We start from the raw sequence: 144,179 nt of genomic DNA, 5'->3' as shown, positions 1-144,179 counted from the left end.
TGTGAATGGCATTGTTTTCTTAATTTCTCTTTCTGACAGTTTGTTGTTAATGTATGGAAATGCAATAGATTTCTGTATATCAGTTTTGTATCCTGCATATCAATTTTGTATCCTGCAACCTTACCAAATTCATTGATGGGTTCTAGTAGTTTTTGATGGTGTCTAGGATTTTTTATGTATAGTATCATGTCTTCTGCAAACAGTGACAGGTTTACTTCTTTTTGTCCAATTTGGATTCCTTTTATTTCATTTTCTTGTCTGCTGTGGCTAGAACTTCCAACACTATGTTGAAGAAAAGTGACAAGAGTAGGCATCCTGATCTTGTTCCTCATCTTAGAGAAAATGCTTTCAGGTTTTCACCATTGAGTATGATGATAGCTGTTGGCTTGTCACATACAGCCTTTATTATTTTGAGATATGTTCCGCTATATCCACTTAGTGAAGAGTTAGAGTTTTTATCATAAATGGATGTTGAATTTTGCCAAAACCTTTTTCTGCATCTATTGAAATGGATCTTTTATTCTTCAATTTGCTGATGTGGTGTATCACACTGATTGACTTGTGGATATGGAGCCATCCTTGCATCCCTGCATAAATCCCACTTGATTATGGTGTATGATCCTTTTAATGTATTATTGAACTCAGCTTGCTAATATTTTATTGAGAATTTTTGCATCTATGTTTATCAGTGATATTGGCCTATAATTTCTTTTTGTGTGTGTGTGTGTTTGACTCCTTATCTGGTTTTTGTTGCAGGGTGATGTTGGCCTCATAGAATGAGTTTGGGAGTGTTTCTTCCTCTTTGGACTGTATATCATCATTAGTACTACTAATGAATATAAAAATGATTCAAAACATGTATTTTGACTTTATTGTTTAGCTCTTCATTTGAAGCTTATTTACATGTTGGTACCAAATTTTGTAAAAATGGCCTATGTATTAAACTAAACTTCAGTCAAACAGAGCAGAAGCATTTTAAGAGTCCTGAAAGCCTAAGATCTACTATTAGACACTTAACAACTTATATATTCCAACATTATTTCCAAATTTATGGCACTTATTTTTTGAACTGACACTAAAAAGTACAATATGAGGAGAATGCAGCCACACTTCCAACAGAGTCCCAAAGGTATATCATAATCAATGTATGTGTTCCTCAATTCTCAGGCAGATGACAGATTAATTTTTTTGGAATATATTTGAGATAGAAAGTGAATAGGTCTTCACAGACCTTGTTCAAAATGGTACAGTGTTTGCAAATATATAATTCACACATCTTTGCTTGTATTTATTTGTTTGTTTTTCAGTTGCTTTTGTATGTCTCCGTATAGGTCATCAGTCATACTTCAAAGGTAATACATAACAAAAAAAGTATTTATATATTTTTAAATATCTGTGTCCTTAATTTATAGCTCTATAAGCCTCCAAGATTTAAGTAAATTTTTGCTTGTTTGTTTATGTCCATTACAGGGTTATGTGTCAATGAGACCAAAGTCATAATTCTCATAAGGTAGGTGTTCCAAGTTTTAACTCCTGAGCCCAGTCACCAGGCTTATACAATCACTACTTCTAAAAATGTCTTAGTTAGTTCAGGTTGGTATAACAGTACATCATAGACTGTGTGGCTTATAAACAACAAACATTTATTTCTCATGGTTCTGGAGACTAGAAGTCTAAGATCAGGGTACCAGCATGGTTTTGGAGAGAGCCCTCTTCTGGGTTGTAGGCGGCTGCCTTCTCACTGTGCCCTTACATGGGAGAGCCAAGAGAGAAAGCAAGCTCTCTTGTGACTCTTATAAGGACACTAATCACATTCATGAGGGCTGCACAGTCTTGACCTCATCTAATTCTAATTACCTCCCAAAGGACCATCACATCAGGGGGTAGGGTTTCAACATATGAATTTGGGGGCAGGGGGACACAAACATTCAGTCCGTAACAAATAAAAACAACTGAAAACCTACAGATAGGAGCTCAAGAAACAATTAACTTGTTTCTGTGTAAAAGATTAGCAGCACCATAACACTGTCCAAAACACAGCTATGACCTACACAAATAACAGGGCCCAATATCCACTCTAGCCCAGTGCATAAGGAAATTTCCAATTGGTTCTTCCCATCCTACCTTGGGAGGGAGATACACCACCTCTACAACTATCACAAGGTGTCCAGAGGAGGAGGCTCACTAGTGTTTAAGAATGCTACAGGGTAGGCTGACCACTGGGTAGGAGGTTGCAGCATTGGCTGGTGGGGGCATGGGCGGGTTGTTGGTGGCAAGCTGCTCTGTATCCAGTCTGTTTTCACAGGCTGAAAGTGTCCTTTCCTCATCTTTCCAAACCTAGTTTCTACACTCTTTCCCCTGCCTTCCCCAACCAGAGTCTCATGTAAGCCCTAGAAGATAAAGCTTCCACAGCTTCCTTCTTTGACCTTTTGTTTCGCCTCACTAAGTGGGTAACTCATGGCTATCATAGTGCTCTGGGGAAGAAAAATAAAGTGTCCTCCAATACCAATGAGAGTATGGAAAGGAAGGGGGGAAAACCAGAAAGCAACAGATTAATTCCTGGAGTTATAACCTTGCCATGTTCAAATACGATCCTCAGGACTATATTTTTTCGACATGTGCTATGATGTATTTATATAACCTCCTGCCTGGATTTTCATTTTCTCTCCCTGTTGTCTCCTCTACCTGCCTCTTTAACGTATTTAAGAATGTTGGTTAAAAAAACAAACAAATAAAATAAACTCTCTTGACTTTACAACCTTCTCGAGTTACTATTTTATTTTTTCCCTTTAGAGCCAGTGTCTTGAAATAATCTCTACATCAGGGACTTCAAACTGGGGGACAGGTACCCCTGGAAGTGTGCCAAGACTTAGAAGGGACTGTGGTTTAATGGTAGGTGTGCAGGTCACACATAATAAATCCACTCCAACCTTCCTATCTCCCTAAACCTTTGGGTTCCCTTCTGCACATCATGCAGGGAAGCTCTGGCATCTCAATCTCATTGTCACCAATCAGTCCAAGTTTCAGTAAATCCATCAGGTAAGTTACTAGAGGCAACTACAGCTGCATGAATTAACATATTAAATCTGAAATCTCCAGTAAGTGCCTCCATATTAATTTAATTAGTCTGTTCCCTCTTTAGTCTAACACATTTAGAATCCATTTCCACACACATTCCCCAATTTCTGCTGAAACATATTCATAAAATCTTGCAATTGGTTTGGTGTGCAATCTGTTATCTCCCATAAATGTTTTGGCCCTTAGAAATATGATGAAATTTGACCATAGTTACAGGTATAATGAAAACAGAAAGTGATTGTGGTGGGTATTGAGAAGAAAGAATATCTCCTTGTAAAGCATATGTCTGAAGTGAGATTATCACAGGAAGACTAGTAATCTCAGACATAAGATAGAAAGCTATGACTGGGGTTAAGGGAGGCTTAGATTCTCAGTTTCATATGAGTCTAACTAGATGTTCTCATATCAAGCTTCAGGGTGCCATAATGTCCCAATCAATGCCCTAATTTTCACATAAGTTACTTAGTGAGGCTGTAAATTTAACCAATGTTATAATTCTGCAACCCACATTATTAAGTTTTATGTTTGATTTTCAACATCAGCTCTGTAGCGACAAGAACTGAGCTTCTTTTAAAGATGTCAGAGTTCTGTTGTTCTAAGACCATGATTTTAACTAAGTGTTATAGAACCTGAGATTTTCATCTTCTTTCTGTAAGCACTGCAATGCACTCAGAAGAGTCTATAATAGTCAAATACAGCTGCGTGAACTCCCACGACACTTATTTAACTGGCACTTAATTAACCATAGGTGATAAGTTAATTGTAATGTTGCTGCATTCCATGGGTTACTAGCATCTTGTTTCCCATTGGCAAGAAGCCCAACACATTACCCAATCCCGAAACTCATCTTTTTGGGTCTGTCTCCTGGGACCACCCCAGATATGAATTCTATATCAGTCAGAGTTCAGTTAGGAGACAGAAACTGTGCCAGTAATTACAGCAAGGGAAATTTAAAATAAAGAATTGTTAACTAATAAAAGGTAGTTAACTATTAAAAAGGGTAAAGATGACTCAAATATCCATAAGTAGCAAGTACAAAAAAGAAGCTGTAGTCTAAGAAAGAGTGAACAATGTAGAAACAAGGGATTGAGCAGAGACATGAGACCTCTTCAAAGAGAGCTACCACAGAAAGACACAGCCTGTCCATGGTGTGTAAGCTTGCCAGAGAGTCTGGACCAGAGCTGGTCTGCCGAAGTGGTTCACCATTTCCAGAATACATAGGTGAATAGCTGGTCTATAGATGGAGGACTAATTATTATTAAGACTTTAATTTGACACCTCCAAAACCTGCCCTTTTCAATACGTTGGTGGCTCACCCCCACTTTCATCTATGCCTCATTTTCCAGAGTTCAAAGTCTCTGGTTCAGTTTCTCCAGAGAATGAATTTTGCTCCAGTTTTCTGCACAAGCGGGGGAGGGGTCATAGAATAGAGGAGGTGATCTGGGTGTACTAACTGCTCCCTTCAACCAATCCCTCTGCTTTCAGGCCAACCCTGTACCCTTGTCTTCAAAGGTTGCTGAAGACTACATGCTTGAATCTTTCTGGAACTCAAAGGCTCAAAGGCTGAGACTATTTCACTTGTTACCTTCTCACCTAAGTAGGCACTTGGGTGATTTTAGTGAGTTTTGAAGAGAAAAGACAGAAGTCCTTTCTTTTGTTCAGTCTATCATATTTAACCAAAATCCCTCTTATCTTTTTTTATACTTCACTTAAAATATGTCTATCAGATATTTATTTTGGTGTGTGAAAGGAGATGAGGATATAAGTTGAATCTTACTCTGTACCAGAGCAAGCCAAAAGCCCATCATTTATTGAACATTCTTTCCTTCCCTCTTGTTTGTAACACACAGAGAAGAGTATACTTGGCTTTCAGAAATCAGAAATGGTATCAAAAATTTATAATATTTTCCCTGGGTCTTAAATGATGAGACAAATAGAGACATGTGAAGTAATTGAGGCATATGAAATGATGTGTGGGACTGCATGCAGAAGTGAAAATGATGGGACATGAAAAATGAGGCTGATAAGAAGACATTGGGCCAGATCTTGAAGGACATTTTATACCACATAAAAAATTAAACTCTGTGTATAGGACCCACTAGGTCATAATATGATAAGCTAAGCCTAACACTTTAAGAGATACACACAAACCATCTCCTTACCAGTTTATTAAGTGACTTTACAGTGGTCCCTTTTCAGTTATATTAACTAGTAATTTTTTCATCTTTTACTCTCCCAAGCATGCTTCTTTATGAGTCCATCAATGCCTTATGCCTTTATGATTTTTACTTCTTTCTGCATCTGCATGTGACACCACTGAAGAATTACTCATCTCATATCTGCTAAATAAATTCTTCACACATCTCTGGATGACTGGGAAACTCTACATACACACAAAGGAGACACAAGAGAGCTCAGTAGAAAGCAAAAGTCAAGGGACACTTGATAATTGGCTAAGCTTTGAATGCCCTACCCAATCACCACACAAATGGATCAGCAGAGTTTGGAAGCCTTATAGGCTTGGGGTATCTGGAAACAACTTTGTCCAAATCACTGGCTGACTACTAAGTCATGAAAATACAAAAGTAAACCCTAGGAGGTTAGGCTGAAAGAAATAAAAATTGCAATGAAAATGTCAGCAGACATATCAACAGCCGCATACTGCGGGGAAGACAAAATCTGCAGTTCAAGTCCAGGAGAGATACCCCCACCCCGACAAATCTCAAAATCCATAGTTGCTACAACATATTAGCTAAAATGTCTAGTTTTATTAAAAAAAAATAGGAAATGAGATATGCAAAGAAGCAGGAAAGTAAAAAAGTAATCAGTGGAAACTGACTTTTAGTGAGCTCAGATGTTGGATGTATCACAAAAAGATTTCAAAGATATTATTATAAATAAGTTCAAATAATTTTTTAAAATATTGTGACAATATTATATATATATATAAAACATATATCCTTAACAAATTGAGGATACCAATGGAGAAATATAGACTATTTTTTAAAATGAGATTCTAGAGTTGAAAAATGCCACACTAAAAACTTTTTTAAAATTGCTATATTGGCTCAACAGCAGATCTGAGATGTCAGAAGGAGGCATCAGTGAACTCAAAATAGAGCAATAGAAATTGTTCAGTCTGGGGACTTCCCTGGTGGCCCAGTGGTTAAGAATCTGCCTGCCAATGCAGGGGACACAGGTTCGAGCCCTGGTCCGGGAAGACCCCACATGCTGCAGAGCAACTAAGCCCGCGTGCCACAACTACTGAGCCTGCGCTCTAGAGCCCTCAAGCCACAACTACTGAAGCCTACGTTCCTAGAGCCCGTGCTCCACAACAAGAGAAGCCACCATAATGGGAAACCTGCGCACCACAACAAAGAGTAGTCCCTGCTCACCGCAACAAGAGAAAGCCCACACACAGCAACGAAGACCCAATGCAGCCAAAAATAAATAAATAAATTTTAAAAAAAAGAAATTGTTCAATCTGAACAACAGAGTAAAAAAAAAAGATGGGAAAAATGAACACAGTCTCAAAGACCTGTGGGATAACATCAAACATATAATAGGAATCCCCCCCCCAAAAAAGAAAGACCAAATGGTACAGAAACACATATTTGAAAAAATAATGGCCAAAACCTCCAATTTGATGAAAAATGAATATTTATAGATCCAAGAAACACAAATAATCCTAAGTAAGACAAACACAAAGATATCTATATCCGAACAAAGAGAAAAAATGTATAAGATTTTCCCTTTCTTTGTCTAGGTGTGACACACTTTAGATTCAAAGACTCAATGGTAAAATAAAATGTAAAGTATGGAAAAGGGTGATAATGCAAACAGAAACTATATGGTAGCTGGACTGGGTATGTCAGTCAAAATATACTTTAGAAAAGTATTTCTCGAGACCAAGAGGGACATTTCATAATGGTAACAGGGTCAATACACCAGGAGTAGTTAACAATTGTAAATAGATAACACCTATAAACAGCCACAAAATACATAAAGCAAAAACTGACAGAATGGAAATGAGAAATAGACAATTCAACAATTGTAGTTTGAGATTTCAATATTCCTCTCAAAGTAATTGATAGAGCAAGTAGACAGAAAATTAGTAAAGATATAGAAGACATGAACAGAACCACCAACCAACTTGGTCTTATTGATATATAGAGGACTCTCTACTCAAACAGCAGAATACATGTTTTTTTCAAAGACATGGAACATTCTCTAGTAGAGATCATATGCTAGGATATAAGACAAGTTTCAATAGATTAAAAATTATTGAAATCATACAAACTATGTTCTCTGACTTCAGTGGAATCAAATTACAAATCAACAACAGAAAGAAATTTGGAGACTCTCCAATATTTGGAAATTAAGCAACACACTTTTAAGTAATCATGAGTCAAAGAAGAAATCACAAAGAAAATTAGAAAACATATTGAACTGAATAAACATGAAAACACAACATGTCAAAATTTATGGAGTACAGCTAAGGCAATACTTAGAAGGAAATTTATGGCTTTATATGCTTCTATTAAAAAGGAAGAAAGATCTAAAATGTATAATGTAAGTTTTCACCTTAAGAAGCTGGAAAAAGAGCAAATCAAATCTATAGTAAATAGATGGAATTAAAACAATAAAGAGTCAGAGAAGAAATAAATGACATAGGGACTTCCCTGGTGGCTCAGTGGTTAAGAATCCTCCTGCCAGTGCAGGGGACACAGGTTCAATCCCTGGTCCGGGAAGATCCCACATGCCACGGAGCAACTAAGCCCATGTACTACAACTACTGAGCCTGCGCTCTAGAGCCCACAAGCCACAACTACTGAGCCCATGCGCCACAACTACTGAAGCCTGCGCACCTAGAGCCCATGCTCTGCAACAAGAGAAGCCACCACAGTGAGAATCCCGCACACTGCACTGAAGAGTATGCCCCACTCACCACAACTAGAGAAAGCCCGCGTGCACTAACGAAGACCCAACACAGTAAAAAAAAAAAAAAAAGAAAGAAATGAAATAGAAAATAAGGATACAATAGAAAAAAAAATCAGTAAAACCAAAAGTAGACTTTTTAACACAATCAATGAAATTGATAAACTTTCAGTTAGACTGACAAAGTAAAAAAAGAGAAGACACAAATTACCTAAATCAAAAATGAGGAAGACCCAACAGAAATTAAAAAGAATACTACAAACTATTTCATGCCAACTGAACTGTCTCAAGAAGAAATAGAAAATTTGAAGATCTATATCATGTAAATAAATGGAATTTTAATTAAGAACCTTTCCACAAAGAAAATAGGAGACCCAGAAGGCTTCCTTGTTGGATTCTATCAAACATTACAGTAGAAATAATATCAGTCTCATAGGAACTCTCTCATAAAGTAGAGGAAGAGGGAACATTTCCCCAAACCATATTATGAAGCAGCATTTTCCTGATACTAAAGATACATCACAAGAAAAGAAAACTACAGACTAATATCTCTCATGAACATGAGACATAAAAATTCTTAATAGAATATTAGTAAACAGAACTCAGCAATGTATAGAAAAGATTATGCATCACAACCAAGTAGAGTTTACCTTAAGCAAGTAAAATTGCTTTAACATTCAAAAGTCAATTAATGAAATACATTATATTAGTAGAATAAAGGACAAAATCTATGTAATCATTTCACTAGACACTGAAAAAGCAATTGACAAAATCCAACACCTTTTCATGATAGAAATGCCAACAAACTATGACTAAAAGGGAACTTCCTTAATTTGATGAACAACATTTATAAAATACCTATGGCTAACATGATGCTTAATGGTGAAAGTCTGAATGTTTTCGCCCTAAAATCCATAGGTTTATTAAAAGGAAGGAAAAAAGAAAAATAGAAAAAGAAACATAGAAAGGTAAAAAAAGAAGTCCTTTTAGACTAATCTAATGACCTTCCTTCAAATAGTGGTGGATAAGGGGGTTTGGGAGGGAAAAAAACTATAATCTTTGTAACCAAAATTTCTGTGCTGATGCTCCAGGAAAGAGCATGGTAGATCTGGAGGGGAAAAGTGAGGGAGGAAGCGATGGGTAAATGATTCAAAGAAATTCTCACATGTATACTCGTTCTTTTCCATGTGGAAGTGTGACTCCATATTTGTTTGCATATGTACGGTCGCTGTTTTTTTGTTTTATATATTTTTATATATACATATATTTATTTTTGGTTACATTGGGTCTTTGTTGCTGGACGCGGGCTTTCTCTAGTTGCAGCGAGAGGGGGCTACTCTTCGTTGCGGTGCACGGGCTCCTAATTGGGGTGGCTTCTCTTGTTGCGGAGCATGGGCTCTAGGCATGTGGGCCTCAGTAGTTGTGGCAGGTGGTCTCTAGAGCTCAAGTTCAGTAGCTGTGGCGCGCGGGCTTAGTTGCTCCGCGGCATGTGGGATCTTCCCGGACCAGGACTCGAACCAGTGTCCCCTGCATTGGCAGGTGGATTCTTAATCACTGCACCACCAGGGAAGTCCCCAGTCGATGTTGTAATGAGAAATTATACCGATTCTGTGCTGATAAGTGTCTGTTTTTCACATTTTGGTTGGTATATTTGTATTGGAAAATGCTCAGCATTGTTATTGATGTTATTGCCTTAGAATCTATTGATACTAAGGAAGTGAACTTTCTCATCTGAGTTTTGGCTTTGATGAAAGATGTATTTGGATTTGTTTTGGAAGAGGGTAAGACCACTTGATCTATCCCGTAAGAAGGATTGTTAGGTCTTCTGTAACAGGTTTTCTTGGAATCCCTTGGATATGCATGCCTGTTGACACGAAGCTGGGGACTAGGCCAGCCCCATGTTAGATGGAATCTGAGTTCGTAGTGAGCTAGTTGAACTGCAGAACCAGTCATAAACAGAAATAACTTTGGTGGGTACTTTCCTGGACAGGAGAATACTAGCACAAATACAAAATGTGGCAGAAATGTTGGGTGGTTCCTGTACCTACAACTGAAACACAGTTATTCAACATTTCAAGTAAGGATCCTCTCTCAGTCAATTTTTGTTCATTGGAGTTACCCTTAACTAATCTCTGAATTTTAGTTGCTGTCCTACTGCTAAAACCACTATACCAACCATTACTTTTTAAAATTTTATCTACTCAAGAGACCTGTACAGTGGTAATAATGGGGGCTAACATTTACCAAGTACTTACGATGTACCAGGCCCTGTTCTATATGCTTTACAGGTATTAAGTAACGGTCGCAATAACCATAGTAGTAGTTGCTATTATTTCTCTCCATATTCCAGATGGAAAACTAAGGCACAAAGTGGATAAGTAATTTGCCAATAGTTAACTAGCTAGTAAGTAGCAAAGCTAACATTCAAATCCAATGGCCTGCTTCCAGAGCCTTTGTGCTTGACCCCCATGTAAGCCTCTAGAAGCTCAGTTTGGTGTAAAAACTATAGCCAGGGCTCCCAAACTGTTTGTTCAGGGATTTTAAACCTTTGCAGAAAAAAATCTTGGAGGTGGGAAAACTCCTCTTTCCTCACTGGTGAGCAGGACTGTGTGTGTATGTGTGTGTGTGTGTGTGTGTGTGTGTGCGCGTGTGTGTGTATAAATGGTACAACTAAAGGGTCACATCCAGTAAGCATGCTCCCACAAAGTGGTGAGGTCCATGAGAGATGAGTTATCTCAGAGAATCTGGTAATAATTGGTGGAAATGGTAACTGAATTGTAGTGTTTGGGCTCAAAATATGTCATTCTCTCTGCCTGGCAGCTGAGCTGAAAAGAGGAGGTCATCCTCAAACAGGAAATGGGATTGTCCGAAAGAGGGTGTATATTTTCAAACAGAAATAGAGAAGAGGTCTGCGTCTCATCATTTGAGGAAGACAAAGCTCTAGGGGACTGTGGCCACCCAAGCTACATGAGAGAAGCCCAGATATTGACTTAGTGTAAAATGAAGAAATTGTACTATATCACACCCAAAGGTAAACCCAGCCCTAACTACTCACTTGAGACAAGCCAAGCAGAAAGGAAGGGATTAGAGCAAAAGTAGAATTTCCAAGGACCAGAGCCGTAAACATGAACTGGAATGCTGGAGCTGATTCCAAATGGCCTGAAGATTAGGGGCAGGATCCTTGCAAGTCAGGGAGGAAGATGTTTTTTCTACTTAGAAAGACAGAGAAACAAAGCTGAGCCAAAAATTCTGGGATTTGTGTGAAGGAAAATCAGTTGAGCCCCAAGCTGGAACTGGCAGTCAGAGAGCTGATCCTAGAGAACAGACACAGAGGCAAGCTCCGGAGGAACCAAAAATCCTTCCTGAGATTCCACCAGAGATCGTTTGTTCCAAAGTGACGTTGGGCCAGAAATCCAAGGAGCTCAATCTAGCCTCCACCCTATCTGGCCAGACAGCGTGGAGGCCAGGAAAAAGAATTGAAGCTGGGTAAACTCCTCAAACAGTGCCAATCTAACCAGGCTATAGCTGAATCTTGGTGAGATTAGGATAAAAAATCTGGGATTTGTAAACCTATCCACTTCTCTGCTCTCATATTTGCTTTCTTTTCCTTCAGTTCTTCCCGCCACCACCCCCCCTCCACCACCACCACCAATTCCAACTAAGTCCCAGCTGAACCCAGAGAAAAACTGATCTCCTATACTTAAATCAGGATAAATAATGGAAATGCTCCAGAGGCAGATACAGTGGCGGCAGAGCCAGGGAATCTGAGGCAGAGCAAAAAGTAAAGAAGAAGGATGTGGAAGAGTTCTGAACAGTAGGTTATACTACTACCTCCTTCCTAGGGATTTTTACCTTATCTTTATCCTTTTCCTTGAGTTTGTGCTTGCATGAAGACCTTGGGTAAGAGGTGAAAGAGGCTTTGTGACTTCCCATTGTCAGGGCAGGAGGAACAAATAAAGGATTGCCTCTATGGAATTGTGGAATGTTTATTATCCTAAAGAAAAGCATTTATCTTCTCTCACAGGGAAATCCTGTCATCTTATCTCAGAACTTCCTCTGAAATAAGTAGTCTTCAGTGCCCTTACTTATCTTTTTCCAGCTTTATTGAGATATAATTGACGTTGTGTCAGCTGAAGGTGTACAACAGGATGATTTGATATAAGTGTGTGTTGTGACCACAATAAAGTTAGTGCCTTTAATACAAGAGAAAACCAAAACAGGAAGGTTTGGTGACCTATCTGACCTATCTGTGGGCCCCCATCTATGGACGGTGGCTAAGTTCAAAAGCAACCCCCCGGGCTTCCCTGGTGGCGCAGTGGTTGAGAATCTGCCTGCCAATGCAGGGGACACGGGTTCAAGTCCTGGTCCAGGAAGATCCCACGTGCCGCGGGGCAACTGGGCCCGTGAGCCACAACTACTGAGCCTGTGCGTCTGGAGCCTGTGCTCCGCAACAAGAGAGGCCGCGATAGTGAGAGGCCCGCGCACCGCGATGAAGAGTGGCCCCCACTCGCCGCAACTAGAGAAAGCCCTCGCACAGAAACGAAGACCCAACACACCCAAAAAAAAAAAAAAATCAATCAATAAATAAATTTAAAAAAAAAAAAAAAAGCAACCCCCCACAGCTGCTCAGGTCAAAAATGACCATGAAACTAAACCCTCTCACCTGATCCCAGCACGTTTCTGCCCTGTCCTTTCTTCCTTCTCCCTTCCCAGGGAGCAGGATCTGCGAGGCTATGGTCTTGAGCAGAGCATCAAGGCTCAACCCTAGAAATGAGAAATGTAACTCATTGACAAAAATTGCTGTGAACTCTTAGTATATTTAAGAACTTGAAGGAAGCCGGGAAAAGTGCAGGCAACCTCAGCTTGCCTTTCAGCTCACCCTGTCTTGCTGACAGAGAGTGCCTGATACCCTGTAAGGGACACACAGCTGCTTTCACGATTCCGAAATTGCCCAGAGAGTGAGAGACTTTTTAAAAATCTATTCCTAGTTTAAAAACAAAAACAAAAACCTTTTCCTCCTTTGTGTTAGAATTTTATACATTTTTTTTCTTAATCTCTTCTGTAGGATCTAAGCAAATAAAATGTGACATTAACAAAAACCCTTTATCATTTTCTGTAACTAATACATAAATATCTTACAATCCTACTTCCTTTTTTACTTTTTTTTTTTTTTTTTGGCCATGCCATGCGGCATGCAGGATCTTAGTTCCCTGACCAGGGATCAAACCCATGCCCCCTGCAGTGGAAGTGCAGTGTCCTAACCACTGGACTGCCAGGGAATTCCCTATGTTTTCTTTTTCACTTTCTATTTCTGATGCTCAGTTTTCAAAAATAGCTTTCCAAAGTGAATTTAGGAACTGAATGCAAGACATGTCTTTGTCTTCCTATTTTCATTGTCCTCCTTTGCAGTCTAGTCTATAATATACTCACACACCCAAACCAAAAGAAAACACACTTTTGTTTACATAGGATAATTACTGAGCTGATGTTATCACTGATTTATAAACGCACATTTAGAGATTTGTAAAATGCAGTTTAGCAGGTTCAGAGTCTAATTGACTAAATAGTTCTTATTTCTAAAAAGGGCAGAACTGGAGGATTTTGTGCTTAAAATAGAAAAAAAAAATTCAGCAAAAGAACTTTATGATCCTGGTAGTATAGAAGTTAAATGGCAGAAAGAAAACCAAAGGACACAGTGAAATCTTCCTCTCTAGAAGAACAAGCTAACATGGAAATTCATTCCTAAATGAAATCAGGTCCCTTTTTGCTTTAAGGTTATATAATTTTGTAACACTGTCACTCACTCTGTGTGCTGGAGTTTGTTATCTTATGTTTTACCAAATAAGACTGCCTTTAAACAATAGAAAATTCTTACTTTAGTGAAATCTAAAATGATTCATTGTCAAATCAAAGAAAGGAGAAAATGTCTCTACCAAAGATAAATGTAGCCAATTCTATAATTTTTCCTAAAGCAATATGGTTTTACACATTTTCTCTGTTTACAGTTTACCAGTCACATGTGACCCTTGCAAATTTTATCAAATGTATGTTTGTTAAACAAATGAATTGTTGTTTCAGACAAGTAGAGAAAGACTTCTAAGCCTCAGACTTTTGATAAATGGCAGAAGCCCATGTAACTGCTGAGGACCAGTCTGACAGGAACAGGCAACGATAACACACAGAACAATGAAGGTCCATTATCTCAGTGTTCACAGAAGAATGGCTTGGCACCTAGCCAGGTGTATAATAAGTCTATTTTAGTGTTTATCATACAAACCAATGGATTTTTCCAAAGAATAGTAAATTAGGTGTGGCTTTTTTCTTTCTTTTTTTAAAAAGAGGATTTCCTGACAATCTGTCTAGAAGTTATGATAATATCTTTGCATATTTTCATAAAATGGTACATCATGCACCTATGATAAACAATGGGACTTTGGTATCAGCTTTTTGAGTCTGGGTGTTTGGGGAATTTTAGTTTCAATGGTTCTCTCTTGACTGTGTTAGTCTACATCAAGGCTGACTTTACCTGAGTCTAAATCCCTTAAAATATGTGACTTGTGATGCCCCATTGCAATAAATAAGGAGAGTCAATTTGCCTATACTGCAGCCTGGTCTCCACACAATCAAGAGGAGGGTGAAGCAAAGACAGCACTGCTACCCAGGCATCACCTGCAATGTATAATTCTAGGGTCACACATGCGTTTTTGAAACCAAATATCTGTATTTATTAGCACATTGGAGTAACTGCTGAGTAATTAACTTTCCTCATTGTCACAACATATGGAACTAAAATTTAAGTTGTTGACTGTGAAAAGAAAACCTCAACCTCAAATCACTTAACGTTCTATTTATTTATTTATTTATTTTTTAAAATTTATTTTATTTATTTATTTTTGGCTGTGTTGGGTTTTCGTTGCTGCACACGGGCTTTCTCTAGTTGCGGTGAGCAGGGGTTACTCTTCGTTGCAGTGCACGGGCTTCTCATTGAGGTGGCTTCTCTCGTTGCGGAGCACGGGCTCTAGGCACGTGGGCTTCAATAGTTGCGGCACGTGGACTCAGTAGTTGTGGTTCACGGGCTCTAGAGCACAGGCTCAGCAGTTGTGGCGCACGGGCTCAGCTGCTCCACGGCATGTGGGATCTTCCCGGACCAGGGATTGAACCGCTGTCCCCTGCATTGGCAGGCGGATTCCTAACAACTGCGCCACCAGGGAAGCCCTCTATTTATTATTAAAGCTGCCATAAGGAAGTCAAAAAATTGATTTTTAATATTAATGAGAAAATTCTTCATTTTTTAAATTGGAGATACTATAAATCCATTGCAAATTTTATAAATAATATTAAACATGACTCACTCTTGTGTGTATTTGGTGCAGATTTTAAAATTAATATTAAAGTAATCACTCAAACTTCAAATAATGCTCAAAATGTTTAAAAATCCAACATCATTAACAAAACTCTCACCAAAATATGAATAGGAAGGAACTCCCTCAATCTTATAAAGGGCAACTATGAAAAACCTACAGCTAACATCATATTTAATAGTAAATACTGAATGCTTTTCCCCTAACATTGGGAGTGAGGCAAGGATATCTGTTCTTACTACTTCTGCTCAAGATTGTACTGAAGGTCTTTGGCTGTGCAATAAAGCCAAAACAAGAAATAAAAGGCACATTGATTGGAAAGGAAGAAGTAAAGCTGTTTTTATTTGCAGGAAACACGATCACGTATAGGAAATCCTACAGAATTACAAAAAAGCCACTAGAACTAATTATTGAATGTAGTAATATTGTAGGATACAAGACCAATATAAAAATCAATTATATTTCTACATTCTAGTGAAGAACAATCTCATCTTGAAATTTATAAAAGTGGGCTTCCCTGGTGGCGCAGTGGTTAAGAATCTGCCTGCCAATGCAGGGGACACAGGTTCGAGCCCTGGTCCGGGAAGATCCCACATGCCTCGGAGCAACTAAGCCTATGCACCACAACTACTGAGCCTGTGCTCTAGAGCCTGCAAGCCACAACTACTGAGACGGCGTGCCACAACTACTGAAGCCTGTGCACCTAGAGCCCGTGCTCCGCAACAAGAGAAGCCACCGCAATGAGAAGCCCACACACTGCAACGAAGAGTAGCCCCAGCTCACCGCAACTAGAGAAAGCCTGAGTGCAGCAACAAAGACCCAATGCAGCAAAAAATAAATAAATAAAATAAATAAATTTATTTTGAAAAAAAGAAATTTATAATATCAATACCATTTATAATAGCACCAAAAAATATTTAGAAATAAATTTGACCAAACATGTTAAGACCTATACATTGAAAAGTATAAAACATTTCTGAGACTTAAATTAATGGAGACATGCAGTGCGTTCCTAAATTGGAAGACTCAGTATTGTTAAAATATCAATTCTTCCCAAACTGATCTGTAGATTCAGTGAAATTCCAGTCAAAATACTAGCATTATTTTTTCTATAGTAATTCATAAACTGATTCTAAAATTTGTATGAAAATGCAACATACCTGGAATAGTCAAAACAATTTTAAAAACAAAGAATAAAGTTGATAGATATACACTACCTGGTTTCAAAATTACTATAAATCTACAGCAATCAAAATTGTGAGGAATTGTCATAAAACAGACATTTAGATCAATGTAATGAAAGAGAGAGTCCAGAAATAGATTCAACTGGTTTTCCACAAAGGTACCAAGGCAATTTAATGAGGAAGGGAAAATCTTTTCAATAAATAGTACTAAAAAAATAACCCCTAAAATGAACCTCAAAACCTACTTCACATCATGTGCAAAAATTAACTTGAAATGTGTTACAGACCTAAATATAAATGTTAAAACTATAATAGTTCTAGAAGAAAACATAGGAGAAAAATCTTAATGACATTTAGTTTGTTAAAGAGCTCTTAAATATGACACAAAAAGCATGAACCAGAAAAGAAAAAATTTAGTAAATGGACTTCTTCAAAATAAAAAGCTTTTGTTCTTTAGACACTGCTATGAAAATGAAACAGCAGGCCACAGACTCGGAGAAAATTGTTGCAAAACTTTTATCATGCATGGGACTTTAGAATTTTAAAATATCTCATAAACCAATCAAATGGAAACCTTCGTTAAAAATGGGCAAAATAATTGAACAGACACTTTAGCATAGAAAATATGAGTGACGAGCACATGAAAAGCTCATCATGAGTCATTAGAGAAACACAAATTAAAATCACAATGCAGTATCACTACACAGCCACTAAAATGGCTAAAATTAAAAAGACTGACAATATCAAAAGATAAAGCAACTGGAATTCTCATACACTGCTGGTGGAAATGTGAAGTGGTGCCGCCACTTTGAAACCAGTTCAGCAGTTTCTTAAAAAGTTATACATATACCTGCAGTTTGACCCAATCATTCCACTCCTGGGTATTTACTCAAGAGAAATGAAAATATATTCCATATAAAACTTATACACAAATGTTTATGGCAGCTTTATCTGTAACAGCTCCAAACTGGAAACAACTCAAATGTTCTTCAACAATTGAATGGAAAAACAAATTACAATACATCCATACAATGAAATACTATTCAATAATGAGAAGCAACAAACCATTGATACATGCAATGGCATGAATAAATCTCAAAATAATTATTCTAAGGTGAAAGAAACACGACCAAAAAAAAAAAAAATACACACTGAATGATTCCATTTATATAAACTTCTAGGAAATGCAAACTAATCTATAGCAACAAAGATCTGTTTCAGTGGTTGCCTGGGTCTGGGTTGGGAAAAGAGAGGAATGGATGGAAAAAAGGGCACATGAAACTTTTTGGGATGGTATGTATTCATTATCTGGACTGTGGTGACGGTGATGGATTGTGAGGCTCAATATGTCAAAACTCATCAAATTTTATACATTAAATGTGTGCAATTTATTGTACGGAAAGTATAGCTCAATAAAGCTGGGGGGAAATGCTTTGTAAACATTGCTCTTTTTAGCCCTTTGTTTGTGAATTATGTAATGTTAGCAATCCAAGCGCATGTGCTTGACCCAACATTTCAAAATTCATACTTAAAGTCTTTGTTATGTTTACGTAGTTAAGCTAAAGTTATATTTAAGTGTCTAAACATGGTTTAATAACATTTTATTACTAAAAGTTACTTTAGAAAATGTGGAAAATAGAAAAAAAATATTAAATATATTTCTGACCACTCAGGAATAACAGCTGTTATTTTGTTTTCAGACTTTTTCATGCATATATGAAAATAATAATTTTTTTAAAAATTGGGATTATGGGGCTTCCCTGGCGCCACAGTGGTTAAGAACCTGCCTGCCAATGCAGGGGACACGGGTTCGAGCCCTGGTCCGGGAGGATCCCATATGCCGCGGAGCGGCTGAGCCCATGCGCCACAACTACTGAGCTTGCACTCTAGAAACCACAAGCCACTACTGAGCCCGCGCGCCTAGAGCGTGTGCTCTGCAGCAGGAGAAGCCACTGCAATGAGAGGCCCGTGCACTGCAACGAAGAGTGGCCCCCGCTCGCTGCAACTGGAGAAAGCCTGCGTGCAGCAACGAAGACCCAATGCAGCCAAAAATAAATAAATGAATAAATTTATTAAAAAAAAATTGGGATTATGTTATACGTAATGTTTTGTATCTTGAATTTAATTTAACATTACATTAAAAGCATTTTACATGTAATTATATAATTTCCAAAAATGCAATTTTTCTATTGTATAATGAATGTTACGTTGTATGGCTATACCATGATTTATTTAACTTTTCTTGTATAGGGACATTTAGGTTGTTCTCAAATTTGCACTAATTTATATAATGCTGTGTTGAACATTTTTGTATGTGTATGTGTTAAACCGTGTCCTTATTTTTAAGTATAGATTCTTAGAAATGGATTAAAGATCAAAGTGCATGAATATTTTTAGGACTCCTGACCCATGGTGCCAAACTGTTTTTCAGGAATATTATACCAACTCACATCCCACTGGAAGCATATAAAAGTATATGAAAGAGCTGATCTTACAATATTCTCCAAAGTATTGAATCTTACAGAGCTTTTAAATTTTAACACTATCCGCCCCCTACCCATTGTCTAAGCAAACAAGGAAATTCCTTCAAGGAAATTATTATTTTGATATGACATCCTACTTAAAAGACATGAGTCAGTTTTGCAGAAAAGTAAAAACTAAAGCATTACATTTATGAGACAAGTAGTGTCAAATTCATCAACACTGCATTACATTGTAACTCATGTATCTATAGTTTCTGATTCTGATACACAAACAAGTAAAAATTTAAGGCATAATTTGTGAAATGATAAGTTGATTTTTCTTTTTCTTAATGTTTTATTATTTTCCAGCAGAGAATTGTCACTTGGCGAGAAGTAACAATTACTTAGCTATAGATATCAAGTATAAATTTTATAGACTATGAATATGAATATAGACTATGAATAGGTAAAGCCATGAAGAGTCATTCTAGGATCTACAATCTAGATATATTTCCTGTTTTTTTCTTAAACTGTGTTATATCAGGAAGAAAACTAAGACAAAGATCAAGTGCTAGGACGTTTTCATTTTTGTGCATTCTATAGAATGCTGAGTCTTTTGGGTCTTTGACAGCTCTGACGTTCACCCAAGTGACTGTCCTTGCTGGTCCAGCACTCAGCAAATGGTGTAGGCTCAGTCTGTGGTGCTGGTGGTCAAGCACTACAGAGAGAATCCAGGCTGGGCCAAGGTTCATGGGTCCAGTGTCAGTTTTTGGTGGGGTATTCGGAAAGTAAAATGGTAAAGAAGCAGACAAAAAGTTACACGATTTGAGGCCAAAGAATGAATAAATATACTATGAATGAGGTCTACAGAAACCTGCTTAGAGAAATTATCTAAAACGTGATTTAAAAGTAAATAATGTGTATATTCATTAGAAATTGCAGTATGTTATAAAAATGTGTTGAAATGATGAAGGGTAGTATTGAAATGATAGGTGCAAGTAACTTACCCCTACTGCCTTTCATGGCGCTTGGTGCTTTGCAGGTTCTTTACAAAAGTTTGCTGGATGAACAAATGATCATTATCTTGGAGTCAAGAAAAAGATGGAGAATAAAACAACAATAAAGGAGATTGACACCTTGGGTTTGGATGTTATGCTCAGAATAGCCCTAGATGATTTTCTGTGTGAAGAAAGAAGAGATGAATGTGAAGATGAGCAGTCTGAATTTTCTTTGAAGTTTAAATAAATCACACTTGAGCCTTTGTCAACCTCATCCCCCCCTCAGTATTTCTGTTCTTTTCCATACAGATTTATAGAGGAGATTTGGTTGAGTGGAAAGAATGATGTCTTCCTTAGCCAAGGAAGGAGGCCTCAGAGGCTCCAGTGCTGAGGGTAGATAAGAGATCAAGGAACTGGATTGTTTAGATCCAATTTTTACCAAAATGTTGGGCCAGAAAAAAGAAGAAATCTTAGACAGTCTGACCTAGTTAGGTTTACATTCTAAGGAAAAATGAGTGAGTAGTATAACTATCAAGTTTTAAGGCTGCTTATAAGTTTGAAATTTCTCTGTGATGCTATTTTAACCACCTCCCCCCCAAATGCTTTTCTTCTTTTGAAAGCTGTAAAACTCCTTAGAAACACTTTTCTGAGTCATTTGCTGGCATATAGACAAGGAAGGGAGGAAATAAACAATGATATTGTTTTCAGAGTCAAAGAGGGAAGAAAATTCAGGCTGGGGAATGAGGGGTGATGCCAGAAGAAAGCTAGGGTCAGACTTGGATCATCTGGGAGAAAAGGATGAATAAAGGGCCAGGCCTGGCAAGGAGACATGTCCTCAGGAATTATCACTAGCAGGGAACTTTGCTACCAAAGGCACTGCTAGTTTCTGGGTAGGAATAGATGGATGTACTCTACAGCACAGAAGAAAAAATCATTAGTTTCTTTTTTCTATCAGATACTGACATGTGTTTTAAGATCATGAAGTTTCCTTTCCTGCAAATATCTTCTTTTAATCCCACACTGATTTTGCAACTTTCTCATTATTAATGCCCTGCCTCAGAGAAGCCCTGTCTCAGGAGATCACCCAAATAAGCCTTGGGTGATTTCCTGAGTATAAATCCTGGCCCCACCAATTACTAGCTATGTTAATATGTCCATTCATTTCCTCATATAGAAAATTAAGAGCAAAAAAAAAATTGTAAAAGAAAAAGAATAATACTTTCCATCTGGGTTTGTTGTGAGGATTCAATGAAATAGTACATACAAACCTCTTAGCAGACTACCTGGTCTAGAGCAGGTGGTTGCTAAATGTTATTGTTGTTACAAATTCAGTTGTGTAAGTATCTCATTTTGGGGCATATGTACCAGGGGCTTACTGGCTTTGTCAGTGAAAAGTTAACCCCAATTTAAAGTAGTGCGGCAGAGAGACTGTTGGATGTTTGTTGCATCAGGTGCCCCTTGAGATCTGTCAGCCTCACTTGTCTCCAGGGTTTCGACTTCTTGTTTGGCCCCAGCTGCGGCTGCAGTACCAGCTCTGCATGTACTCTGACTTCATGCAGATGCCGTGTGATGGTGACTCCCCTCCTGCCCAGGCACACGCCTACTGACTCTCTTGCTGAAGCTCCACTATTGATGCTGAAGCATGAGGTGCCATGGGACCCATACAGCACCCAGGCAAACAGCTGGAATTGCAAGGAGGTTAATACCTGATGGGGTGAATCTCAGATGACAGGAGATAGGAACCGGAGGTTGAATTTCTCCTTCTTTCTCACCTGGACAGACTGTTCTGAGATGTGGTCATTCACACTCCTCTCTGTGAGCTACCATATAAGATCAAGTGGTTAGTTGTGCTTGATACAAAGTGATGGCCAGTTCAACAAAGACTCTGACATTGGCTCTCCCTCCTTCCCTGCCTCACTCACCCTCTTTTCACTCCTTCTCTTCTGGCTTTGTCCTCCGTGGTAAATGGGGGCCCATTCACTTTGTCTCAGCCTCTGCTTTCTGGGGAACCCATGTTAAGACACTTATCATATCCATTGTTACTTCCTTTATAGAAGATAGTATTTTTAATTTGTAGCTAAATACATGGTTGCCCAGAGTAAACCCTGTAGTATGCAACTTCTCTTGCAGCTATACTTGGTCATATGACTAAGTTCTGACCGATGAATATTATTATTTATATATAAATATAATAATAATGACATATATTACATTATAATAATATGTAATGTATATAATAAGATCTAATAAGATGCACACACGCATACACTTTGGAAAATGCCTTTAAAAGAATGGGAGTGGCTTTCTCCTTTCCTCCTGGCTTTAGTGTAAATACGATGGCTGGAGCTGCGCAGCCATCTTTTGCCATGAGTTGGAAGCCACATGTTGAAGATGGTGGAGCATGAAGATAACAAGGCTGGGGTTGGGGCTCCTGGTGATTGGGCAGACACCACATCAGATTTAGAATGCCTACCTGGATATCATTTTAAGAGAGAAGTTTCTGTCTTTTCAAAACCACTGTTATTTGGGACTTTTGGTCAGTTTCTGCTGAGCTTAATCTTAACTGGTCCAGTAGAAAACTGACTTTCTTTGGAATAAAAAAAAGAAAAAGGAAGAAAAAATAGCATCAAGTGTCATTTTATATTCCTTACATGGCAGCACTGGATTCAAAGGCCGAAATTTTTACTGTTACATTATACTACCTCACACAAATTTAGATTATATAAGCCAGATATCCAGTGACCCGATCACCTTTGAGTTACCAGAATGTTGACATTCCAGACTAACATAAAACAAATAAAATGCTACCCATTCAGAAACCTGGCCTGTCAATGCTTCTCATCTGCATGAATACATGGCATTAATTACGATAGTACTTACTGTGGGTCAGGCCCTGTGCTAAGCTCTCTAGTTAGAAAATCTAAGAAATAGCACTCTATGAAGGATATGTTTGAGAAAGAACCCTAGTCTGGGATTTTAGTTGGGAAGCTTGCCAGTATCCTGGATTAAGACAGTGGTAGGTAGCAGAGTTAGAGAGGAGAGTGGGCTAGAAGACTCTTTAAGAGATAATGTTAGTAAGACTTGATGACTGATGGAATGTGGGGTTGAATGAATTCAGGATTACTCTCAGGCTTCTATGATGGATGTCTCATCAGAAGATGGTTTCACAAATTGAGATGAACATATACAGAAGGAGGAAGAGGAAAAGAGGGAGGAGGAGGGGGAAGGGAAAGGGGAAAAGGAAGTTTAATGAAGAAGATGATGGGTTCAGCTCTGGGCATGTTGGGCTTGAGAGATTCCTGAGTACCAAGTAGAGATGTTAAGCAGGAAATGAATATATAAGCCTGGGAAGAGGGCTTAGCTAGAGTACTTTTCAAATTATTTTGTAATTTTCTGCTTTGACATTACTCCTTCCAGTAGACTGACTTTCTTGGGGGCAAAGTAGTCTTGTTAATCTTGGGTTCCCAGCACCTAGAACAGAGCCTGCAGCATAGCCAATGCTCAATAAATGTTTGTTCAGTGATTGAGAGACAGATTAAATAAATGAATGGATGAATTTCAATCTGTCAAAAAAGGGACATATTTTTTTCATCTCAAGTTGAAACTCCAATATACATTCCAATGGAAACATGATTACAAACCTCAGTTGGTTGCACATTACTGTGGTCCAGCTACATTATGTTTTAATAAGCTTCTGCAGACTAGCCTCAGAATTGAACCACCCTTCAAAATTATTCCCACGGGGGTGGGGTGGGGGACATTTTTCAAATTCCAAATTAGTTACACCATACTTTTGAACCAAAGGTCCTTCACTAGTTGGGAATGTCATTCTGTTATGTTTCCCATGAAGAACTTACATAATGCCCTGTACCTGCACCCTGGAAGCCATCATGTTTACCCTACAACTGAGAGTCAGTCCGACTGTCGAGTGGTCACTACCTCAATGCTTCAGTGCCACCCTAGGCACTCTTTTTTGGAATCAGGTCACTACAATGCCTATAGAAGGAGTCTTGAGGAAGGGAACAGAGACACAACCCAGTGACTTGAAAAGAACTCCAGAGACTAATAATTGGACTAGATCAAGGACTTAAGTGGATTTGCAGAGGGCCTAGAGTTTGTCCCTTTTCTTCACACATAGTTATCAGTAACAGCTAGATATTTATCATCAATGGTCCACTCTGATTCAGACAGTCCCTCCAACTTTTCTGTAATCATTACATATATTGTATGTTAGCTTCTTGTGTAAAAAAAGTATTCATACATTCAATTACTAATTTAATAAATCCCATATTGGGTAAAGCAATTTATAGTACACGTTGTGTTTTAGTTATTTTAAGTAATGGTTGTTGTATCACTCACTCAACGTTCTCAGAGAAACAGAACCAACAGGATATATAGAGATATGTATAAGAGGAGTTTTGTTGTCTTTTTTTTTAATAGGAGTTGGCTCACATGTGATTATGGAGATGAAGAAGTCCCACGATCTGCCACCTGCAAGCTGGAGAGCCAGGAAACCCAGTGCTGTAATACGGTCTGAGTCTGAAGGCCTGGGGACCAGGGGACTGCTGGCAAAAGTCCCAGAATCTAAAGGCCTGAGAACCAGGAGCTCCAACATCCAAGAGCAGGAGAAGATGCATCTCCAGCTAAAAAAAAAAAAAAAAAAGAAGAGAGAGAGTTCACCCTTCTCTCACCTTTTTGTTCTATTTGGATCCCCAATGGATTGGATGATTCACCCACATTGGTGAGGGCAGATCTCTTCACTCAGTCTCTCCACTCAAATGTTAACCTCTTCCAGAAACACACTCAGAGACACACCTAGAAACAATTTTTTACCAGCTATCTAGACTTCAAGTTAACACATAAAATTAACCATCACAGTTGTATTTCAGGAAATAAGTGGCAAAGTCACAAAGTAAACAAGTCTACATGACAGCTTTGTCATTATAATACAGTAACTATGCCTAGATATTGTATACCACTAGTGTTGCCAAAAACAATATTTGAAGAATGTCAATGATTTTCTTTGCACTTAATAAATGTATTGTATTGGTACTTAGAGTTGAATACATCAAATTGAGAGCAGCAGGTGTTGTAAATAACATTAAAATTGGAGCCAGGAAACCTGGATTTTAGTCCCACACTAACTTCTTGGGTGATTTCATTCATTCATTCAACAAATATTTCTTGGCCACCTTATAATGTTGCGGACATCGTGCTAAGTGCTAGGACACAAGAGTAAAAAGAAATTGACATCGTATCTACATTTTTAGACTGGTAGTTTAACAGCACAGACGTCAATTTTGAAAAAAATCTATGTGTTAACAACGTACCTGCTATTAAATACTGTGAAGAAAAGTTATGTGGAGATTGGACCAGGGTAGTAGGGTGGTCAGTACAGGCTTGATTGTGATTGACACCTAAAAGATGGTTAGGTGTCAACTAGGTGAATAGGGCAGAAGGAACTGCGTATGCAAAGTCCCAGTACCCTGGGTGGGACATCAGGCGTATTCTAGGAATTAGAGGCCAGAGTGGCTTGAGCTCAGAGAACAAGTGCAAATCAATGACCGGCAATAGGAATCAACAAATGAGTGTGGGGCAGGGAGGGGCAGGGAGACAAACCCAAAACAATTAAGAAAATGGTCATAGGAACATACATATCGGTAATTACCTTAAACGTGAATGGATTAAATGCCCCAACCAAAAGACATAGACTGGCTGAATGGATACAAAAACAAGACCCATATATATGCTGTCTACAAGAGACCCACTTTAGACCTAGGGACACATACAGACTGAAAGTGAGGGGATGGAAAAAGATATTCCATGCAAATGGAAATCAAAAGAAAGCTGGAGTAGCTATACTCATATCAGATAAAATAGACTTTAAAATAAAGAATGTTACAAGAGACAAGGAAGGACACTACATAATGATCCAGGGATCAATCCAAGAAGAAGATATAACAATTATAAATATATATGCACCCAACATAGGAGCACCTCAATACATAAGGCAACTGCTAACAGCTATAAAAGAGGAAATCGACAGTAACACAATAATAGTGGGGGACTTTAACACCTCACTTACACCAATGGACAGATCATCCAAAATGAAAATAAATAAGGAAACAGAAGCTTTAAATGACACAATAGACCAGATAGATTTAATTGATATATATAGGACATTCCATCCAAAAACAGCAGATTACACGTTCTTCTCAAGTGCGCACGGAACATTCTCCAGGATAGATCACATCTTGGGTCACAAATCAAGCCTCAGTAAATTTAAGAAAATTGAAATCATATCAAGCATCTTTTCTGACCACAACGCTATGAGATTAGAAATGAATTACAGGGAAAAAAACGTAAAAAGGACAAACACATGGAGGCTAAACAATACGTTACTAAATAACCAAGAGATCACTGAAGAAATCAAAGAGGAAATCAAAAAATACCTAGAGACAAATGACAATGAAAACACGACGACCCAAAACCTATGGGATGCAGCAAAAGCGGTTCTAAGAGGGAAGTTTATAGCTATACAAGCCTACCTAAAGAAACAAGAAAAATCTCAAGTAAACAATCTAACCTTACACCTAAAGAAACTAGAGAAAGAAGAACAAACAAAACCCAAAGTTAGCAGAAGGAAAGAAATCATAAAGATCAGAGCAGAAATAAATGAAATAGAAACAAAGAAAACAATAGCAAAGATCAATAAAACTAAAAGTTGGTTCTTTGAGAAGATAAACAAAATTGATAAGCCATTAGCCAGACTCATCAAGAAAAAGAGGGAGAGGACTCAAATCAATAAAATCAGAAATGAAAAAGGAGAAGTTACAACAGACACCGCAGAAATACAAAGCATCCTAACAGACTACTACAAGCAACTTTATGCCAATAAAATGGACAACCTGGAAGAAATGGACAAATTCTTAGAAAGGTATAACCTTCCCAGACTGAATCAGGAAGAAACAGAAAATATGAACAGACCAATCACAAGTAATGAAATTGAAACTGTGATTAAAAATCTTCCAACAAACAAAAGTCCAGGACCAGATGGCTTCACAGGTGAATTCTATCAAACATTTAGAGAAGAGCTAACACCCATCCTTCTCAAACTCTTCCAAAAAATTGCAGAGGAAGGAACACTCCCAAACTCATTCTATGAGGCCACCATCACCCTGATACCAAAACCAGACAAAGACACTACAAAAAAAGAAAATTACAGACCAATATCACTGATGAATATAGATGCAAAAATCCTCAACAAAATACTAGCAAACAGAATCCAGCAACACATTAAAAGGATCATACACCACGATCAAGTGGGATTTATCCCAGGGATGCAAGGATTCTTCAATATACGCAAATCAATCAATGTGATACACCATATTAACAAATTGAAGAATAAAAACCATATGATCATCTCAATAGATGCAGAAAAAGCTTTTGACAAAATTCAACACCCATTTCTGATAAAAAACTCTCCAGAAAGTGGGCATAGAGGGAACCTACCTCAACATAATAAAGGCCATATATGACAAACCCACAGCAAACATCATTCTCAATGGTGAAAAACTGAAAGCATTTCCTCTAAGATCAGGAACGAGACAAGGATGTCCACTCTCACCACTATTATTCAACATAGTTCTGGAAGTCCTAGCCACGGCAATCAGAGAAGAAAAAGAAATAAAAGGAATACAAATTGGAAAAGAAGAAGTAAAACTGTCACTGTTTGCGGATGACATGATACTATACATAGAGAATCCTAAAACTTCCACCAGAAAACTGCTAGAGCTGATTAATGAATATGGTAAAGTTGCAGGATACAAAATTAATGCACAGAAATCTCTTGCATTCCTATACACTAATGATGAAAAATCTGAAAGAGAAATTATGGAAACACTCCCATTTACCATTGCAACAAAAAGAATAAAATACCTAGGAATAAACCTACCTAGGGAGACGAAAGACCTGTATGCAGAAAACTATAAGACACTGATGAAAGAAATTAAAGATGATACCAACAGATGGAGAGATATACCATGTTCTTGGATTGGAAGAATCAACATTGTGAAAATGAGTATACTACCCAAAGCAATCTACAGATTCAATGCAATCCCTATCAAATTACCAATGGCATTTTTTACGGAGCTAGAACAAATCATCTTAAAATTTGTATGGAGACACAAAAGACCCCGAATAGCCAAAGCAGTCTTGAGGGAAAAAAATGGAGCTGGAGGAATCAGACTCCCAGACTTCAGACTATACTACAAAGCTACAGTAATCAAGACAGTATGGTACTGGCACAAAAACAGAAACATAGATCAATGGAACAAGATAGAAAGCCCAGAGATTAACCCACGCACCTATGGTCAACTAATCTATGACAAAGGAGGCAAAGATATACAATGGAGAAAAGACAGTCTCTTCAATAAGTGGTGCTGGGAAAACTGGACAGCTACATGTAAAAGAATGAAATTAGAATACTCCCTAACACCATACACAAAAATAAACTCAAAATGGATTAGAGACCTAAATATAAGACTGGACACTATAAAACTCTTAGAGGAAAACATAGGAAGAACACTCTTTGACATAAATCACAGCAAGATCTTTTTTGATCCACCTCCTAGAGTAATGGAAATAAAAACAAAAATAAACAAATGGGACCTAATGAAACTTCAAAGCTTTTGCACAGCAAAGGAAACCATAAACAAGACGAAAAGACAACCCTCAGAATGGGAGAAAATATTTGCAAATGAATCAACGGACAAAGGATTAATCTCCAAAATATATAAACAGCTCATTCAGCTCAATATCAAAGAAACAAACACCCCAATCCAAAAATGGGCAGAAGACCTAAATAGACATTTCTCCAAAGAAGACATACAGATGGCCACGAAGCACATGAAAGATGCTCAACATCACTAATTATTAGAGAAATGCAAATCAAAACTACAATGAGGTATCACCTCACTCCTGTTAGAATGGGCATCATCAGAAAATCTACAAACAACAAATGCTGGAGAGGGTGTGGAGAAAAGGGAACCCTCTTGCACTGTTGGTGGGAATGTAAATTGATACAGCCACTATGGAGAACAGTATGGAGGTTCCTTAAAAAACTAAAAATAGAATTACCATATGACCCAGCAATCCCACTACTGGGCATATACCCAGAGAAAACCGTAATTCAAAAAGACACATGCACCCGAATGTTCATTGCAGCACTATTTACAATAGCCAGATCATGGAAGCAACCTAAATGCCCATCAACAGACGAATGGATAAAGAAGTTGTGGTACATATATACAATGGAATATTACTCAGCCATAAAAAGGAACGAAATTGAGTCATTTGTTGAGACATGGATGGATCTAGAGACTGTCATACAGAGTGAAGTAAGTCAGAAAGAGAAAAACAAATATCGTATATTAATGCATGTATGCGGAACCTAGAAAAATGGTACAGATGAGCCACTTTGCAGGGCAGAAGTTGAGACACAAATGTAGAGAATGGTCATATGGACACCAAGGGGGGAAAACTGCGGTGAGGTGGGGATGGTGGTGTGCTGGATTGGGCAATTGGGATTGACATGTATACACTGATGTGTATGAAACTGATGCCTAATAAGAACCTGCAGTATAAAAAAAACAAACAAAACAACTAATACTAAACTTTCATTGGGTTATTTGTATGGAAATATGTTAATATAAATGTTTCAGACATTACATGAAATTTCTAAAAATCTTATATTTGTATTTGTATGGAAATATGTATGGAAATATGTTAATATAAATGTTTCAGACATTACATGAAATTTCTAAAAATCTTATATTTGTATTTGTATGGAAATATGTATGGAAATATGTTAATATAAATGTTTCAGACATTACATGAAATTTCTAAAAATCTTATATGTTCTGGTATAATGTTATAAGTAATAATCCTAGTTATTACTTTAAAATGTATATCTCAGAAATAACTAATTTTCTTGTCAACTGCATTATTTTGAACTGTCATCAAATCTTTAACCGTGGTCATTTTTAAGTCTTTTGTCATTTACAGACAGTCCTGGGTGTACTCTGATGATTTTGCAAATATGTTCCTATAAAAGGGTTTCATCTTCAAGAAATTCATGGAAAAGACTCTGACAAGTACAGGTTTCTGGTAACTGACTGTACTGCTGAACTGAATGAATAAGCATTTTCAGAACTCTAATGAAAAACTGATGAACTCATAAAAGTGCTAACAAAAGATCAAGATGAAAAAAAAATTAATTACATGGGACTGAGTGAACTGATGAGGATGAGTATAATTTTTGTGACTTTCTGTCTGAATTTAAAAAAAAAAAAAATCCCACAAGGACTCAGAGGCAAAGAATATACAAATCAATTTTCACTGCAAAGTAAAGGAGCTGTTACAGTGGAGGATTACTGGACTGAATGTCAATATTATGACATAGTATGAGTGTGTTTCATGTTTGGTAATTGCAATCATTGTTGCTTTTGTTGTGGTCATCCATGTACAATGCTTGGTGTCAGTCTATTTATGTCTTGTAAAAATAAAATACAGTGTGTGTGTGTGTGAATAAAAAAAAAAAAAAACAAATGAGTGTGGGGCAGGGAGGGGCAGGGAGATGGGAAGAAGTGAGATAGTCATAATTTTTTCAACAAATTAACTCTGGATTCAGTACTGAGAACTAATTGTAGGAGGCACAAGTAGACATGAGAAGACCAGCTAGGGGGCTACTGCTGGAGTCCAGAAGAGATAACTGTTGTGTGACCCGGTTAGGAGTGGGATAGATATAAAAAGGTGGACAGACGCAAGAAGAGGTAAAAGCAACAGGATTAAATAGTAACAGGCTGGGTATGAAGGAGGTAAAGGAAAGTGTTAGGATGGTTCCTGCATTTCTAGCTGAGATAGGGAATAATGGAAGTACACCAGACTTGAGCAAGACAAACTCTGCAGATCTTAATTTCTGTTTCTGCAAAATAAGAGGCAAACTTTAAAGTCCTGTCCAGTTCTATTGTAAAATTGTGTGACTGTGTTATGTAATTCAATCAGTTTTTGAAAATAAGGAGTGGCCTAATTAGAGTAGAAATTCCTTATAGGTAAATGCATTAGTTATCTGTTGTTACATTAAAAAAATTATCCCAAACTTCAGTGACTTAAAACAACAGACATTATCTCACAATTTCTGTGGGTCAGAGATTCAGGAGCAGCTTTGCTGGTGGTTCTTGCTCAGGGTCTCTCAGGTGGTGGCATTCAGAATGTTGGTAGTAGCTACAGTCATCTGAAGGCTTGACTGGGGCTCGAAGATTCATCTGCTCCCACAGTGGCTCACTCACAGGGCTGTAAGCAGAAGCCCTTACTTCCTCATGGGATCCTGGCAGGAGGCTCCATTTCTCACCACATGGGCCTCTCCATAAGGCTGCTTGAGTGTCCTCATGACATGCTGTCTGGTTTGCCCCAAAGCAAGTGATCCCACAGAGAACCAGCCAGAAGGAAGCTGCAGTGCCTTTTATAATGTAGTCTTGGAAGTCACATGCCATCAATTCCACTTTATCCTTTTGTCAGAAGCAAGTCACTAAGTCCAGCCCACATTCCTGGGAAGGGAAATTAGGCCCCATCTCTTGATGGGTATCAAATAATTTGTGGTTATATTTGAAAACTACCACAGAAAAGTTTAAATCTTGACACTTCGCAAAGTGCTGGGTACCTTTCCTTGACAGTAAATAACACTGTTGTATAGGTTTAAATTAAAATAAAACTACTGTGTTATAAACTAGAAAAGAGCTGCCTAGAATACTCAATGCTAAGTTCAGGGCGAATATTTATCATGTATTTATTTATAGCTCTGTAATGAGGCAAGGAAAGTCTAACAATGTACAAAGCTTAATGGGTCATAAACTAATGGATATTTGAGTCAAAAATTGTGAAATATCATGGTAAGTGATCCTCTATCTAAATGCTTTATGTTGTAAAATACATAATGAATTCTAGAAATTACAGATTGTTATGTATGAGAATCAAATATTTTATATGTGAATCACAGTCAGAACTGAAGGATTTTAGAGCTTGAAGAAAGCTTGCTGATGGTCTGTCTAATCTAGCTCCCTTATTTAGTAGATGAGAAAACTGAGTCCATTAGAAAAAAAAAAAAAGAAAAAAAGAAAAAGATGTTCCTAGAGTCTCACATAGTCAGTGGCAGGAAGCCACTGCTGATGGGATGGATGGCCATTTCACAGTAATACCGGGGAGGGGATTTAGTGCTTTTTGAGCTCCTTGTCTAGTTCTGAAAATCTACAATGCCTTAAAACAATCTCTGGGACAGGCCCAAAAGGTGTACGTAACATTCTCCCTCTTTTAACATTGTTTGCAAGTAAATTACAGACTAGTCCATTGGCTCTTTCAAGGTCACTTAGCAACTTGTTGGTAGGAATTGGGAATAAAGCCAAGGTTATAGATTTCCTCACTTGGACCCTTTCCACTCCATTTATTACTTACCTCTGAAATGTTATTGCTGTTTATCATGAACTAAATTGGCTTTATTACCTAAGCAGAGAGGATTAAGCAATAACTTTTACCTTGTCTTTGTTGAAGACTATATGCTCATATCTGTGATCACATTATGAATTATGTACCTATGTAATTTAATCTTAGATAGGGAGAGAATAAAGGTAGGAATACACCTGTGGTTTCTTGACTCTTAGTTTAGGTACATTGGACATCAAACCTCTATTGACTGTACTGAAATTTTATAGCTTATATCAGCAGTTAAATTTGTATGGCTTACTAGGCATACAAAGCAGATGATAAGATAGTTTTATTTACTTTGCCTGTTTTTACTGAGGTCTGTTATATTGGTGAACACATTGTGAATATGTACTTAAATATGCAAGATAGTGTGAATAGTATGAAATATCACAGTTTACAACAGAAGATTCTCATTTGTATTTTTTCTATGTATAGGTTTTAAAAATAGTGATCTTACATTGCTGTAGCTTTTTAAAAATAATGAATAAAATTTTTAATTAATTAATTAATTAATTAATTCGGCTGTGTTGGGTCTTTGTTGCTGCACGTGGGCTTTCTCCAGTTGCGGTGAGCGGGTGCTACTCTTCCTTGCGGTGTGCGGGCTTCTCATTGAGGTGGCTTCTCTTGTTGTGGAGCATGGGCTCTAGGCACGCAGGCTTCAGTAGTTGTGGCACGTGGGTTCAGTAGTTGTGGCTCGTAGGCTCTACAGAGCAGGCTCAGTAGTTGTGGCACACGGGCTTAGTTGCTCTGCGGCATGTGGGATCTTCCTGGACCAGGGAAACCCATGTCCCCTGCCTTGGCAGGAGGATTCTTAACCACTGCGCCACCAGGGAAGTCCTGTGAATAAAATTTTTTGATGGAAAAATATTTTAGTATGTTATGGTGCTCCAGGTTAATTTAATTCTAAACTGTAGTAAAATCCTTGGCTTGAACGAAACTATATTTTCCAAAGAAATAGCTGGAAATGGAAGGCCTATTTTAGCATGTTATCTATGTTCATTTCTTTAACAAGTATTTATTGGATGTCGCATTTGCTGTACTTATAGTTCATATATTTCCAGTTACTGAGTTCTAGAGTGCCTGTAGACTCTTAAAAGTCAGCATCTTCCTAACCTGCCTAATTATCTTCATCTCTCAGTTCTACTTTTTTTACAATTCGCATTTATCTTAATGGTACCCATCAGAAACCCTGAAAACATTTTCACTTCTTCTTTTCTCTTACTTCTAAAATTTTTTGAAAGATTCTATTTCCTCTTTTTCATCCTCACAAACCTCCCAAGTTCAGACCCCTCATCCTTTTGTGCTAGAGGCAAAACCGTCTGCATAAGGCATCCCTCAGATCTCAACATCCACTTTCACTGTCATTGAACCTCTCTCCCAAGCAATCCACACAGCTGCCAGTTACTTTGCTAACATAAATCGGATCACATTATTCCTCTTCTTAATACCTATTATGGGAATTCCCTGGTGGTCCAGTGGTTAGGACTCTGTGTTTTCACTGCCGAGGGCCCAGGTTCGATCCCTAGTCCGGGAACCAAGGTCCCACAAGCTGCATGGTGTGGCCAACAAACAAACAAACAAGCAAACAAACAAAAAAAGAATACCTCTTATGGACTCCTATTTCCTCAAGGATGAAGGACAAATTCTGAATTTCCCAAATGGACCTCAACTTACCTTTCTGAAGTCTCTGGTTATAAATATTCTTATGTCTAAACATCAATGCCATCTTTCCACTGTGTCTCCCAAGCTAATTGCCTTTCCCCTCACTTCTCTTAGGGAACTTCTACTCATTCCTTTACTCTCCCCTTCTCTGCTTATCTTTCTCTTCTCTAGGCAGTTAATTACCCTCTCTTCTGTTTCCTTGACAATAATGTGTTTATCTTTATTATGGTGCATATTACACAGCATTGTTTGTTTGCCTTTCCCATTACTGAATCTAGAGGGCAATGACCGAGTGTTACTCAAACTAGTAAAGGCCTGGAACTCAACGTTAGTTCTAGATAAAAAAAAAACAACCTTCCATTTATAAACCGTACTTGCAAAAATGAATTTTCTTCATTTTTAAGAAAGACTTATACGTGCTAGTGAGACAAATGCTTTTTAACTAATCATTGGAATCTCAGAATTCAGAATTAGCCAATATATTGTGGTGGAGTAGAGCAGGATTCTAGCATGGAAGACTTAGTAATAGATTGGTTTTGTCTTTCTTTTTTATGCATACTATGTGCTATATATAAAAAATTTTTGTAACTAGTGATAATATCATCAGATTTTTTCTAAAAAAAGTAGTTTTAGCAAATGTGATTTTACCACTTAAAATCTGAAGTGTTGGAATTAAACTGAGAAAGAAAATTTTCAATTAAGCCTTATTTTTTTTTTTTTTCCCCACTGCAAAAGTAATACAGAAAATACTGAAGAATAGAATAAGGGGCAGGGGGGAGGGGTGCCCATAGAAACATCATCCTGAGACAACTCTGAGTTTCAATCTTTCCTTTTTTCTAACACTTCATAGTTTTGTTTTGTTTTTTTAAACACAGATGTGATCATACTACATGGTTAGTTTCATAACTTGTGGGGTTTTTTTTCACTTAATACTATACTTTTTAAATTGTTACCTAAAATGCTGCAAAGTATTTATGGTTACTTTTAAGACATTTAGTTTCCATAATTTTAATTTTTGCATCTTATAAATAATATTGTGACATACAGCTTATGAACAAAGCTTTTGCTCTATTTCATATTATTTCATTCAGAAAAAATCTCAGATACAGAGTATGAACATTTTTTTAGGTTGAATCACAGCACCAAATTGTTTCTAAATAGGTTGTTTCAGTTTACACTCCCACTCACAATGTCTGGTAGCACCCTTCTAATCTCACCAGCATTGAATATTATCCTTTACTTAAATATTTACTAATATGATAGCTGACTGAAGTATTACAATTTCTGGTCTGCTTGCTGTTGAAGAGTATAGGATAAAATCAAGGCTTTGGAGTCAAATAATATTGGGTTTGGTCATAGCTCTGCAACTTCCTAGCTGTGTTATAATACATCAAGCAAATTACTTAACTCCTTTTTTAAAATAAATTTATTTATTTATTTATTTAGGCTGTGTTGGGTCTTTGTTGCTGCCCATGGGCTTTCTCTAGTTGCGGCAAGCAGGGGCTACTCTTCGTTGCGGTTCCCGGGGTTCTCATTGCGGTGGCTTCTCTTGTTGCAGAGCACGGGCTCTAGGCGCACGGGCTTCAGTAGTTGTGGCTCGCGGGCTCTAGAGCTCAGGCTCAGTAGTCGTGGCACACTTCCCAGACCAGGGCTCAAACCTGTGTCCCCTGCACTGGCAGGCAGATTCTTAACCAGTGTGCCAACAGGGAAGTCCCTACTTAACTCCTTTGAGGCTCTCTTTATTCATCGGTTTTTTTAAAAAGGTCAATAATAATATTTACCCCAAACTCAGGGTTGTTGTAATTATTAAAAGAAATAGTCATGTAAAGCATTTCACACCAGTGCCTGGCATGTGACAAACGATAATGAATGTTTCATTTTCTGTTGCAAAAGTATGTTTGATTAGTGTAATATCTACGAATTTACACAATACTTTGACTATCTTTATCCACGCAGCTTGTTGTGGAAGGCTGGACAATCACCTGGATAATTCTTGCACCCCAGGGAGAAGGTCAGGGAGTAATCTTATAGTTAAAAAAAAAAGCACACACCTGGTTCCCATTCTTGAGGAATCTAAAGGCCTTTGAGTTAACTCTTGGGGCTTTTAATTGCTCAGAGAGGTCTCAAAGGGCAATGGTGGAAACTCACTAAAGAGTAAATTTAGTGAAAGTAATCAGGGGAGAGAGTTCCTGGAAAAGCTATTGTCTCAGGGAAGGCAAATGCTAAGGCAGGAAGAATATGAATTATTTGTTCTGTAGAAGTTAAGTACACTCGTGAGGTTTTATTTGAATCTAAAGTTTATTAATAAAAAGTATATAAAGCACTGCCAAACAGAGCAAGCTCGGCGAATCTGATTTTGTGCACTTGCTCTTTCTATACTCAGAGCAAGTTTTGCTCTTTGAATCTCAGCAGAAAATACCAGGGGCTTGGGAGTAGATGACACAGCATCGACCAGAAGTCTATCTCGTCCCGACCACTGAAGTGAGTGGGCTAGAGTCACACCATGATCAAATGCCTAACTTTCACAAAGTCTAGGATAATTTAGGTTTGGCTGCTCTTCGGGGTCCCACTTCCAACATTTTCCTTTTAACCGACTTCTTCCAACTGCCGAAGCATGCCAGAGATAATAAAAATTTATCAAATATCCTTGCCTGGATAAAAATCTGCACTCTCGATTGGGGCCATATCCATCGAGGTTTCGGTGGGGGTTTAAAAACTGCCCCAGAAAAAGCAAGTTTTTCTAGTTGGGTAAATTCTGCCAAAATAATGTAAAGTTCTTTATTGCATGCATAAATTCCTCTAAGGCAGGTCTTTTTCTCTCTCCAGGTCCAGGATTTTCAAGCTGAACAGTCAAGTAACACGCTCGACTCGGTTCTGGATTCCCTCGGGGAAGAATTCCTCCTTGGGGGCGATAGAAACGCCCTCGGTGAGTTTTCCGGCACCAGCGGGAGTTTCAAGTTTCCACCCGTCGAGGGGAGGCGGTGGGTCCACTCCCAGCTCCGGGTTGGGCGGCTCCTCTTCCCTGAGCATCGGGTTTAGCTCAAGCCCAGTCCTCCCCGGAAGGAGTCCCCCAGCCCCGCGCTCTCCCCCTTTCCCTCCGGGCTCCGGAGCCGCAGCCCGGCCCTCGCGCGTCCCCGCCCGGGACGGGGACCCCAGGCGACGCCCCGCGCGGCGGGCGGCCGCGAGCCCGCGGGCCTGGGAGGGGCAGGGGCGGGGCGCGGGAGGTCTGGCGGCGGCGACTGCGGCGTTGCTTCTCGGGACGCGGCGCAAGGCCGGCCGGCCGGCAGGGGGAGGCGGGGGGCGTGGGGCAGCCCCGCCTTTCCCGCGAGGAGCGGCCGGGCAGCCATATTGCGGAGCTGTCTGCGGTGGCGGCGGCGGCGCCTCTCGTCTCTCGCGGCCCATCGCTCCCTCCACCGCCTCTCCCTCCCTGCCGCAGCCGCGACATCCGGCGCCGCCGCGCAGCGCCCCGGCCACACTCAGGGCGGGAAGGAGCCGCCCGCTCTCGGGGTAAGCCGCCGGCGCCCTACCTTCCCCCACTCCCGTTCCCGGGCTTCGCCGGAGACGCTGAGGTGGCGGCGAGAAGTTTCGGGGCCCAGTGCTGCCCGGCGGCCGCGCCGCGAGGGCCGCAGTGTCGCTGCCCTAGCAGCCCGGCTGGCCAGGCCGCATCCGGGGCCGCGGGAGCCGCGAGGCTCTGCCCGAGTCGTGGCTGCGGCCTGAACTCGCCGGTGCGCGCTTCTCCCTTCGGGCGTGGGTCCGCCTTCAGCGTCCGCCCCGGACCCCCTCCGCCTCGAGCTCGGTCGGGTTCCCGCCGCTCGGTTGCGGCCCCGGGCTCGGCCTGGCTCGTCCCTTCTAGGCAGTTTGAGAATACAGATTTAAGCCTAGGAAAAATTACGTTTTGCCATGTAGGGAAGGAATTTATTACAACTTCTTCTCCCGGCCTCCAGTTTGAAAGTAAGGGTGTTGAATTACTAGAGAACGGGTGTTCCGCCCTGGTGGCAAAGGGATGTTGCCTTATGGGGTTTGGGGCGCGAACCTCCCTCAGCCACCCGCACCCGCGCGGCGAGGGCCGCCGTTCTGGCCCCGGCTCTACCTGCTGCTTCTACTGCTGAAGGCGGCCTCCGAGCCCCATAACTTTCTTCGGTCTTTGAGGCAGCCCAGTTTAGTATCTTAGACCCCAGTAGACAAGTTGAGTACATTACAGTCCCCCCTTCCTTTAAAGGATTGTAAACTTAATTCCCGGGCTAACTTTGAAAGCGGGGGGGGGGGCACTGCATTATTGCAGTTTAAATAGAGCACTTCACTTTTTATACAGATGTGGCATGGTTCTTTAACCATTCACAACATGTATTTAGCGTTCTTTACCATTAAGGAGTGGTTATTAATGAGGCTGGAAATAGGTTAAAAGTCAACTTCATCAAAGATACATTTTAAAATATAGTTGAGATTTGTGTAGAAGACATTTTAATGAGTTCTGTGGCACTAAGACGGGCCATGATGTAAATGTAAAAACCCAAGATAATAAGGGTTTATTTGATAAACGAGCACTTGGACTTAGACATTGCAATCTATTGTTTATGGAGCATACATTTTTTAGAACACTAAATACTCTTTTATATTTCGGACGGAGTTCTGAATGAACAATTGCCCCGTTCATTTTGCTGGATAAATAATGGCTTAATCCATTTGCCGTAACAGCATTATTGTCGATGGATTTAAGAAGAGAGACTAATATTCAGGATTGCATTTTTTAAAAAAAATTTCAGTATTACATTACTTTAACCAGTGGGCTTTATCTTCCAGAGACTAATTACCTCAAATGTGGTGAAATGTATTGAATAAAACATTTCTTTTGAAGTTAATGGTATCCTGTAAAGTTGATTGCACTGACTTTGTTTCTTTTGCTAAACCACTTTTTTTAATATATGATGGGATTTAATAAACAATACATTATTAGTGAGGAATGAATAGACATGCATTGGAATTCTTTACAGTTTTATTTAAATGAGACAAAATTTGTGGCATTTAGGAATGTTAAATTCTTGCCCTAGTGGATTATACATTGTTTTGTTCACTCCTGTATTCATTCCCAAGCATGGCAGAGCATGTAGGAGAGGCTCAGAAGTTAAATGTAATTAATTTCAGCGTGGGGAAAGTATGTTTAGTCTGTCCTTTGTTTGGGACATTTGTATTAACTGGAAATTAAACTGATATCCTTTTTTCTGTGGCGGTGAGAAATGACAGACTCTGCTGTTCTTTCTCTCTTTTGTTAACTCTCAGTCTCAGGGAGAGAACAAGGCTTATTTCTTCTTTTTTTGCTTCACTATTCCCAAGAGCAGAATTGGATTTTATTATTCATTTTTATCTTTGGCAGGCAGTTGAAATGAAAGTCTTTATGTACTTTTATCTTAATTTCAGTTCTCAATCTTCTAATGTAATCTGTGTATAGTCTAATACAATGGAGCCTGAAATCTTGAATGATGATGGGAGTCTTGTTTTTTCTTCCATTTTTAACTTGATTCAGTTCAACTTGTACAATTTAAAGATGGCAAATTTTAACCAGTATTTCCCAAAGACCAAAGCCTAGAAAAATGTGTTCTATTAAGATTGTGGAGTTAATATCATATCGTGCTATTGCTGTGAATCTGGGAAGTTGAGGAAGTCACCCTTTCTTGGATGGCTTGGACCTCCTGCAGACCAGGAGCTAGTGGGCACTTCTCACGACCCTGATATTATCCTTGGGGTACTGGATTCAGTGGAACTGGATTGGGTTGCTGTAGACTCCAGCTTTACAAGGTTATTTTAAACCTCATGGTGTTCAAAGCCCTTCAGGGAACTCCCCTAACTTATGCATCAAGTATATCCTCACCTGTTGCGTGATAGAAATGGCCAGTCTGACCCCAGAGAGTTCCTGAATATCTAGCCTCTTTCAGAAGAATCCTGCCTTTACTGTTCATATTAGTTCCTGGTATATTTTTCAATATTAATTTATAATGAACATATTTTAAACCATTTTTAAAGACTATAAAATTAATAAATTTTATGACAAAGTTAAGAAAACCCAGAAAGATGTTAAGGAAAAAGTGAAAGTTCTCCCCAGCTTCCCAGAACCACTCCCCCCGCCCCCCACCTCTCCCAGTCCCAGTCTCTGTTTTTCAGAGGTAATTGCTGTTAGCTATTCCTTGTAGTATATAGAAAATGCCAATATTTATGCAAGGGTAAACATATACTTTATATATATCCCTTATTTGCAATTTTAAAGTCTTTAAAAATAGGTTATTTTGTAACAAACATTGAAAGGGTGTTTATTACTGTGTTGAGCATTAAGTAATTAGTATTTCTCGGATTTTCATCATTTGAATGAAATAAAAATGGAATTTCTGGTAATCTCAAAAGTGTTCATGTACATGTGCAGATTTTCTTGATTAATGATTGAAGGTGAATTCACTTTTTTTTTTTTTCTTCTAGGGTATGGTATATAACTGACACTGAAAAGTGGTGTCCTTTAAAAAAGGGTTTATGATTTTGGGTAGTGAAATGTCCCTATTATATATGTAGCTTTTTACCTGGGAACTGTTTGGAAAGGAAATATGGTCCATATGATTCAGTTCTTTATTTCTTTGTTCCATTTAATGGTGAATCCTAGCTTTAACTTCCTGGAAGAGAGGGGTTCTTTCAGGTTAGTAGTTGTATAGGTTTTTTTTTTTTTTTTTCTTTGAATAACCAGTATGTATAGAAACTCTTGCAAATTCACAAAGTTATTTTTTTCCTATTGCAGTGTCAGTTACCTTTTAGAAGAATTCTAAAGTACATTTTATAGAGGCTAGTTACATATGTAAATACGGTATGCATATGAATAGGATGCTGTAGTGACACTGGTTCCTTTTCTGCTTTTCTACATAATTTACATACATTTGAAATAAGAAACTTTTGGGTTCCAGTAAAGTTGATTTATTTGAAAATGATATTCTCTTTACTGTTAACCATTTGGAGAAGAGGTCAGCAAACTGGTTTGAAGGCCACATTCAGCCTACTACCTTTTTTGTAAACAAAGTTTTATGTGAACACATGATGGCTCATTGGTTTACATATTATCTATGGTTGCTGTTGTGCTACAACAACAGAGTAGTTGCAACAGAGGCTGTATGGGCCACAAAACCTAAAAAGTTTACTTAACCTGGCCCTTTACAGAAAAAGTTTGCTGACTCCTGCTTTAAGGTATTATTCATACATTCAGACATTTATAATCATATGCCAGATATTCTTTGCATTTGTTCAGTAAGATAATGAGAACGCCACACTCTAATGGGAATATACTTGTGCCATTTTGTATACCATGAAGTGTTTTTGCTTAAGTGCTCTTTGTGTGTATAAACTGGAGTTCACATTCAGTGTAACAGTGTTGTAAGCATAGTCTTCTGTGATGTGAATTCTGGGTGTTTCTTGTTTTGTACTTTAAAAAAACCCCAAAACTTCTTGTTGTTTCTGTAAATTAACTAATAACCTTTTGATAAATTAACCAGAGTAGTTGTTTGTAACTGAAAATCCTGTTAGTACTCAGAATGATGTGGGTACGAGTATAATAGAGGGACCATTAATAAAAGGGAGAATGGGGACATAGGAAATCTCAGCCATGGTAATTGAATCTAATCACCCTTTGGCTTTTATTGAGTGTGTGGGATGGACTAAACTTTGTTAGACATCATGAGCACTCTTGATATTTAAGCTGTCTCTAGATTCTAGACTTAAGGAAACTATAAAAACCTAGTTTGGTTATTAAGCAAAGTTGGTATATACAGTTGACACTCCACATCTGTGGGTTCTGCCAACCTTGGATTGAAAATATTTGGAAAAAAAATTCCAGAAAGTTACAAAAAGTAAAACTTGAATTTGCCACATGCTGGCAAGTATTTACATAGCATTTACATTGTATTTACAATTGTTTACATAGCATTTATATTGTATTAGGTATTGTAAGTAATCTAGAGATAATTTAAAGTATATGAGAGGATGTGTGTAGGTTATATGCAAATATAATATTTTATATTTATATATATGTATGTATGTATATAAATGTACATATATTTTGTGTAAGGGATTTGAGCATCCCTAGATTTTGGTATCTGCAGAGGGGTCCTGGAACCAATCCCCTGTGGATACCAAGGGATGACTGTATACCCAAAGTGCTTACTATTTACATGTAATCATCAAGCAGCATGATACTTATAGATATTATTAAATGTGTCAAATTAGGTGGCCTTTAAATTTAATTTGATTGTCAAATGAGATTATTGAAAGAGACTTAGAGATGATAAAGGCCTGAATTTGGGAGACCTCGTTGGGAGAAGTTTTTTTTTTCCTCCCACGTTCATGGTTGCTGTCTTTTATAGCCTATTGCTTTCTAGTTCGCTCACTTTACAATGTAAAAGATGAGAGGAAAGTATTACCCTTGATAATAATCAAGTGAGTATTATATATGAACTTAATTTACCAACAAAATCAACAAACATCTGAGGCCTTACTGTGAGCCAGACACCATTCCAATTTTTCAAAAGGGGGATTGAATATCTCAAAAGTTAGAAACTTAATGATAGAACTGCCATATAGCCTTATTGACTGCATGAGCGAATACTATCTAATTTTAAAGATATTTAAGAAACATATTAACTTTATTCTGTTTTGAAAGTAAGCTACTGTAATATCTAGTGTTTCAAAACATATATAGAATTGTGAGAATTCCTCAGGTCAGTTTGAGACTTTTCTTCTTTTTTTCTACCTAGGTGACTTACATGAACCTATCTTTGTTTTTCCATTTTTAAGTGTTTATTATATGAATTTTTGATGTTTCCTTAACTGTAAGATGAAGAAATTGGACTGGATTTAGCTTTCTTACCTTTTAGCATTTAAACTTCATTTTTGCAAATGGTAATGTATTGTTTTTCCACCCTCCTAGGAAGCAATACATGTATGGTGTTTCTTTTAAATTTACAAAATTCATTTAGAAAAGAATTTAAATTCAGTGTAAAACTTTGCTTTGTGCCTTATATTTGTTTTAAGTGCTGGAAATTTGCTTTGCATTTCCAGTAACGTGTGTTTTGCTTTAAAATGTTGAATATTTTATTTCCTTGAACAAAAGTCAGTTCCTACAAAAGCAAGCACTTAATACCTTATTTAGAACTGCATACCACCCTTACAGGATATTAATTTACAGAGGTGACTATACCAGTATTAATGTGCACTTACAACAAATCTTTAGAGGTAGTCTTTTTGACCTGAAAACAACAGAGGATAGAGCTTTAACTTCTTGAAAAGCTCTGGTAATTGGGATGAGCTTGGCTAAAATGATGTCAGAGGAAGGCAGAATAGGGTAGCCAAAAGAGCACAGGACTTGAATTTAGAAGGACTTATGACTTTGTTGACTAGCCTTATTACTTTGGGCAAGTGACTTATCTGAATCTTAATTTCCTTAATTAGAAGAACAAGGAATTGTGATACTTATCTTGGGCAGAGGGAGGAAGGGCAGTTATTAGGAAGATCAGATAATGTAGGTAACGTGGCTGAAGAGTGAGCATTCTACAAATAATTCCATTTACTACCCTTGTCCTTGCTTTTGGCCTTATTTCTTTTTTGCAAAATGGAACTAAAAATTCTTGTCCTCTGCTTCACTTGTGGAGTCACATGGCATTATATAGGTAAAAGTACATTATTATTGCTATTAAATTCAGTACTTAACAGAGCTAAAAAATTTAATAAGCATAGTTCTTTGTATATTCGAGGTTTTAAACCTGTGGGTCTGTGAACTTGAATAGTGAAAAAAGTTGCATCTTTTTTTACACGTTTTCCATTACGAATGTGGGCAGCAGTAGCAGAGACTGTTTCTAATAGAAACTGCAGATATTTTCATGATGCATAACTGTTATTACAGATCTCAAAATGACATTTAATACCCATTACTTAAAGTTTAATTATTGGATACACTGGTAGATATTGTGATTTAAAGGTTAACAAAGAAGCATATATATTACTGTATCATAAATTTGTGCTTTTTATATTTTTGATATTATAATTCAGTATGATTGATTTTTTAAATGTAATATTGTGTATTTTATTTTGTGCATTTAAAAATACTTTTCTAGGAAGGGGTTCATAGGCTTTACCAGAGGGGCCCCGGTTGGGGAAAATAATGATTAAGAACTTTTTTTTGTGGATGCCATTATTGTGTTAATTTGACTGCCAGAATTACCTTATTAATTCAGTTTATACTTCTCTTTGTTACCCTGCTTCCCAAACCCCCAGTAAGTTGGCAGAGGACTGCGGAGAGACCACAGTTATGTTCAGGGAAGGTGTCTCAAAAGACAGAAAAAAAAGTACAGTTAGGCTTGGGGAAAAGAAATTCTTAAGAGTAAAATTAGGCAGCCTGGTATAAATTATTGAAGCATCACTGTAGGCCCAGTATAGACAGACTTAACACCTGTTTTACCACCTGACAGGTGGGGAGAGTCTCTTGTTGTGTCAGTGACTAACAGAACTCAAGGTGTTAAGCGTGAGGCTGTTTTTTCCCTTGTACTGCAGAAAAGAGGCTGTTTTAGGGTCACCCTCAGAGTTAAAGGACAAAGAGAAGGTTTTATGTGAATGTTTCGTCTGAGAAATGTGGCACTGTGTTTGAGTACGTATTCATACGTTTTCTGGAAATGGGAGATATATATGCTGGTGGCATCTCTTAATACTGCTTGCCATGACCGTGCTTCATTGGTTCTGTGGGAGTCAGTGTGGAAAAGAGGTAGGGTAAGACTACTTTAAAAAATTTAGGAAGAGTGGGGAGGAAGGAGTAAATGTTGTTTCAATAATTATTTATTATGAGGGTAGAGGGGAGAAGAGTTGATTTTTATTATACATCTTTGATATACAGTGGTTTAGGTGATTATATGGTGTCATTTTTTTTAGAGAAGAAAAGAAGGCACCGAAACACAGTTTTCAAGATGAACCAGTTAGAGGTACAAACTCAGGACATATATCTAGGTACCTTGGCTTTTCATGTGCCATTTTATTAAATTGTCCATTGTACTACTAACAGCTGCCATTTTCAAGGAAAAAAATATGCTAATACAATCAAAGGAGGACTAGAAATGTACTATTGAGGTTAAATAATATTATCGTGATATAAATATTTTTAAATTATCACTAAATTGGCTAAAAACTTAGGTTTTAACTACATTTATACACAGCTTCATCCTAAAAAGTTTAAGGTAGAATTCTTATGTATGTCATGATATCTTATGAATAAACTGGTATATAGACAATTTAGTGAAATATATTTTTAAAATTCATACCTGATTTTTAAAATTAGTAACTTAACAAAAATAAGACCCTGATTAGTATTAAGTGCTCAGTTCTGTATATCCAAATATCCTTTGTAAGGGTACCTGTTTTTTTACTCAGTTATAATAGGTGGCTACGTATTCTGCCTTTTCACTTATCCTTATGTAAATGTTGACACAGTCTGTCCCCCTTGTTTTCACATAATTTCAACATTAATTGTGATTTTGATTTTAATCATTGTACTGCTGAGAACATCTTGTACAGATTATCTTTGTACTGCTGAGAACATCTTGGTACAGATTACTTTGTTTTATATTTATTTATTTATTTGTGGTATATTTAGGAGAGAACACTGGTCTGAAAATACACATTTTTAGAAGCTTCTTTTAGAAGTAAACCGTATCCTTATTTGCAAAGGCTTTTTGTTAGGCCCCGCACTTCCCAACAGTTCATATAGATCATTTAGGCTTGTTGGAGATTTTAAAAGCTTAATGTGTATAAACTTGGTTTTGTATATGTTGGCCTGTGATATATTTGTACTTTTACGTCACCAGAGCACTCATATTAAACCTAAAGCTTTAATATGGATTATTTTGCTTGAAAGGTCATTTTCTTTAGAGTATAACTTGAAGTAACTCTAATATAGAAAACTGGGATAAATTATTTCTTAAAGGAAAAGGAAAAAACTCTACCTTTATTTAGTTCCAGTATTTGAGTAATACAAAACTTAAGAAATTCTGCAAAACCTGACATATGTGATGTTTATTTACCTGCCTAGCTGGTCCTATGTTTGATGAGTACTCTTTCTGTAATTTGAGTGCTGTAACTTAGTTTATAGTCTGGCATCCAGTTAGTGTTCACATTTTCCCTTTGTTCTTCCTTACCAGTGAGAGATGGCACAGGAAGGGCAGAGCAGCCAAATGGCTTAGCAAACAAGAATGATCAGTACATGAGCAAGCTCTCTTGAGTATCTGCTAACTTCTCTAGGGTGTGGCCATGGGGCCTGATATGGTAATGGAATGCTAAATCAAGAAGGTAATGTAAAAATTGATCTCGGACAATTAAAATTCCTGGTACTGTACGCTGGTAGGAGCAAACCTGAAATACCTCTATAGGGAGACACAGACAGCTCAGGGCTTGCAGGAATCCCACACTGGGTGGGGAGTGGGTTAGGGACATGAGCTTTCTGTCCAAAATTACAAACTCCATAAAGAAACAAGTCATAATGAACTGGAAATAGAAAATTTTATAGTGACATAAAATAAACATTATAGGGGTAAAACGAGGATTCAATACAAATTATAAAATATTGTAGGAGTAAAAGGAGGATTCAATACAAATTATAAAGTAGTATAGCATTAAAAATTTTTTTAAAAGACCAAAAGTGAATTTCTAGAAATTAAAATATATAATCACTGAAAATTTAAACTAGTGGACAGGTAAAACATTAAGAACACCATTCAGCAATAAGAATTGCTGAATGGGAGAGACAATGGCTAATAATTTTCCAGAATTTAAGAAAAGCATGAGTCTTCAGGATAAGGAAGCTTACCAAATCTTGAACAAGATAAATAAAAGGAAATCTGAAGAACACACACACACACACACACACACACACACACACAAAATCTTAAAGGAAAGCAGAGAGAAAAGGCATATTACCTCAGAGAAATGAGTTAAATTGCCAGCAGACTTCTCATCAGTAACAGATGGCAGAAGAAAACTAATATCTTCCAAGTGCTGAAGGAATAACAATTTAGAATTCTATATGCAATTAAATTATTACTTAATGAAAAAAGGAAATATTCATTAGAAAGATATAATAATTCTAAACCTTTACTCACTTAATAACATAGCCTAAAAGCATATAAATTAAAAACTGGTAATTTATAAGAAGAAATTAACATCCACAATCTGAGTTGGGAAAATTCAATACATTTTTTCTCAATTTGATTAACTAGACTAAACTGAGAGTAGAGAGACTATAAACAAAACATTAAATACTTACTCTGGCTTGGTCTAACTTATCAGATGCAAAACATACATTATTTTCATTTATAGCTGGAACAATCAAAAAAGAAATGAAACTGACCAAGCACTAAACATAAAGGAAATCTTAATGAATTCTTTGACTAGAGTATATAGTAAACTTAGAAATAAATAATAAAAAGACAGTACTCTGCCCCCAGGCCTCTGACCATTCTATTTGAAAATTTAAAACTTATTAGTAGTGAGTAGAAATCATAATTGGAAACTGAAACACCTAGAGCTAAACAATAATGAAAAAACTATATATAAAAACCTATGTGGGAAGCCACTAAAGTGATACTTAGAAAAATAGTGGAGTTTTAAATATAAGGTATTTTTCCCCAAAATTATTCCCTCCAAAAGGAGATTTATATTTGTTTCAAAGGAACTGTCTCATTGCAAGATGTTCTCTTTCTCTTGAGCATGGAAGTACTGTTTAAGAAAGGCACATTGACCTGAAATGCCTTTACTACATGTCAGTTTGGAAAGCTCATGGAGCTCATCTGATAAGTGATTTAAATGTAAAAAAGAGGCTAAGGGGACTTCCCTGGTGGCGCAGTGGTTAGGAATCCACCTGCCAGTGCAGGGGACGCGGGTTCGAGCCCTGGTCGGGGAAGGTCCCACATGCCGTGGAGTAACTAGGCCTGTGTGCCACAACTGCTGAGCCTGCGCTCTGGCGCCCGCGAGCCACAACTGCTGAGTCTGCGAGCCGCAACTGCTGAGCCTGCGAGCCGCAACTGCTGAGGCCCACATGCCTGGAGCCCATGCTCTGCAGTGGGAGGGGCCACCGCAGTGAGAAGCCCGCGCACTGCGGCGAGGGGTAGCCCTCGCTTGCCGCAACTAGAGAGGGCCCACATGCAGCAATGAAGACCCAACACAGCCAAAAAATAAAATTTAAAAATAAATAAACAAATAAAATTGAAGTTGCTTTAAAAAAAAAAAAAAGAGGCTACAAAGTCTAGAGGAGATCTGGTTTTAAAAGTCACTTAAAAATAACACATCTAGTTATACTGTGGATATTAAAATATATTCCAACAATACAAATAGGAAAAAATAACGTCCTACTAATGTTCTCTATAAATGGGTAATTGTGGCTTGGGATAAAAATTTTAATTTTAGTGATAGATTCACAAAGTACTTTATGTAATCTGGAAAACTTACTGTGATTCAGAAGTTTGATATAGATGCTCATGTCTCATGTGTGAGGAATTTAGATTATTTTACATAATCAGATGATAATTACTTTAAAATAGTCTCACTGGCAAAATAGGGAGATCATTTTACGTTTGGAATTGCCTTATGGTGGGACATATTTAGTTTGTGACCTTAATGCATGTTATTAGAAAAAAAAGATTGGAAATTACTTAGGTAAACTTTCAATTTCAGTGATTAGAATATGAGCCTCAGAGTAAAAGCCAATTAATGAGAAGAAAAATGATGAGAACAAAAAGGACAGAAATTAACAAAACAGAAAAATAAAAGAAACAAGAAGATCAACAAAACTGAAAGCTGGTTTTTAGACCAATAAATGAAGCAAACTTCTGGCAAGATTAATCAAGCAAAAGCGAAGACAAAAATTAACAGTATTAGGAATGGAAAGGGGATCATAACTGTAGATGTAGTAGAGATATAAAAAAAATCATGAATATACCATGAATAACTTTATAGAAATATGTCACCAAGACTTGTGGAAAAAGCAGATTTGACTGTGGGGTGTAGCGATTTAAGCCATGTTTTAGCCATGTTGTATTTGAGGTATCATTTAGATATTGAGCAAGCCAAGTTAGCCAAGCAAGTCTGGAGATACAGATTTGGGAGTTACTAGTTTATAAATGATGTAAAAGGTTGGTTTTTGAGGCTGTTTTAAGACCTGAGATGAATTTGATAGTAGGGATGAAAGGAGGATTTAGAAGTGGAAGATAGGACTGAAGTACAGTTAGGTTCATGAAGGTAGGTGATTGTAGGTAGGGAATATTTATCTATCATTTCCTAGCTGAGAGTTAGGAAATGAGGAATTTAATACTTCTAACTGAATTTCGTAGCCCATTGTATTAGATAAGAAATTTCTCTTGATGAAGTTCCCTGTATGGGGAGAGGTTCATTGACATGTGACTGGCTAAAATTTAGAGAAATGACCTTACTTCGATCCTTTGTTTTTATTTCAATTTGGAGAATTTTCAGTTTTATTAATAATAGTATCTTAAAAAGCAATTGATAATATATTTTTAAAATACAAAATTAACTCTATATTAATTTAGTTGATAGTGTAATGAATAAAATTTCTCGGCAGAGATATTACTTATATAAGCTGATTTTCAGGTAATTAATATATTTCTTACTATAGGTTTTCAAATTGGAATGATAATCATTTTTTTCTGGACAACTAAATGGTTAAAAATGTTACATCTTTTGGTAGGTTTGTAGGGGGAAAATCCAATTTTGTTAGATATTTGTGAGAACATTTACCCTAAAATAGCCCATTGTTCTTCCTGGATTAAGATTTACTTCTTTTGCCTGAGCGGGAGAAGGTATAATTTAACATTGGTCTTCAGGACAATTCTGTATTTCCGTGAAGGCCATTAGCTTGCTGATGAGTAGCATGCAGATTACTAGTGTGCAGACTATGGCTGTTTTATCCACCTTAGGTGAAAAAGTTACTCTTATGTTATTTGTCTCTACTTGGACTTTTAAACTTTCAGGGAGGAAAAATAATTTTCTTTAAAAAGTTATCTTTTTGTAGTTTACATTAATCAGTATTTCTTTTTTTGTCTTTGGCAGTACAGAAGAAAGGTTGAGAAGTGTTCCTGAATTCATTTCTTTAGAATCTGAATCTATCTGTTCTCTTCTTTGCCGTCCCTCTTTTCTACCAGTCTGGGTATAGGGGCAAACTTGACTCAGAAAGAGAAAGCATTTGGCCCTTAGTAATCTCTCCTTTGCTATGTGTTGTCTGTAATTAAATTAAAACTTTTAGTTGATGATTGAGATGCTTTAGGCTATGTTATTTGAGATGTGTGCTGTTTTAAATCACAGATATAAGTATTTTTAAAGAATGTGAAATAATAGAAGACATTGAAAATTAGAATAAAATGAGAGCTCCATGTTAATTGTAACATTTTAAAATGTTAAAGTTTTATTTAATCTATACAAATTATATTGTTAAGCAAAAACATTATTATATAAAAAGATAATAGATCAATTATGCTTTCTTTTCTTTAACAGAAGAACAACAGAATTCATAAAAGTGAAGAATTTTTAAAGAGGGTGACAAAAAGAGAAGGAAAATGCCGAAACCAGTAAGTGTATTTTATTACTTTTGACACTGCTTACTTAATAAAATATCAGTGGCATTAAGTTCCTTTCGGAACAAGGCAAAGTATTATGGTAGAGTTTTGGGGGGGAAAAAAGCACTGATATTACTGTTGTTTGTTTTAGATTAATGTGGCTAGAGTACAGTGTTATGTGGGCCAGTGATGAAGAGGTTTAGGTAACACTGTAATTAAGATTACTACAGGTTGTGGGGTCAAACTTAGTTCTTATCCTCACCCTGCCACTTAACCCGACTGACCTTTGTTAGATTAGTTCAGTCTCTCCAATTCTTAATTTCTTCACATATAAAATGGAGATATAATTAGTTACTTACTGGAGAGTCTGGTGAGGATTAGAAGATCCTGGTGCATATACATTCAGTGCTCAGTAAAAAGTAACTTAGTGTTAAACAGGAGAAAATAATGAGAGGTCAGAAGGATCCATGCAGTATTAATTTTCTCATAATTCTAGCTTTGATGCTAGTGATACCAGTGCTGATATTATATATAGCCCTAGATGTTTAATTTAATGGTATATATGTGATCATTTTATTAAGTTTTATAATTATATAATTTGAGACTTAAGGTTTGTCCTTTTATCTTAGGATAAATGTACTTTTCTTCATCTAACAAAATCGGGGGTTTTTTTTCAAGAATTTTTTGGCCAGTTATCTTTTTAAGAAAATCATTGGTTGTGGTTATTTGAATTTTCTGGCATGAATGTCACTTTCGAATTACTTTTAAAGATTTAGCAGGTAAAAAAGTGCATTGTCGGAGGGAGAGAAGAATAAAAAGAAGTAAAAGGCATAATCAGTACAAAGCAAGAATTAAATTTCTCTATTTGCAGATGACATAATTATGTAAATAACCTGGAATTTACAAAACAACTATTAGAACTAATAACAGAATTTAGCAAGATTGTTGGACATAAGGTTATATTTTTTAAAAAATCAGTCTTCTGTTTTATATAAGCAAAATTCAAAAAATGAAGTAAAAATTTCATTTGTAATAGCATCAAAAATATAAAATATTTAGGAATAACTTTACAGAAGCTGTACAAGATCTCTACGCTGAAAACTTATAAGTACTTAAAAAGACCAAAATATATACAAAAATAAACATTGGTCATAGATATGTCTAGAAAATATTATTACAATGTCTGTTCTCCCCAATATATTGGTAGATTGAATGTAATTCTAATCAGTTGAATCCCTTTGGTTAAAATTGACTAGCTGATTATAAAATGTTTATGGAAGAGCCAAAACTTATGTGGAATAGCTAAAGCAATAGCTAGTGGGAAGCAGCCACATAGCACAGGGAGATCAGCTTGGTGCTTTGTGACCACCTAGAGGAGTGGGATAGGGAGGGTGGGAGGGAGATGCAAGAGGGAGGGGATATGGGGATATATTTATACGTATAGCTGATTCACTTTGTTGTACAGCAGAAACTAAGAAAGCATTGTAAAGCAATTATACTCCAATAAAGATGTTAAAAAAAAAAAAAAAAAAAAGAACAAGGGTGGGGCTTCCCTGGTGGCGCAGTGGTTAGGAATCCGCCTGCCAGTGCAGGGGACACAGGTTCGAGCCCTAGCCTGGGAAGATCCCCCATGCCGCGGAGGAACCAAGCGGGTGCGCCGTAACTACTGAGCCTGAGCTCTAGAGCCCGTGAGCCACAACTACTGAAGCCCGCATGCCTAGAGCCTGTGCTCCACAACAAGAGAGACCACCACAGTGAGAGGCCCACACACCGCAATGAAGAGTGGCCCCCGCTCGCTGCAACCAGAGAAAAGCCCTCACGCAGCAACGAAGACCCAACACAGCCAAAAATAAATAAATAAATTTATTAAAAAAATAAAATAAAAAAGAACAAGGGTGGAGCACTTACACTCCTGGATTTCAACACTTATTTTCAGGCAACAAAAATAAGACAGTGTAGTATTAAAATATTAGATAATAGGATCAGTGGAACAAATATACATCTCCACACACAAGGTTGTCACACAGTTCAATGGGGAAATTAAATTCTTTGCAAGAAATGATGTTGGAACAAAGAGTTATGCATACAGAAAAATACGAATCTTGACCCTTATATCACAGTTTACACAAAAAACTAACTGAATGGATCACAGGCCTAAATTAAAAGGCTCAAACTATAGAACTTCTAGAAGAAAATAGAAAACATTTTTGCAGTCATAGGGTAGGCAAAGAATTTCTTTGGTAGTACACAGAAAGTTCGAAGCAAAAAAAAAAAAAATTGAACATCAAAATTAAAAAATTTGCTATTTGAAAGACAACAGTAAGAAAGTAAAAAGGCGGGGCTTCCCTGGTGGCGCAGTGGTTGAGAATCTGCCTGCCAATGCAGGGGACACGGGTTCGAGCCCTGGTCTGGGACGATCCCACATGCCGTGGAGCAACTGTGCCCGTGAGCCACAATTACTGAGCCTGCGCGTCTGGAGCCTGTGCTCTGCAACAAGAGAGGCCGCGATAGTGAGAGGCCCGTGCACCGTGATGAAGAGTGGCCCCCGCTTGCCACAACTAGAGGAAGCCCTCGCACAGAAACGAAGACCCAACACAGCCACAAATAAATAAATAAATTTTAAAAAGAATCCTCAATGTCTGATCATTGTTTAAAAAAAAAAAAAAAAGTAAAAAGGCAAGGCAGAATTGGAGAAAATAATTGCAGTATCGCATTCTTTTAGAACTCAATAAGACAACCCAGTTTTTAAAAAGTGGGCAAAAACTTTGAATAGATACTTCACAAAAGAAAATATATCAGTAGCCAATAAGCACTTGAAAATATCCTCAATATCTTTGGTTATCAGGGAAACATAAATTAAAACTACAGTGAGATACCACTTTATATTTACTGGAGGGGCTATAATTAGACTGATAATATTTTGCCTGTAAGGATGTGGATCAACTAGAACTCTTATTTCTGGTAGGAATGTGAAAGTTAAAAGTAGTTTGGAAAACTGTCTGAATAATTGAGTGGAGAACATTTATTATTCCTAAGAGTAAGGATTAAAAATTGTATATAAGGCTTCCCTGGTGGTGCAGTGGTTAGGAATCCGCCTGCCAATGCAGGGGACACAGGTTCAAGCCCTGGTCCGGGAAGATCCTACATGCCGCGGAGCAGCTAAGCCTGTGCGCCACAACTGCTGAGCCTCTGCTCTAGAACCCGTGAGCCACAACTACTGAAGCATGCTCACTGTTTATGCCTAGGCTGAAAAGTGGCCTTATATCTGTCTCTTCTGCTCATGTTCTGTTGGTGAGACCTTAGTCACATAGCCATACCTAATTGCAAGAGACATTGAGAAATGTTCTTGTAGCTCAGTAGCCATGTCAAACGGTAATTTTGTTAGATTTTGGTGGTCAAACAACAAGTAGTCTCTGCCACAATCATATGGTTAGTTTTAAGGAGAAAAATCATATAATAAATTCAGAAAGAGCAGTTGCTAAAATTGAACAACTATTCATGATTTAAAAGTAAAAACCAATACCTCTTAAGCTAAGTATAGAAGAAAACCTATAACAAAAGTAATTCTTAATGTGTTAACAGTGGAAGCTTTTCTTTTAAGATCGGGAACAAGACAAAATGTACACACTATCACTGCCGCTGTTCAACATTGAACAGAAAGCCTGTGCAGAAAAATTAAAAACTCTAGGACTGGAAAGGAAGAAACACTTTGAAGATGTTGAGGTATTTATTTATATCAGGGGTTGGCAAATTATGGCCCATAGGCCAAAGCCAGCCCACCACTTGTTTTTGTACAACCTTCAAGCTAAGAATGATTCTTACATTTTCAAGGTTGAAAAAAAATCAAAAGAATAGTAATATTTCATGACTTGAAAATTATATGAAATTAAAATTTCAATGTCTATAAAGTTTTGTTGGAACACAGTATGCTCATTGTTTATTATCTATAACTGCTTTTCTGCTATAGCAGGAGAATTGAGTAGATGCAGCAGACAGTATGGTCTGCAAAGCCTAAAATAGTTACTATTTGTACCTTTACAGAAAAAGTTTTCTGACGCCTGGTTTATATAAATACAAGAATTTACACAGACTCATTTTAACAGTTGGCAAGGGAGCTGATAAAAGGATCAATATAAAAATCAATTGCATTTCTACAGAAGTAAAACCAGAAAAAATTTTGGAAGGATACTTCATCATATTTTGATGATATTTATGATGATATGATGATATTTATTTATTTACCCTGTGTTTGAAACGCTTTAAGCTAGATGAGTTTCAGTATTTGGAATTCTTTGGATTTTAGAAAGGTGAATATACAATGTATTATATGCATATGTAGTATTATGAAATTTCCATCAAGGTCTGTTGCATCACATCAGTATTTCTATAGATCGGTGTGTGAATATTCATTTGAAGTGGGATAAATTAATTCACCAGGTGGACTTATTTCAATTGTTTTTGCTAGAAATTAGCTAATAAACTAGAGTTTTCAATGCATTTAGGATGTCATGGGATTATGAACCTATAATTATAATAGCTATAAAACCATAGGAGAAAGATATCTTAAATGATTAATATGATTTTTCTGGAGGAAATTATAAACATTTTTTAAAAAGATCTTAAAGAAGACCTAAATCAATGCATAGAGAGAACCATACACTTGGATACTAAGAGTCAATATTGAAAAGATGTCATTTTTTACCCCAAGAGGCTGATGAATTTAGTGTAGTTCCAATTAAAATCATAATGCGGTGTTTTGAAAAATTTATAATTATATGTGGAGTCAAGAGCAAGAACAAAGAGACAAGAATAGCCAAAACAGTTCTGAAAATAATAAGGGAAGACTTGCCATACCAGACATCAAGACTTATTTAAAGATACAGTAATTCAGACTATATGGTATTGGCAGAATAGTTCAATTGAACAGTGCAACAGAATAGCACAAAATTAGACCCATACCTATGGACATAAGATTTGTGACAGTGCAGTCTTTGGAGAGTGAATGAGGTAATCAATATACATCATATTTGGATGTTTAAAATCACTGTATTATTATCCCTCTGGGGATTAGGAAATGAAATTGGATTTCTACCTTAAATCATAAGCAAAAATCATTGAAGACAAACTATGAAAAACAAAACTTTGATAGGAAATATAAGAATATCTTTATGACTCCAGGCTAGGGAAGGATTTCTTTGCTTTTATAAAAAAAATTTTTATTTTTTATTGGGGTATAGTTGATTTACAATGTTGTGTTAAAGGTTTTCTTAAATATGGCAAAAAATTGATATCTGCATGTAAAACATTGATAAATTCAACATTAAAATTTTAAAAATGTTTATCATAGAGAGGGAGTCTTCATAAAATAGAAGGACAAGCTACAAACTAGTAGATTTCTTTGTAATGCAAGTAACTGACAAAGGATTAATATCTAGAATATATAAAGATCTCCCACATATGAGTAAGAAAAAGACAACCCAATAGAAAAATAAGCAATACATGTGAATAGACATTGTGAAAGATGAGGAGACTGAGTGGTCAATAAGCATATTATATTACTTTTCTATTGCTCTATAACAAATTATCACAAATTTGGTAGCTTGAAACAACACACATCTATTATCTCACAGTTTTATACGCTAGAAATATGGGATGATATGAATGGGTTCTCTGCTCAGGGTCTCACTACCCTGAAATCAAGGTGTAGCTCAACTGCATTCTCATCTGGAGTTTGGGGTTCTCTTTCAAGCTCATTCCTGTCATTGGCAGAATCCATTTCCTTGAAGAATGAGCTATCCTTTACTGGTGAATGAAGTCCCCATTTTCTTGCTAGCTGTTGGCCAGGGGTCTCTCTTAGTCCTAGAGTGTGGTGTGTGTGACAAGTCCTTTGCTCATGCCCCCTCCAATTCAGCAGTGGAGAACCTCTTTAATGTCAAAGTCCTCTCACACTTTAAATCTCTCTGACTTCTGCAACCAGTCGGAGAAAACTCTTTGCTTTTAAAGTAATCATGTGATTAGCTCAGGCCCACCCACAATGATTTTCCTATCTTAAGGTCAACTGATTAGTAACCTTAAGTACACCTGCAAAATCCCTTTTGTCTTGTAATGTTAACATAATCATGGGAGTAAGGTGGGGGTGGGGGGGAGGAGATCATGGGGGCTGTCTTATAATTCTGCATATCACACATAAGAAAATGTTCCCAACTTCATTAGGGATCAAGAACCTGCATATTAACACCATATTGAGATATCATTTTATACCCACTAGATTGTTAAACATTAAAAAATCTGATTATATCCACTATTAGTGAAAATATAAAGCAGCAGGAATTATTATTATTTATGGGAGTGTAGATTGATACAATCATGTTGGAAGACAATTCAGCATTACATTGTAAAGTTGAAGCTATGCATACTTTATCACCCAGGAATTCTGAGTTATACTTCTAGAGAAACTCAGAACATGCACTAGGAGACATGTACAAGAATGTTTATAGCAGTATTGTTCTTAATAAGCAAAAAATTTGAAACAATTTAATGTCAATAGATAGGAAAATGGTAAATGAATTACTGCCTAGTCACATAAAGATGAATTGCAACTACTCACAAAAACATCAATGAATCTTAGAAATATAATTGTGAAAAGGCAAACTATAGTGTAGCAAAATTTTTGTTTAAACCTTTTACTGAAATAGAATATACATATGCAAAAGAATATATCATAAGTGTGTAGTTGATGAATTTTCATAAAATATACATATGTAATCATTGCCTACATCAAGAAAGACTTTATTAGCAAGTATTATACAATTTTAGTACAGCTATACCGCTAAAAGTCAAAAACTAAACAATATTTTACATATAGATACCTACATTTGTGACAGAACTATTGTTTTTTAAAAAGCTAAGGGGATAACAAACACAAAATTTAGGTTAGTACTTACCTGTGGGCATTGGGGTCAGGGAAATTCACAAAGAAGAAATACACTGGTGACATTTTTTGTCATTTCTAGTTTTTAAGTTGAATGGTAGATTTATGGGTAAAGGAGAACCTTTTCTTTGTTCAAAATGTTCTGACACCAAAAAGGAAACCATTTTCTTTATTCAGAATGTTCTGATACGAAATGTGTGGGTTTTCCATACCAAGCAGTTCTCCAATTCTATGTGGATACCAGTTGTGTGTCCTGCAATTTAATTTGTTCTGACACAACTACCCAGAATTAGCGCAGACCCACCGGACTGCTCTGGACTTCTGAAGCTAATCACAGGTAGTGCAAGTGACTCACACTTCTAACTTGGCTAAAGTTTGGGGATTCCCACGATCCCCTCTTCAGATTCTATAATTTTCTATAACAGCTCACAGAACTCAGGGAGACACTTTACTTACTATTACTAGTTAATATAAAGGATACTATAAAGGATACAAATGAAACAGATGAAGAAGGTGAGGTCCAGAAGGGTCCCGAGTGAAGGAGTTTCTTTCTGTCTTTGTAGAGTTTGCAGTGCACCACCCTCTCAGCAGGTGGGTGCGTTCACCAATCGGGAAGCTCTCTGAACCCTTTTGTTTAGGGTTTTATGGAGATTCCATTTCATAGGTGTGATTGATTAAATCATTGGACATTGATGATCAGCTCATTCCCCAGCCTTTCCCCTCCTGGGCAGTCGGGGTGGGTGTCTAAAAGGTTCAGTCCTCTAATCATGTGATTGGTTTCTCTGGCTACCAGCCTCCATTCTGAAGCTATTAGAGCCCATCTGGAGTCACCTCATTAGCATAAACTCCGTTATGGTTGAAAGGAGCTTACTATGAATAACAAAACATCCTCCTCTCACATCTATCACTCAGGAAATTCCAGCGATTTTAGGAGCTCTGCCAGGAACCAGGATGAAGATGAAATATATATTTATTGTTATGTTACAGTAGGTTTTATTTTGTTATGCTTCATTGTCTATATATGTTACAAGTATTTTATGTGTATTAATATTTCCTAAAAGATGATTTTAAAGAAGGAGCTCTATAAGATTTTTTTGATTAGAGAAGGTATTTCAGATAAAAGTACATGTGTGGAGGTACATGTGGTTGTTAGCATGAGTAAAACATAAGGGGAAATAAGTCTGATTTAGCTTTCTAATAGTGTGAGTTAAAAGTTAAAAAGATAGGTTTTTACCATATCATGGTGAATTCTAGGTGAAGATGCTATTCTGGAGTAAAAATTATTTTGGTTAAGGCATGTTACGTTTTTGGTGAGATATCCAGCTAGAAAGGTATTTACACCCAAATATTGGAATTTAAAAAAGTCTAGCAAATAAAAGGCAATAGATGAGTGGTTTTTATAAAGTGAAGAATAATACATTTGCAGTATAAATAAAACTAAATATTTGGGGCTTCCCTGGTGGTGCAGTGGTTGAGAATCCGCCTGCCAATGCAGGGGACACGGGTTCGAGCCCTGGTCTGGGAGGATCCCACATGCCGCGGAGCAACTAAGCCCGTGAGCCACAACTACTGAGCCTGTGCATCTGGAGCCTGTGCTCCGCAATGAGAGGCCGCGATAGTGAGAGGCCCGCGCACTGCGATGAAGAGTGGCCCCACTTGCCGCAATTAGAGAAAGCCCTCGCACAGAAACGAAGACCCAACACAGCCAAAAATAAATAAACAAATAAATAAATAAAAAAAAAAGTTAAAAAAAAACCCAAAAAAACCCTAAATATTTGATTTTTGTATTGAAAGAAATATGGAATAGTGAATGACATTCAAAGAATTTGGAGTTATACCTCTGCCCTGCCATTTGATATCCATGTGTCCTTGGGCAAGTGATGGAAACTTTTCTATAGAAATGAACTTTTCTATAGAAATGCACATATCTCCTAGTATTGTTGCAGAGGCTAAATAAGAAAATGAAAAGTGCAGGGCCTCGTGCCTACTGTATGTTAAGTATTCAATAAATCAAAAACATATATAATAAATCAAACTATCACTTTAATAAAGAAAATATTAGGTATATTATAGAGTTGCTTTTTACTGCCTACATATGATACCACTTTATTTTATAAATCAGATAAAAGTATTTTTTCTTTTCTACTGATTTTCCCTTTGTTTTTATTGCAGATCAATGTAAGAGTAACAACGATGGATGCGGAGCTGGAATTTGCCATTCAGCCCAACACAACTGGCAAACAGCTTTTTGACCAGGTATCATTTACCAAATGAAGTATGTAATTTTGACACCATAGTGTGGATGCTACTGCATACTTCTTTCTGTGTTTTTCTATACCTTTACTTATAATGCAGCAATGTAGCACTTGGAATATTTCACAGTACCTGTTCAGATGTCTTGAACAACTGTAGGGGATAGTCTTTCTCATTCCTAGATTTGAGAGATAGGACTTTTTAAAAATAATTATTAGCAGGTATTTAACATCTGTTATGCAAATCATTGTAATGAGGACTAAAAGGAATTCAAAGATATTCTCCATAGTCCATGAGTGGAATAGGTGGAGATCCTAGACAGAGGGTGTAACCAAGCAATGGGCTTGTGTTCCCGCAGCACAGAAAGCCAAACTCTTGACAGTGAGAGTTCGCAGCAACGTAAGGGTTTATTGCAGGGCACCAAGCAAGGGAGTGGGAGACAAGTCTCAGATCCACTCCAACCTGGTCTTTGAGTTAGAGGTTGTTTTTAAAAGGGAAAGAACAAAGAAGCTGGGGTTATTTCATCTTGTGACATTTTCTGTGACATTTCTTAATCGTAGAAGAAAGGATGTCTCTGGTTTATGATTCGCTAGCCAGGTGGTCCATGACTTGGTGGTCTGTTAGCTTATCTTGCCCTGGAGAAGTAAACTGTCCATTAATGATGATATCTGATGATACAACAGCAATTTTAGTACATTAATGATATTATCAACAACAGCAGTTTTGGTCATCTGACTCTGGTTGATTAGTGTTCATTTAGCACAGGATTAAGGTCAGAGGGGACAAAAGGGAATAAAGTTGGATAGAGAGGTTAATCCTAAACTTGGCAGGGGAACTCGGTTTTAGGGGGACTTGGTTTCAAGGGGATGGCAGGAGCAAAGGCACAGGCTATAAACAGGCACCTGACAGCAGTTTGATATCGTCGGCTCATAATATGCTAGCCTGGAGTTAGAACATGTTAAAGAACTTGGACTACTGATACTGTCTTTTTTTTTTTCTCACTCTTGAGAGCACATTTGAGCCACCCTGGGGAGCTTTCAAGAGGAAAAAAAAAAAAGCAATGCTTGGAAACCACCTCTAGAGATTCTGTTAGTCTGGGACCTGCTCTAAACTATTAGTATTTTTATTTAGGCTCCCTAGGTAATGCTGTATATAATGTTGTAAGTAATCAAGTTTTATTGAGAAAAGGAGGAAAGAGATTGGTGACCAGAGGTCAAGTGGTTAAGAAGTGAATTGATTGCAAAAAGGAGGAAGTTAACTTTTACATAAACTTTTATTGATACGTATGAGCAGGAGAGCAATAGTCTGCGATCAAGCTTACTATTGACCTTAGAAAATGGGAGAGAGAGTTTCTGGCATTACAGTAATAAATAACATATTAGAGGGCTTCCCTGGTGGTGCAGTGGTTGAGAATCTGCCTGCCAATGCAGGGGACATGGGTTCGTGCCCTGGTCTGGGAAGATCCCACATGCCGCGGAGCAACTGGGCCCGTGAGCCGCAATTACTGAGCCTGCGCGTCTGGAGCCTGTGCTCCGCAACAAGAGAGGCCGCGATAGTGAGAGGCCTGCGCACCGCGATGAAGAGTGGCCCCGCTTGCCACAACTAGAGAAAGCCCTCGCACAGAAACGAAGACCCAACACAGCCATAAATTTAAAAAAAAAAAACAAAAAAAACATATTAGATATCTACTGATCCAAAATATGATGAAATAGAATTTAAAAACTCCTGGGAAGTTGTTTCTTCTCTTGACAAAGTAGTAAACTTCATCTCTTGATTAGATAATTAATGAACTTGAACACCCTGGTAAAGTCTTTTTGGAAGATGAAAGGCTTTTTTTGGTGTGAGTGAGCAAATTTTTAAGACAACAGCATAAGCAGCTGCATGCACCATACGTTATAGATATTTTACTTTTGTGAACTAATATTTACTTCTGTTGATTCTTCTAGGTCTCCTGTTTTGTAAATACATAGTCTGTCTTATTTGAATAAAAATGTAGATGCAGTTAGCATTTACTACTTCATAGCATATTGAAATGTTATTTATAGTGAGCAAAATGTTTTGTGTTAGTCAAAAACTAATCAGCAAGTGGACCTTTTTGGTATTGGATAGTGAGAAATAAAATATTTGTTTTTTACTAAGCAGAATTGCTTTAGTTTGGACATGAGGGAAAATGAAACCACATATATTATAATGCAGTAATATGTAGTAGTTGAAAAGTGTGGGCTCTGGAACCACACTGCCTGTAGTAGAATCCCAGCTGTAGCTGTTTGACTTCACACAAATACTTTCTTTGCCTCATTTTTCTCATTTGTACAATTAGGATGATGATAACATTACTCCTTCAGAAGGTTTTTGTGAGAACTAATTGAAACTCCGTGTAAAGTACATTAGAACAGTATTTGCTATACACATTTCATATTGTAAATGAAGAGGTCTAAATTAAAGAGTATTATTATCTGTTATGGGCTGTCTCAGCAATTAATTCTTGTAGCCCCTGTTCTATTTCCTGATAACGAGAGCCAGAATGCTAGGATCTAAAAGCAGGTGTTACCTTGGGTGTAGTGAGTATATGGGTGGGCTGTCAGGGCAGTAGGTTCAGGGTCAGGCCAGGAGCAGACCTAGGGGTAGGAGTTCTCTCAAATGAATCCACCTGTAACAGAACCTTACTTCTGATTAGGATGTCAGCTTGAGGCCATCTGCCCTGTTGAGGACTCTAGTTGAGTGCTTGAGGTCCTTTGGTTTGCTCCCTGCTGACTCTTTCTTCACTGGCCTCCTCTTCTAGCTTCTGCTTGTGGGATTAGAATAGTAATACCCACAAGGAGTACTCAACATGATCTGTTAGGATGCAAGAAAAAATATTAAAATGTTTGTCTATATTTTTGTCTTTCCTCTTTCAAATTATTTTTTAAAAATATGCTAATATATTAGTGTGGTAGCATTGTATAACTTATAAATAAATATACATATAATGTAGTTATGTGTCCAAGTATGTTTTTACTTGGAAGTTCATGATTTAAAGTTTCCTAGAACATTTTTAGAAGTAGGGAAAGATGGGGCCTCTTAAGGAATTTCACAACTGTGCTCTCTTATTTTTCCTGGTGTGTGTGTGATAGTCTGAAGTTAGTTAAGAGACTGGTCTTGTGCCCCACTGTGGCAAATCCCCCTTTTACTTAGCAGCCTTGTGAATCACAAAAAGCCTGGAAGCAGAAGCTGAGGCCTGCGCTTTGGTACACTTCTCTCTGCTGCTCTTGACATTTCCTACTCCTGCCACTCTGAGCTGGAATGTTTTCTGTGGAGCTGTTGGGACAACTTGTCTTTTGCCAAAGTTGAATTATCTGGGGTCTCTTTTGTCCACATTAAAGTTTTGGTTGTGACTTTCCTGGTGGTGCTCTGGTTAAGAATCCACCTGCCAATGCAGGGGACACAGGTTCGATCCCTGGTCTGGGAAGATCCCACATGCCACAGAGCAACTAAGCCTGTGCACCACAGCTGCTGAGCCTGTGGGCCACAACTACTGAAGCCCACACTCTCTAGGGTCCACGTGCTGCAACTACTGAGCTCGCATGCTGCAAATACTGAAGCCCACGCGCCTAGAGCCTGTGCTCCGCAACAAGAGAAGCCACGGCAATGAGAAGCCTGCGTACCGCAACGAAAAGTAACCCCCACTCACAGAACATAGAGAAAGCCCACACGAAGCAACAGAAACCCGATGCAGCCAAAAAATAAATAAAAATTAAAAAAAAAAAAGTTTTGGTTGTTTGGCATTGCTCAGCATTTGCCATCAGTATGGGTCTTTATATCCCATGCCATTCAGAAATTTCTCAGTTTTTTTTTTTTAATGTGGTAACCTTTCCTAGCACAGCTAAATGTTTTTTCTTATTTTTAGTTTTTTGCGTATGTCTTGTCAGTGAAATTTTAAACAGGGAAAGTAAACTGAAGGGTTCAGTTTGCTCTCTTGAAACCAAAAGCCTGGCATGTTTTTAGATTTCTGACATGTATACACTAATATGCATAAAATAGATAACTAATAAGAACCTGCTACATAAAAAATGAAATTCAAAAAAAAAATATTTTGAGCCTAGACCCTGCCCCATGCTCAAACGCCACCCTCCCCCACCCCAACTAGGCCCTGCTCCACCCTAAACCCCACCCCTGCCTAAGTTTCACCCCCCCACCTAAACTCCACCACCCATAACCAAGGCTTTTTTTTCTTCTTTTTTTTTTCTTTTAGTTTGGGGTTCTGTTTTACCTTGTTGTTGATTCATTTATATTTTTATTTTTCTAATAAATCTTTTATTTTTCTAATTTTATCTTATTCTTTATACTTTGTTATTGTTCTGCTCCTTTTGGCTTGTTCCCCCCACCCCCCATTTATTTTTTCTGTTGTGGTTTTGTTTTACCTTGTTGGAGTTGTTTCAATTATATTTTTATTTTTCTCTCCCTTTTTTTTTTTTTTTTTTGGCCACGCCACCCAGCTTGTGGTATCTTGGTTCCCAGGCCGGAGGTTGGGCCCGAGTTCTTGTGGTGGGAGCACTGAGTCCAAACCACTGGACTAACAGAGAACCTCAGACCCCAGGGAATATTAATTGGAGTGAGGCCTCCCAGAGGTCCTCATCTTGGCACCAAGATCCAGCTCTACCGAACTGCCTGCAAACGCCAGTGCTGGATACCTCAGGCCAAACAACCAGTAAGACAGGAATACAGCCCTACCCATCAAAAAAAAAAAAAAAAAGAAATGACAAAAAATATGTTACAGATGAAGGAGCAGGGTAAAAACCTACAAGACCAAATAAATGAAGACAAAATAGGCAACCTACCTGAAAAAGAATTCAGAGTAATGATAGTAAAGATGATCCAAAATCTTGGAAACAGAATGGAGAAAATACAAGAAATGTTTAACAAGGATCTAGAAGAACTAAAGAGCAAACAGACAGTGATGAACAACACAATAACTGAAATTAAAAATACTCTAGAAGGAATCAATAGAATAACTGAGGCAGAAGAACGGATAAGTGAGCTGGAAGATAAAATGGTGGAAATAACTGCCGGGGAGCAGAATAAAGAAAAAAGAATGAAAAGAATTGAGGACAGTCTCAGAGACCTCTGGGACAACATTAAATGCACCCACCAACATTCGAATTATAGGGTTCCCAAAAGAAGAAGAGAAAAAGAAAGGGTCTGAGAAAATATTTGAACAGATTATAGTCAAAAACTTCCCTAACATGGGAAAGGAAATAGTCAAGTCCAGGAAGTGCAGAGAGTCCCATACAGGATAAACCCAAAGAGAAATACGCCGAGACACATACTACTCAAACTATCAAAAATTAAATACAAAGAAAAAATATTAAAAGCAGCAAAAGCAACAAATAACATACAATGGAGTCCCCATAAGGTTAACAGCTGATCTTTCAGCAGAAACTCTGCAAGCCAGAAGGGAGTGGCAGGACATATTTAAAGTGATGAAAGGGAAAAACCTACAACCCAGATTACTCTACCTGGCAAGGATCTCATTCAGATTTGATGGAGAAATCAAAAGCTTTACAGACAAGCAAAAGCTATGAGAATTCAGCACCACCAAAGCAGCTTTACAACAAATGCTAAAGGAACTTCTCTAAGCGGAAAACACAAGAGAAGAAAAAGACCCCCAAAAACAAACCCAAATCAATTAAGAAAATGGTAATAGGAACTTACATATCGATAATCACCTTGAATGTAAATGGATCAAATGCTCCAAACAAAAGACACAGACTGGCTGAATGGATACAAAAACAAGATCCTAATATATGTTGTCTACAAGAAACCCACTTCAGACCTAGGGACACATACAGACTGAAAGTGAGGGGATGGAAAAAGATATTCCATGCAAATGGAAATCACAAGAAAGCTGGAGTAGCAATACTCACATCAGATAAAAAGGCTATAAAGACTGTTACAAGAGATAAGGAAGGACACTACATAATGATCAATGGATCAATCCAAGAAAAAAACATAACAATCATAAATATTTCTGCACACGACATAGGAGCACCTCAACACATAAGGCAAATGCTAACAGCCATAAAAGGAGAAATCGACAGTAACACAAAAATAGTGGGGACTTTAACACCCCACTTATACCAATAGACAGATCATCCAGACAGAAGATAAATAAAGAAATACAAGCTTTAAATGACACAATAGACCAGATAGACTTAATTGATATTTTTAGGATATTCTACCGGAAAACAGAAGAATACACTTTCTTCTCAAGTGCACACAGAATGTGCTCCAGAATAGATCACATCTTGGGTCACAAATCAAGCCTTGGAAAATTTAAGAAAGTTGAAATTGCATCAAGCATCTTTTCCAACCACAATGCTATGAGATTAGAAATCAATTACAGGAAAAAAACAGTAAAAAACACAAATACATGGAGGCTAAACAGTGTGCTGCTAAATAACGAGATCACTGAAGAAATCAAAGAAGAAATAAAAAAATACCTAGAAACAAATGACAATGAAAACACGACGATCCAAAACCTATGGGACGCAGCAAAAGCAGTTCTAAGAGGGAAGTTCATAGCAATTCAAGCTCACCTCAAGTAACAAGAAAAATCTCAAACAATCTAACCTTACACCTAAAGCAGCTAAGAAAAGAAGAAAAAATAAAACCCAAAGTTACGAGGAGGAAAGAAATCATAAAGATCAGAGCAGAGATAAATGAAATAGGAACGAAGAAAACAATAGCAAAGATTAATAAAAGTAAAAGTTGTTTCTTTGAGAAGATAGCTAAAATTGATAAACCATTAGCCAGACTCATCAAGAAAAAAAGGGAGAGGACTCAAATCAATAAAATTAGAAATGACGAGAGATTACACCTGACACTGCAGAAATACAAAAGATCATAAGAGAGTACTGCAGGCAACTATATGCCAATAAAATGGACAACCTGGAAGAAAGGAACAAATTCTTGGAAAAGTACAACCTTCCAAGATTGAACCAGGAAGAATTAGAAAATATAAACAGACTAATCTCAGGTAATGAAGTTGAAGCTGTAATTAAAAATCTTCCAACAAACAAAAGTCCAGGACCAGATGGCTTCACAGGCGAATTCTATCAAACATTTAGGGAAGAGTTAACACCTATCCTTCTCAAACGCTTCCAAAAAATTGCAGAAGGAGGAACACTCCCAAACTTGTTCTATGAGGCCACCATCGCCCTGATACCAAAACCAGACAAAGATATCACAAAAAGAGAAGATTATAGACCAATATCACTAATGAACATAGACACAAGAATCCTCAACGAAATACTAGCAAACAGAATCCAACAACACATTAAAAGGATCATACATCGTGATCAAGTGGGATTTATCCCAGGGATGCAAGGATTCTTCAGTATAGGCCAAAAAATCAATGTGATACACCATATTAACAAATTAAAGAATAAAAACCATATAATCATATCACTAGATGCAGAAAAGGCTTTTGACAAAATTCAACACCCATTTAATGATAAAAACTCTCCAGAAAGTGGGCATAGAGGGAACCTACCTCAGGATAATAAAAGCCATATATGACAAACCCACAGCAAACATCATTCTCAATGGTGAAAACCTGAAAGCATTTCCTCTAAGATCAGGAACACGACAAGGATGTTCACTCTCAACACTGTTATTCAACATAGTATTGGAAGTCCTAGCCATGGCGATCAGAGAAGAAAAAGAAATAAGAAGAATCCAAATTGGAAAAGAAGAAGTAAAACTGTCACTGTTTGCCGATGACATGATACTATACATAGAAAACCCTAAAGATGCCACCAGAAAACTACTAGAACTAATCAGTGAATTTGGTAAGGTTGCAGGATACAAAATTAATGCACAGAAATCTCTTGCATTCCTATGCACCAACAACGAAAGATCAGAAAGAGAAATTAAGGAAACAATCCCATTTACCATCACAACAAAAAGAGTAAAATACCTAGGAATAAACCTACCTAAGGAGGCAAAAGACCTGTACTCAGAAAACTATTAAAACACTGATGAAAGAAATCAAAGATAACATAAACAGATGGAGAGATATACCATGCTTCTGGATTGGAAGAATCAGTATTTTGAAAATGACTATAGTGCCCAAAGCAGTCTACAGATTCAGTGCAATCCCTATCAAATTACCAATGGCATTTTTCACAGAATTAGAACAAAAAATTTTACATTTCGTGTGGAAACGCAAACAACCCCGAATAACCAAAGCGATGTTGAGAAAGGAAAAATGAGCTGGAGGAATCAGGCTCCCTGACCTCAGGCTATACTACAAAGCTACAGTAATCAAGACAGTATGGTACCAGCACAAAAACAGAAATATAGATTAATGGAACAGGATGGATAGCCCAGAGATAAACCCACACACATATGGTCACCTTATCTTTGACAAAGGAGGCAAGAATATACAATGGAGAAAAGACAGCCTCTTCAATAAGTGGTGCTGGGAAAAATGGACAACTGCATGTAAAAGAGTGAAGTTAGAACACACTTAAATAAACTCAAAATGGATTAAAGACCTAAATGTAAGGCCAGACACTGTAAAACTCTTAGAGGAAAATATAGGCAGAACACTGTATGACATAAATCACAGCAAGATCCTTTTTGACCCACCTCCTAGAGTAAGGGAAATAAAAACAAAAATAAACAAATGGGAACTAATGAAACTTAAAAGCTTCTGCACAGCAAAGGAAACCATAAACAAGACTCAAAGGCAACCCTCAGAATGGGAAAAAATATTTGCAAATGAAGCAACTGACAAAGGATTAATCTCTAAAATATAGAAGCTGCTCATGCAGCTCAATATCACAAAAACAAACAACACAATCAAAAAATGGGCAAAAGACCTAAATAGATATTTCTCCATAGAAGACATACAAATGGCCAACAAATACATGAAAAGATGCTCAACATCACTTACCACTAGAGAAATGCAAATCAAAACCACAATGAGGTATCACCTCACACCAGTCAGAGTGGCCATCATCAAAAAATGTAGAAACAGTAAATGCTGGAGAGGGTGTGGAGAAAAGGGAACCCTCCTGCCCTGTTGGTGGGAAAGTAAATTGATACAGCCACTATGGAGAACAGTATGGAGGTTCCTTAAAATACTAAAAATAGAGCTACTCTGTGACTCAGCAATCCCACTACGGGGCATATACCCTGAGAAAACCATAATTCAAAAAGAGTCGTGTACCACAATGTTCATTGCAGCTCTATTTACAATAGCCAGGACATGGAAGCAACCTAAGTGTCCATCGACAGATGGATGGATAAAGAAGATGTGGCACATACAAAAAATGGATTATTACTCAGACATAAAAAGAACGAAATTGAGTTGTCGTGAGGTGAATGGACCTGGAGTCTGTCTTACAAAGTGAAGTAAGTCAGAAAGAGAAAAACAAATACCGTATGCTAACGCATATATATGGAATTTTAAAAAGCGGTACTGATGAACCTTGTAGCAGGTCAGGAATAAAGACCCAGACGTAGAGAATGGACTTCAGGGCACTGCGGGGGTTGGTGGGGGGAAGCTGGGATGAGATGAGAGAGTAGCACTGACATATATATGCTACCTGATGTAAAATGGGTGGCTAGTGGGAAGCTGCCGCATAGCACAAGGAGATCAACTTGATGCCTTGTGACGACCTAGAGGGGTGGGATAGGGAGGGTGGGAGGGAGACGCAAGAGGGAGGGGATATGGGGATATATGTATATGTATAGCTGATTCACTTTGTTGTACAACAGAAACTAACACAACATTGTAAAGCATTTATACTCCAACAAAGATGTGAAAAAAATAAATACACAAATAAGATAGAAAGGGAAAAAACTAAAGAGAAAACTGTAAGAGAGTTAACATTAAGAGAGATATACCAATCAAATAAAATGTGGAGTTTGGATTGTGGCTCAAGAAGCCAACTATTACGAAAAATTCATAAGACCGTAAGAAAAACTTGTGCTCTAGGTATTTGATAGCAAGAGATAACTGCTAAATTTTTTAGGTGTGAATAATGGTATTTTAACTATGGTTTAAAAAATGAAAGATTCTACAACTCCGTGAGGGTATGAATGAGCAAAACATGTCTTTAAATTGTCAAAATTCAAATTTACCATAACATAAAACAATTTAAAAAAATGACTTAAAATGATAAATGAAATTTGTAAATCTCATTCGGATCCTAACTGGAACAAATTAACTGTAAAAAAATATATATTTTAAAAATAGCCACAGAAATTTCAGCATATTAGGGAACTACTGTTAAGTCTTTCCGGTGTGATAATGGTATTGTAATGTTTTAGTTTTGTTTTTATAAGACTCCGTATGTTTAAGAATTTTAAAATAAAGTATTTACAAATAAAATGGTGTATCTGGGATATGCTTCAAAACAATCTGAGAGGGGAGAGGTGCTGTAGATGAAGCAAAACTGGCCATGAGTTTCTATCTATTAAAGCTGACTGATTAGTACATTTACACTGTTGTACTATTCTAACTAACTGCTTATTTGTATATATTTGAAGTTTTCAATAATAAAAAGTTTTTAAAAGCCAAAAAAAGTAAAAAGAAATATTTACTGTTTATTTTTTTATTTTATTTTATTTTATTTTTTAAAATTTATTTATTTATTTGTTTATGGCTGTGTTGGGTCTTCGTTTCTGTGCGAGGGCTTTCTCTAGTTGTGGCAAGCGGGGGGGGGGGGCACTCTTCATCGCGTTGCGCGGGCCTCTCACTATCGCGGCCTCTCTTGTTGCGGAGCACAGGCTCCAGACGCGCAGGCTCAGCAATTGTGGCTCACGGGCCCAGTTGCTCTGTGGCATGTGGGATCTTCCCAGACCAGGGCTCGAACCGGTGTCCCCTGCATTGGCAGGCAGATTCTCAACCACTGCGCCACCAGGGAAGCCCTACTGTTTATTTTAAACCAAGAATGTTTATTACTTAAGAACTAATGTTGAATCTTTTTGTAAAGCTTTTAAAATCTTAATAAACTCTCACCTTCCTCATTTTATTTTAAATATAGAATTAAAAATATGCTTTTGTTGGCCTCATCCTAGGTGTGGATTAATAATCCTAGTTTACCACTTTATTTACCCTAATACTCCTGAGTACCTACCACAGGCTAATCATTCTTGGAGATGACATGGATATTAAGATGAATAAGGCAATAATCTCTCTCCTTAGCTTTAAACAGTCAAGGAGGGTAAATAGACACTCTACTAAGAATAGTTAATTATGATAAATGTTCAAATAGCAGTATAGGTAAAGTACTATGGGATTATCAATGATCAAGTGATTAATTTTATCTAGATGATAGGAAAGCTTCATTCACGTTAGTTGAGCTGGACCTTGAGGAATACATTATTTAACAGGTGGTAAAAGTACAGAAGAAACATTCTAGACAGGGGAAGAAGCACGGCCAAAGGTGTAGAAGTGTAAAATTTATGGCATGTTCCAAGGATGATTTTTTGCTCAGTGACGGTAGAATATAGAATATATGATGGTGAATGAAGGGAAGTAAGAATGGGGGTGAAATCAGCAGCTGGATACCCTGAGGCATGGCATTTACATGTCCTCAGAGACTCTTATCGCCAAAATGATATGATTGTCTGGGCTACCTAATAGTATAGTTTTGGGGGTGGGGTGCTAAACTGAAATAGGAAAAGTGGGATTATGACAGCTCTGTATCTGTTCCCCAGATTCTTCTTTTTATCTGTTTGGGTCATGATGGGAGATAAGAAGGAAAAGGACATACAAAAAAGTGGATCAAATAAGATTGAAATGACACTACAAAATTTAATAAACAAAACCTGAATTTAAATTTTCAGAAACGTTCCTTTAATTACTATGTTAAATTTAGGAAAGATCTTTTCTGTAGCAAAAGAATAAACCTATAATTTCTATGTAGTTTTGTTCTTTTTTTGAAGTACAGTGCCATCCAGTTATAATGTGAGTGTTGAACTGAAATTGGCTTTTTTTTTTTTTTTAAGGTGGTGAAAACGGTTGGTTTGCGTGAAGTCTGGTTTTTTGGGCTGCAGTATGTGGACAGCAAGGGCTATTCTACGTGGCTTAAACTAAATAAAAAGGTAAAGCATGTATGATAACATGCAGCTAATAATTAAGGTTCTTTGAAATTATCATGGTCATCAATTTGTGCCAGAAAAGCTCAGAGTCTGACTGATTTCAAGCTTCCTTTTACAGTTATCTCTGTGAATCATTAGAGGTATCATGTCTTTTAATTTAGTAAGGTACCATCAACTTATCATCTTCGAAAAAAGAAATGTTCATTTTTCCTATTTGAAAACTCAGAAGTAAAAAATATTATGAGGTGTTACTTAGTACTTTGACCTTAATATAAACATCTTCAGGATAAGCTTCTCAAGAGAAATTTCAATTTGGGTATTAGTTAGGATCTGTGAACTACCGGTCACATTCATGAGCATAGAATCTTTTTCACACATACATTTTTTACAGGTTTAGAATCTTAATAGATTTAGAATCTTACGTATGTTTTACATCCTACTTTGTTCCAAAGAGAAGTTTATGTGACTGTGGTCAGTTATTGTGAACTTAATATTTTTGACAGTACTTGAAATTACTGTTTCAGGTGACACAACAAGATGTTAAAAAAGAGAATCCTTTGCAGTTCAAATTTAGAGCTAAATTCTTTCCTGAAGATGTTTCTGAGGAATTAATTCAAGAAATAACCCAGAGACTTTTCTTCTTGCAAGTTAAAGAAGCTATCTTAAATGATGAGATATATTGTCCACCAGAAACTGCAGTTCTTTTGGCTTCCTATGCTGTCCAAGCCAAGTATGGAGATTTTAATAAAGAGATTCATAAGCCAGGCTACCTGGCTAATGATAGACTCCTACCCCAGCGGTAAGTGAAATGTGCTTTTATGTTATAGTCTCTGAAAAATCATATTTAAGAAGTTTGTAAATGGTTGTGTTTTTTGTTGTTGTTGTTTGTTTGTTTTAGATTTTTAAGTTGCCAGCTGGATCAGAGAGTATAATTTTGAAAGTTATGACCCAGAAGCTACTTAGATTTATATACTCTGTAATTACTTAAAGTTTCTGCCTCTTCTCATTCCCACAAGATAAGCAATAAATGGAGGCAGTGATAATTTGGGCTTGAGGAAGACATGACTATTGTTGCTCATTAGTAAAAATTCTCACATGTAGATAGTTGCTTAATAAATGCTTTTGAAAATAATAAGTGCCAGGCTATATTTCCTCCATAGAATTAAAATTAAGTTTCTAACTTTTCAAAAGGCTTTTTAAACTCGGTTTTCAGACTCCTAGTCTAGGGCTCTGTTCTCATCTGCAGCATACTGCTGTCTCTACTGAACTCGGGTCTGCTCACCAGACCAGGCAGGAAAGCCAGTCTACTGACACCTGGTTGTGGTGAAGGAAAGTGTAGCATTTATTGCAGGGTACCAAGCAAGGGAGTGGGAGACAAGCCTCAGATCCACTGCCACTTGGTCTTTGAGTTAGGGGCTTTTTAAAGGGGAAGAACAAAGAGGCTTGAATTAATCATTGTCTTGTGACAGTTTGGGAGTCAGAAGTCTGTAGTTTAAGATTCTCTGGCCAGTGGTCCGTGGCTTGAGGGTCTGTTAGCTCATCTTGCCCTGGAGAAACAACCTGAGTTTGTACATTAATGATGATATCTATAATAGCAACTTTAGTACATTAACAATATTAGCGACAGTAGGACAGTAGCAACTTTAGTCATCTGACTTGGTTGATTCAGTTAGCACAGGATTGAGGTCAGAGGGGACAAGGAAAGGGAGTAAAGTTTTGGATAGAGAGATTAATCAAAAACTCAGTAAGAGAACTTGGTTTAGGGGGACTCAGTTTCAATGTAACAGTTATTTTAAAGTAGCATGGCACAGGAAAACATCATTAGCAGAAGACCTAGATTTTGAATGCTGATTCTACCCTTTGCTAATTATGTGGCCTTAGTACATCACTTAAACTCTCTAAGCCTCAGTGTCTGAATCTGCAAACTGGGGATAACAGTTGTGCTCTGTCAACCTTACTGTTTATGATTACAGTTCATGAACTGTATACTTTACAGTTTTAATTGTGAATACAAGTGTTAGTTGGTAGTGTTATATATAAAATCTAGAAAGTACATCAAATGTTACTTTTAAATATCTCAGTTCTTAATTATAGTAGCGTACATGACCCTGATACTAGAATGTACATGGGGATTTTTCTTTAGAATCCAGAGAAGTTATTACAATTCTTAGCTCAGATTCCTGAATTTTAAAATTTCTATTTAAAGGCAAAACTGTATATTAACCTAAAATTTCAGTTCTCTATCACTTCCTCATAGTATTTAAGCCCTTAGGTGTAATTTCTTTTTCATAGGTACTAAATATGAAGAAAGACAAAACTACTTTGTCTACTTTTTATTAATTTCCTTTGGTTGTAAGCATTAATGATTATTTTTGGCTAATAAATTATATTCTGTTGTATGCTTTATAGGTACCCTTAAGTACAGTAGCTTTAATAATTGGTTATTAAATGTTATACTGTTCTGCTCTTTAATATTACAACAATAATAGTTATCTTAGAAGGTAAAATAATGCATGTTGTTCACTGAAAGAATCAGGAATATGAGATACTTATTAGTCTTTGTTTGTTTTTGATGATTATTCCAGCCCCAAATTCCTTGTCTCACATTTTTTAAGCACTAAATTGAGTAACTGATTACTGGTACAGTAGAATTTCATTTCAGTTAAAAGTTTTTATTTTAATTGAGGTATAATTTATATATAGTAAAATGCCAGCAGATTAGCTTTTAAATCAGAACATAAGGTAACTGTTATATATAATCAAAATTACCCTTAAAATTCTTAATTGTTCATAAAATAGTCATGTTTTATCTCAACAAGTATGACATAGGTGTTCTTTCAGTGTTAGATCAGATTGCTGTTTGGGTGAGTACCAGATGAAGTAATTGGCTTACATTTAATAGTCATGTGATTAAAAAAAATTTTTTTTGATACTGTAATCACTTAAACACAATTAATTTAACTTATTTTACATGCATATGTGCTGTAACCCATTCTGTTTAGAAGAAGGAAGATAGCACATGCTGTTCAAGATTTGGTCTTTAACTTTGAAGGTCCAGTCAGGTGTCCTTCAAGTTGTTAGTCTAAGGAGGACTAATTCAAGCTATCTAAGTTTAAAAGAGACTCATAAAGTCAGAATACTAAGTTGTTGGTTTAGAATGGAGAAGATACCTTCAGTTGTTGATTTATTCCATGTATAGTATATAACAAACTTTTATCACTAAGTATCTGGGGGAAAATTAGTAATCAGCTTATTTGGTGAACCTAAATCAAACACAATAATTTGATGATTTTGTTGGATGTTTATAATTCTTGTATTGAAAAACCCAGACAAGCAATCTGTTCTCCCACAGTAGAGTTTAGCAGTCTGCTGATAGGAATAATCAGCTCCACCAGATAGTATCCCTCTCTTTTAAAAAGAGCTAGATATACATAAGTTTTTGTGTACCAGGTTTCTGACTTGGGCATTTGGGTGGTTTGTAATACCTTTTCAAGGTAAGAGGAGAAGGAACACATTTCAGAGGAGGAAGATTTCAGTTTTGAACCTATTGAGTGTGAAGTATCTGTAGTATAAGAGCAGTTTCAGTAGATTGTTGGGGGTTGAAGCCAGATTGTGGTGGACTGGGGGTGGTGATGTGAGGTATGGAAATGAAGGATGGTGAATATGAACAGTTCACGAAAGAAATTTGGCTGTGACACAGAAAAATACTAAGAGGAGGGAAGCATGAGTTTATAGACATGTTCTTTAAAAGATGGAAAAGAATTAATTCCTTTATTCACTCTACAGATTTTTGCCTCTTTTTTTCTGGCACTGGGCATAAGTGGTGAGCAACATGGATGTGATCTTTGCCCTCTTAACACAAATAAGCGTATAGGCATACCTCCTTTTTTCGCACTTTGCTTTATTGTGTGCTTTAGGTATTGTGTTTTTTACAAATTGAAGGTTCATGGCAACCCTGCATCAAGCAAGTCTTTTAGCACTATTTTTTCCAGCAGCTTTAGCTCACTTCATGTCTCTGTGTCACATTTGGTAGCTCTCGCAATATTTCAAACCCTCCACTAGCAAAACGATTATGACTCCCTGAAGCCTCAGATGGCGGTTAGCATTTTTTAGCAATAAAGTATTTTTAAATTAAGGTATGTACATTGTCTCTATGGATGTAATGCTATTGCACACTTAATAGACTACAGTATAGTATAACCATAACCTCTATATGCACTGGGAAACCAAAAAATTTGTGTGACTTGCTTTCTTGTGGTGGTCTGGAAATGAACCGAAAATATCTCTGTGGTATGCCTGTATCTGGTAATATATGTAGGCAGGGGACAATAAATGATGGAGTGAAGATCCTGAGAAAATAGAGGCATAAGTCTTTTAAAGTCCCAAATAGACAGATTTAAAGCCAGGTGGGACAGATTAGCCTTAACGTGAAGAAGATCTTCTTTTTCCTGGACAGAAGGAAAAAAAAGTGGGAATTTTTTCTTTTTTTTTTTTTAGTTTTTATCTCTTTTTTTTAAATTTAATTTTTATTTTATATTGGGGTATAGTTGATTTACCATGTTGTGTTAGTTTCAGGTGTACTGCAAAGTGGTTCAGTTACACATATATATATATCCATATATATCCATTCTTTTTCAGATTCTTTTCCAAAGTGGGAATTTTTGGATACCTGCAAACCAGTCATGCAGATTAATAATACAAGCACATTATACAAAATGCAAACGAATGAGATTTGAAATGCAGAATATAAAAAGCTAGAACATAAATCTTAGTGACATTTAATTTAATTAATCCATACCTTCAGATTTAGTTAACATTGTAATATCTGCAATTGGCTGCACTGATTATGCCTTCAAGGCTTGCCTCTTGGTGAGCACAGAGGCCAGATGGCAAGAGAGAGTATAAAGACAAGAAAAATGTGGAAACTTAAATGCTGTAAAGAGGAAGACAAAAATCTCCTCAAAAGCAAGAGCTTAAAAGAGGATACATAGAGAAAGTGGTGTGTAGTAAAAACATCATGGTCTGTCTGAGGCCCCATTAAGGAATTCACTCTAAATAGTGAGTAACTTGTCCAAGGGAAGATTATATCCCAAGATTCCTTTATGCTGCTAAGAAATCCGTGGGTTTACCTTAGAATTTTTACATAGTAAAAAAATAATATTTTAATACCACAGCTTTTGCTATCAGTAAAATAGGATCTGAGTATTCATCAATAAAGGTGGATAATTATCATCATAATTCCCAAGGAGAATAGAAATACATAGCAGGATAGTGAACACAGCAGGTAAATTATATGCATGCTGAATTTGCTCATTTGGTGTTAAAATATTAGTCGTTGAAAATGAGAATGTTTGTGTTTGCTTACATTTGCAGAAGAAACACTGGAAGGATACAAAAGAAACTAATAAATTATTTGAAGTGTTGGGGGTGGTGGTGAAAAAAATGCCTTTTCACTTGTATACTTCTTATATCAAAGTATTACCGATAGAAAACAACAAAATTAAATTTAGCAGCAAAGAAAGTAAATACATAGAGTCATAGAAGAATTAAGACCCAAGAATTCTGATTTTCAGTCTGTTCTTGTCTAATTTTTTTTATTAATCATAAGGAAGTCATTTTCCCTTTTTTTGGCCCAATATTTTATTCATTTCAAACATTTGAATTCCCATAAACTAGCCATATAACTATCTTAAAAACATATATTATGTAAAATAGTTTCAGGGTCATAGAATCTTTTTATTTTGAGATAGTTGTAGATTCACACACAGTGGTAAAAAACGATAGTGAGGTCTGGGTCCTGCGTATCCTTCTCCCAGCCTTCCGTAATGGTAACATCTTGCATGACTTTAGTACAGTATCACAACTAGGATGTTGACATTGATGCAATCCACTGACCCCATTCAGGTTTCATCAGTGTTACTGCAGTCATTTGTGTGTATATATATATTTGTTAATTCTGTGCAGTTTTATCATGTGTATAGCTTTGTGTGGCTACCATAGTTAAGGTACTGAATTATTCTAGACTTTTAAAAAGAATATTTGAATCTTAGAGGCATTTTCATAGATTTTTTTTTTCCTTGCAGTGTTTTGGAACAACACAAACTGACAAAAGAACAGTGGGAAGAAAGAATACAGAACTGGCATGAAGAACATAGAGGAATGCTAAGGTATTTGGGTGGTTATTTTCTTAGTATTTTTTCTCAAATTAAAGTTTTTTTTTCATAACATTTATTATTACATCAGATTATCCCCAACAGATTATTTGACTTATATAAATAAATATAAAGCACTAAATTTTAATCCAGAGTGTTTTTGTAATTTGTTTGGTATTACTTTTACTTACATATATTAAAATTAGCTTTATTTCAACAGGGAAGATTCTATGATGGAATACCTGAAGATTGCACAGGATCTAGAAATGTATGGAGTCAACTATTTTGAAATAAAAAATAAAAAGGGAACTGAATTGTGGCTAGGCGTTGATGCTTTGGGTCTGAATATTTATGAACATGATGACAAGTAAGTAAATTAGTTGCATAGTAAACTAGTAATTATTCATTGGTCTATATGGCTTTGCTCTTATGTTTGTAAAGTTCTTTTTGGGCTAAATTACTCTTAACTGCTTTCCCCGCCCCCCAAATTAAAAGATTCGTTAGTGCCACATAGGCTCTCAGATAACATATATCTGTTTTCTCAACATCTTGCAGATTCAGAGTTCTCAAGTGTATTTTTTAAATAGAATGATTGACTTTTATTTGAAGTGTGCTTCTTGATGTCTTGTGAGTTATGTCTAGTAACTTAATTAAAATTTGTTCTCGCGTAGATAAAGAGTGATTCCTTAAATGTTATGCCTGGCATGTAGGTTGAAATTGAAATTAACATGTATACATCAGGAGCAGTGAGATAATGAATTAATAGGTGTATAATTTACTGTATTTTGTAACACTTTTTTTTGAACATTTATCTTACAGGAATTGTTTTGAATATTTTTAGACATCAATGAAGTAGAATATTCCTCCTGTATCATGCATAGTGAACAGTGTAATTTTACTTTGAAATTGACCAGGAATATATATGTCAGGCTCTTAGAGCACTTTTCAGTAATGATAGCTACAATTGCTTTATTCCTTTCTTTAATTTACCATCTCACATAAGCATCCAAGTCTGTGCCAGTAATGCCTTCTCCTAAGACGTTTCTTTTTATTCTGGGTTGGCTCCAGAATTTTATTTTCATTATTTACAAGTATCTAATAAAATACACATTCCTAAGCAAATAGAATAACTCCAAAAGAGAGGATTTTACTAATTTTACTCTGATATATTTTTTCATATATTACAAAGCAAGTTAAAATGCTATATCATTCAGAAGAGAAAATTTTGAAATCTTTGAAAAGCAAAAATGACTTCAAGAGTAATTTTTGTGGATGAAATCTTTTCTTCTTTTTCTTCCTTTAGAAAATTTTTGAATGAGTTTCTGTAAGAGTACCTATTATAGTTATGACTACAGATAAAGATGGGGAATGTGAAAGAGGGGTTAGCTCAAGATGGGAGGGATTGGGATTGGGGATTATGGACAAGGGGACTTTGGACTTAACTGGAATGGTTCAGTTTCTTTTTATAATGAGAATACATTAATCTTAAGGGATGCTTTCATTTTTTAAGGTTAACACCTAAAATTGGTTTTCCCTGGAGTGAAATCAGAAATATTTCATTTAATGACAAAAAATTTGTTATAAAGCCGATTGACAAAAAGGCACCTGTAAGTAAAATTCTTTCATTTTATGTATTAACTCTAATTTCTACCACTTTGCTATGATACCACTTGAAGAATGGCATTATTCATTTACTGAATTGCTTCTGAGGAATATTCTCTTTTCGTAGTTTAACTTTCCCAATGATGAAATAACATTAAAAATACAAGGTTTTAATCTTTTTACAACATGTAAATTACCAGAGTTTTATTTTAACTGAGTTTTAACTATAAGGTAGGTAATATTTATTAGGAGGTGGTTGAAAACAATCAGCATTCCTATTTTAAAAAAACATGTTGGTGGCTAGAATTAGTAGAGGTTGCCCTACTCTAAATTAACTTGTTTATAGAGCTTTGCATTATGAACTTTGTATTTTCATAACTTGAAGCCTTGAACTTAAGAAATCTTTATATTTAAATAGATTTTTTGATTCCTCTAGTGTCAAGTATACTCCAGTATATAAACTCAGTTATTGGAAAGACAAAGATATGGAGAACATTTCTAGGTTAAAAAGCTTAACAGCCTTGAACAAAGGTCCAGTTTTGAGATTAATGGCAAGAGGCAAAACAAACAAAAAATCCTCCTCTGAGGTGAAGAAACTGATGCTCATAGTTTCTTTGGAGAAGAAAAAAGAATAAATGACATTTAATGCACTGAGAGGGTAAGAACATTAGCTTCTCCATGAAACTGGTAGGGAATGAAAAGGTGAGGAACCAGTTATGTGAAAGTATGGCATATACATGAGGAGTGAAGAAATTTTATGATTTCTAAACTATATGGACTATGACATTAGAAGTCATAGCACAGGTTGAAATTTAGTACAGGTTATTGTGAGAGAGACTGTCCTTCTTGAAGATTTTAAATTTGGGCTCCTTTATGTTTAGGATTTTGTTTTTTATGCACCTCGTCTGAGAATCAATAAGCGGATTTTGGCCTTATGCATGGGAAACCATGAACTATACATGCGAAGAAGGAAGCCTGATACTATTGAGGTACAACAGATGAAGGCTCAGGCGAGGGAGGAGAAACATCAGAAGCAGTTGGAAAGGTATGGAATTTATAGCCTTTCATTTTTAATTGATAGGAATAGGTTATCTAAAATTTAAGAATCCTCATCAGTTTCTTTAACATACTCTAAATTTACATTTTTACGTTAGTTTCATTGTTACTAAAATTGAATGACAGGGACTTCCCTGGTGGTCCAGTGGTTGGGACTCCCTGCTCCCAATGCAGGGGGCCGGGGTTCGATCCCTGGTTGGGGAACTAGATCCCGCATACATCAAGTAAATATCCTGTGTGCTGCAGCTACCACACAGCACAGCCAAATAAATAAATATTTTTTAAAAAATTGAATGGCAGCATGTATTATCACTATCCTCTTTTAAAATGAGTATGTATAATTTTCAAGTTAGAAATCTTTGACAAATATTTCTGAGAAAATGGCTTTTCGTGACTCCATAGATGTGCTTTTCTTTTATCGTGCTTGCTTTTTACTGACAGACTTTGGTATGGATGTAGTAGTTTGAAATTTTCAAGTTTGTTTTGCTTGTGATTTGTGTGTCTTAATTTTTCAGGGTAAGAATGTGCTGAGTATTTGCTTTGAAACAGTGTCAGTGACATTGTAGAACTGAAGTGAACAGTCAGTATACAGAGCTGAATGACAATAGCACTCCCTACCAATGACACTGATATTTTTAACCATGGTTCACTTAGACTTTTGATCAAAAGGTGTTAAATATATTAAATTGAGATTTTTGAAATGTAAAAATACTGAATAAAATCCTTGTCGACCCTGGAACCACATTACTGGGTCTAGCAACATAATTCCTAAATCTGATTCTATATTAATTTAGACTTTATGCTTTATTTGAAAAAATTTAGAGACCAAATTAAAGTTAACCTCTATTGAGGAAATCTTTGGAGAATAACACAATAATCTAAGAACAGAGTAGGTCCTAAAGAAAAAAAAATTGATGACCCCTAACCATATATATAAAAACATATGTCATGTTGGCAATAACATGATTTGAATCCAGCAATTAAATTGGTCCTCTGCCAGATATAATTTTGCTACCTATATTTTTAGTGTTTGTATTAGATTTATTTTTTTCTTAAATGTTCTCTGTATTTCAGATATTTTAGTAATTCACATTGCTCCCCTCAATTTGTCTGCCTTCGAGAAGTTTACTGCTTCACAAAACATTTTTTATACAGGCATGAAACTTGCCGGTAATTCCTGACCCCACCATTAAAGATGCTAAGTTGGAATGTTACTTTGGGCTCTGTCATTTTTCACTGCTCTCATGTAGCTTAGAATCACACTGTAGTTCTAGTCTTACCTACTTTTTAACATAGTTCTGTATTGGGCTTTACTTTCTCTCTTTTCTTATCCAGCATAGCCTTTCCCTCTCTCTCTCAAAGACAAAACTTTTTCTTTCTCTCATTCTCTCTCTCCCCCTCACCCTCACCCTCTCTTTCTTCCTTCCTTCCCTTCCCATCCCTCTAAAGTCTCCTATCTGAGTTAAATGAGAAATTATATCTCATACTCATCAAGCCGTAATATGTCCTGACCAATCTGCTTGTCTATGATGTTGATGTATTATTTACATTCTTAACGTAAATATATTTCTCTATTTTTCTTTTGTTTCTCACACAGAGAGAGGAGTAGTATAATTAATAAACACCATTTGGTGATGGTGCTATATTTTAGTTAGTCTAAGGCCTAGATGAAAGTGGAAGATTTTAAGTTTCTTTCTTTTTTTTTTTTAAACAGTAACAACCCCATGGTTCCTTTCTTGGATTCCATGAAAGGTTCCAGCATTTCATTAGCAAGCATTTATTGACTGCTTTGTACACAGTAGGAATTCGATAATTGTTTAATTCATTTGAATGCCTAGAGGATGTTTTTTTATTAGTCCAGCCACATAGGGATTGGCAGTCTTTCAGAAATGGCATTCCAAGTCTTCATTTATTCCCGGCTTTACAGGTCAGAGAGAAATGACAGCTGTGTATGTGGAAACAATTTTAGTCAAGCCCAATGACAAAGTAGCCAGCAGACATACTTGGGGGAATGCTCAGAGATATGCTGCCTGTGCTGCTGGAATCTCTTGGGCAAGAACAGTAGCTGGGAAGGGGCAGCAAGAGGCCTCTTTCCCTACAGTACGTTGGCATATGTGGCCATATTCTCTCCCCATAACTCTGATAGCTTTTTTTCTTATAGTGAAAATGATCTTATTTTCCATGGGTTATTGGTCCCTGTAGTCTGTGTTCTTAAGTTATTTGCATCCAAATTGAATTGAGTTTACAGTTTAGAGCCAGATACCTACATGTCAGTTGTAGGTTAGCTATGGGATATTCTGTGTCATGGCTGGCTGCCTGTATCACTAGGACTCAGCTGGTGTCATGCAAAGAATACAGGCTTTGGAATTAAATAAATCTGGGTTTGAATTCTCTTCTGACACTTGTTGAAAAGTAACTTCTGACCCACTGTTCTCTTGCCCTTACTATGAAAATAATAGTCCTACTTTTAGGAGTTTTTGTGAGAAATACTAGTGTCAGTATAGAAACATTTAGCAAAGTACCTGATGTTTTTAATAAGTAGTAGCAGTAAATAATTCTTAATATTATTAATACATAGTCTGAATAGAAGTTAGAGAAGTTAGTCTGAATATGTTAGTTTTAATCTTCACTTTAAGAAAAATGTAATTGAGGCCATCTGATAGTCTTTAAAAAGTAGTATATTTTAAATATTTTTTGTATATTAGTACAGAGAATTGATAGTTTATTAATATGTTATTTATTTCTTAAAATAGAACAGCTTGGTCAAATGAGTGTTTCCAAATCCAAACTCTAAGTAAAAATATTTACATCTGTGGTTTAGAGTAATCACAAGAGGCTTGCTCCATGGGGAAAGTGGGACTTCATTTTGAGAGTTAGAGACAGGGGTAAGATATTTTCAGAAGATGAAGCCAACCTAAGCAAATGTGTAAAGATAAGGATATGCACGGCATGCCTAGTGGCCTGTGAATGGACCAGTTTGGTCCTCCAACAATGTTTAGGGGAGAAGCAAGCTTTTTCAATTTCGTAAGGGAGACAAGACAGGCCTGCAAAAACTAGGTATCACTAAGAAATGTGGAGAGCCAAAGGCATTTGTATTAATTGAATGGGATGTTAGTTGGTGATGGCTGTAGTCAGGCGAGAATTCTTATTAAGATATGAGACACAAGCCTCATAAGAGCGCAGCAGAGTAAACTTTGCAAAATGCTTTAAATATTATAGTCAAGTTAATATCGGCTATACATTTATTCCATTTTTCAGTACAAAGACTAAATTTTCCCCCCAACTTGCTTGTTACCTTCTGTCTTATTTCCTGCTTCCATATCTCCTTTCCCTCCATCCTTGAGGATGAAAAAATGAAACATCAATAGGGAAAAGCTAAATAACACCAGTGCCTATCTCCAGAAGGGGCCATCTGTGTGCCAGAGCTGGACCTGAAAGGTTCTGAGTTCATGGAATATTATTACAGCCTTTGGTCTTGAGATCTGTTTTGTGGTGTAAGTCCTCCTACAGTGTCTCAGGGCCTCAGGGAGGGAGGGAGGAAGGTAACTAACTGTCTTGGAGAACTGTGGCAACACTGGATTTGATTGAGCAGAGGCTGGTGAATGTTGGGGGTAGGCTATTCAGCATCTTAGAGTAGCAGACAGCCTGGCACGAAAAAAAGTAGCTCTTGGCTATGCTAGCAATTCCTTGAAAAGTACTGTGCTCTTGCTTTCACAATCAAGCCTGCCTTTTCAGCTTTCTAAAGAGGACAGAAAGGTCAGCAGCCTCTGCGGAGGCCACCAGGCCCTTGCTTTGCTCAAGGAAGTTGGGAAACTCAAACATTTCCTTAAACCTCAAGCACCCCTGTCTTCTAGAGGGGTGGGGGCTCCCAAATTCTTACGTCTCTTTACCTGTGTGTACTCTTACAGGTTGAATAGGATAGGAAGAAAGAGGTGAATGTGCTGCAGAGTGAGTCCAAGTCTTGGCGGCAGAGGGGTGCTTAGTTATTGACTCCTGGCTGTTGAGAAAGTACCTTGTAGGGAATTCTAGAACAGAGGTGGAGCTCCCCTTGCATGAATGAACTCCAAGCCCTAGATTATTAAGTGCTGTGAGGATTCATTAAAACCAGCTGGGGAGGTATGGTCACCCTTACACTTAAGGGTCTATCTCTTGCCGACTTGCCACAACTGTACCTGTTTATCCCAAAGCTGGGTTGATTCTCTTTTCATGTTGGAGGCATATAGGTACTAGGAGCTGTAGGAATTTTTAAGTTTAGGTTTACTGAGTAAGGAATTGATAATAAAACTTTGCTGGTAAGCTTATCAGAGACTGCAGGTTGAGAAACTACATGGTTTGGGCCTGAAATTCAGAATTGACATCAAATGGCAGCAGTGTCTTTTAGAAATATTTAGGTATATTCAGGTAAGTGTCAGATGAAATCGTAATCGATTTTTTTTTTTTTTTATTAATTAATTTTATTTTTTTTGGCTGTGTTGGGTCTTCGTTTCTGTGCGAGGGCTCTCTCCAGTTGTGGCAAGCGGGGGCAGCTCCCCATCGCGGTGCGCGGGCCTCTCACCATCGCGGCCTCTCTCGCTGCAGAGCACAGGCTCCAGACGCGCAGGCTCAGTAGTTGTGGCTCACGGGCCCAGTTGCTCCGCGGCATGTGGGATCCTCCCAGACCAGGGCTCGAACCCGTGTCCCCTGCATTAGCAGGCAGATTCTCAACCACTGCGCCACCAGGGAAGCCCCGATTTTTTTTTAATGAGAGAAAATTATTCCCATTAAAGTAGACAGTATTATCTGAGAATTAACATAGGGTCTCTTATTCATCATTATACTTCTGGCCCTCAACATAGAGTCCGACCCACAGTAGGCCCTTGGTAGATGTTTGATGAATGAATTTGGCTATATTTAGATACATACTGTCATTCTAAGGGATTTGTCAAAGGAGATTAAACTGGTTTGTCATCTTGTATCTAAGCATAAGTTGGTACTACCTTAGAAATTAAACTTCTATTAATTAATTGTTAATGGATGAAAATTGTTGCCCTCCCAGGTTATTTTGCTGTTTAAAGTGAAACAGCCTTGTTTACTCCCTTCAACCCTTTGTTACTTCCCCCAGTGGAGGGCTTCTGCTAATCTAAAGAAGGCGTGTCCTTGGGTATAGCAGCTGTGCAGTTAACTCGTTTTGTGCTGACATAATTTACTGTCAAGAGTTCATTTTAAACAGTCATTGACTAAACTTTTTGCAACCTCACAATTGTGTATGTTAACAGTGTAGTCCTATATTCTTAACTATATGAGTTTTGAACAAATCTGAGTATAATGAGGACTCTTAATTAAAATATTTATGCTGTAGTTTCTTCTTAGTTGATCCATAGCTAGTACTTAGGCTTCATATGAATATTTGCATATATTAATTTGTGACAGCACAATTGTAATTTCTTTCAAGGGCGCAATTAGAGAATGAAAAGAAGAAAAGAGAAATAGCAGAAAAGGAAAAGGAAAGAATAGAACGTGAAAAGGAAGAGCTAATGGAACGTCTGAGGCAAATTGAAGAACAGACAATGAAAGCCCAGAAAGGTAAAAGTTTCTTTTTGACACTGGATTCAAAATTGTTGCTCTGTCATCAGCTAATAGTATTTCTTATTACTGTTAAATCTTATTTGTCTTATCTAGAATAATTACATTTAATTGCCAATTTAATACTTGGTGGAATTACATCATAAACACGATTAAGGCACATTCAACCATACAAGGCTCATATATTCTTTGTCTTTCATTTACTTAAGCACTCAAATATTTTTATGTGTACCCTTATTATATATTACGAATGACTGTATATATTAATTTATTCCTATCACTATTCAGGGTTCCATAAACAAAAACACGTTTTCAATACTTTCTAGTATTTAAACAAAAGCATTTTATGGATATGTAAGAACTTCAAGGCATCTAGATAATTAAAGGCATTTTAAACTATTCTGACTATTTAAACTCTTCTGGAACTGTCTCTAAATTTAATTTCAGTATATTAAAAAAATGCACAACACATAGTAGAAGTGTTTTGTTTGTTTTTGGTAACATGTTTGGAAGAGCCTATGTCCTAGGCAGTAGGTAACCAAAATGCTACATTGTATATATAGAAAGGATACATTGGATTTAGAGAGTGTGGTTTATATAAAGTAACTCTAGAATATACTAATTTCAAACAAGAAATAGTGGGGAGAACAAAAGAAAAAAGGTATTGAGCAAAATAAGATGTTATGCTCCTTCCTAAGCAGTAGGATCTAGGGGATAACATGAAAATCTACATTATTTATAAAATTAAATTAATACCTGCTTTCCTGACAACTGGTAGGACCCGCCATTCACTTCTGTTGGAAATAGCTAATGGTCTTATTTAAGGTTTATTTTCATTCCTTACATCAGCCTACCATGGTGGGGAGACGCTGTTGAGCAGTGGGTAGAATAACTTGCAGATGGGTAGCTAGAGGAGGAAGTCACAAAGACTGTTAGAAATCCACAAACTGATCATTCCAATTGCAAGATGATTGGAAATAATATTTCTAAGAGAAGAAATAGAAAAAAAAAAAAACTGGATTTTATTCTGACTCATTAGAAGCCTCATTTCTCAGAGCTAGAAAAGACCTAGAAACTATTTAGTTTAAAGCCCAGAGGTAGTAAAGAGACTTATTTGCAGACCATAACACAAGGATAGAACTTGTTTCCTGAATTCCAACTTGATGCTGTTTCTACCACTCTAGGTGCTTTTTCATCAGTTAAAGCAGGCATTTGTGATGCACCTACTTTGTGCTGTGTTTTAGAAAGGCAGATACATAGCATGCATGGGAGTGAAGGCTGTGTGGTTGACAGAAGTGAGATGTATACATTAAAAATATTAATAAAGTGAGGTAACATGTACTAAGCACCATGTGAAGAGTATAAGCAATACTCTTAAAGGAAGAATACTGTAAAAAAAATATCTGGAATATACTAATGTGTGTTTTTTAAAAAAGGAAAGTTTAGGGCTTCCCTGGTGGCGCAGTGGTTAAGAATCCGCCTGCCAATGCAGGGGACACGGGTTCGAGCCCTGGTCCGGGAAGATCCCACATGCCACGGAGTGACTAAGCCCGTGCACCACAACTACTGAGCCTGTGCTCTAGAGCCCGTGAGCCACAACTACTGAGCCCGCATGCCGCAGCTACTGAAGCCCACGCACCTAGAGCCCGTGCTCTGCAACAAGAGAAGCCACTGCAATGAGAAGCCCGCGCACTGCAACGAAGAGTAGCCCCCCGCTCAGTGCAGCTAGAGAAAGCCCGTGTGTAGCAACGAAGACCCAATGTGGCCAAAAATAAATAAATAAAATAAATTTAAAAAAGAGAGGAAAGTTTAAAGAAATGTATGATACTGCTCTGATTTTAAAGAGAAGATTGAAGGATAGCACTTTTTCATTTACATAATACATTTTCTTAGAGAATAGCTATTTACTAAATCTTTCAATCTTATTTATTTAGGATGTATAATAAAAATATTAATGATTTAAATACAGAAAAGTACTCAAGTAAAGAAGCACCAAAGAATATAAGGAAGATAAAACATAAGAAAGAATATAGAGCATGCCTGTCAAGACAGTTTTAAATCAGTCATCCTAAGGCAAAGGACATCCAGTTTGTTTTTTTGTTTGTTTTGTTTTGTTTTGTTTTTCTAATAATAAAGCTTTTCCAGGCTGTCCTAAACTCTGCATGGTTGTCTTGTAATTTATGCTAAATTCTCATTCAAATGCAGTAACTCTGGTCATATCTAAATCATGATATTTAGTAGATAAACCTATAAGTTTTTGTTTGAAAAGAAACTTCCATACTTCATTATTGTCATTTTCTTGAAAAAAAATTTTATTGAAGTCATTATTTGAAATGTCATAAATATTAAATAGAACCATTCTGACATTTTGCATTGCCATAATTCATCATTGTTAAATTATTTAGCTTCCTTTATCATTCTTTTAACCATCTTTAAGATATATTGGTGACTATATTTGAGATACAATACAGCCAAACTTGCATTTAGTCACTATTCCAACAAATATCAAAGTGAATTTCCACCTTCACAAAGACAAACCATAGGAAAGAGTTGGGGGTATAGTGATTTCATTCATTCTGGGTACTTGTTAAGCACCTAGTACTTAATAAGTACACCCAGTACTGTTCTAGGCATTGTTCTAGGTATTGGGGATATAGTATTGAACAGATAAGGTTCCTACTCTCATGTAGTACAGTTTATTGAGGAAAGACAGAGTAATAAAATTAACAGATAGTAAAAATCACTTTATGTAGTTCTAAGTGCTGTGAAGGAGATAAACAGGATAATGTGATAAAAGTAGTAATGGTAAGTAGGAGGGGGTTTAGGTATGCATTGTTTACAAATAGGAGCCAAGCTTTAATTCTGTCATTAACTTATGACCATAAGCAAGTCATTTTAGCCTCTAGATTTCCTTATGTTCCTAATTTCTAAAATGGAGGTAAATAATGCCTAATTTAGCTTTTTTGAGATTTTTTGATATATAAAGTTAAAGTTTTTTGTTGTTGAAATTTTTTCATAGGTATAATAATGTGCATACCTCTTAGGTGTGAGGCTCAATGAATTTTTACAAAGTGTATTTATTTTTGTAACTACCCAGAAGAGGATAGAGAACATTACCTGCCCTCAGGGAACCCCACCTTGTGTCCCTTTGCAGTCATTTTTTCACCCCAGATGTGATATATCATTCTGATAATCATCATGAAGTTTAGTCTTACCTTTTTTTCTGATAGCTCTGTTGAGATGTAATTTACATACCACACAGCCATTTGAAGTGTACAATTTAATAGCTTTTAGTATATTTGCAGAGTTGTGCAGCCGCCATCACAATTTTAGAACAATTTCGTCACCCCAGAAAGAAGTCCCATACCTGTTAGCAGTCGCTCCCATTTATTCCCAGTTCTCCCTCCCTCAGCCTTAGGCAGCTACTAATTTACTTTTTATCTCTATAGACTTGCCTTCTGGACATTTCATGTGAATGCAGTCATGCAAAATGTGGTCTGTTGTGACTTGCGCTGAGCATAATGTTTTCAGGGTCCATCACGTTTTAGCATGTATCAAGGACTTTATGCCTACAATGCTACATTTTACTTTTTCATCAGTTGTTTCCACTGTTTGGCTGTTGTGAATATGCTGCTATGAACATTTGTGTACAAGTTATTGTGTATCTGTATGTTTTCATTTCTTTTGGGTATAAGCCTGGGAGTGGAATTTCTGGGTCATATGTTTAACTTTTTGAGGACATGTGCATCTGATTTCTAAAACAATTATATGTCATTTAACATTCCTACCAGCAAGACATGTTTTCTCCACATCCTCACCAACACTTGTTAATATTTATCTTTTGGATTGTAGTCATGATAATGGGTGCGAAGTGGTATCTCATTGTGGTTTTGATTTGCATTTTCCTAATGGCTAATGATGTTGAGTATCTTTCCATGTCCTTATTGGCCATTTATATATCTTCTTTGGAAAAATGTATTTTCAAATTTTCTGCCCATTTTTCAATCATGTTTTTTTTGTTGTTGAGGTATAAGTTTTTTTTAATATTTGTGTGTAAATCCCTTATCATATATCAGATATATGATATGCAAATATTTTCCCCTGTTCCATGGGTAATCTTTTCACTTTGTTGATGGTGTTAAATTTGGTTTTAAATTTGGACGAAGTCCAATTTATTTATTTATTTATTTTGGCTTTTATTGCTTGTGCTTTTGGTGTAATGCCTTAGAATCATCTTGCCTATGTTTGAAATACATAGAAATGAATTCATGAGTACTTCCTTTTGGCTTCTTTTTGCTCAAACTTATGCAGGTAGCTGTAGTTTGCTTTTTCACATTGTTGTGTAATGTTCTATTGCATGTATTTACCACAGTTTATGCATTCTACTGGTGATGGACATTTGTGATATTTCCAGTTTGGGGTTATTATAAAATAAGGCTGCTATGAGCATTCTTGAACATAGCACTTGGTGTACATACCTACTAGTTTGTGGGATGTACACATCTAGGAGTGGAATTGCGGGATCACAGCTGTATAGAGCTATAGTAGATACTGCCACCAGTTTCCCAAAGTGGTTGTGTCAAATTTCATTCCTACCACTGCTCTACATCTTCATCATTACATTCACCACTCATTATTATCAGGGTTTCTTTTTTGTTTTGTTTGTTTAGCCATTCTGGTGAATACAGTGAGTACAGTGCATTTTCTTGATGACTGATGATTTTGAGCACATTAGCAAATGCTTATAGCTGTCTGTGAAGTGCCTTTTCACTTGTTTTGCCCATTCAAAAGAAAAAATTGGATTTTCTTCTTTTTCTTATTGATCTGTAGGGGTTTTTTACATGTATTGTAAAAATATCTCTCCGTGGTTTACCTTTTTACTCTCTTAATGGTGTCATTTAATGAAAAGACAGTCTTAACTTTAAGCTCCATTTATCACTCTTTTTCCTTATGGTTGTGAATGTATTATTGTTTACTACGTCCTAGAAACTTTGTTTTACCTTTCACATTTAGGTCCACAGTCCATATGTAAGTGATTTTTATAAGAGTCAAGGTTTGTTTTTTCCTGTACGTATTTCTAACTGACCCAGACCCATTTATTGCAAAGACTTTGTACCATACATAGCATCACCTTTGTCACAAATCCAGAAGTCTATATGTATGGGTCTGTTTCTAGACTGTGTTCTGTTCCACTTATCTATTTGTCTATCCTATTGCCAGTGCCACAGTGTTCAGTTACTAGTTGTACGTAAAAAGATTTTTAACTGACGTGTAATAAATAAGTCATAGGTATATAATAAAATGGTAGGAAGCATGTTTCAAAGACAAGGCAACTCTTGGGCTCCCATGTTACTTAACTTTATCTTTTATCTTTAATCTTTTATGGTATTAGTTGTTAATTGTTACACATTATATACTTTAATAAATTATAATCCTGAAATTGAGAAAAGGAAAATAATTACTTGAAAAAGTTAATACAGAGAGCCATTTAGTTTATAACAGGACAAACTAAGTCTCCAGAAGAGTTTAATATCTGCCAAGACTGGACTTCTCCATTTAAGTCAACGGACTGAATATTCTGCATATTTCACAGAATAAACCCTCTCCTCCCATGGTATTGCTAGGTGATGCACCTCCGGGATCATTCCTGGGTTGGTAGTTTTCTCTTTGTTTGCTGTATTAACTATACTTTTCCTTTCCTCCCATCTCCCGTAGTTTCCTGTTCTACTTATTCACAATCCTTTTCTTAATAGAGAGCTCCTGGAGAGGAAGTTCTGGAGATGGAAAATCCAGGAGAGGAAGATCAGCTGTTGAAATGTCTTTGCTGCAAACCTCTATGGGTTGAGGATGTGATAACAGTTTCTCAATGTGATGACAAGCTCTGTAACTCTGATTTATCTTCTAAGCTGGCATTTATAATACAGCTTTTCTTTTGCGTTTCCCACCGCTGCCCAAGTCTGGTCTTTTCAGATTTTCTTCCTTTAATCTTTCATTCTCAGCCACAGGAGGAGCTTCACATCCTCTTCACATTTGCAGTATTGCTGTTTATTTGGTGGTTATAAATGTTTTATCTTTTTTGAGGTGGGGAGGGGGCTTTTTTTTTTTTTTTTTCCTTCCCTTCAATGCATGATTCTAGTGCAGTGGCTTACTGTTTTGCTAAAATAAAATTAGTAGTGTATTTGGGTCCCTGTCAAAGAGCTCCTGAATTTTTAGCTGGTGTTTCTTTATAGAGGGCCTGTGGATTGTGAACCTAAATTTTAAAGGTAGAATGAAGTTTCTAGAAAGTAGTAAAGGAGAGAATGTGTTCATAACCATAAGGAAAAGATTGATAAATTAAACTTTTATAATTATAAAGAGGACTCTGGCCCTTGGCATCTTTGCGGAGGGTTTGTAGGACCCCTGAAAATCTGTTTCTACATTATTGTCAGTGTTCCTCTGGCCTTTGATTCTTTCCTCATGCTTTGCTTTTTTTCCACCTCTCCTAGATGAGCAGTGTCAATCATAGTTATTTTAATGACCTTGCTTGCAAACTCCAGTATCTGGATAATCTATGGGCCTATTCTATAGTCTGTTTTCCCTTTTTGGGGTGGGGGGAGGGGGTCAGGGGCTCATTTGGTCCTATCTGGTATACCTGGTAATTTTGATTGAATGCCCAACATTGTATATAAAAAGTTATAGAGACTCTGGATGGTGTTATTTTCCTTTAGAGAGGATTTAATTTGCTTTTGACGGGCAAAATATGTGCAGATCACCTTGATAGAGTTGAGCTGGGTTTCAGGCTTTGTTAACGTTGGTCTCTTTCTGGTTTTCCCTCATTGCTAGTCTGTAGCCCTTTGGGGGTGTCATCTGAAAGACAGCATATTTACTGGGGCCCGTCTGTCTTAGAGGGCTTTGAACTCCAACCTTTGACTCCCAAGCTGCAACAGAGTGTTAATCGCTCTGGTCACCTCTTTACCCTCTTACAGCTGCTTTTTGCTTGTTTCCTTCCGTATGTGTACATTTTAGGAGTTGGCAAATATCTTGAGGGGAAATACACATAGATTTTGAGACTTTTCTGTTTACTCCTTTTCAGGATCTTGTCCTTTCAAGCCTTGGATGCTTTGGCAGCCCCAAAGTCTAAATCTCTGTCTTCTTAGCCTGATAGAATACTACAGGCTCTGCCTCTATTCCACTCTACTGGGAATATTATATACCTATTTTTTTGCATATAAAATAAGCAAATACATGATATACACACAAAGATATGTTTTTCTTTCCACTTCTTTCTTTCTTTTTTTTTTTTTTTGTTGGCAATAATCTCAGATTTTATTCAAAAGCAAGACCACCCACCCCAATTACTCTGGTTATCCCTTCATAATGAACATATCCTACTTTTACAAAATTTTTCCTTGTGTCTACTTCAGTGAATTTAAAAATTAATTTATTGTCTCAGTTCTCTTCTAATTGTTTGGCTGTGGAAAATTGGCATGTTAGATTGCACTGCCTGGACCAGCAACCAGAAGATCCCCTACAAACTTGTTAGAAAAGTGAATCCTCTGGCTCCGTCCCACATCTATTGAATCAGAACCTGTAGCGGTGGTACCCAACACTCTAGTTTAACAAGTCATCCAGGAGATTCTGGTAGAAACCATTTGAGAAACACCGGCATATGAGAAACATGTGCTATTTACTTAATGGACAGGCAGACATGGAAGTGAGGGAATATATCAAATAAGAAAATAAGCAGTGGCCCAAGTGCTTTGACTCTAAATGGGTATAGAACAAGAATAGCCATGAATGAGACTCATAAACTGGTTCTATTCAGATACATATGAACTGCCCCTCTCTTCTGCTTGATTTCCATGGGCTTACGTTAGTGTAAAACCCCAAGTACATTTGTCTTGGGCAGATCTGTAAATTCTTCAGCATATGGACACTGTAGAGAAAGAAGTAGGATTGACCATTTCCTCCTAATCACCTCCCAGGCTGCATTACCCAATACGCAGTCTGTCTACGCACATGTTTCTGTCATCTGCCAAGCAGGGGCAGAAAAAAAAAAGTAATATATAAATATATTTATATAAATAAGTACATTTATATAAATATAGATTTTTATATAAATAAATCTGTATAATACATATTTTTAAAATCTTCATTTTGGGTAATTTTTTTAAAAGTACCAAAATGGTCATTATTAGAAAAAGCAAAACATTTTTGGCCTTCCTTATATCTTTTTTTTTTTTTTTTTTTTTTTAAGAAGTCAACCTACCATTGCTTAAACAGCACACGTGGTAAGCTGCTCTTTTTTCTTGAATCTTTTTTTTTTTTTAATTTTAATTAATTAATTAATTTATGGCTGTGTTGGGTCTTCGTTTCTGTGCGAGGGCTTTCTCCAGTTGTGGCAAGCGGGGGCCACTCTTCATCACGGTGCGCGGGCCTCTCACTATCGCGGCCTCTCTTGTTGCGGAGCACAGGCTCCAGACGCGCAGGCTCAGTAATTGTGGCTCACGGGCCTAGTTGCTCCGCGGCATGTGGGATCTTCCCGGACCAGGGCTCGAACCCGTGTCCCCTGCATTGGCAGGCAGATTCTCAACCACTGCGCCACCAGGGAAGCCCCCCTTATATCTTTTTATGACTTTGTATTGTTTTTAGTTTGATTGCTGGGACTAAGGCACTAGATATAATTTTTCAGTGCCTGAGGCCTTATAGGGTTTTAATCTGGCTCAGAATTCTCCACTTCCACTTCTCTCTTAAACAAAAGGTACATATATCCTTTTGCACCTTGCTGTTTTCAGTTACCATTGCTTAGATGTACAGGTATTCTAAAATTGCTTTTTCAGTAAGTAATTTGTAATCATATTCTTAATTCTATGATTTCTAAGAATTTTGATAATAGAACTTTTATTTGTTTTTTTTTTTTTTAATAATAGTATTAGTTCTTTTCCCAGGGTAAAAATAAACTATTGCCCTAGACTGGAAAGAGGAAGAAAAAAATCTATAATTTTCTGAGATTTTTTTTATTAATTTTTTTTTTACGAATACTGTTACAATTTTTATAGCTTCCAATCTTTGCCCTTGGGGGTGACATAAGAGTTGATTTGGCTTGCCAAGTCTTAAACCTGTCAAAATCAAGTGATGCTTGTGTTCAAACCTGATTGAGAAAGAGAAGCTTTCACAAATTTTATTAGCTTGAACTTAGAATAACTTCCCTGGTCTACACCTAATTAACTTCCATAACCATCTACATCAATATACTGTGTACTGTTAATGAGAGAAACAATTTATTCTTGTAACCTTTCACCTTTGTCCTGAAAGAGCTGAGATTCTAAAAGAAGCCAGATTTCCTTTGTACTCTCTTCTCACATGCCAGACCTCAAAAATTGTAGGTTCTTGATTTTTTTGTGACCCAGTTAGGCAAAACATTGATACTATTCACATTTGTCTTCTAACCCTTCTCCTCAAGGGCTTCTAACTGGATCCAAGATCTGGAGGGATGTTTGTTTCATAGAAATATATATATATTTTTTGGCCATGCCACGGACCTTGAAGGGTCTTAGTTCCATCTTAGTTCCCCTGACCAGGGATTCATCCCAGGGCCACAGCAGTGAAAGTGCCGAGTTCTAACCACTGGACCTCCAGGGAACTCCTGAAATATTCTAATTTGTGGGTTCACAAACTTTTTCTGTAAAAGGCTGGATAGTAAATATTTCAGGCTTTGCAGGCCACATGGTCTGTTACAGCTATCAACTCTCCCATTGCAGCATGAAAGCAGTCATGTGCAATACCTAAACGAATGAGAGTGTGTTCCAGTAAAAGTTTATTTACAAAAACACGGCATTGCGTTGGGTTTGGTCACTGAGCCATAGTTTGCCAATCATGGTTAACTGGAGAGGAAAGAAAGATCATTGTGGGATATATGGCACTTCAAAACCTTCCTTTCTAGACTAGAGACTAGAGTAGATTTGAAGTTTTCAGTTCATTTTCAACATTAAAAAAAATTAGACTTTTGTGTAATTCTTAATATACCACAAAACAACCATTGCTCTGTCAACTATTCCTCAAATTAATACTTAGTACAAAAAAACTGTTAGAAAATAAAGAATATTTTGAAATTTAACTTTGTAACCCAGACTTATTTTTCTTTATTGGCTCATAGTACAGAAAGAATTTTTATTATGAGAGAAAATAAGGCATTGTTTTCATTTGTAAACTTATTTGTTTGCTTGTTTAGAAGGAGGATACAGCTGTGAACTTTGTGAGCTTTCTTTTATGTATTAGTCAGCCAGATGGAAAGAATGATCATAAAAAAAGTTAGATGGGCTAGCTCTGATGGCCAAGTTTTAGAAGACATATACGAAAATGAATAATCCTAGAATTTAGCTTCAGTAACATCCTTCGTTATATACATTTCATCTTTATAGCCAAATAGTCACGTAGAATTTTTACATTTTATCTAGAGTTTAAAGTCATTTTTCTTCTCAGTCTTCTCAAAACCTCCCAAGTCTTAACTGCAGTTACTTAAATTAGTTCTGACCAAGAACAACAAAATGAAGAACAGTAAGGTGATTTGTACATTACAGTTAGCTTTCAAATCTTTTGACCTATAGATTTTCAGTTTTTCCTTTTTTTCTAAAGTATACAGAAAGGGAGAGTCATTCTTTGTAGGACATTGCACCCATCTTAATAGATGACATTCACTTGTCTTCTGTCACAAATGTCCTTGCTATTGAACAAAGATTGTCAGAATAATATTTAAAATTAGTACTTTCAAATTGATTTCAAATCTTTTGGCTTTGTGCTAGTAATATTTTCCTTTCTCAACTCATTAGAATAAGAAAAGAGAATTAACTTTATGATCTGTACACTTATGGATTAAAATTCACCTCATTTATCTCCAAATATTACTTACTTGTCTTCATGCTTGAGGAATGGATATGTACTAATAACTCAAAATTTTCAGTAATTCATATAATTCACATCAAAATTCCTGTTTGAGTCAGTAAATATTGTTTTCAGTCTTAATGTCTTGGGTTTACTTATCTAATACTTAGTTTAGGTAAGTAAAAACTTATTTAAGTTTTAAAGTGTGTTATTTTATAGACTTTTGAAACAGATGGCAGTTTGTTTAGGTCAAAACTTTGGAGAGTTTTTTTTTTAAATTTTCATTGGTGTATAGTTGATTTACAATGTTGTATTAGTTTCAGGTGTTCAGCAAAGCGAATCAGTTAAACATATACATATATCCCCTCTTTTTTTTTAGATTCTTTTCCCATATAGGCCATTACAGAGTATTGAGTAGAGGTCCCTGTGCTATACAGCAGGTTCTTACTAGTTATCTATTTAATATATAGTATTGTGTATGTGTCAGTCCCAATCTCCCAGTTTATCCCTTCTCCCCGCCCCCCCCGCCCCCGCAATCCCCTGGTAAACATAAGTTTGTTTTCTACATCTGTGACTCTGCTTCTGTTTTGTAAATAAGTTCATTTGTACCTTTTTTTAGATTCCACATATAAGCAATATCATATTTGTCTTTCTCTGTCTGACTTACTTCACTCAGTATGACAAGCTCTAGGTCCATCCCTGTTGCTGCCAATGGCATTATTTTGTTCTCTTTTATGGTTGAGTGTATATAGGTACCATTGTATATTCCATTGTATATAGGTATCACATCTTTACCATTCATCTGTCAATGGACACTTAGGTTGCTTCCATGTCCTGGCTGTTGTAAATAGTGCTGCAGTGAACATTGGGGTAATGTATCTTTTTGAATTATGGTTTTCTCTGGGTATATCCCCAGGAGTGGGATTGCTGGGTCATATAGTAGTTCTATTTTTAGTTTTTTAAGGAACCTCCATACTGTTCCCCCTAGTGGCTGTACCAACTTACAGTCCCACCAACAGTGTAGGAGGGTTCCCTTTTGGAGAGTATTTTTTAAAAATAAAATAAAGGATGTGCTTCTAGCTTTATGACATAACTTGAATTACAGAGAATTTTCATTTGTTTGCATTTTTGAATTGTGTAATAGAGTTTTAAAAGTTATTAGGCTTTTGCCAAGTTAAAAACGAGGTAATGTTCATTTGCATATGTGCTAACTTTAAGAAACTGTACAGATTAGATTCCTTGCTACTATTTTGATTTCTTTTGATAATGAGAATATTAGAATTAATCATTGTTTTGGGGGGATACATATATTTGACAGAACTAGAAGAACAGACTCGAAAAGCTCTAGAACTGGACCAGGAACGAAAACGAGCAAAAGAAGAAGCAGAAAGGCTTGAAAAGGAGCGTCGAGCTGCTGAAGAGGCCAAATCTGCTATAGCAAAACAGGCTGCCGACCAGATGAAGAATCAGGAGCAGCTGGTAGGGAACCTGGGTTCTGTTAGGGGAAAGGAAAAATTCAGACAAAAGCATGGACAAAATCGGTCCTGCAATTTCGAGTATTTATTCTCTGAGCGCAAAGGTGTTGGTTAATTACGTTTTCAAATCTCCTCACTGTGGTATGTGTGCAATCACTGCAAGGAACTTACATCTTTTTATTCGAATGTATTTTAAAGCAGTAAGTAAGTAGAATAACAAAGAATTATGAAAACCATAGACTACATGGACCATTTTCTGTATTCAGACAGAGGAGTACCCACCATCACAAATGAAATACCAGTGTAAAAATAGACAATTTGGAGGTTGCAGTATTTAGTACAGTAAATAAATGATCAGTATTGTGCAGCCACTGCCAAAAGTGTGTTGTAATGTATCCAAAATCAACAGTAAAATTTTGTTTGCTAATGAGTACCAATCAAATAATAAAATAAGTTCAAATAATGGAAACTTAAAAAAAAAACCACCTTTGTAAAATTAAGTATATTATACCTTCTGGAAAGCAAACCAAAGAGACAAGTGTGGAAACAACAAAGTGTGGAAATAAGCCTAAAATGTTTATTTCTTCTTTTAAAAGGAAACCTAAAAATAAAACCATAAAAGATACATGGAGCCTGTTGCTAACAAAAGATTCTGATTTGCTTAGATTTTGTATAAGCCACTGGCATGTTTTGCTTTAGATAAGTTGACAATTACGTATATTCTAAACCCCGTAAGATAACCGTAGGTTAACTGTAAGATAGATCATAATTGATTGGGTTTTTTTGTGTATTTAGTGGACTTGCAAATAATGAGGAGTAGGCATGACACCTAGAAAATTTGGGATTTAAATATTGGTTTAGGCATTTCCTTGCTATGTGTCTTTGGGTCTTTCTGCACCTCAGATCCCTCCCTTTGAAAAAAGGAATAATACCACCTAATAGTATTGTTGGGGAATCAAATGAGATTATTTGACAAAGTGCTGTTTAAATTATAAAGTGTTATGTAAATAGAATTCTTTTTCCTTCTGTAGGCTTTAACAGATACTTTATTGATGAAAGTTAAAAAATAGCTCCCGAAAACGAATAACTACGTGTATATAGAATAATAAAAATTTTTTCACTTGTCTCATTAGCTCATTATACCTAATACAAGTAAGATATTTATGCTCTTAAAGAAATAGTTCCTTTTTTTAAACAGAAGACTATCTAAGAAAAACATATAACACAGTCCATGTGGGAATTCCCTGGCGGTCCAGTGGTTAGGACTCTGAGCTTCCACTGCAAGGGGCACAGGTTCGATCCCTGGTCACAGAACTAAGATCTCGCAAGCTTCACGGCATGACCAAAAAAAAAAAAAACAGTCCATGTACATTAAAGCTTTTTTGACTTAATATAAATGACTGAAAATATATTACTTTTTAGCATTGGTAATTGTTTTGTTTATTTTAGGCAGCAGAACTTGCCGAATTCACTGCCAAGATTGCGCTTCTAGAAGAAGCCAAGAAAAAAAAGGAGGAGGAAGCTACTGAGTGGCAACACAAAGTAATCATTTGTTCATCACTATAAATTATTGAACATCTATTTTGTACCCAGCCGTATGTGGAATTTATAGAGATAAACATAAGATGCTGTCATGATTTAGAGGGGAAGAGGTACCTCTGTATGAATGTGTATGTACTGTATTAAATACTAGTCTAGCGATAATAAGCTAAGTACTTTGGGAACACAGAAGAAATGTTTAATTTCTGAGGGAATGAGGCAGGTGTTGGGGAAACCCTTATAAATTTAAGCCGGCTCTTGAATAATACATTCAGTTTGGGGGTAGAAAAGATGGGGACTGAAGAGGTGGTCCATTCCAGATTGAGGGAATTGAATGAGCATAGGAAGTATAAAAGCACACGACAGATGTGAGGTCAACTAGTAAGTGAGCAAAACTTAGAGTCTGTTTTCAGAAATTTTGAGAGTTGTGGCTAGAAAGTTAGAGAGGGAATTAAGTTGTGAAAGGCTTTAAATAAATGCCCTGCTAAGGCAAGATGCTGGGAAATATCTGTAGACGTTGGGCTCTGAAGATTTCAAAACAGGATTGTAACATGATCAAGCATGGTTTTATAAAAACAGCTTAGTAATCAGCATGAAGGATGGATTGGGATAGTGGGCAGGATTACTTAAGAGCTAATGACTCACGCTAAGGATATGGCATTGAGAAAAAAGAGGAACAGGAATTATTGAAGGACATTTTGTGGTAGACTCAAAGGGGCGTGGCAACCAAATGATTGGATGTAAAGTTGAATTAGAAGAATGCAATGAAGATGATACTGAGATTTCTGAGTTCCTAAGTAGATGAAACCACTGTTGTCTGAAATGGCGTAAAAGTGAAAAATTAGGCTTTATTTGGAGGGGTAGGGAATATAAGATAATGAGAATTTAATTCAAACTTTAATGTTAACTCTTAAATGGAACTATAATAATAACAATTTTTTACACTCAAAGGTATATAGTTCTCTGATTTTTCTACGACAAAATATACTTATTACAGAAAGCAGTTTTCTTTCCCTCTTAAATTTTCGTTGTAGCACTTCGGATTTCATAGGGAAGTTTTTGGTATTGAGAGTTATGTATATATGTATATATCAATAGAACTCTACAAAAGGAAAAAGACTTAACTTTTTTGTTAACACTACTTTCTTTATTAGAATTGTATAGATGCCTTTTAGGGATGATTTATGAACTTAAGGGACACACAAACGTACAAAAATAACATATCACAGAGGCACATCCTGTGAATTGTAGAAATTAGAAAATGCATGCAAAAGAAAAATCACATTCTTGCAAACTGGGATCACTATTTTAACACTGTAGTGCATATCCTTCCAGGATCTTTTCCTATTTGCATATGTGTATACATATACATTTATATGTCCAGAGTGAGATCATACTGTACATACTGTTCTATTTTAGTCAGTTTTCATCTCATCTAATATTAGACGATATTCAAAATTTTTTCCTTTAGATATAGTTGACATATAGCGTATTTTTAGGTGTACAACATGATGATCCAATATTTGTATCTATTGTGAAGCGATCATCACAGTAAGTGTAGTTAACATCCATCACCATATACAGCTACAGAAATGTTTTTCTTGTGATGTAAACTTTTCAGATTTACTTTCTTAGCACATTTGAAATATAGAATATAGTATTATTAACTGTAGTCCGTATGCTGTACATTATGTCCCCATGACTCATTTATTTTATAGCTGGGAGTTTGTACTTTTTAACTCCCTTCTCCCATTCCTCTTCCATTTATGCCTCTGGTAACCATCAGTCTGTTCTCTGTATCCTTAAGCTCAGTTTTTTTGTTTGTTTGGTTGGTTGGTTTATTTTTAGATTCCATATATAAGCGAGATCATATGGTAATTTGTCTTTCTCTGTCTGACTTATTTCACTTGGCATGATACCCTCAAGGTCCATCCATGTTGTTGCAAATGGCAAGATTTCCTGTGACTTCCCTGGTGGTCCAGTGGTTAAGACTTCGCCTTCCAATGCAGGAGGTGCAGGTTCAATCCCTGGTTGGGGAGCTAAGGTCCCACATGCCTTGGGGCCAAAAAACTAAAACATAAAAAAGCAGAAGCAATTCTGTAACAAATTCTGTAAAGACTTTAAATATGGTCCACATCAAAAAAAAAATCTTAAAAAAAAAATTCCTTTTTTATAGCGGAATAGTATTTCACTATATATTAATATTTATACCGCATTTTTTTTAATCTGTCCATCTACTGATGGACACTTAGGGTGCTTCCATATATCTTGGCTATTGTAAATAATGCTGCAGTGAACGTGGGGGGATGCATATATCTTTTCAAGTTAGTGTTTTTGTTTGATAAATACCCAGAAGTAGAATTGCTGGATTATATGGTAGTTCTATTTTTGAGTTTTTTAAGGAGGAATCTTCATACTGTTTTCCACAGTGGCTGCACCAATTTACATTCCCAGTGAAAGTGAACAAGCATTCCCTTTTCTCCACATCCTTACCAACACTTGTTATTTCTTGTCTTTTTGATAATAGCCATTCTAACAGGTATGAGGTGTTACTTCATTGTGGTTTTGATTTGAATTTCCTCGATGATTAGTGATGTTGAGCACCTTTCCATGTGCCTGTTGGCCATCTCTATGTTGTCTTTAGAAAAATGCCCGTTCATATCATCTGCTCAGTTTTTAAAATAGAATTAGGGTTTTTTTGTTTTTTTTTCTATTGGGTTGTATGAATTGTTTATATATTTTGGGTATTAACCGCTTATCAGATATATGATTTCCATATATTTTCTCCCATTCTGTATGTTGCATTTTCATTTTCTGGATATATATATATTTTGCTTTCAGAAGCCTTTTGGTTTGAAGTAGTCCCACTTGTTTATTTTTGCTTTCGTTGCTTTTGCTTTCGGTGTCAAATCCAGAAATTTATCACCAAGACTTATATCAAGGGGCTTACCACATGTATTTTCTTCAAAAGTTTTATCGTTTCAGGTCCTATGTTCAAATCTTTGATCCATTTTGAGTTGATTTTTCTGTATGGTGTACGATAGGGGCCCGGTTTCATTCTTTTGCATGTGTCTCTCTAGTTTTCCTAGCACCGCTTATTGCAGAGACTGTCCTTTCCCCAACCTATATTCTTGGCTGCTTTGTTGTAAACTAATTAACCGTATATGTGTGGGTTTATTTCTGGGCAGACTATATTCAGAATTGAACCAAAAAGTCTTTTATAGCTAATTTGCCAGGCCAGTGTCCAGAGTAGGACTTTGCATTGCATCTGTTTGCTCTAAGTCTCTTTTAAAGTAGGACAGTTCTTCTTTTTATGATATTGGTTTATTAAAAGGACCCACAGATTGTCCCTCCTCCTGCATTTGTCTAATTCCTTTCTTATGGTGTCATTCAGCTTGTCTTTTTATCATCAATATTTCTTGTAAGCTGGAAGATAAACCTAAAAGTTTGAAAGATTCAAGTTAAAAATTTCTGGCTATGATGCCTCATAGGTGAGACTTTCAGATAATTTATCATCCAAACTAGAACACTTTTGAGAGTGAAAGGGGGTGTTGTTAATAATTACACCAGGACAACAGTGTAAAGCAGTACTTTTCCAGACAAACCAGCACAATATAATTACTCAAATAATTGGTGATGTTGGATACTTCCTGTTGTATTATATCAGAAGACAGTTTATATCTGTTTAACCCACCATTAGTTGTTTTAATTGATCATTGGACTAGAGTAATAACAGTCTGTTTCCTCCATTGTCTGGTTGTATTTTATTGTTGCTAAAATGTAATCTGTTCGATGTGGAATTCTTTGGCATTATACTTATATCTGTTTTCTCATCAACCATTTGTACAACAATTTTAGCAACAGTTGATAATCCTTGCCAGAATTAATAATTTTATTAGGGTTTTGCACAGTGGTGTCTTTAATTCTGTCATGTACCTGCTGGCATTCTTCTATAAAAGTAAGCTTTTATCAATAGGTCCTGTTTTCATTACCCTGAAATATAGTTTATATTAGAAAGAAGGGATAGTAACTTGATTTTTTTTTTTTTTTGATGTGGACCATTTTTAAAGTCTTTATTGAATTTGTTACACTATTGCTTCTGTTTTGGTTTTTTGGCCACGAGGCATGTGGGATCTAAGCTCCCTGACCAGGGATCGAACCCGCATCCCCTGTATTGGAAGGCGAAGTCTTAACCACTGGACCGCCAGGGAAGTCCCAGGATAACTTGATTCTTTTAATTACCAATTTTCAAAGTAAGTTGCTGATAAACTTATTTTTTATGTTCAGGCTTTTGCAGCCCAGGAAGACTTGGAAAAGACCAAAGAAGAGTTAAAGACTGTGATGTCTGCCCCCCCTCCACCTCCACCACCACCAGTCATTCCTCCGACAGAAAATGAACATGATGAACATGACGAGAATAATGCTGAGGCTAGTGCTGAGTTATCAAATGACGGGGTAATGAACCACAGGAGTGAGGAGGAACGTGTAACAGAAACGCAGAAAAATGAGCGTGTTAAAAAACAGCTCCAGGTATTTAAAATTTGCAGTTGTATGCACATTTAAATATAGTGTGCATTTTCCCCATTTGTTAAGATAAACTTATTAAAAAAGTAACATTTGATTTTTGGAAGCCTTTACCTCTAGCTGGCCTTGTGATTGGTTTGTAAGTACTTGGCCTACAGTCACGTTATTTCATTTTTTCTGTTGTATGTCCTTGTTACCAGATGTTTGTTAGCCTTGTGTAATGAGGCCTTAATTAGTAAGCTATTATTTAATTGTAACTTGAGCCATGTTAAAAGTAGAACATAAAAATACTGTGTTTAAAAAACAAATTTCGTTTTTAAACAGTATACATTAAAAAGAAATGATAATTTAATAGACTACCTGTATGACATTACATAATCTGAATTTTTTTGTTGAGATTTTGTAATGGCAAAAGTTCAGTTTATTAAATGTACATAATTAGATTAAAATGGTAAATTTTAATATTATACCTATTAGAGAACTTAATAGAATCAGTTCTCTAATTTTTAAATTGGTGAAATCTTTAAATATTAATAAAGAAAAGAAAATGAGGTGATAGTTGTGATAAATGTATTAAGACTTTTGGAGAAAGCTTCTCTCATGGTGTAGAATTTAGAACTTACAGTAACATTCAATAACAGCTATATTGAACCTTTTGTAAGTCATTTCAAGTATTAGATGAGAAAGTTTAAGGAAATTTAGAATAATACACAAAATCATCATGCGGAGTGTAGAAATGAAAGGCCATGGGTATTCCTCTCTAACCACTACCCCCCACCATTACTAAAAGTACAACAAACATAAATACTTTAAAGAAAAAGATTTCACAGTGGAAATTTTAATATACTAAAAAGTCAGAGATTTGTTATATATGTATTTTGTGTCTTTAAACCTCTTCCATAGGTTTTTAAAATCTAAAAAAAAAAGTTAATAATGGTCATACTTTTTATTTTTTAAACATAGGCATTAAGTTCAGAATTAGCCCAAGCCAGAGATGAAACCAAGAAAACACAAAATGATGTTCTTCATGCTGAGAATGTTAAAGCAGGCCGTGATAAGTACAAGACTCTGCGACAGATTCGGCAAGGCAATACAAAGCAACGTATTGATGAGTTTGAAGCAATGTGAGAGCTGTTATTTTGCATACATGTTCTTCATAAGCTGAACCACCAACAGAGAAAAGCAGGCCTTTGCAGATGTGATGGAATGCATCTCACCTTGCCAAAGCACTTACACCAGTTTGACTGTGGTAGCTAAAAGACATTTAAGGGGAGCTTTTCAACATTAAGACAGTGTGATATCATGCTTGGTTTTCTGTTTCTTTTGGGCCAGGGAATGGAGAACGGTGTTCCATCACCTCCTTTTTCACATTTTTCATTTTCCATTTTTTTTTTTCTGTTGAAGATTAACACTAATTACCATGTCTGACAAATGTGTATGTATGATTTAAGCACTTTGTACATTTTAAAGGATGGTGGTGACTTAATGAGTGTTTAGGTAGGGCACTCTGTTTTTTCTTCTTCCATATTTTACCTGCATGTATTTCCATATTCTCTCTCATTCATGTTTTCTCAGTGTGTACTTCTCATACCTTGATATGCCCTGTAACCACAGCGCTGCCACTATACAGATCATTGGCAGTGATTAAAACGAGCATAGGTGGCACGGTGGACAGTCTTTGATCATTGTGTAGAAGATGGCTGTGAATCATGAAAAGGATTAGAATGTTTAATAGTGTAGTGTACAGCTAGTGGTTAATTTTTTAAATCCCAACTTAATAACATTATTGGATATTTGTTATTTGCTTACTTAATTACGGTCATCTTTGACAGCTGAATTGATTGGTGTTTCATCTCCTGTCATCATTTGGTTTTCTTTGCCCACTGATCTTACAAAGGTATAGACAGCAGGTAGTAAGTAGTTCCCTAGGAAAGTTTATTGATGAAACACTACTGCAAATAACAGTTGTCTCTGAAAGATTCTTTCATAGATTGATTTAGAAAAACAGATGTTTAATGAAAGAAAAAGCACATTTGTTGGTAATTGATTATCATCATTAATAAAACCCTGGACCTTGCTAGAAGGGCAGCATATGAAAACAGCAGTCCCGAGGAGGGGACAGTAATACTACCTCACTACTATACCTGCGATGACTGGTTGTTCAAACACAGTGAAGTGTGTAAGCTATATGTTTTATAATACATAGTGATACTGTCAATCATGAAGGAATATTTTTGAGATTTCCTTTTCCTTCAGAATATCTCAGAGTGCTAAATTTTAACTGCCTTTTTGATTTGTATTAAAATTGTTAGCGCTCACTGGTATACTATCTTCTTGGAGGGGTGTTGTATGTCTAAGGAAGTGTGTGTGTGAGTGTGTGTGTGTGTGTGTGTGTGTGTGTGTGTGTGTTTGAGAGAGAGAGAGATATTGCCCTTGTAGCATATGACGATGAATGTTTGTACCTTCATTTCTTGATGTAATTATTACATAATCATTTTAGCATATTTGGTTTCTAAATCATTGTGCTTATTTTTTTCAATCTAACTAAAAATACTTAAATTTGGTTAGTTAATTCTATTTTAGAAATTATAATTTTATAGGTTATATTAATTTCAGTTATGTTTTACAAAGAAATCTTTCCAGTTTGAAAGATGTTCAATATTCACAGGTTCTAACATTTTCTTTATTATAAAACATTTAGATTTGGAGATAAGGAAAGCCTTGTTTTCTCTGTGTGGTTCAGCTACTTTCCATTTGGTATTATGCATTCAAATTTACATTTATCTATTAAAATTGCCATTTTGTTAGACATTTTTCATGCACAATAGATTCAAGTTGTGTCTGAAAATATCTCTGTGCTTTTTTGATTTTGCTGACTTTAAAAGGATTAATCTGGGCAGACATTATGAAAAGGAAAGGTTGCATTTAATATATTTTTTGGATTTAGTAGGACAAAAGATAACTGGTTAACCTTGAAGTGACTGTTGTACGGTGGTTGTGCACATGCTTCAAAACACTGTGGAAGAGGACATTTCTCCTTGCAGCACATTAGAGGAATAGATGATAAGCCCTGCTATTCATGGTTTAAAGCATGTGCTCACTCTTCCAAAGCATTAAAGCAATTGCCATAATAGGTGAAAACTTGGATTTTTATTGGATTTTTGTTAATTTGCTTCATTTTGAATTGTGTGCACTACCATTCCTACATCAGTTTGATATCAGTGTTGAAAAATTACCAGTTATATTTGCTGTTTATAATCTATTTGTAGATTAGAATTAAAATGGATTTAATCCATTTTTAAAGCTGTGTGAATTTTTCTAAACAGGAACAACTATTTGCAATATGGGTTTTCATTAAACCAATTATAACTTTTATTATTAGCATTTGAGAAGCACATGTTCATATAGCAATGTAAAAATATATTAATGAGTATTTGGTAAATTCCAGCAGGCTTTTACCATTAGCATAATTTTGTGTTGTACAACTAAGTTACATCTATAATTTTGGATAACATTCAGTGGTTAACAATAAAGTGACAAAAGCTCATGCCTTCATGCTTCACTGTTGTTATTTAACATGGATTTCTTGTATATTTCCTGAATATTATAATCTCTATTAGATCCATAAATCATTACATCTTAAGAACGAGAAGTGGATAGGAAAAAGTTCAGAATCCTCATACATTTACTCTTTCCCCCAAATTATACATCCCTTTTGGTATGGAAGTAATAGTGATAATTCTCCAGAAAAGTTAAATCATTAAATTAAATCTACTCTCTTCATAATAGAAAATCATTTAAGATTTCTAGTCATTGCTTTTCTTGTATAGTGAGTGTTTAGTTTTCCTAAGGAAGAAACAGTTTCATTGTCCTTGATTAATCTCACTATTAAAATGCTAATGTTCCTTAAAGAACTGTATACTAAGTGCTTCTTACTAATTTTTATCACAAAGATTATTCTTCTTAAATAACAAGTGATAAATCTGTTCTAAGCATAGTAAAAGCCAGTTGTCTTCTCAGTTTATAGTAATATTTAACTGTCACTTTATTATTTCTATTCTCAAAGACAGGTGGTGATCTCTTTATTCTGGTCCTGTTAGAAAAGAAAAGGGAATTTTGTAGTATAAGATTTTGCTTTATGTCTAATTAGAGTTCTTTTTTTAAGAACTATAATTACCACTTAGAAAGTTAGCTTACACTGTATTGGAACACACTCCTGGTTATCATTGGAAAGAGTTCCAATGTTAGTGCTGTGATTAAAAATAAAAAATGCACATCACTTTCTGTCTCAGTTCTTATTACCTGTTGATTGGTGATATTTTTAGAATTGAAGATAAAAGATTTTTTAGATCCCACAGTATCCCATTTTATGTATGCATAATGAAAATAGTCTTTTAAAATCTATAACTTAAAACTGAAGTATAGGAATTACTGCCTTTAGCATTAATTTAGTGAACTGATTAGTAAACCCAAGCTTAGATATCTTTAATAAGAATAAGGGGAAACATTTAAATATGGAACTACACTGGTAGACAGTCCTCTCTTCTTTAAGTTCTAAATGAACAGAACTTTAGCTTTTCTTATTCTGTACTTCATTCTTTTTTTAACTAGGAGATAATCTATTAAATATTCTAGTATGGTTTATCATGTAGAATGACAATATTCTAGTACATTTCAAAAGCACAGTGATTCAGCAGATATGATAACTTCATAAAATGTCAAGGCAGTATGACTTCACATTCTACACTGTTCGCAAGGAAAAATTGGCTCACGATCGTGTTTCATATATTAAAGCTTATCACCTTCCCATCCTTGGCCTTTCCAATTAAATAATCTTAATTCCCATTTTTTCCTAGTGGACCTATTTCTTTTTTTTTTTTTAATTTAATTTTATTTTACTTTTTATACAGCAGGTTCTTATTAGTCATCAGTTTTATACACATCAGTGTATACATGTCAATCCCAATCACCCAATTTATCACACCACCATCCCCACCCACCCCCACGGCTTTCCTCCCTTGGTGTCCATACATTTGTTCTCTACATCTGTGTCTCAACTTCTGCCCCGAAAACCGGTTCATCTGTACAATTTTTCTAGGTTCCACATACATGCGTTAATATACGATATTTGTTTTTCTCTTTCTAACTTACTTCACTCTGTATGACAGTCTCTGGATCCATCCACGTCTCAACAAATGACCCAATTTCGTTCCTTTTTATGGCTGAGTAATATTCCATTGTATGTATGTACCACATCTTTATCCATTCGTCTGTCGATGGGCATTTGGGTTGCTTCCATGACCTCGCTATTGTAAATAGTGCTGCAATGAACATTGGAGTGCATGTGTCTTTTTGAATTATGGTTTTCTCTGGGTATATGCCCAGTTGTGGGATTGCTGGGTCATATGGTAATTCTATTTTTAGTTTTTTAAGGAACCTCCATACTGTTCTCCATAGTGGCTGTATCAATTTACATTCCCACCAACAGTGCAAGAGGGTTCCCTTTTCTCCACACCCTCTCCAGCATTTGTTGTTTGTAGATTTTCTGATGGTGCCCATTCTAACTGGTGTGAGGTGATACCTCATTGTAGTTTTGATTTGCATTTCTCTAATAATTAGTGATGTTGAGCAGCTTTTCATGTGCTTCTTGGCCATCTGTATGTCTTCTTTGGAGAAATGTCTATTTAGGTCTTCTGCCCATTTTTGGATTGGGTTGTTTTTTTTTTAATATTGAGCTGCATGAGCTGATTATATATTTTGGAGAATAATCCTTTGTCCATTGATTCATTTGCAAATGTTTTCTCCCATTCTGAGGGTTGTCTTTTCATCTTTATGGTTTCCTTTGCTGTGCAAGAGCTTTGAAGTTTCATTAGGTCCCATTTGTTTATTTTTATTTCCATTACTCTAAGAGGTGGATCAGAAAAGATGTTGCTGTGATCAATGTCAAAGAGTGTTCTTCCTATGTTTTCCTCTAAGAGTTTTATAGTGTCTGGTCTTATGATTAGGTCTCTAATCCATTTTGAATTTATTTTTGTGTATGGTGTTAGGTAGTGTTCTAATTTCATTCTTTTACATGTAGCTGTCCAGTTTTCCCAGCACCACTTATTGAAGAGACTGTCTTTTCTCCATTGTATATCCTTGCCTCGTTTGTCATAGACTAGTTGACCATAGGTGTGTGGGTTGATCTCTGGGCTTTCTATCTTGTTCCATTGATCTATGTTTCTGTTTTTGTGCCAGTACCATATTGTCTTGATTACTGTAGCTTTGTAGTATAGTCTGAAGTCAGGGAGTCTGATTCCTCCAGCTCCGTTTTTTTCCCTCAAGACTGCTTTGGCTATTCAGAGTCTTTTGTGTCTCCATACAAATTTTAAGATTTTTTGTTCTAGTTCCGTAAAAATTGCCATTGGTAATTTGATAGGGATTGCATTGAATCTGTAGATTGCTTTGGGTAGTGTAGTCATTTTCACAGTGCTGATTCTTCCAATCCAAGAACATGGTATATCTCTCCATCTGTTGGTATTGTCTTCAATTTCTTTCATCAGTGTCTTATAGTTTTCTGCGTACAGGTCTTTTGTCTCCCTAGGTAGGTTTATTCCTAGGTATTTTATTTTTGTTGCAATGGTAAATGGGAGTGTTTCCTTAATTTCTCTTTCAGATTTTTCATCATTAGTGTATAGGAATGCAAGAGATTTCTGTGCATTAATTTTGTATCCTGCAACTTTACCAAATTCATTGATTAGCTCTAGTAGCTTTCTGGTGGCATCTTTAGGATTCTCTATGTATAGTATCATGTCATCTGCAAACAATGAGAGTTTTTACTTCTTCCTTTCCAATTTGGATTCCTTTTATTTCTTTTTCTTCTCTGATTGCTGTGGCCAGGACTTCCAATACTGTGTTGAATAAAAGTGGCAAGAGTGGGCATCCCTGACTCGTTCCTGATCTTAGAGGAAATGCTTTCAGTTTTTCACAATTGAGAATGATGTTTGCTGTGGGTTTGTCGTATATGGCCTTTATTATGTTGAGGTAAGTTCCCTTTGTGCCCACTTTCTGGAGAGTTTTTATCATAAATGGGTGTTGAATTTTGTCAAAAGCTTTTTCTGCATCTATTGAGATGATCATATGGTTTTTCTTCTTCAATTTGTTAATATGGTGTATCACATTGATTGATTTGCATATATTGAAGAATCCTTGTATACCTGGGATAAATCCCACTTGATCGTGGTGTATGATCCTTTTAATGTGTTGTTGGATTCTGTTTGCTAGTATTTTGTTGAGGATTTTTGTATCTATATTCATCAGTGATATTGGTCTGTAATTTTCTTTTTTTGTAGTATCGTCTGGTTTTGGTATCAGGGTGATGGTGGCCTCATAGCGTGTGTTTGGGAGTGTTCCTTTCCCTGCAATTTTTTGGAAGAGTTTGAGAAGGATTGGTGTTAGCTCTTGTCTAAATGTTTGATAGAATTCACCTGTGAACCATCTGGTCCTGGACTTTTGTTTGTTGGAAGATTTTTAATCACAGTTTCAATTTCATTACTTGTGATTGGTTTGTTCATATTTTCTATTTCTTCTTGTTTCAGTCTTGGAAGGTTATACCTTTCTAAGAATTTGTCCATTTCTTCCCGGTTGTCCATTTCATTGGCATAGAGTTGCTTGTAGTAGTCTCTTAGGATGCTTTGTATTTCTGCGGTGTCTGTTGCAACTTCTCCTTTTTCATTTCTAATTTTATTGATTTGAGTCCTCTCCCTCTTTTTCTTGATGAGTGTGGCTAATGGTTTATCAACTTTGTTTATCTTCTCAAAGAACCAGCTTTTAGTTTTATTGATCTTTGCTATTGTTTTCTTTGTTTCTATTTCATTTATTTCTGCTCTGATCTTTATGATTTCTGTCTTTCTGCTAACTTTGGGTTTTGTTTGTTCTTCTTTCTCCAGTTCCTTTAGGTGTAAGGTTAGATTGTTCGTTTGAGATTTTTCTTATTTCTTGAGGTATGCTTGTATAGCTATAAACTTCCCTCTTAGAACTGCTTTTGCTGCATCCCATAGGTTTTGGATCATCGTGTTTTCATTGTCATTTGTCTCTAGGTATTTTTTGATTTCCTCTTTGATTTCTTCAGTGATCTCTTGGTTATCTAGTAACATTTTGTTTAGCCTCCCATGTGTTTGTGTTTTTTATGTTCTTTTCCATGTAATTGATTTCTGATCTCATAGCGTTGTGGTCAGAAAAGATGCTTGATATGATTTCAGTTTTCTTAAATTTACTGAGGCTTGATTTGTGACGCAAGATGTAATCTATCTTGGAGAATGTTCCGTGCACACTTGAGAAGAAAGTGTAATCTGCTGTTTTTGGATGGAATGTCCTATAAATATCAATTAAATCTATCTGGTCTATTGTGTCATTTAAAGCTTCTGTTTCCTTATTTATTTTCATTTTGGATGATCTGTCCTTTGTTGTAAGTGAGGTGTTAAAGTCCCCCACTATTATTGTGTTACTGTCGATTTCCTCTTTTATAGCTGTTAGCAGTTACCTTATGTATTGAGGTACTCCTGTGTTGGGTGCATATATATTTATCATTGTTATATCTTCTTCTTGGATTGATCCCTTGATCATTATGTAGTGTCCTTTCTTGTCTCTTGTAACATTCTTTATTTTAAAGTCTATTTTATCTGATATGAGTATAGCTACTCCAGCTTTCTTTTGATTTCCATTTGCTTGAAATATCTTTTTCCATCCCCTCACTTTCAGTCCGTATGTGTCCCTAGGTCTGAAGTGGGTCTCTTGTAGACAGCATATATATGGGTCTTGTTTTTGTATCCATTCAGCCAGTGTATGTCTTTTGGTTGGAGCATTTAATCCATTCACGTTTAAGGTAATTATCGATATGTATGTTCTTATGACCATTTTCTTAATTGTTTTGGGTTTGTTTTTGTAGGTCCTTTTCTTCTCTTGTGTTTCCCACTTAAAGAAGTTCCTTTAGCATTTGTTGTAGAGCTGGTTTGGTGGTGCTGAATTCTCTTAGCTTTTGCTTGTCTGTAAAGCTTTTGATTTCTCCATCGAATCTGAATGAGATTCTTGCCGGGTAGAGTAATCTTGGTTGTAGATTCTTCCCTTTCATCACTTTAAGTATATCATGCCACTCCCTTCTGGCTTGTAGAGTTTCTGCTGAGAAATCAGCTGTTAACCTTATGGGAGTTCCCTTGTATGTTATTTGTTGTTTTTCCCTTGCTGCTTTCAATAATTTTTCTTTGTCTTTAATTTTTGCCAGTTTGATTACTGTGTGTCTCGGCGTGTTTCTTCTTGGGTTTATCCTGTATGGAACTTGCTGCGCTTCCTGGACTTGGGTGGCTATTTCCTTTCCCATGTTAGGGAAGTTTTCGACTATAATCTCTTCAAATATTTTCTCTGGTCCTTTCTCTCTCTCTTGTCCTTCTGGGACCCCTATAATGCAAATGTTGTTGTGTTTAATGTTGTCCCAGAGGTCTCTTAGGCTGTCTTCATTTCTTTTCATTCTTTTCTCTTTATTCTGTTCCACAGCAGTGAATTCCACCATTCTGTCTTCCAGGTCACTTATCCGTTCTTCTGCCTCAGTTATTCTGCTATTGATTCCTTCTAGTGTAGTTTTCAATTCAGTTATTGTATTGTTCATCTCTGTTTGTTTGTTCTTTAATTGTTCTAGGTCTTTGTTTAACATTTCTTGAATCTTTTCGATCTTTGCCTCCATTCTTTTTCCGAGATCCTGGATCATCTTCACTATCATTATTCTGAATTCTTTTTCTGGAAGGTTGCCTATCTCCACTTCATTTAGTTGTTTTTCTGGGGTTTTATCTTGTTCCTTCATCTGGTACATAGCCCTCTGCCTTTTCATCTTGTCTATCTTTCTGTGAATGTGGTTTTTGTTCTACAGGCTGCAGGATTGTAGTTCTTCTTGCTTCTGCTGTCTGCCCTCTTGGACCTATTTCTTAATATCTCCATCTTTAGTGATTTTAAGAGCTGCTGTTTTCCCTCTGGAAAGATGATGACTTCTTGCTTTGTTGCCTCAATATTTCAACCTCTCTTCAACTGTGATAACAAGAGTTTTCTGATTTGAGCTTACATATGCTGCTTTAGGAGTTGAAGTATCTATCCATCATTATTCCTCACAAAATTTTAAGGTTATCGATTGTGACTAAAATAATTACCCCATGGCACATCTTTTAAATTTAGGTTTATATTTGGCTCGAGTTCCCTAGCTACTAATGGTTCCAGGTTCTTATTTAATGACCTTCATTTAGCCAATACACTTTTATTAAGTATGTGCTATATTCTAAGATATAGAAGCAAGATTAGAATGACTGTGACCCTTTGTTTTGGACTATCTTAAAATGTGAAACTTCAAATATTTATCTTAGCTCTTGGATCATTTGCAATAATCTGTTACAGTAGATTTCTTTTAAGATGGCAACACATTTTGTTGATTCATGTTATTTGTATGCCCAGATTCCTCCGTGCTTATATCTAGTCAGTTGCTTCCATCCTTGTAATTTATTACTCTGTTTTAATTGTTCACTTATATTTAATGAACATTTTTAAAATTTAGGTTCGCTTTGGTAATTATGCATGTCATTTAGTTTGCTCCTAAAAGTAGTTTACTGGTTTTAGTTTATCTTTAATAAGTCTATATAGCTAAATGTCCATCTTGGTAACATGGGATCAGAATTTCTGAGATTTATGTAATAACCCTTGGAAAAATTCCTTTTGATAAAATGTGGATTTGTTATATCAAATTCTTCTTGCCCTGTGTTACAATGTATGCCGTGATAGCTCTTAACTTTTTGCAACTTAAATTAAAATGTTTTACCTTTTGTTTTAGACCTAGAAATGCAAGTATGTCTTAGACTCTTAAGGCAGTACTACCTTCTCCCTCCCTTTCCTTTTGTTTATACTGAAAAGTCTATGTAATTCAGATCTAGCATTTGAGTCTTATATGCCATCATTCCATTTATGTAATTATTTGCTTTTAAATTTTAGCTAATTTGGATAAAATGATACACTATGTCATGAAGGAGACCACTACAACATAAAGAGCAGTAGAGGAAAATAAGCAACTGGTAGAGAATAAGAATACACAACACAGTTTCTCAAGTATGCTTGTTCTCTGATAAATTGCTTAATTTTCATTTTATAGGTCAAATTTTAAACTCTGATCAATATTTAAAGATATCCTAAAAAATAAAGTGCCTAATTTAGAAGTTTTTCTAACTTTATAGAAAGACTCATTTTATACCCAATTGACAAACCAGGCAGTATATAGTAATTAGTAATCCGTATTAAATACTGTGAAGTTCAGTGGAGTTGGGAGATTTCAGTTGAATCTTCATTACTGTATTGTGTTAAAATATATGTAAGATTTACCATTTTAACCATTTTCAGGTGTTCAGTGACATTAAGTATATTCACATTACCATTTTAGCCATTTTCAAGTATTCAGTGACATTAAGTATATTCACATTGTTGTGCAACCATCACTACTATCCATCTCCAGAACATTTCATCATCCCAAACAGATTCTCTTTACCCATTAAATACTAACTCCCCATTCCTCCCTCTTCCCAGTCTCTAGTGACCACTATCCTAATTTCTGTGCCTTTGAATTTGACAGTTCTAGGTACCTCATATAAGTGGACTGACTCCTATATTTGTCCTTTTGTGTCTAACTTATTTCACGTAACAATGTTTTTCAGGTTCAGCCACATTATAGGACGTATCAGAGTTCTTTTTTTCTTTTTTTTTTAAGGATAAAATAATATTCAGTAGTATGTATATACCGCATTTTCTTATCCATTCATTGGTTAATGGCCATTTGGATTATTTCCACATTTTGACTATTGTGAACAATGCTGCTATTATGTACATTGGTGTACAAGTATCTGTTCGAGTTACTGCTTTCAGTTCTTCAGTATATACCCAGAAATGGAATTGCTGAATCATGTGGTAATTCTGTGTTTAATTTTCTGAAGAACTGTCAATACTGTCTTTCTCAGCAACTGCATTATTCCCACCAGCAATGCATAAGGGTGCCAATTTCTCCACATCCTCACCAACAGTTTTTATTTTTTGTTTGCTTGTTTGTTTGTTTTTTGGCTGTGCCACTTGTGGGATCTTAGTTCCCCGACCAGGGATTGAACCCGGGCCATAGCAGTGGCTGAGTCCTAACCACTGGACCACCAGGGAAGTCCCTTTATTGTTTGTTTTTGATAATAGCCATCCAAGTGGGTGAACTGGTATCTCATTTTGGTTTTGATTTGCATTTCCCTATGATGCATTTCTCTCTGTTGTTGAACATCTTTTCATATGCTTATTCACCATTTGTATCTTATTTGCTGAAGTGTATATTCATGTTTTGACCATTTTAAAATTGTTTTTTGTTGAATTGTAGGAGTTCTTTGTATGTTATGGATGTTAGTCCCTTATCAGATTCGTGAATTGCAAACATTCTTCCATTCTGTGAGTTGCCTTTTTATTCTATTGATAGTATCCTTTGATACACAAGTTTTTAATTTTGATGAAGTTTAATTTATCTGTTTTTCTTTTGTTGCCTGTGCTTTTAGTCTTGTGGTTTTTAAAGAGACAGAAGAGAGATTATGTACAATGGTCGAAGTCTAGAGAGATGAAAAGTACACTGTCTTGACTACAATAGAAAATGTAATTTCCTGTGTATTGACTGCAGGATGATAAAGCTAGGGTAGGTTGGGTCAGGAATTTATGGAGCCTTTAATCCTCTGCTGAGGTGGTTTAGTTTGATTTGAAGACATCTGGTGCCTTTGGGAATGCAGTTACAAAAGGGAATAATAACTAAACTTTGCTCCAAAGGAAAATTCATGCTGTTATGTAAAGTATACTAGAAAGTGCTATAATGTAATTAGCCTGAAGAAAAGCTGTGGTCATGGGAATGATCTTACTACCTTCTGAGTATTTAAAGGAAATATCTAGATGTATTTTGCTCTCATGTTCGCTATATGTAGTAATGTTTTTCCTTCTGCTTATTTTCCAAATGACCTCTTTTGGGGACAGTTAAGACCTCTGTTTTATCCGTGACCTTTTAAGAATGGGTTCTTTAGCGGCACAAAAAGAGAACTAGAAATTAAAGACACCCAAGAACAAATGGATTTGATTCTGAGTTGTAATTGCAGGTCATTGTACTCTCTTGTGCTCTAGTTTTATAAGCAGTTTCATAGTTCTGAATTAATTGTCTGTTTCAGAGCATTTCTCTGGAATCAGAGACAGACATTTAGATTCTGGAATCTAAATTGTATTCATTGTTTCACTAAAATGCGATGACCAAATGTTAATATCCATGTACTTTTGAATTATTAATACTTGTTTATAGTTGAAAAACTGTTAACTGCAGAGTGTGCTTACAACAGTTCTATCAAAATCCTTTTGCTCTCAGATGATTCTAATAATGTAGTGACTGGAAGAAAGTTGAAGGGTTTTTTGAAATAGGTTTTAAGGGGTTAGGGAAAAAAAGTTCTTTCAGATCATTATGAAGGGGTTATATTAATCAAAACACAGCTCAATGAAGATTATCTCAGAATATATACACACAATTAACTATTCACTGGCTGTGACAGCCTTGAACAAATTACTTTGGAAATTTCTGTAGGTTTTTTAAGTTGAGAATCATTTGATTATGCTCATCAACTTAACTTTCTTGCTAGATTTGATTCATGTACTTATGCCCAAATGATATGTTAGGTTTTTTTTTTCCCCTTATTTTTGCTTGTTTTCCTCAGACATTCTTAATACAATATACTTCTCAATTTTTAGGCCATAAAAATTTTGAAAATACGTATATGATTTTTAGGTAATCTAAGTTACAGGTGGATGGTTTTCCTCCCCACTAACTTTAAAATATGGTGGTTTATCATTGGTATGTAGATTAAATGTAGAATTTTGCAACTTCTTAATTTGTGTGTTTTAAAAGTACTTTCTTTCAAAAGACAAAATCAGTATATGCAAAAGGAAATCATAATCAAAGATCTGTTTACTTTCTTTTAAATTCTTTAATGTTTGCAAACGTACGGCATGATAGCACATTTTAGTTTCTTAGCACTTTTACATTGATTAAACTATCATTTTTTCAAGAAATATTAAAATCTTTAAAAAGTAGTTGAAAGAGAGTGTCATGGACATATATACACTACCAAATGTAAAATAGATAGCTAGTGGGAAGCAGCCACATAGCACAGGGAGATCAGCTCGGTGCTTTGTGACCACCTAGAGGGGTGGGATGGGGAGGGTGGGAGGGAGGGAGATGCAAGAGGGAAGAGAAATGGGAACATATTGTATATGTATAACTGATTCACTTTGTTATAAAGCAGAAGCTAACACACTATTGTAAGGCAATTATACTTCAATAAAGATGTTTAAAAAAAAAAAAAAAAAAAGTAGTTGATTATAAGTATGAAAAATGTTTTTGTTGGTAGGGGCAAAATCAAATCAAATCACTACTATTTAGCAGTTTATATGTATTCTTAAAATACCTTAAGAGAATACCTCCATTTTGTAAAAACTAGAGTACCAAACAGTATAAAACTAATTTCATAGAACCCAGAACCTAACCATCTGAATAATTTATAATCTAGTTTAATGTGCTGGGCCACATTACATTTCAGTATAAGCTGATGTTTTAAGAATGTTTATAATAAATTGGGGGTACATAAGGCTGTATCAAAGGCTTTGCATCAAAATGTATAGAAAATATATCCATTGGAGAAATAGTTTCATCTTTAGAGGAGATTATTGGCATTAATGTTTTAGGAATATTCTCAAGCATTAGGAAGACTGGAAACCAGTATGTCTTCTAGATTACTGATGTGATGTATACAGGTAGGAAAATGTTCTCCACTACCTTATTTTTTTTTTTTTTTTTTTTTAAGGAATTCCTTTATTTTTATTATTTATTTATTTATTTATTTTTGGCTGTGTTGGGTCTTCGTTTCTGCGCAAGGGCTTTCTCTAGTTGTGGCGAGCGAGGGCCACTCTTCATCGCGGTGCGCGGGCCTCTCACTATCACGGCCTCTCCCATTGCGGAGCACAGGCTCCAGACGCGCAGGCTCAGTAGCTGTGGCTCACGGGCCCAGTTGCTCCGTGGCATGTGGGATCTTCCCAGACCAGGGCTCGAACCCGTGTCCCCTGCATTGGCAGGCAGATTCTCAACCACTGCGCCACCAGGGAAGCCCTCCACTACCTTATTTTTGAGCAATTATGCCTTAGTTCTTAGTCATTACAAATTTAAGAGGTTTTCAGTTTAATGATACTATGAAAGGAAAGCTGAATGGGAAATGAGGAGGCATGGATTATTTTCCATAAAGTAATATGATTAATACCTACATACATATGCATACATAGATGCAGTCCTTCTTCCAGTGATTTACAGAGCAGTTGCTATTTATGCAAAGCACTGGTAGAGTTACGGGAGATAGATGTGACCCTGTGACTGTGTCAAGGAAATTGTAGTTAGGGACTTGGGACGTGGACTCAAATTAAGGTACAGAAAGTAAAAGTAGTAAAAACCAAAAGAAAAATTGAGATAAAATGTTCAGGAGTTAAAATGAGAGGTTATTAGTAGGTGCTAATTAACATACAAAGAAGCATGATATTGATGTGATTAATGAGGCTGGGAAATATTTTCTTCATTTGTAAAATTACAGCTGCTGGGGAGCATCAAAGTTATAAGTTAATCACTAGGTAGGCTAGCTAATGTTAACTTGGTTCTCTGCCACTAAGGAATTGCATTTTCTTTAATATCAACGTGTCTGGTTTTCTTATAATAGAATTTATTGAATGTAAGCAACCTTAATAATAATGGTTTATATTAGAATAGCCAGTATTGAAACGTAATTTAATATTAAAGTTTTCTTATAACCCTTTTGTTAATTACTTATTTAACTTGCCACTAAGTTTACCATTTTTATACTATAAATTATTTTTTTACTTTAAGTAAATATCAGGATACCCATTACCTCAAACAGTACATGTAGAATTTCCTTCTCAGGCACTGGTTAATTGTCTATGTTGATTTTTGTAAATGTATATAGCAGTAGTTTGTATCATAGCAAAGCTTCAGAAAACTGGGATATTTAAGGATTGGTTTTTTCCCCTTTGGTTATTTTCTTTCTTTCTTTCTTTTTTAAATATTTATTTATTTATTTATTTGGTTGCACTGGGTCTTAGTTGTGGCAGACGGGCTCCTTAGTTGCGCTCGCCAGCTCCTTAGTTGCGGCATGCAAACTCTTAGCTGCAGCATGCATGCGGGATCTAGTTCCCTGACCAGGGATCGAACCCGGGCCCCCAGCATGGGGCGCGTGGAGTCTTATCCAACTGCACCACCAGGGAAGTACCTGGTTATTTTCTCTGGAGATTATTTTAAGCATTAAAATAACTGTTATTGCCAGAGTCCCCCCTTTTTTATTAAAAAAACAACTTTCAGCTATGCATAAAGAAAGTTGTTTTTAAAAAACTAGAAATTAGGTATTATAGCTATTTTAAGAAAAGCATATTTTTCATTGGCTTCCAGTATTATCATGTTATGTGTTGAAGTTGCCAAACACTAAAGGTGCTTTAGGTCATACTTAGCTACTTTATGACTGAAGTGTAATTTTTTAAAAACTTGGTTAAATCATTAGAATTAAAAAAATATAAGTGAACATGAAACAAAATTCAATAGATAAAAATAGGGTAACACAAAAAAGTAAGCCTCCTTGCTTTGTCCTCTAGCCCTGCAGCTCTCCCCAAAGGTAACTATTTTTTTCAACTTGTGCCTCCTGGAAATTACCTGTACATGTGGAAGCATGCATATGTTGTATACTTTTTGTTGTTTACATAATGTATAACATTCTGTATACACGGTGTTGTGCTTCTTGCACTGAATGGTGTATTTTGGAAATCATTACATATAAGTACAAAAATACCACAGTATTTAATTATGTGGATGCCCCTTAACTTCTGATGAACATTTATATTTTTACTTTGCTTTATATACAATACTGCCATGTATTGTTGTACAAACACTGCTTTTGTTTTATCCTGTTTAAGATATTGTGTTATAGTCCAGTAGATAAGGTAAGTTTACATAAGATTTAGGTATTCCTAAAATATAGGAAGTTTTTTTTTTTTTACTTAAATGATGTAGGTGCACTTTTTACATTTTAAAAATTTAAATAGTAGTATGTGCTTATTGAAGCACCTTTATAAGAAAAGTAGGCACTTTTCCTTTTCATAAATTGGATTTCTGTATTTCAGGTTTAAAAGGTGACATAGCTATAATGGCCTTAATGTTTCACTTTTGAGGGCTCAAGTGTAAAAGACCTGCCAGTATATAAAAATTCTCTTCTTCAAATTTTATAATCAGAAAATGCTATTTTTAAAAAAGAAGGAAATCAGTACCTTTCTAAAGGTACTTTGGTAGCTTTTTGGTTTTTAATTTCCTTTGAGTGCCACCATTTCCTCAGTGTAGAGTTTTCATTTGCTTACTTTTATTAAAATGGAAAATGACAAGCTCAGATCATTGCAAAACACTCGACCACGACACCAAGCAACAGGAAAATTATTTCAAAGAATATCAAAGTTTTCTTTGATTTTTAAGGAGGTAGATCAACTTAATTCATCCTATTATGTGATCTTTCTTTCTGACTTTAAGAAAATGTCCTTTGATTTCACACCTCACTTTTCAGATCAGATATTGCTCTTGTACCTCTAAACTTTTGGTTCTTAAGTGATTTTCTTGGGCACCAAATATTCTGGGGGGTACAGCCTAATTAGTTTCAAAGTGCTAATGATATTTCATGTTAATCAGATAGAAGAAACACTGATCTTAGTGGTTTGCAGTCTCCCTCTCTTCCCCTGTTCCCTGAGATTCACAGTAAATTCTAAGCTGATGTACCGGAGAGGCTCAGAAAGTCTAGGTCCTCAGTCCATAGTGTTCACCATCTCTCTGTTGCTCTTTCAGCTGCCTAGTGCTACTGAGTTCTGATCCCTGCTGTTTCTGCATAGGTTTTCAGGCGTACTCAGAAATTGTCAAATCAAATTACAGACTTCATAGCCCATGGTTATCCCCATTCTAAGGGTTCAGGGATAATTTCCCAGATTCTCTTGCTTTTTCAGCCATTGTTTTTGTTTTTTACAGTAGATACTTAGATCCAGGTTTTATCAGTCCAGAACACATTAGATACACAGGCAGTCTGGCATTTAGAGTGTTTGGAATAGATGTGAAGCAGCACGATGTAGAGTTAATTGCATCTGGGTTTGAATTGTGCCCTGGCCACTTTCTAGATGTGTGACATTAGGAAGCCACTCAGCCATTTTGAACCTTAGTTTCCTCATCTGTTAAATGGGAGTAACACTATTGATTTTATGAGCATTGACTGTAATAATATACATGGAATACTTTGTTTACAGCTTGGCATATTAAAGGTGTTTATTAACTTCTGTCATTTTGTTTTTCATACTATTTTTGTTCATCTGTCAGTATTGTGGGTATTAGTATTTATACTCCAGTCCTTTGGATTCCAATTTTTATGTCTTCTTGCCTTTTAAGGATTTTATTTGTGATTCTCTTTAGATGGTATTGCTCAGCATATGTTTATTGAGTGTGTGCCAGGCCCTGTGCTAAGTATGTAGAGATAAAATAGACATGGTTTGTCCTGAGCAGTAAAGAGTTCATGGTCTACTCCCAGTAGACAAAGTAAATAATGTGTGTGTATGAGTAAGTAATGTTCCCTCCTCAACCTGTTAATGTTGGAGTGTGCCAAGGCCCAGGCCTGCCCCGTCTACACTTGGTTCCCTTAGTGGCCTCCTCCAGTGTTGTTGCTTGAGATACCATCTGTATGCTAAAAACTCAAATCTCCAGCCAAAACCCTCTACCTTGAACTCCAGATGTGTATATCTAACTATCTACCTAACATGTCCACTTTGATATCTAATAAGCATCTCAAACTTGCTATGTCAAACCAAACTTGAGGTCTTCTCCCAACCCCTGCCCACTTGCTCCTGTCTCAGTCTTCCTCTTCTTCTTCCCTCCTTTCAGTGGATCTGGCCCAAACCTTGACTGTAATGTGATCCTTCTTTTTCTCTCATAACCCACACCCGATCCAACCACAAACCTGTTGGCCCAACATTCAAAGTATATAATATATTCAAAAAATGACCATTTCCTACATCCTCCACAGCTGTCACCCTGTTCCACACACCAAGACTGCTTGTATTATTGCTAGAGCCTTCTGATGGGTTTTCTGGATTCCTCTCTTGATATTCTACAGTCTACGAAGACAGTAGCCTTAAAAAGGTAAGTCAGATCCTGTCACGCTCAAAAATTTTCCAGACCTTTTCCATCTCAGTAAAAGCTATATCCTTCTCAATGGTCATTCAGAGCCCAAGATCATCTGATTCCTTGTCAGTCTCAGACCTCATCTGCTGATTTCCCCTTTTCTCACTGCATTGAGGTCAACTGGCTTCCTTGTTATTCTCTAAACTAGCCAGTGCTCCTGTTACGTCAGCCTGGAATGCCTTTTTCTCCCCAGGTATTTTTATGATGCACTTCCTTGCCACTTCCAGGATTTTGCTTAAATGTCACCTCAGTGTGGCCTTCCCTTACTACCCTATTTAAAATTACACTTTCCCCAGTATTCCCTACCCATGTCTTTTAATTATTTTTCTTTATAGCACTTACTATCCAACACACTATATATATTTTTAATATTTTAATATATATTTTATATTTATATATATTTTAATATTTTTTTACCTATTTGTATTGTTTATTATCTGTCTTCTCCCACTGGAATGTAAGCTTCATGAGGGCAGGAATTTTGCTGTTTTGTGCAATGAAATGTGCTCAGTGCCTCGAGCAATGCCTGGTGCATGATAGAGCTCAATATTTTTTGTTAAATGAATGAGGTGGATGAATTCTGGGAGCTCAGAGGAAGGCATCTAATCTTGGTGGAAGGCTTCCTGGAGGAGATGATTCCTAAGCCAAGCCTTTAAGAATGAGTTATTCTTAATGGCGGGAGGGCGTGAGGGGCAAAATTAGGAGGGCTATCCAGATAGCGGGAACTATGTATGCAAATACCTTCAGGCACAAAAAGACTTGGAGTGTGCTGGAACTACCTGTTTGTATTGAGAAAGTATAAACTTTGAGATTCAGAAGGTGGTGCTATGAAACACTGGAGAATCATGAGGGGAAGCAGGTGTGGATGTGCCTGTGATGATTTTTTGGACAATTTTAAGTTTGGAATGCTGATGGAATGTCATAAGAGTTCCCAAGAAGAAAGTGTAAGGAGAGAACAGCTAGTACAGAGCCCTGGTGAGCACCAGCATTTAAGGGCTGGCCAAAGCAAGAGGAGTACATTCAGGAGAGAGCTGCAGAAACACAACAGGGCAGAGTTAAACATCCTGGGTGACCACCAACGCCATAGGAAACAGGTCTGTTACAATGTTTCAATGTACACTGGCTTTGGCAGTAAGAAAATCATTGAAGAGAGCAATTTCTTTGGAGTTAGACTAGTTTTTCGCTTAGCTTAACTGTACAGTATCTTCTGGGAAGTGTTTTCCACAAACACGGAACAGGAAAATGCTCTTTCTAGTAGTGTCTTCCGTCAACTCCAGATGTCTGAAGCTGACATTGGCATGCACCCAACCCCACAGCCCTGCTCCAGTCCGTGAGATTGTACCTAGTAAGTGAAAAGCTGTATGCATGTTTAGCTTTTAGGGGTGCACCATGTGGCATTTGAATGATTTAATCCATTCAAATAATTTCATTCACTAAGCACTTGTTAAGTACTTGAAGTTAGGTCCTGAGGATTCATAAATAATTTTTTAAAACATTCATAGTCTAGAGGAAGAAATGAAGAGTTAAGATATAGTGTGACAGACAAGTAGACAAGAGATATCAATACATACAAAGATCTGGGGAACAACAGACCCCTTGCTAACATCTCCAAGGATGCAGAGGTTATTGCAATTATCAGCAGTTATCTCAGGAACACATACAATTTTCCCCCAGCTTCCCTTTAGGGCTGAGGGAACATCTCAGTGGATGTCCAATGGTGGTCTCAATGCTGGTTTGCACAGGGGTTCCAGGAAAAAATCATACCTTAGGAGTAATTTCCAGTGCTAGAACCAGGGGTGTCAGCTATGTAAGCAGAGGCTGATGAAGTCTGGGCCTAAAGCCAGCTCTAGAGTTGAGCAGGGGATAGTAGGACTGCCTTAGGCTGTGGGTTAGGAAAGTCCACTTATAACTTGGGCTACTTCTAGGTACCTCAGGATAGGTAAAAATGGGTTTTGTGTATATTCTGGAGCTACTAAGGAACTTTTGGTAGGAGGAGTCCTTGCATTTATTCATCCATATATTTTAGTGCCTAGTACCTTCCAGGTACTGTGTCCCTACTAATCATTGAGAATATAATAGTGAAGAAGACTAGATCCTTATTAATGGGCTTACTTTCTATGGTAAGTCATGAAACACATGCAGAATAATTTAAAAGTTGTGAATTATATTAGATTGAATCATGTAAAATTGCTAATATTCAACCACCTTTGACCTATAAAAGCAGCAAATTTGTATCAATGCTGTGAAAGAAACAAGGGACTGAGTTGGGGAAAATGATAATCCGGGATAGGAAGGTCGGAAAAAGTCTCTGTGAGGAAGTGGCATATAAGTTGCCACCTGAAAAAAGAGAAGGCTAGCTTTTTAAATTTAAATCAAGATGGCAAATGCAAATGCCCAGAAGGATCAAATGAGCACACTGGGCCTGGTGGGGGAATCTTCACACCCTGTCTAAAGAGGGCGGCAGCTCCTCAAAGCAGTGCTACTTTGATTTTCCAAGATAAGCCAGCAAACAGCTTTTTAAAAAAGCATCCAAAGAATAATGCTTTAAATATTTAAGTAGAAATGTAATTTTATGTGAAATCTCTCAAATTTTACACGTCAGCTATTTAAAAAATTTTAGAAAATGTTTTGCAAGCCAAACAATATATCTGCTCTCTGGAAGTGGCCCACTAGACACCAATTTACAAGATTCGCTTTAAAGCATTCCAGGTAGAGAGAACAGCATATGCAAAGACCTTGAGGCAAGAAAGGACTTACTGGTTCAAGGAACAGGAAGGAGGGCAGTATGTCCAGAGCTAAGTGAGCCCAGGGGAGAGTTGTTTGTGAGATGAAGTTGGAAAGGAGCCAGATCTCAAGGAGCTCACACAAGCATAGTGGCAGAAGTGGAGGGACAGACATACAAATTTAGTGTGTACCAGACAAGCGTGCACCTTGGGACCACACCTGTGCCTGGAGGAAGGGACACACTTTCCTAATCTGTACAAAGATATCATAAATGCTGCAGGTGTCCTTGGAGGTAGGTGCACTATCCCATTTTAGAGTTCAGTAACCTGCCCAAAGGCCACCATAGTGGCAGAGTCTGCATTTGGGTTTGGGTTTCTTTGAATTGAAATCTTCTCCCACCCTTTTTTTTAAACTACAAAACGCCAACTTTCCAGTTGAGCCATGTTTACGTGACGGTGCCCTTCGGAGGATTTTCTTGTCTGCATAACTTAAAGTGAATGTATTCATTAGTTTAGAGGCCAAAGAAGAATGCTCTAAATATTATGTTGAATACAGAGTAACAGTGACCTGGAGATCAAACCCCATCAAATTGGGGACCAGGCTTATTCCACTGTTTGGTGTGGGCTAGTAACGCCAAACTGTGAAGAGTTTAGTGCTCTCATTTTCAGGAAAAGGTGAGTATAGCTTAAAGATTTGAAGTTGAAATACACGATTTACGCCCGTGGGGGTGAGAAAGCATCCTTTTCTTTTTATTGAGTGTTAAAGCCCTCGAAATCAAATGAAGGGTCTGTGCTCAAGGGATCTTAGAAATCTAGAAAAATTGCAATTTCAGAAGTGAAGATGGATATGAATAGAAATAGGCTGTTTAAGCTAGTTAATAGATGTTAAATAAAATATTTCAGAAATTTGGTGAGCAGGACTGCAGTGATAAAAACTGAACTTGGTCTAGAAAAAATTCAAGAGGTTGAGGATCCGATTGCCTGGAGAGTTTCAGCCTGGGAAAGAGCCAGGGAGGAAGGTGGCCACAGCTTGAGGCCTGAGAAATAAGTCCCAGTGCAGCCTTGAGACAGGCTCACAGTTAAAGTGAAGCACCTGAGGAAATGCCTGTGGAGGAGATTGCTAAACTAGTTTTCAGAACTAAACGTGATGGAGTATTTCATTAAAATTCACCAGTCATTTTTTTTTGTCACTTATTAGAATATTTGAAGACAGAGAGAAAGTAGCATAATTAACAACATTCTCCAGATTCTCTGTGTGGGTTATTTGATTTACCTTGTAGATAAAAATGGTTCTGATTTGACTTTCCTAAGAATTCTTTTAAACTACTAGATTTTTGCCTGTGGAATTAAAAGGAAAATTGTACATTTAAGGGGAAATCACTATGATTATATTTTGCTTCAAGGTTAGTAGATTGTAATTACTGAATAAAGTAGGAGTTGGCAAACTTTTTCTGTAAAGGTAGGTCCAGATATTAAATATTTTCAACTTTGCGTGCCAAATAGTCTCTGTCACAAGTACACAGCCCTGCTGTTTTGGCACAAGAGCAGCCATGGGCGTATGTAAGTGAAGGACCCTGGCTGCCTGCCTTCCAGTAAAACTTCATTCATGGACACTGAAATCCGACTTTCATACACTTTTATTTTATTTTTTATTTTTTCATACAGTTTTATATGTCATAAAATTATCTTCTTTTAATTTTTAAATCATGGTCTTTACAAAAACAGATGGGGAGCTGGATTTGGTCCACGAGCCATAGTTTGCTGACCTCTGAATTAAAGGATTTTAAAAACAGTTACGTTCTTCCAAGGGCCAGCGGTGTGGCTTTCTCAGCTGTCTAGATTGTTTATTTCATGGTAGAGGGGTCTTATTTTGTAGTAATGAAGAGATTTCCCTACACATTTGAGAAACTTCTAGCAGTGGTTCTCAAACTAGCATACATCATTATCACCTGCAGACTTTGTTAAAATGCAGATTGCAGGGCTCCTCCTGAAGTTTCTGATTCAGTAAGTCTACATGGTGCCTAGGAACTTGGATTTGTAACAGGTGAGGCTAATGCTGCTGTTCTGGGACCACGCTTTGAGAATCACTTATTTAGAGATGAGGGTGTCAGACACTGTGGGAATGACACAGTTGCTTCTTTTACTCAGTGTCCTTAGAGTAGCTATTGACTTCTCTACCTAGACGATTTGAGACCTTCAAAATTCTAATGGTTCAAAGACCAAAGATAATTGGAACGAAATTTATAACTTCCCTGTCTATTGTAGTATTTTTCCTCCATCAATTTCTGAAAGTTTTAAACATTTACAAACTAGAGATTGTTTTACAACAGTGCCTAGGAGAAATATAAAGAAATCTGTTATGATATATAGTATATATTCTTATGTAGTATTATACATGTAAATATATATATAATAAGTACTCATGCATCAGTTTTTAAAATAGTACATTGCCAGTAACTTTGGCGTTCTGTATTCCTCCTCTATCATGTCTCCCTTTTCTTTGATTTTAACTGTTTGTATCCACGATATAATGTCTTCTTTTGCATGCCTATGAACTTTACCTACTTTGATTACACACATGCACACACACACATCCATTTTGATGAATATAGCTGTGGTTCATTCATTTTCACTGCTGTGAGGGTGTCTGTTTTATGAATGCACTATAATTTATCCACTCCTCTGATAATGGACACTTGGATTGTTTCTAGTATTTTTTATTTTACAAACAATATAGCCTGAAATCTTCTTGAACATATTTCCTGGTAGTGTGAGCAACAGTACCTCTACCTAGAGAAGGGAATTGTTCAGTTACAGGGGCATTTCAACTTTCCTATGTAACCATCAACTTGTTTTCCAAAGGAAGGATATACCCACACTGACTTCAGCACACTTGATACCATTAGCTTTTTTTAGCTTTCTGCCAATTTGATAGGTTTAAAATGTGCTATTAGTTTGCATTGTCTTGATTACTAATATAGTTCAGAATTTTTCTTAAATTTATGGGGCTTTCATGTCTCCTCTTTGAAGTGACTTTTTTTTTTTCCTGTTTTCTTTAAAAGTTTCTCCACCTTGTTTTGATAGAAATGTATTAATAGATTAATTTGGAAAAAAATTATATCTGTACAATATTTAAGTATTCCTAGTCATGAATATGTAATATCTCTCCATTTAGTTATGTCTTCCTTAATACTTCTCAGTAAAGTTTAGGTTTTTCCATTTAGACCATCTATTTCTTTTGTTAGATTTATTATTAAGCATCTTATTTTTACTATCTTTTTAGTAGTTAATTTTAAAACTAGTTGTGGCTGGTATATAAAAGTGAAGTTGATTTTTGTTTGCTGACCTTATATTTAAGAACCTTGCTCAGTTCTTATTTTTTCTCATAATTTGTGAAGGCTTTTGGGCGTTCTGCATAAATAGTCATCTTCTGCAATTAATACAGTTCTTAGTCTGTCTTCTCAATCCATATAACTTACTTCTTTTCCTTATCTTACTGAGTTGATTTAACTAAAGCTTTCAGTACAATGTTGAACATAAGTGCACCTCATTTCTGATTTAAGAAGAATGCTTCTAACATGTGCCATGACATATGTTTGCTGTTTTGGTAGATGACCTTTATCAGGTGACTGAAACTTCCTTTTATATATATACACCTGTTTTTCTAAGAGTTTTTTTAAAAATAAAAAGGATGTTTAAAATTTATCAAATGCAAATTCTGTGTATATTGTGATAATATGTGTGTGTGCTTTTTTGTCTGTTAACATATTGAATTAATAGATATTTCTAATATTAAACCAAGTTTCGTTCCTGGGATAACTTGATATGATGTATGTCCTAACCTGTGGTTTGGCAGTCCACGAACACTGAGTCACCTGTATTATGAATATCCTGCCCCTCTGATTTGTATGTATCTTCCACTCACCGCCCCTCCAACAAGGGTTGCTGTTTTCTAGAGGTATTTTAATTTCATGGCGCCACCTGGTGGCAAACTTTCAACATTTCTGATGATGTCTCTGCCGCCTTTCTTTTAGGCAACTGTATGCATGTAGTTTCCTCTGTTATCACTGTAACACCTCATTTAACTTTATTTTCTCTCTTGTACCTTAATATTTATTCACTTTACTCCCCCATCCTCCTTTCTCTTGCTCCTCCAAATTTTTTTCAGTATACTCATGCCAATCATTCTCTTTTCCTTCCTTTTTCTTCTCTCTCCCCTTTTGTTCCTTTATGGGTACTGTAAATCTACCTCAATTATGGTTAAGAATGATGAGAATAGTGCTGGTTACTAGGGGAAAAGATACAGCAATACATTTTAGGATGACATTTGGTACAATAAAGTGCCAGCTCTGCTAACCTTCAAAGGCCTTGAAAATACTTAAACTTCTCTTAAATTCAAGTACTACTTAATCACCTTCTAATTAATTCTGCCCATTTAACATCAAAGTTCACTATTAAGGAAAAATTATAAAACTGCTTTGTTTCATTGTTTCTGTGTTCCTTTATCAAAATGTGAGGGTTCTGCTGTATTTTGCTGCAAGACTCAGTTTTTCATCATGCATGAAACTGCTTGGAAACCAAACTAATCATCAATAACATGGTTTCCATAGGAAACAGCCCACCACAGATGCCCTTTTGATATATAACCCATTTATAAGATAGAGATTACCATTTCCAACTGCTTAACTCTCAAGCATAGAAAATACTGTAAACAATATTCTCCCCAGGCAGAAAACTAACACATGTATAAGCTTCATTGGTTTAGCAATTTCTTTTTGGAGTTAATTGTGACTTTGTCTTTGGTGTCTCTAAGGGCTATGTCTGAGAATGGCAGGTGAGTCAGCTGATGAAGACAGAACAGAGAAAGTAGGGCTGAAATTGATCTCTTTAGCCACTGCAATGCTAACCTGGCTGCAGGGGAGGTGGTTTTGATTGTGTGTTTGTCTTACTCACCCTAGTCTTAGTAGGCAGGTACAGTATATTGAGCCTTTGCTTATTCATAGATAACAAGTATTGATTTAAAGTAGGCACCACGAAGTATTTTGGTACCTAAGTCTGGTTGGTGCCTGAAAGATATTTTAATCAAGAGAGAACCTCAAAATATAAAATCTGATCTTCAGCATTACTCTAATACTTAAAAAGATTTTGATGGCTTTGAGATCTGGTAGTCTTATGAAACTGACTAGTTTGTGCAGAGCTGCTGCAACTATTAGAATTCTAGCATCTTTTTAAAAGGGAGATTTGAAGTTATTCTTATTTCAACATTGTAATAGTGGAGATTCAAAAGTGAAAAAGAGAAGTTAGAGGTTAAAGATTAGGAAGGAGATTACTATGGCAATTTGGTTACCTAGAAGGCTCTACACAATGCAAGGTGACAGGGGTGCTTCTGGCTTCTGTACTACAATATTTGGCTTCCTTCTGTGTTCTAAATGCTTTCTAACCTTTTGATGTCTCTTTTAAAAGGTGGGGACCCAAACTGTATGCATTGTTCCAGATGCGTTCTTGCCAAAGCAGTATAAAGCAAATGTAACAGTTAGGAAGAAGCCTCCCTCCCTCACTGGGTAAGTACAGCTGGCAGCCTTCACCAGGGCTAGCCCACCTTCCCATTAGACCTGCCATACCCTCTCCACTGCAAAAATGCTGGCCGGACCCCATAAAACCTGAATCTGTTAATCCACAGCCCAGAGCCTTTCATCTAGTGAAATGCCAGTCAAAAGAGCTGACCCAGAGCCAGCCCTACCATTATAGCACCTAATCCCACCCGCTCCAGATTTTTTCTCAGTTGTTTGCATCTCTTTGGCTCTTTGCCAATCAAGACCACTGAGGTCAGATCGAGTTTATTAAAATGAAATTTTACCTATAATCTTGGTGAGCTGATTAGACATGTTACTTTAGACTGTTTTCTTACCTTTGTGAAAGAACCCCCTTGATGTAGAGTATTATAGTGCAAGCTCACACATATGACACTTGTGTGCTGCTGGAAGGTTTTTGTTTTTCTTATTTAAAAAAATGTTCAGATATACTTAAAAATGAAGTGCCATACCTATATATTAAGTAGAAAAATTCCAGAATTGGTTCGTAAGCCAGGTTAGTATTATGCATTGATCTCAATTTGGAAATACTTAAAAATTGTTGATCAACGTGATTACCATGATAAGAGGTTGTTTCAAAGTTCTTTAATTGATTTTTCAACCCATCCCATTTCTAAATAAAACTACAGCCATGTGGTTTATTTGTAGATCTTGAATGGTACATTTGAGTTCCCCCAACTTGCTGATTAAACCTCCCACAATTCTATAAACCAATCTCTAGCTATATGGGAATATATTTTAGATAACACTTTAAGATGTGGAATAACTGTCTGTTATAACAATATTATTTTTTAGGTTCTTTTCATGTGACATAGAAAAAATGGTGATATATGTTCACTTAGGCTGGGGAACTTTTAGAAATGATTTCCTTCTTTGGCCTTGACTTTATTTCTGTATTTCTTTATTTTCTAATCCCAAACTCCCAATACTTCCCTGCCCACCTGCCCCTTACCCTTGGCAACCACAAGTCTGTTCTCTATGTCTGTGAGTCTGTCTCTGTTTCGTAGATAAGTTCATTTGTGTCATATTTTAGATTCCACATATAAGTGATATCATATGGTATTTGTCTTTCTCTTTCTGACTTACTTCACTTAGTATGATAATCTCTAGGTCCATGCATGTTGCTGCAAATGGCATTATTGCATTCTTTTTAATGACCTTGACTTTTGGATTGCTATGAAACGAGTTTAAGGTCATTCGAGAATCTCTGACATTCCATGACATCACCAAAATATTTTCATTGTTTCAAAATCCACTTGAAGGCCTTGTGACACATCCATCATTGTTTGCTTTCACTCATTTTGAAAGGGGTGTTTGTGACTCCATAGAATCCAGTTAATCTTATTCCTGATATGTGAGCTAAAATCCTTGGTAAAAACATGTTCTTAATGATCCATAGATTGCCACAAACAATACTGTTCTTAGCTATTCATCTTTAAATCATTTCTTCCAGTGCAGGCATTTATGTAACTCTTTCCATTTTGTTTGCTGATTGGTAAGATCCTTCCAACTGAAATTTGCCTGCTGTTTTGCAATTTTTCCTCATGGATTTTAACCCTTTAGTGTTTTTGCTTTTTAGAGCAAATCCTTTGAGTGAGTTTGACTCTGCTGTTGCCATCAGAAGTAGGAAAAGAAAGTTTCTGCATGACTTACCAGAAAAGTCAAGATCAAATGACAGAGATTTTGAATTGTCCAAAGATGGATTTATTAAAGGATCAGGGAGTTGGCAATCGCTGCATCCTTCAGCTTGAAAGGTCACATAGTTGACAGCCTCAGAAGAACAGCTGGGCCCCTCCGTAGTTGATTGTAGTGTTATTGACCCAAGAAAAAAGACAGGAACTTTTGACAGGTTTCCGGTCCTACTCCCACCGTCCTGAGGGTTTCTCCATCAGAATCCTCACCCCCTTCCTTGTGATCGGGCAGCCCGCGGGATTATGGTGGCGAGGAATTACATGGATAGCCATGGACGAACTGCAGCTGGCTGGTTTCTTCAGGGATAGAACACCCTACAGCCTCGGGTGTCAGGCTGTATCCAAATCATGAATCAACCTCAAAGGCCTCTGGTTGTCTGGTGCATTCAGACCCACAGGCTTCTTGCTCTCAACCTTCAGGCCTTGTCATTTCTCTGAGGTGCTAGGCTGATTTTAGCTTAGGAGGCTGGGTTAGACCTGATCTGATGACCTTCTTTCCTAGACCCTGGGGTCGGGGGGTTGGGGGGGAAGTAGCCTGAGGTGGGTAAGACAGAGCTGGTGTAAATAAGGTGACCAGTCCCTTGGGGACACCTGCCTCACAGGCTGCTTACTTCTCTGGTGATTCACATCACAAAGGCTTATAAGACTGTGACATGAAGGGGACTGTGTTTATACCATGATCTCATAGCCACATCATGATTCTGGATCTGACCATTGCAATATCTACCATGTTAGATTCCTTTTGAGACCAAAAATAACTCTAGCAAGGCTGAGATCAGAGTGTAGAGCCTGTGGAACCACCTTTGTTTTGGTGCAATTTGTACGTCATCGTGTTTCCTTGGCGGCATTCCATCCCCCTTCATAATTCAGTAGTAAACTCTTGTCTTGGCTACATGTTACTGGAAAGGTGATCAGGGTCGTGCCCTTTTCAACCCTATCATGGTAATATTTAAAAGTTTAGTTTTCTTCTTTCTTGCCTAACTTTCCTGTTCACTTTCTGTGTCTTCACGCAGGTCCCTGGCATCTGACACACATGGCGAGCTTTAGGATAAGGTCGTACTAAGACATGCCTGATGTTCTGAATGTCTGTATCCCCCAAAGTCCAGAATCTCAGCTGGAACCCGATGGACGAATGTTCCCTCAATCAGGGCTCTTGTCAATGGTTCTTTCCACACCTCAGTCGACTGTTGGTTTTCCCTTTCTTGCTATTCTGTCTCTCGCCGCACCCCACTCGATTGCCTTTCCTAGGGACAGACCTTAGAGAGATGGGCCAGGACGTGGGAACTCTGCACTGCACCCGGCAGTCCTAAGCCAGCATCCTCTGCATCCTGTCTTCAAGGCACCATCCCCGCAACAGATGCCTGAAGGCACAGGCTTCTGAGAACCCACTTTTTTTCTGCATGACTAGCTTGTAAAGAGGGATATGCGGAGAGGATTTCCAAGAACTTTCCACTTAAAAAAAATGTATGTGACTCATTTTGGGCTTCGAACTGAGAGCAAAATCAGTGGTATGCAGCTCTGTTTCCTGGCACACATCTGTGGCATCTGGAGAAATTGTTGCAATACTCCCTTTCCTGTCTGGGCTGTTTGTATAACTGTATATAAATGTAGCAATAAATATATTCTAACATCAGCCTGGGGCATTTAGTTTCCGCTTGCTTCTGCACACTGATGGTAGGCAGTGAATATCACATTCTTGAGGAATTGCCCTACTGACCAGCGGGCTTGCCTGCCTCTTCTCAGTTTCTCATCTTCTCTGATTTCACAAAGTGTTAGCTTGGAGTTGGCCAGTGTTTGAAGAAAGAAGGTTGAGGGGTGCGGTGGCAGAGCTGGGACATGAAGCCACATTATTAATTCACTAGGCTGCACTATTCCTGATGCTCCGAGGTGGCTTGAATGTCTGAGGACTGAAGCTTAGAGGATTGGGTGACAATTTGCAACAGGAGTCAGCTATGTTATAGTCACTCTTAAATCCTTCAAGAATGTATTGTGCTTGGAGAATATGACAGGTACTCACCTGCCAGTCACAAAGTTACCCCTTAAAGATTTTCAGAAAAACACAAAATGTGCCAACATGATATTGAATTTTCCATCTGTCCCTGATGTTTTTCAAGGGCACAAAGTAAGTCTGTTGTTTTAGAAACAGTGCCCTTCTAAAGTGGACACATAAGCAAATAAACTTTTTATTTGGCAGAAATAATGCTGTTTGTCTACTATCAAGAAATATTTGTTCCCAAACTGGTCTCATAACTTATTTGAAATCTTTGCTTATCAGGCATTTTTATAGCTTAAAAGATAACCACATACTTTGTGTGGTTTCTTATCAAATTGCTGTTTGCCAGGCCTCTGCTCGATTATAAGCGGCAGGTGGTGTAGAACCATTCGGCCCTGAGGCCTGGGGATGCAGCGGAGCCAGAAGCTGGAGTCCTGTGGCCGAGGTTCACAGGCAGCACCTGAAAGACTGCTTGTTATGTATTAAAGCAATACAGGCTGGAAGCGCTTGAGGAAATCATCTGGTTGGGGCACTTGAACCACTGATCAGGTAACTGTCTGAACAATCATGCCAGGTGTGTTCTTACTTTCACCTTTTAACAGATCCATCAGAGAACCTGAGGCTCAAGGTCAACAGGTAAAGAAGGCACAGCAAATTCCCATGTGCTACCACCGTACAGACCTCTTCCACACACAGACTGGTCTGGCCCGGACTGGTAATACAGGGGGAAACTATTAAAAAAGAGACAGGACAGATTATCAGTTGCTTCTGGTTATACTGCAATGATATAAACATAATTATAGATAATGACATATAACCGGCAGTTCATAAGCTTGTTCGTGGAGCTGTGGAGGGTTGAGGGTTTTCAGCCGGTGGGTGTCAAGCCTGGGCATGGGTCGTGACTAAGACCCTGGATAGGTCACTTCAACGCCCTGGGCCTTTGACGTGTCTGCCGGAAAATGAGGCATTTGGACTAAATGATTTCTAAGATCCTTTCTGTTCTTTGAGTCTCCTCCTTTGGAAAGGGAAGGGAGTTAGCCTACTTTTCATGCTAAAGAGGAAGGTCATGGGATGGCATAGGTGGGCAGCTGAGAGGCAGAGGAGAGTTATGAAGATCGCTTATTTTCAGGTAACAAGAAATGCATGAAGATAATGACAAGTTAAAGCACCACTTTCGTCACACCCCTTCTGAGGAAACAATGTGTTTAGCTATCACTTCCCATGGGAGAGGAAACTGGCTGGATTTCTTCCTGGGCTCTCTTCTGCGCTGGGCAGAAAGGCTGCTGTCTGCACTGCGCACTGGGACGGACAGGTGGGGACTTGAAGCCTCAGAACCCAGAAGCCACTTTTCTTCAGGAACTGCTCACGCCCACCAGATGGGGCAGTGCCATGAAGAGCACCTCAGGCCCTGGTGAACTGTTGGACTTCAGTCCTGGTCAAGCAAAGCTGACAGGGGTGTAGCCACCCAAAGGGAGAGAAGCTGATCTCTTCCAGTCATGAATAATCCACATCCTCGCTTAGGAGCGCATTGGTGGGCGGACACTACTCTTTAGCACAACACTCCTGCCCTCTTGGCCCCCTCCTTCCTTTCCAGGCAGGTGGGACGGATTGCTTGAGCAGTGAGTTTGGAGAGGAACTGTGTACCCAGTCCTGTTCTCTGTCTGCAGGAAGCACACATTATTGTCAGCTTCTCCATGCCCTAGTTCTGCTGAGGCAGGCCCGGGCTCCCCCAGGAGAGGGGTGCCTGTCTAATTTGGGATTCGATATTAGGGAGTCCAGTTGCCTTAGGCATAAGCCTAGATTCCCAGCATTAGCTTCATCAATGATAAAGATGATCTTGTGGGCTTCACCTGCTTATTCTTTTGCTTTAATTCTGAATTGATTTCACCCAGTGGTTTTTACTTTAAACTTTATGAGCATGATTATCGTCCGGAGGGTTTGTGAAACCACAGACGCTGGCCGCACCCCCAGAGTGTCTGATTCTCAGGTCAGGGGTGGCGCCCGAGGACGTGCACCTCTCCCAAGTACACAGGTGAGGCTGCTGGACTGGGGACCACACTTACAGACCTAGGGGGCGCCGGAATGGGAGAAGGAGTTCTGTTTATTGGTCCCGTTAAACCCCAGAACTGAATGTTCTCAAGGCTGTCTGAGTCAGCTGGGCGCCCTTCACTCAGCTGGGGCCAGCAAACACTCTTCGGTCTGTATGAGTAATTCTCGCAAATCAGTGTCCTGTTCTAGCCCACAGCCTTGGGCAGGAACAAATGGTTATGGATTATACTCATTTCTGTTCTAAGTAAAACACGAGATGAATCAACGCCAGCCATAAATCAGCCCTGAAATGCGGATTTAAAAAAAGAATCCAAGATGTGTGTGCGGTTCTCCTTTGATAAAACCTTGCAGAGTGCCGTGCGCACAAATCACCATTTAACTGGGTCTTTTTTTTAATGCTGAAGGTACTGCATTGAAAAAACTTTCATTGGAATATAAAGTACAAACGTTTGCAGTTTAGTGGACAGTGTGAAGAATCTTCACAAAGTGAATGCATTAGTGGAATCAGCACAAGACGAGAAAGAGAACATTTCTTCCCTCCAGAGACCCTTGTGCTTCTCTGTTACTAGATTCTCCTCCAAGGGTAAGTGCTGTCTTGAATTCTAACAGGAGAGCTAGGTTTTACTACTGTGTTCTTTATATAAACGCAGTCATTCCACTCATTCTCTTCAGTGAATGGTTTCTTTTACTCAACAGACTCATGGATTCTTAAAAATCACATGCGTCCAGTGTGCCTTGTCGCCTACCTCTCGGCATTTCACTCTGGCCCCTCCGGCCACTGCTATGGGGCTGCGCCCCGCTCACCACCGCGCATGCGCATTCCCCTCCTGGCCCGCTCTCACCTGTCACAGCTGGGCTTCTCACCCCCAGGTCTTCCCACAGGCTCCTGCCCCCGTTTCCATTAGTCAGAGTGGGCGGGGCTCAAGCCTGGTCCCCTACAACGCCCAGGCCTCTGAGGCTCATCCCTTGCTCTGTGTGCATCTGGGGGCACGTTGCTCCCCGCGGCTCTGCAGGCACCTGGTTTTCCCTGCACCGTGCAGAACACATGGTTTCTTAGGCACTGTCGCAGGCGGGTAGAGACTGGGGAACCCCATGTGGGCTTCCCACCACCTGCCCCGGTGTGACACTTGTCTCTTCTGTTCGTATTTCACTGGTCGGAAATAGTCACATGACCCCTCTTAGCTCCAGGGGGGCTGGGAGAGGTAGGGGAGCCCAGGGAATATTTGGTGAGCGTCACTATCTCTGCTACGCTGTTCGGTTGGACTCTTCCAGGCCAGACTCTGTCCTCCTTTGCCCTCGGGCACTCACCACTCTCCCTCTCCTCTGCATTATCCTACAGTATTTATATTCTCTACACCACTGGTTCTCAACCAGGGCGATTTGCCTCTCAGGGGACATTTGATAATGCTTGGAGACATTTTTTGTTAGGACCTGCGGGTGTCTATGAGATACTGGCATCTAGCAGGGATGGACCAGGGATGCTAGTAGACATCCTACAGTGTGGTCCCTCAAAGAATCACCCAGCCCCAGGAGGGCCAGACACCCCCTGCTGAGAGCCCCACTGTCCCCGGTGCTGCTTCCCTTGTGCACAGATCTTGCATTACTCCCAGCAGATCACGACGGCGTGGGAAGACAGCCAGGCTGGGCTGTGGCCTGTGGCCTGTCCCTTCGAGGGGACCACTAAAAGAAATGAAGTAGGTGACCAGCGTATGGAGTGGTGGTGGAGAAAGAAGGGGACAGGAGCAGTTTACCCAACATCCTCCCCAAGGACAGCAGGTCTGGGTGGAGCCCCTCACCTGCAGACCCTCACTGCACACAGGGCAACACTGACCTCAGGGGCCCCTGAGAGGAGCCGGGGCCCTGGAACGTGAACACACAGACCTCTTGCACCCTGAACCTCTCGCGTCTCTTTGGCACCACCTTTCTCCACTGTGGTGGCTGAACCAAGGAGCCCACGTTAGCAAGTGTGAGTCATCACTCTTCCTGTCCTCACAGTGGACTGGCCTCTGTGGCCTGAAGTGAGACTCATTCTAATTCCAACTCTGCCATCTTCTGCTGTGTGACTTTGGGCAACTCGTTTAACCTCTCTGGGCTTTACTTTCTATAAAAAATAGAAAGTACTTTTTTTTTTTGGCTGTGTTGGGTCTTTGTTGCTGCACGTGGGCTTTCTCTAGTTGTGGTGAGTGGGGGCTATTCTTCGTTGCGGTGTGCTGGCTTCTCATTGCAGTGGCTTCTCTCTTGTTGCAGAGCACGGGCTCTAGGCGTGCAGGCTTCAGTAGTTGCAGCACGTGGCCTCTGTAGTTGTGGCTCATGGGCCCTAGAGCACGTGGACTTCAGTAGTTGTGGCACATGGGGTCAGTAGTTGTGGTGTGTGGGCTCTAGAGCGCAGGCTCAGTAGTTGTGGTGCATGGGCTTAGTTGCTCCATGGCATGTGGGATCTTCCCGGACCAGGGCTCGAACCCGTGTCCCCTGCATTGGCAGGCGGATTCTTAACCACTGCGCCACCAGGGAAGTCCCAGAAAGTACTTTTTATAAAAGAATAAATTGATTTTTACAACACATTTTTTTCCCCACAAATAAAGTCTGTAGGTGCTCAGAACCCATTTTTGGTTCCTTTTGGCTTAATTTAATGCAGCAGTGCTAGTCCTATCACCCTGGGGAGCCTGTTCACTTGGCCCAAAAGGTGACCTGAAGGTAGAAATGAAGAACTTGGGATGAGTGTCGAGGAGCATTTGTGCGTGAACAAGGTCACCCGAGAGAAGGTGGCTCTTTCACTCATTCATCTGACAACTGTTTAGGATCATCCGCTGGGTCCCAGGCAGTGGTCTCAGAATGAGTGGTTGAAAGGGGTCCCTGGCCTCCCACTTCCCCCAGCGCCAGGGCCAGGCCCAGTGGTGCCTCACTCGCCGATAATTCATGGTACAATTGGAAGCTGCAACTTTGTCCTCCAGGAAAGCTGCTCAAGCAGCAAGCCCAGCTGCTGTGCCTTATCCCACCAGCTACCTTTCCCATGTTCTGTCCTTGTCCTGAAGCCACCGGGAGTGGGGGTGGGGAGTGGGCTTTGGGAGGGCAGGAGGGGGCCTAGAGCCTACAGATAGCCACGTGGGGAGTGTTTGTACTCAGTCATCAAGTTCACTCTCAGGTGTGCCCGTTGGTCCAAGATGTGAGGTGACTAACAATGCCTCAGGCTGCTGCTGGGGATGCCGGAGCTGATGGAAAATGACTCTGCTGGGGCTTCCCTGGTGGCGCAGTGGTGAAGAATCCACCTGCCGATGCAGGGGACACGGGTCTGAGCCCTGGTCCGGGAAGATCCCACATGCCACGGAGCAACTAAGCCTGTGTGCCACAACTACTGAGCCTGCAAGCCACAACTACTGAGCCTGCACTCTAGAGCTCGCGAACTACAACTACTGAGCCTGTGTGCCACAACTACTGAGCCTGTGCTCTACAGTCCACATGCCACAACTACTGAGCCCACATGCCACAACTACTGAAGCCGACGTGCCCAGAGCCCATGCTCTGCAACAAGAGAAACCACCGCAATGAGAAGCCCGTGCACCACAATGAAGAGTAGCCCTCGCTCGCCGCAACTAGAGGAAACCCGCGCACAGCAACAAAGACCCAACACAGCCCAAAATAAATAATTAATTAATTTTTTAAAAGAAAGAAAATGACTCTGCTCTGGTAAATGTCACCCTTGTCTGCCTGGTGACCAGGCCTTGGACACCTCTCTTTCCTCACTCTGTTGGGAGATGATAGCTCAGCTCTGGACTGCACAGCTGTGTCCTGACTTTGTCCATTGAAGGGTGAGAAACCCTTCAAATCCACATATCGTAACCCCAGGGCACAGGGCCCTTGGCCACACTGCCGGCCAAGCCCTGAGGCTCCAGCTCCCCGACCTCCTGCCCCCCCAGGACCAGGGCAGTGGAAGGGGCCAACCTCAAGTAGCTCATGGCTTCAGAGTTTGGACCTGCAGCCCCGCACCACGGAGTGTGTGCAACCTGGGTCCCAGCCACCACCTGTGCAGCGCTCACTCAGGTAGAGCCAGGCTCCCTCCCAGGTGACGCCTGCAGTGTGATCTGTTCCTTCATCACACACGTATTGAGCAACCAAACATATCAAGCCCTTGCCTTCATGGAATTCTGCTTCCAGCTGAGGAAGATGAGCAGTAAACATACTACGTGGTGAGAAGTGCTGCGCAGAAATGGAGATGGGCCATGTCCCTGAGGGAGCGCCGGGGTTGCAGTTCTATTACTGGTGGTCAGGAAGGCTTCCCTGGGGAGGCGACACTGGAGTAGAAATTGAGGGAAGGATCCATGCAGGTACCTGGAGGATAAACCAGGCAGAGGGAAGCACAAGTCAAAAGGCCCTGAGATAGGAGGGTGCCTAGTTTTGAAACTATAGAAGCAGTTAGAAGGCCAGTGCAGGGGCTGCAGTCCCACAGAGCAGAGCCAGGGTGATCATGGTGCTATTTGTTGCCCACGAAGTGGCCTGGGGAGCGGGTGACAAGGGAGGATGGGACCTGCCATCCCGGAGGTGACGGGAGAGCATGCCGGCCGGGAGCGGCCTCAGTTCTGGCCCCCAGATTCTAGAAGGTGCAGTGGGGGAGGAGCAAGTCCAGGCCCAAAGCTGGAGGAGTTCAGGAAAACCTTGGCCGCATTGAGGGGACCGGGTGTAGTCCCACCTGGATGCCACACAGAATGATGGGACCCGAAGGACAAGGCAGATCTACACATTTGACCTCAAATTTCACAACTGGGTAGCTTTCGTCAAGAGCGGTGTGCAGAAGCCTAAGGATAAAGGGTGCCCTAGGGAGGGTTTTCAGTAGGGGAGTGACTGTCTCTATTTATAATATATATACAGAATATTCTGGCTTCTCCGTGGAGAGTAGGTTTGGGGGCAAAAGTGGAATTGGGACGATGAGGCCTTCATGTTCTAGAGAGAATTTATAGGCCAGGGAACTGACATTTGCTGGGCAGCCACTCTGGGCCAGCGCAGGACTTCAGGGTGTGGCATCAGTCGCTACTCTGCCTCAGGCGCAGGATTTTACTGTCATGAAGGTCCTCGTGGAAAAGCCCTTGTCAGCATCACCCGCATAAAGGGCCTTGTTTCCACCCTCAGGCGGGCGGGCAATTGCAGCCAGCAGTCTCCTCTTCGCCGACCTTCCCATCGTTTCATCCTTCTCCTCAAGACTGTGATCCTGTGTACAAATCTTCAGTATTTCTACTGGCCCCAGTATTGCTTGTTTGCGGGGACCTCAAACACGAATGGCTTCGGGAGCCAGGCATGACCTGATTAGGGGGTGCGGCCCCGGCTGGAGGCGGTCAGTGGGAAGCACCGCAGGAAGGCCGTGCCCACGCGTGTGCATGTGCATCCCACCAGCCTCGCGCGCCCCGCTGGTCATTCTCAGTGTAAAGGCCCCCACCCTGAGTGTCTACAAGTTGGCCTCCCACTCTCCTCTCCATGAACTCAGTCATTCGGCCGCTCTGAACCTCTCTGTTTCTGTCCTGGGAAGTTGCTCTGTCACGTCTCCCCGCCCGGTCAGTTTCTTCTGACTTTTATATTTTCTGCTCCCCCAAAGCAGTCGACCTCTGGGACCCAGGTGCAAGGCTGCTTTCTTTGTGAAGCTTTCCTGTCTGCTGGGAGGTTATCCAGGCGGAAGAGCCTGCCGGACACAGCCCAGAGGAACGAAAGCACTTGTAGTACATACTTTGCAGGGTCAGTGGTCACGGCGGGTGTTGGGGGACAGAGGTGCACTCGATGTCACCGTGACGGGGGTTCTGGATATTGTGAGGAGTTCTGGCTGCGTCACACAGGAAGTGTGTGGGTGTCGGGTGTGGGGCTTCAAAGGCTTCTAGGAAGTGCTGGTTAACTCTG

The 144,179-nt window shown here is 37.5% G+C and overlaps 1 protein-coding gene across 2 annotated transcripts; it reads left to right on the top strand.

Annotated features, from left to right (window-relative positions):
- The first annotated feature begins 37,553 nt into the window (after positions 1-37,553).
- RDX (radixin) lies at positions 37,554-135,824 on the top strand. Of its 2 annotated transcripts, XM_036860184.1 has the most exons (16): positions 37,554-37,727; positions 50,784-50,857; positions 59,949-60,032; positions 72,033-72,128; positions 72,650-72,924; positions 78,209-78,292; positions 78,498-78,644; positions 79,788-79,884; positions 80,761-80,924; positions 86,367-86,497; positions 98,676-98,836; positions 100,282-100,374; positions 104,659-104,901; positions 105,859-106,019; positions 132,442-132,539; positions 135,274-135,824. In XM_036860184.1, exons 2-15 carry the CDS (start codon positions 50,846-50,848, stop codon positions 132,506-132,508), a joined length of 1,815 nt encoding a protein of 604 aa, XP_036716079.1. In that variant the 5' UTR covers positions 37,554-37,727; positions 50,784-50,845; the 3' UTR covers positions 132,509-132,539; positions 135,274-135,824. The 2 variants fall into 2 exon arrangements, with proteins under 2 accessions (XP_036716079.1, XP_036716078.1); XM_036860183.1 differs by lacking the exons at positions 132,442-132,539; positions 135,274-135,824 and having other exon boundaries at positions 37,579-37,727; positions 105,859-108,444.
- The last annotated feature ends 8,355 nt before the right edge of the window (positions 135,825-144,179 follow it).

The sequence above is a fragment of the Balaenoptera musculus genome, chromosome 8 (assembly GCF_009873245.2).
Source record: "Balaenoptera musculus isolate JJ_BM4_2016_0621 chromosome 8, mBalMus1.pri.v3, whole genome shotgun sequence".
Classification (NCBI taxonomy): domain Eukaryota; kingdom Metazoa; phylum Chordata; class Mammalia; order Artiodactyla; family Balaenopteridae; genus Balaenoptera; species Balaenoptera musculus.
Note: the sequence above shows the minus strand (reverse complement) of the source record. Positions and strands in the feature narration are given on the sequence as shown.

Excerpts from the sequence above, each read along its gene's own strand:
- RDX (XM_036860184.1), top strand. Across the intron at positions 72,925-78,208 it reads GATAGACTCCTACCCCAGCG|TGTTTTGGAACAACACAAAC; the intron begins GTAAGTGAAATG and ends TTTTCCTTGCAG. Across the intron at positions 78,293-78,497 it reads GAACATAGAGGAATGCTAAG|GGAAGATTCTATGATGGAAT; the intron begins GTATTTGGGTGG and ends TTATTTCAACAG.